Source organism: Papio anubis, chromosome 15 (assembly GCF_008728515.1).
Source record: "Papio anubis isolate 15944 chromosome 15, Panubis1.0, whole genome shotgun sequence".
NCBI lineage: Eukaryota > Metazoa > Chordata > Mammalia > Primates > Cercopithecidae > Papio > Papio anubis.
In genome coordinates, this window is record NC_044990.1 from 65,998,907 (window position 1) to 66,143,085 (window position 144,179).

The 144,179-nt window shown below is 35.0% G+C and overlaps 1 protein-coding gene and 1 long non-coding RNA gene across 4 annotated transcripts; one reads left to right on the forward strand and one right to left on the reverse strand.

The window, feature by feature from the left end:
- Positions 1–9,478: 9,478 nt before the first annotated feature.
- Positions 9,479–89,333, reverse strand: LOC116270498. The gene is made up of 4 exons (XR_004178527.1): positions 89,275–89,333; positions 26,296–26,489; positions 22,520–22,669; positions 9,479–10,536 (listed from the first exon to the last, which is right to left on the reverse strand). It is a non-coding gene; the product is annotated as an uncharacterized LOC116270498 (long non-coding RNA).
- Positions 89,334–90,565: 1,232 nt separating this feature from the next.
- Positions 90,566–98,058, forward strand: SLITRK5 (SLIT and NTRK like family member 5). Of its 3 annotated transcripts, none has more exons than XM_009192079.4 (2): positions 90,566–90,662; positions 93,820–98,056. In XM_009192079.4, exon 2 carries the CDS (start codon positions 93,828–93,830, stop codon positions 96,702–96,704), a length of 2,877 nt encoding a protein of 958 aa, XP_009190343.2. In that variant the 5' UTR covers positions 90,566–90,662; positions 93,820–93,827; the 3' UTR covers positions 96,705–98,056. The 3 variants fall into 3 exon arrangements, with proteins under 3 accessions (XP_009190343.2, XP_003914033.2, XP_009190344.2); XM_003913984.5 differs by lacking the exon at positions 90,566–90,662 and adding an exon at positions 90,692–91,279 and having other exon boundaries at positions 93,820–98,058; XM_009192080.4 differs by lacking the exon at positions 90,566–90,662 and adding an exon at positions 91,444–92,041 and having other exon boundaries at positions 93,820–98,058.
- Positions 98,059–144,179: the final 46,121 nt, after the last annotated feature.

Sequence of the window (144,179 nt, forward strand, 5' to 3'; positions counted from 1 at the left end):
TCTTCTGTTTTTAGAAGTATTCTAGTGTATACCAATTATTGGAAAACTTCCAAACTCATTTTATGGTCTTAGCAGATCACTTAACAAGATAGTGCAAAATAAATAAAAGATGAGATTTAACCACAGTAAACACACACACACTCACACACACACACACACACAGATTGCAATGCAGTCACAGTCACACGCAAAAAAAAAAAATATTTATAATAACGGAAACCATAAGCAGGTTGAAATCCACATACATGCGGACTTGGTGAAAATCTTGAAAAGACTTCAGACTCGAAAATAACATGGATTCATTATAAAGAGCAAAATAAAAAACATTGCGAAGAAAAGTAAAACAATGTAAAGAAGTCAAGGAGATGCAGAGGAATTTAAAAATACAAACAGAAGAATAATACATGCAAACGTGCTCAATCAGAATATTAAGCAGAGTAATGAAAATTAAAACAATAATGATTATATCAGCAAAAATGTTAAAGACTGATAATACCCATGTTATCAAAGGTGGGGCAGTTGAACCTCTCACAAGATGTTGAGGGAATGTAAGTTTGTTTAGCATCCAGAGGTACTATGAAAATTTTTAAAATGATGAACCTTTAGACTCTGCATTTACACTTTTACAAATACATCCCACAGAATTATTTCCATATGGACTAAGTTATCTAACATGCACTAGGAAAGTTTGCCATGCCATTATTTCCAGCATGGTGTGGCATCCTACGCAGGGCTTAGATTCTAAGAGCACCACAGAAGTAAATATTGAGTAATGGCATTATTTGTAATATATATATCAAGGAAGGTTTCACTTAAAGGCTTACATTGTATCCCTTAGCCAGTCCACCATAACCCATATTTTCCTGTAACTTTAAACAGATAGTTTTCTATCCAATTGATCAGCAAATGAAACAGTGCTCTTAGATTTGCAAGCCCTGTGATAATAAAATTTCTTATCTACAGACACTAGAATCCTACTCCCCGTGGTAAGATGTTAAATCTGAGACCCAATGAGAAATGTAAAAAACCCATATTCATATAAAAACATATGCAGATTATTAGATGGTAGGCAGTATTGCCTGCAACACTTAAATAAACTCCTCTCTTATTGATTCATCTTCTTTTGTGCTCAACCTCGATTCCATGTATAACTAAATACTAATAGTTGCAAGTTATCTAAATATAAATATGATTAAACTATGGTACGTTACTATCACTAAAAATTATGAAACAGAAGTAATCCTGTAGAATTACGCATACTAATAGAGAAAATGCTCCTCATCACGTCAATTAGAGACCAAAACAAATTTCAGTTCAATACACAGAGTATGATCCCATAAAAAAAACCTCAAACCCAAACTAAATAGCTAGTAGAAAAAGATTAGCAAATAATCTGGAATGGTTAGCTCCCTGTTGGGAACTGAAATTGGACAAGTGCTTTAAAACACACTGTCACATTTTCCCCAACATAACGCTATACAGCACGCTTCAATATACACTGATTACTTTGGTGATCTCATCCCACCTCATTAGTTTAAATACTAAGTGTTGAAATTTCTAAATTTATGATTCTAATACAGTTTTCTACCCTAAGACTGCTATATTTGTAGGCTTCTAGGTCTAAATGTCTCATTGAGACCTCCTCTTTGGACGATTAATAAACCCCTCAAACTTCATCCATCAAAACATAAGCTCCCGCTTTTCCCTTCAGAACTTTGCCACCTGCCATCTTCTTTATGTCAGTAAATTGTAACACTGTTTATCAATTTAAAAGGAGAAAAACTTCAGAAAGAACCTTGGTTTCTGTCCTTCACATTCTCCGTTCACTATCCACACTTTCTATTGGTTCTAATTCTTAGCATGGCTTTAAAAGAAATGCAGTTCTGTTGATCTTCTTCTCCCAAAATGTATCACTCTCTTCCTTCTCTCTCTATACATTATAGATTTCTTTCAGTCCTGAATATTACTTAAATTCCTAACTTTCTGACCTCTCAGTTAATTATTCTTCTAGAATATATCTTATTTTACCCCAAAATCAATTAGGTTATCCACTTCCATAGAATCTATGCTTTGTATACACACACACACACACACACACACACACTCTTCCACTTATGTTATTTAGTATCTGCATTCCATTATCACTATAAATTTGAACACAAGGAAGATAATTTCAGTTGTATTGATAACCATTTTGAGCGTCTATAGTCAGGTGTCAAGAAATGATTTCCAGGAGGGCCAGAACAATATGGCAGAATAGTAAACTCCACTGATCATCTCCCCAGCAAAGACACCAAGTTAACAATTACCTACACAGGAAAAAACAAAACAAAAAAAAAAAACCTTCATAAGGACCAAAAATCAGGTGAGCAAAAGTAGCTGATTTTAACATCATATTACTGAAAAAGGCAGTGAAGAGATGGACAAAACAGTCCTGAATCACCTATGCCACCCGCCCCCCACCCCAGCAGCAGAGTGTGATGTGGGGAGTGTCTGTGGGTGCTGAGGGAGGAGAACACAGCAATTCTGAGTGGTTGAACTCAGTGTTATCCTGTTAGAGAAGAAAGGAAAACTAGACTAAACTCAGCTGATGCCCGCCCAAGGAGGGAGCATTTAAACCAGCCCTCGCCAGAGGGGAATTGCCAAAACCAGTGGTCCAAACTTGAGTGCCTGGAAAACCTTGTCATCTAAGGCCAAACAAAGTGCTTTTGTCTCTAAGTAAACTTCAAAGGCAGTCTAGGCCACAAGGATTGCAACTCATAGGCGAGTTCTAGGGCTGAACTAGGTCCAGAGACAGTGGACTGAGGTGACAATCTGAGACACCAGTTGGGGCAACCAAAGGAATGCTGGTGTCACCCCTCCACTAACCCCTGGCTTCCCAGCTCCAGGCTCTAAAAGAGACCTTTTCCTTCCACTTGAGGAGAGGAGAGGGAAGACTGGAGAGGACTTTGTCTTGCATTTTGGATACCAACTCAGCCACAACAGAATAGAGCACCAGTCAGAGTCATAAGGCCTGCATTCCAGACCCTAGTTCCCAGAGGACATTTCTAGAAACACCCTGGGCCAGAAAGGAATCCACTGCCTTGAAAGGAAGGACAAAGGTGCCAAGAATATACATTGGGGAAAAGATGGTCTCTTCAATAAATAATGCTGGGAACACTGAATATACATATGCAGAAGAATGAAACTAGACTCCTATCTCTCACCATATATAAAAATGAATTCAAGACTTAAACCAAAGAGACCTCAAACTGTGAAACTATTACAAGAAAACTTTGTAGATAATCTCCGGCACATTGAACCGGGCAAAGATTTCTTGAGCAATACCCCACAAGCACAGGCAAGCAAAGCAAAAATAGACAAATGAGATCACATTAAGTTAAAAAGCTTATGCACAGAAAATGGTACAACCAACAAAGTGAAGAGACAACCCACAGAATGGGATAAAATATTTGCAAAAACTGCCTCTCTGTTAAGGGATTAATAACCATAATTTATAAGAAACTCAAACAACTCTTAGAAAAGAACTAATAATTCAATCAAAAATGGACAAAGCATTTGAAGAGACTTTTTTGGGTTTTTTTCAAAAGAAGACATACAAATGGCAAACAGTCATATGAAAAGGTGCTCAACATCACTGATCATCAGGTAATTGCAAATTAAAACTACAATGAGATAACACCTCACCACAGTTGAAATGGTTTACATCCAAAAGACAGGCAATAACAAATGCTGGCGAGTATGTGAAGAAAAGGGAATCCTTGTACATTGTCAGTGGGAATGTAAATTAGTACAACCACTATGGAGAAGAGTTGGAAGTTTCTCAAAAAAAAAAAAAAACAAAAAAAAAACAAAACTGAGCTATCATATGATCCAGGAATCTCACTGCTGGTTTTCTACCCAAAAGAAGGGAAATCAGTGTATTGAAGAGATAACCAGCCTCCTATGTTTCTTGCAGCAGTGTTTACAATAGCTAAGATTTGAAAGCAACCTAAATGTCCATCAACAGATGAGTGAATAAAGGAAATGTGGTACATACACACAATGAAGTACTATTCAGTCATATAAACAATGAGAACCAGTCATGTTCCACAACACGGATGGAACTGGAGATCATTATGTTACGTGAAATAAACCAGGCACAGAAAGACTAACATTGCATGTTCTCACCAATTGGTGGGATCAAAAAATCAAAACAATTGAACTTACGGGTGGTTGGAAGGCAGGTGGAGATGGCTAATGGGTACAAAAAGATAGAAAGAATAAATAAGATCTACTATTTGATTGCAAAATAGGGTGACTATAGTCTATAATAACTTATATATTTAAAAATAAATAATGTAATTGGATTGTTTTTAAGTCAAAGGATAAATGACTTGAGAGGATGGATACCCCATTCTTCATGATGTGCTTATTTCACATTACATACTTGTATCAAAACATCTCATGTACCCCATAAATTTATACATCTACTATGTAATCACAAAAATTTTTTTAAAAAGTAAATTATTTATTAAATGAATGAATTTCATTAATGTATCATTAATATAAGCACTGATAAAAAATAAATTCATGTATTCATACAGACACTCTATAAAGAAATGGTAGTTTAAGGCCAGGTGCGGTGGCTCACGCTTGTAATCCCAACACTTTGGGAGGCCGAGGCTAGCGGATCATGAGGTCAGGAGTTTGAGACCAGCCTGGCCAATATGGTGAAACCCGGTCTCTACTAAAAATACGAAAACTAGCTGGCTTGGTGACAGGCACCTGTAAGGCCAGCTATTTGAGGGGCTAAGGCAAGAGAATCGCTTGAACCCGGGAGGCGGAGATTGCAGTGAGCTAAGATTGTGACACTGTACTCCAGCCTGGGTGACAGAGTGAGACCTGCCTCAAAAAAAAAAAAAAAAAAAAAAAAACCGCCGAGTAGAAAAAAGCCTATAACAACACTCTAAATATCTTCACTAACAAATAAACACAATATGATAAAACCATTGTTGAACAATATGGCAGCCATAGAGAGTGACAAAACTGTGTGACATGGAAAAACCTTAAAATACACAGTCACTGCACTGAAAAATTCCTATTGCTTAATTTAGCCATTGCAACCTCATAGCCAAAGCATTTACCCATATGTGTGTGATGATGCTGGTGTAAACAAACTTACTGCCCTGCCAGCCTTATAAAAGTATAGCACATGCTATTATTATGTGTAGTACCTAATGCTTAATAATGACAATAAACAACTGTTAACTGGTTTATGCATTTGCTATACTTTTTTATTATTATTTTGAGTGTACTCCCTCTGCTTCCTTAAAAATGAATATTAACTGTGAAACAGCTTCAGGTGATCCTTCAGGAGGTATTCCTGAAGAAGGCCTTATTATTATGGGAGACGACAGGTCCTTGTGTATTATTGTCCCTGAAGACCTTCCAGTGGACAAGATACAGAGGTAAGAGACAGTGATACTGATGATCCTGATTCTGTGTAGGTCTAGACTAATGTGTGTGTTTGTGGCTTTGTTTTTAATGAAAATTTGGAAAGTAAAAACTGAAAATTGAAAAAATAAATTTGAAAACTGTAGAATAAAAATATAAGGTAAAAAAGTAAAAAATAAAATTTAAAAATACAGAATAAAAATATAAAGTAACTTTTGTTGTTTGTGTTTTAAGCTATAATGCTATTACAAAGTAGTCAAAATTTGAAAATAATTAAAAAGTAAATGAAGTAAAAAAGTTACAGTAAGCTAAGATAAATTATTATTGAAGGAATTTTTTTATAAATGTAGTGTAGCTGAAGTGTACTGCCTTTGCAAATCTACGGTAATGTATAGTAACATCCTACCTATGCCTTCACATTCACTCACCACGCACTCACTGACACTCCCAGAGCAACTTCCATTCCTACAAGCTCCACTCACAGTAAGTGCCCTATACAGGTGTTCCTTTTATCTGTAAGCCACATTTTTACCATATTTTTGTATGGTTAGATACGTAAGTACTTACCATTGTGTTACAATTGGCTATAACATTCAGGACAAGTATGCCGTTCATGTTTGTAACCTAGGACAACTGGCTATACCATATATCTTAGATGTATAGTAGTCTATATAATCTAAATTTGGCCAATCTACTCTATGTTGTTCACACAATGGCAAAATTGCCCAAAAATGCATTTCTGAGAACGTATCCTTTTTGTTAATTGACAGATGACTATAGATTAAAGACAGCACACAATCTATGTATAAAATACAAGTTGTAAAGCAGGCAATGGCCTTCCAAAGTGCTGAGATTACATATGTAAGCCATAAAAAAAAATAAAAGAATAAATAAAAGCAGACAAAACACATTTGTAGAAAAAGGTCACAAAAAATTCTGACAGTTATTGTTTTTAGGGGATAGGGAAATTTGATGCTTTTACTGCATTGTTACATTTGCCTGCTCTTTTCAAATTTGTAGTAGAATTCACAGATCTTTCCATATTCCCCGCCATTCTGAAGCTGCTGGCTTGACAGAATGGCCCTTTGAAGATTCAGCTACATTGACAGCTAGGTGGAAATATCTTGCAGGATTGGGGCAATGTTATTCCTTCAGGAGGCTCTCTATGTTCTAAATCTGTGACCCATATAAATTGCTGTTTCTTCCATAGCCAGCATTCATTGGTTCAGGAATCGATAGAGTAGAAATAAGAATGGTACTTTCACTGTAACCCCTAATGCTCCACTAGGAAATTTTTTACCTTCTGTTCCAGCAACTTTATGGCCTACTGGTCCAGAAGTTTTCATTCCAAAGCTAAGAAGTGCACCAAGAGAAAGAACAATGATTTTATTGAACTGGAAATCAAGACTGCTGCTCACTCGATTTGGATTTCTCATGACTCTGAATCAACAGGCAAATAAAGGAGCTACTATACTTGCAGGGTGATTGGTCTTTAATACTAAGGGAAATTAGACTTCTGCAATTGAAGTAAGGAAGAATATAACTACAATACAGGAGATTCCTTAGGACCTCTGAGTACTACCATATCCTGTTGTGATTAAAAGTTGATGAAAATCTGGGTGCAGTGGCTCAAACCTGTAATCGCAGCAATTCAGGAAGCCAAAGTGGGAGGATTGCTTGAGGTCAAGAGTTCAAGAATAGCCTGGGCAACATAGCAAGACCCCACCTCTACAAAATATAAAAAACAAAATAATTAGCCTGGTGTGGTGTCATGTACCTGTAGTCTCATCTACTTGGGAGGCTGAGGTGTAAGGATTGCTCAAGCCCAGGAATTTAAGGTTACAGCGAGCTCTGATAGGGCCATGCACTCATGGCCCTATCTTTTGCCTGGGCAAAAGAGTAACACCCCATCTCAAAAAAAAAGACACAGACCCTTAAGAAATAAAGGTTTGCATTATGCCACTCGACAAAGAACCACAACTAGCTGAGGTGCTTGCTGAAGACAAATGTAACATGGAATGGATAGTGGAAGAAGGCAATTATAATTACCAGCTAAGACCACAGGACTGCTTCAGAAACATGAACTGAAACTTTGCTGTATTGTAAATATGATTTAATTGTAAATATGTGTGTATATATATGTGGGGTATATGTACATATATATGTGTATACATATGTGTGACTGTGTGTGCATATACAGACAAACACATGCACACAAATACCTTTGCTTTCTCTTACATTATCCCTTTCTATAAAAAAGTTGTATTAATTTTGCAACATACTACTTAAATATTAACTTTATATTATTGCATTTGAGTTACATGATATCAGAGAAAACACCACCCAAGGCCTTTTCATCCTCTTCTGGGGAAAGAGTTAGTGGATTTTCAGGGTTATGCAAGATGATTGTATTATGTCAGAAAGAAGTATTCTTTGCTATTATCTTTATCTGGAAATTAAATATGGTTTAAGGAGACGTGTATGTGTGACAAATTGACAAGGAGTGGACTGTGATGGTTCATTTTATGTGTCCACTTGGCTAGGCTATGAAATCCAGGCATTATTCAAACACTAGTCTAAATGGTCGTGTGAAGGTGTCTTTAGATGTGATTAACATTTATAGTCAGTTAATGTTAAGTAAAAGATTTAGACTTGCCACACACTAACTTACTTCAAAGTATACTACAAAGCTATAGTGACCAAAACAGCATAGTACTGACATAAAAATAGACATGTAGATTAAAGGCACAGAAAAAAAGTTTCCAGAAAAAAATCTACACATTTACAGTTAACCAATTTTCAATAAAGGTACCAAGAATACAGAATGGGTAAAGGACAACTTCTTCAATAAATGGTGTTGAAAAACTGGATAGCCACATGCAGAAGAATAAAGTTTGTCCCTTATCTCTCACTGTATGAAATATTAACTCAAAATGAATGAAGTCTTAAATATAAGAAACTTAAAATTTTATTACCAAAAACCAAATAAATTAAAATAAAAATAGGCTAAAAACCTAAATAGACACTGCACATAAAAAGGCATAAAAATTTCTGGCAGACATGAATAAATGCTGAATATCAATAATCATCAGAGAAATACAAATTAAAACCACAATGAATATCACCCACCCCAATTAGAATGGCTATTATTAAAAACTTTAAAGAGATCAAGTGCTTACAAGTATGTGGAGAAAATAAAACTCTTGCACACTTGTTGATTGAAATATAAATTGATACAGCCATTATGGATAACAATATGGGATTCCTAAAGAAATTAAAAATAAAACTATTATATGAACCAGCAATCCCACTGCTGGGCCGATATCCAAGGGAACTGAAATTAGTGTGTTGAGGAGATATCACCTCTCCATGCTTATGGTAGAACTATTTACAGTAGCCAAGAGATGTAATCTACTTAAGTGTCCATAACTGAATGAATAGATAAAGAAAATGTGATATACATATTATATATTATATACTAATCTTCCTCTCCCAGCCCACTAATCAAACGTTAATCATTTCTGCCAGCACTATATATATATATATATATAATATTTAGTATATTATATATACTATGTTATACACACTATGGTATATTATATATACCAGTATGCTAGTATATATAATATGTAATATATCTACTAGTATATATATTAATTATATATAATACTAAATTATTATACTATATTATATAGTATTATATATAATACTAAATTATTATACTATATATATTATAATATATAATTATATAACTATATTATATATAATATAATATATAACTAATAATATATAACTATATTATCTATTATAATATATAAATTATTATATAATAAACTATTTTATTATAATATATATTATTTTATTATATTATATATAATATTATATATTATATATACCAGTATATATATCTCATACATAGATATTTATATCTCATGTATACTATATATACTACATACTAGTACTACATACTAGTACTAATACTATACATACTAGTATGTATAGTATGTATAAATATAGTATATATACTATATATACAGTACACATACTTATATGCATATATATAATATATATATAGAATCTCCCTTTCACTTACACATATATCCTATGAGTTCTGTCCCTCTGGAGAATCCTGACTAATATGGCATCTAGAATCATTTAATCATTAATCACATAGAGGTAAAAAGTAGAATGGTGATTACCAGAACCTGGGGTGGTTAGGAGGGTTTCGGATTTGGGGAGATATTGGCCAAAGTAAATGTAAATGTAGTTAGATAGGAGAAATGAATTTCAAGGAGTCTGTTGGTCAGCAAGGTGATTATAATAAATGATAATATATTTTATTCTTGAAAATGTAAACAGGGTGGATGTTGTATGTTCTTATGGTGAAAATGATAACTGTGTAAGATAAAGCATTTGTTATTTAGCTATATTAGACCATCCTGTATTGTATATGTACTTCAAAACATCGTGTTCCACGTGATGACTTGTTATCAAACAATTTTTAAAATAAATAATAAATAAAATTTAAACTTTTTAAACATTTGATTTAAGCTCGATAATTTAAGTGGGCCTGTTCCAATAGGCTGAAGAACTTACAAGCAAAAACATTTGCAGTTTCCCAGAAAAAAAGAAATTCTGCCTCAGGAATGCAACATAGAAAACCAGTATAAGTTTCCAGCCTGCCCACATACCCTGACAATTTTGGAGAATGTGTGTGTTGGAAGAGTGAGGGGGGTACATGTATTGCATACAGTTGATCCTTGAACAATGTTGGAGGTAGGAGTACCAACCCCCATGAAGTCAAAAATTCAGGGATAACTTAGACTGACCCAGAACTTAACTTCTAATAGCCTACTGCTGACCTGACAATGTAAACATTCTGTTAACACACATTTTGTATGTTATGTGTATTATATGCTATATTCTTAAAATATGGCATAAGTAAGCTAGGGAAAAATGGGTTTCAGAAAATCATTAGGATGAGAAAATATATGTACTAGTCATTAAGTGGAAGTGGATCATCATAAAGTCTTCATCCTTGTCTTCACGTTGAGTTGATAAGGAGGAGAAAGAGGATGGGTTGGTCTTGGTATATCACAGCTGTAGCAGAAGAGAGAGAAAATCTCAATGTAAGTGAACCTGTGCAGTTCAAACTCACATGTTCAAGGGTCAACTCTATACACACGCGTGTGCGTGCACACACACACACACGCATACATATTTAAATTTTTAAAAAAGAAATTATATGTGCTATTTAAAAATAATTAGGTGTATATATAGAGAGAATAACACATATATACATATATATTCAACATTTTTAATTATGTTATTTTTTTAAAAAACGAATTTTGTGTGTGTGTGTATATATATACACGTATATGTGTGTAAACATGCATATATGTGTGTATATATATTCCCTTTTTGTGGACAAATTAGATAAAACGCTAATGCTCAGTGAAGAGAAAGTCATGGCAATCCTGATACTGTTTTTACAAACCTCCATGAAAGTCTCTTTTCCATTCTCTTTTCACATTCCCTTCTTATATGCTCACCACACCAGAGCTCAAAAAAATTAATATATGCAAATTTAGTGGCTTAAAATAAACTAAAGTCATTATTCTATAATTTGGGAGGTATAAAGTCTGAAATGGGTTTCACTGGGCTAAAGTCCAGGTGTTGACAGGTCTGTGTTTCTTTTAGAGGGTCTATTGGAGAATCCATTCTTTCATATTTTCCATCTTCTGCAGGCCACTCTTGTATTCCTCAGTTCATGGCCCCTTCCTACATCCTTAAAGCCAGCAGAGAAGCAGCATCTTCAAATCTCTCTGACTTTCATCCTCCTGACTCTGTCTTTCATTTATTGGATCCCTGGTGATTACATTGGGTCCAGCCTTATGATCCAGGATAATCTCTTCATCTCAATCTGTGCTTTGATCTCATCTGTAAAGCCTCATTTGCCATATAAATAAACATATTCACAGATTCCATGTATGAATAAGGGGACATTTTTTTTGAGAAGAATTTATTCTGCCTGCCATGCTATATAATAATTGTTTTAAAAGTTTAAATCTTACATTCCATAATATTATTAAGAATTTATTTCTCCACATCCTCTCCAGCACCTGTTGTTTCCTGACTTTAATGATTGCCATTCTAACTGGTGTGAGATGGTATCTCATTGTGGTTTTGATTTGCATTTCTCTGATGGCCAGTGATGACGAGCATTTCTTCAAGTGTCTGTGAGCTGTATGCATGTCTTCTTTTGAAAAGTGTCTGTTCATATCCTTTGCCAACTTTTTGATGTGGTGGTTTGTTTTTTTCTTGTAAATTTGTTTAAGTTCTTTGTAGGTTCTGGATATTAGCCCTTTGTCTGATGAGTAGATTGCAAAAATGTTCTCCCATTCTGTAGGTTGCCTGTTCACTCTGATGGTAGTTTCTTTTGCTGTGCAGAAGCTCTTCAGTTTAATTAGATCCCATTTGTCAATTTTGGTTTTTGTTGCCATTGCTTTTGGTGTTTTAGACATGAAGTCCTTGCCCATGCCTATGTCCTGAATGGTATTACCTAGTTTTTCTTCTAGGGTTTTTATGGTATTAGGTCTAACATTTAAGTCTCTAATCCATCTTGAATTAATTTTCGTATAAGGAGTAAGGAAAGGATCCAGTTTCAGCTTTCTACTTATGGCTAGCCAATTTTCCCAGCACCATTTATTAAATAGGGAATCCTATATGAGTTTGTGTCCTTTGTAGGGACATGGATGCAGCTGGAAACCATCATTCTCAGCAAACTATCACAAGAACAGAAAACCAAACACCGCATGTTCTCACTCATAGGTGGGGACTGAACAATGAGATCACTTGGACTCGGGAAGGGGAATATCACACACCGGGGCCTATTATGGGGAGGGGGGAGCGGGGAGGGATTGCATTGGGAGTTATACCTGATGTAAATAACGAGTTGATGGGTGCTGACGAGTTGATGGGTGCAGCACAGCAACATGGCACAAGTATACATATGTAACAAACCTGCACGTTATGCACATGTACCCTAGAACTTAAAGTATAATAAAAAATAAAAAAATAAAAATAGTTTATGATACACAGCTCTATAAAATGCAACATGAAACAACATAAAATATTAATTGTAACACAGTTATACAGTAGCAAAACGAACAACAACCACAACAACAACAGAATCCAGTTTTCTATTGAGGACCAACAAGGAAAGGACAACTATCTACTCAGCAGATTTCAGTATTTGAGCCATTATTTAATTAAATGTATTTGGAATCCTATAATCTCCTGTTTATCCAAATATATATTTTTATATTCTAAGTGACAGGACCTTGAGATATTTTACAGATTTTACCTCATTTTAAAATTACTGAAACGGACAAAAACAAGAACAATAACAAAAAAACACCTGTCAACCTAGACTGTTACACTGGATGAAAGTAACCTTCAATTAAGGTGAAACAACCTGTACCTCAAAAGAAACACAAAAGCTAAAAGAATTCATCACCAGCACACCTGCATTACAAGAATAACTAAATAAAGTTCTTCACTCTGAAGGAAATGATACCAGCTAGAATTCTAATTAGAAATAAACAGCACAGAAAAAAACATAAATGTATATGGGTACATGCAGGTATGTGAGCACGGGAGTGAAAATGTTTGAAGTAACAACAGTAACAATGTTTGTGGGCTTTATAACATAAATTGTTAGAATTTAGACATATGAAAAAAAATCTAAAAAGGCTGGAGTAAATATGATTGGTCCGTTCTACATTTATTATCTGGGACATAGTAAAATTGATAATTTCAGATAGAGTATATTGCTACAAATACATTTTAGAATTTCCAGGAAACCATTGAAAGAATTATAATTAAACTGTAACAAAAAATTAATAATGGAGAATAAAGTAATTTCAAAACCTTTTAAAATAATGGTTGCACTGATACAAACTCTTTCCAGTCATGTACAAAAGTAGAAATTGATACGTACGCTTTCCACCACTTGGTATAATCAGATGTTTGAATTTTTGATACTGGGATAAATAGAAAACAATTTTTCATGGAAGTCTTAATTTATATTTCCCCATGAGTAATGAGGCTGAATTTCATTTATTCATATGTTCAATCACTACTTTTATTCTTCCTCTTTCAAATTTCTTCATAAATATTTAGCTCCATTTTTCATTTTTGGTATTAATTTATAGAAGTTGTTTTCATATTGTGGATATCTTTCAGATATATGGGTTGCCAATATGTTTTATAAATTGTAGCTTTTTATTTTATCAGCTGAATCTTTCAATAAAAAATTTTGTAACTGTAATATAGTAAAACTTATCAACTATTACTTTGTCTTTCCTAACTAAGTATTATAAGAATATCCTTCTTGATTCCATTGATTCTTATGTTTTTTTTCTAATAGACATTTCTTTGCAGGTAAATTATCTTTAATTTTGGGTGTTGTTAAGGTCTTCACATTTGATACCAATATGTACACACACACACACACACACACACACACTTCCGTTGTCTTCAGAATTTATTTTGGTTGTCTCCATCAACATTTAAATCAGCACAAAAATATAGTGTTATTTCTTTCAAACTTTATATACACACACACACGCACACTTGACCTGCATCTCTTGCAATCCTCCATCTGTGTACTCCTCTTTCTCAGCAAAGCATTTTTAAAAAGTTGTGCTGTCTCTCTGTCTCAATTTCCTCCTCTCTTTCTTCAAGTGTTGTAGGCCAAAATAGCCGGGAGTCATTTTGAATACTCTCTTTTTGTGAAATGTAATTCATCAGGACCCATGTCACCCTCTCTAATGCTACTGTTCTAATCTGAGCCACCATCATCTCTCACATGGATTAATATAATAATCTCCTAATTAGAAGATCGCTTAAACCCTGGAGGCGGAGGTTGAAATGAGCAAAGATTGCACCACTTCACTCCCACCTAGGGGACAGAGTAAGACACCATCTTAAAACACACACACACACACTCACATGGGCGCGCGTGCACACACACACACACACAGAGCTTTTTGTGTTTCTGTCTCCTTCAGTTCTGCTCTGACTTTAGTTATTTCTGGTCTTCTGCTAGCTTTTGGATTTGTTTGCTCTTGCTTCTCAAGTTCTTTTAATTGTTATGGTAGGGTGTCAATTTGAGATATTTCTAGCTTTCCAATGTGGGCATTTAATGCTATAAATTTCCCTTTTAACACTGTTTTAGCTGTTTCCCAGAGATTCTGGTACATTTTCTCTTTTTTCTCATTAGTTTCAAAGAACTTCTTTATTTCTGCCTTAATTTCGTTATTTACACGGGAGTCATTCAGAAGCAGGTTGTTCAATTTCCATGTAGTGTGCCGTTTTGAGTGAGTTTCTTAATCCTGAGTTCTAATTTGATTGCACTGCGGTCTGAGAGACTGTTTGTTATGATTTCTATTCTTTTCCATTCGCTGAGAAGTGTTTTACTTCCAATTATGTGGTCGATTTTAGAATAAATGCCATGTGGTACTGAGAAAACAAATCCCTAGCCAATGTCATACTGAATGTACAAAAGCTGGAAGCATTCCCTTTGAAAATCAGCACAAGACAAGATTGTCCTCTTTCACCACTCCTATTCAACATAGTATTGGAAGTTCTGGCCAGAGCAATCAGGCAAGAGAAAGAAATAAAGGATATTAGAATAGGAAGAGAGGAAGCTAAATTGCCTCTGTTTGCAGATAACATGATTCTATATTTAGAAAACCCCACCATCTCAGCCTAAAAACTCTCTAAGCTGATAAGCAATTTCAGCAAATTCTCAATACAAAATCAATATGCAAAAATCACAAGCATTACTATACACAAACAATGGACAAGCAGAGAGCCAAATCATGAATGAGCTCCCATTCACAATTGTTACAAAGAGAATAAAATACCTAGGAATACAACTTACAAAGAATGTGAAGTTCTTCTTCAAGGAGAACTACAAACCACTATTCAAGGAAATGAGAGGGCATAAACAAATGGGAAAACATTCCATGCTCATGGATAGGAAGAATCAGTATCATAAAAATGGCCATACTGTTCTAAGTAGTTTACAGATTCAATGATATTCCCATCAAGCTACCATCGACTTTCTTGACAGAATTAGAAAAATACTACTTTAAATTTCACATGGAACCAAAAAAATAGCCAAGACAATTCTAAGAAAAAAGAACAAAGCTGGAGGTATCACACTACCTGACTTCAAACTATACTACAAGGCTACAGTAACCAAAACAGCATGGTACTGGTACCTATATAGACTAGTGGAACAGAACAGAGGCCTCAGAAATAACACCACACATCTACAACAATCTGATCTTTGACAAACCTGACAAAAGCAAGCAATGGCGAAAGGATTCCCTATTTAATAAATGGTGTTAAGAAAACTGGCTAGCCATATGCAGAAACCTGAAACTGGACCCCTTCCTTCCACGTTATACAAAAATTAATTCACGATGGACTAGAGACTTAAATGTAAAACCCAAAACCATAAAAACCCTAGAAGAAAACGTAAGCAATACCATTCAGGACATAGGCATGAGCAAAGACTTCATGACTAAAACACCAAAAGTGATTGCAACAAAAGCCAAAATTGACTAATGGTATCTAATTAAATTAAAGAGCTTCTGCACAGCAAAAGTAACTATCATCAGAGTGAACAGGCAACCTACAGAATGGGAGAAAATTTTTGTAATCTACCCATCTGACAAAGACCTAATATCCAGAATCTACAGGGAATGTAAATAAATTTACAAGAAAAAAAACAAAGAACCCCATCAAAAAGTGGGCAAAGGATATGAACAGACCGTTCTCAAAAGGAGACATTTATGCAGCCAACAAACATATGAAAAAAGCTAATCATCACTAATCATTAGATGTAAATCAAAACCACAATGGTATACCATCTCATGCCAAACAGAATGGCGATTATTAAAAAGCCAAGACACAACACATGACAGCAAGGCTGTAGAGAAATAGGAACGCTTTTACACAATTGGTGAGAGTGTAAATTAGTTTAACCATTGTGGAAGACAGCCTGGAGATTCCTCAGAGATCTAGAACCAGAAATATCAATTGACCCAGCAATCCCATTACTGAGTATATACTCAAAGTATTTTAAATCATTCTGCTATAAAGATACATGCACAGTTATGTTTATTGCAACACTATTTCCAATAGCAAAGACTTGGAACCAACCCAAGTGCCCATCAGTGATAGACTGGATAAAGAAAATGTGGCACATATACACCATGGAATACTATGCAGCCATAAAAAAGAATGAGATCATGTCCTTGGCAGGAACATGATGAAGCTGGAAGTCATCATTCTCAGCAAACTAACACAGGAACGGAAAACCAAACACCACATTTTCTCACTCATAAGTGGGAGTTGAACAATGAGAACACATGAACACTGGGAGGGTAACAACATATACAGGGACCTGTTGGGGGTTGGGAGACAATGGGAGAGAGCATTAGAACAAATACCTATTGCATGCGGGGCTTAAAACCTAAATGATGGGTTGATAGGTGCAGCAAACCACCATGGCACATGTATACCTATATAACAAACCTGCACATCCTGCACATGTATCTAGGAACTTAAAGAAACACACACACACACACACACATACACACACACACACAAACTCCTAATTAGCCTGACTGCAGTTGTCCCACTTTACTTTTTATATGAACCAGCAGTCTGAGTGATTCCTTTAAAATACAATTTCTATTTTGTCACTTAATAACATTTCTCATGTTTTACTCAGACAAGTAGTCAAAATCCTTACAATGACAAAAAGGCCATGTACGATCTACCCACCATCAATAATCCACTTGTTGATTTCAGTCAGTCAATTGCCTGGTCACTCTGTTAAATGGCCTTTCTATACACAGAATAAGCAAGGAAAATCCCTGCCTTAGGGCCCTTTGCACAGGCTATTTCCTCAGTCTGGACTGTCTTCCCCCAAAATTTTCATTGCTATCTCACTCACCTTCATTTATTATTCATCTGTCTCATATTCGATGGAAAATCTCTATTCACCACCTGTTTTGAACTGCAAATCATCTTCTCTTTGTTGTTGTTTATTCCCCTTTCCCTGACCTGTTTTTGTTTGGTTTTCTTTATTTGTTTTGAATTGAAAATGCCTGTTTCAAACAGTGTAAGTAAGTTATAGTAATGTGACAATCAGTCTCAAATCTCAGTGGTTTAAATAACCAAGATCATTCTGAAATCCCATGTAGGTCTACAGGAAGTCTCAGCGGATTGTAGTTCCTTTGGATTCAGCTAATGGATGATCTATCAAACTAAGATTCTACCACCACCTTCTGTTTACCCAGTTACGTCAGCAGCAGAAAGAAGAGAACATGGGAAATTGTGTATGAGTTATTGAATATGCCTATAATAGTTATTGAATATGTCTATACATCATTTTCTTATGCATAATCTCAAAGGAGTGAGGAAAATCTTCCATCTGTTTATGAGGAGTAAAGAACTAGATATATCTATGGAAAGTAGCAGAGTTTGATGCCTTGCCTTCTAACCTAATGAGTAATTCACTGTTAAGTATTTTTAATTAATTATCCCTCTTACCCCAGTAGAATGCTGAATTCATAGAGCCAATAGGTTTTAGCTGTTTTGATCATGATTGAAGCCCAGTAGCCAAAACAGTATAAATATACTTGATGCACAATAAAAATGTATTGCATGCACAGAATCCAACATAGTGCATTACTTTCTCTTTATTATAGAAACTTTGTACTTTTTCTACAATAGTATTTTTAATGTATGAATTTTTCATCTAGAATTATCTTTTATCCTTATATTGTTACAGTTTTTAAACGTTATAAAACTCAACTTCCAAATCAAATGCATTATGTACATGATATCCTTTTTAATTTACTTAACTGTAAGTAATCTTTTTAATGCAATTATATAAAATGTATATTTTTCCTTTAATGGAACCTTAACACTCAGCACTTTCACTGTACTAGGTACCAAAATATACCGCTGAAAGAAGTTACAGCAAAATTTTGGGTTGAGAGGTGGGAGTGGAATCAGAAAATAAAGAAAAAAGCATGTATGAGAGGATGAAAGATAGTAATGGGGTGATAAAAATAGAACCAGGGATAAGGCTACGGTCAGGAAATGCATAATGAAAGCAAATCACTGACTGCATAGCCAAATCCAACTTGAATAGAAGATAACTTGAAGAAATCAGAAATCAGACAAGTAGTGCTTTTCTCCCTAAATTTATTTTCTTCCTTCCCTATAAATACATCTTTATCTAAACATTTGACCATCCAGCTAAAACCTGTATGTCCCTGGCTTACCTCTGATTAAGTGTGCATATCTACCTCATGTTTGGAACAATGTGTGTGAGTAAACATATTGGGTGCTATTTCTGGGTGATTTGAGTTAAGCTTTTTTGTATGGGTGAGTCTTTTCTCCCCTCCCATGGGCTGGAATGAAGATGTGGAAGCAGCTTATTTTTGACTGAGTACACAAGGGCACAAACTATTGAATAGTAGGAACCCAGGAGGAAAATTGTCTGATTTTGTGAATGTCTTCATGGGGCAAAGCTGCCTGATAACCTGGACTACCAGGACTATTGTTATACACAGAAATAGAGTTTACTTATTTATATCACTATAATTTTGTAGGTTGTTTATTACAGCAGGTGGACTCTAACTGATAGAGGTGGTGATATCCCAAACTGGAAAATACAGAGAATCCAAGATCACGCATGAGAGAGTCAAGGAAAATAGGAGAAAAGTTTTTTACTATCTGAACTCAGAGCAAATGGTTTTACGAAGCAGCCATTGTTCCATTGGCAAGCTGTTGCCCTACTTTGGCAAGTCAAACCTTATCATATTTTCAGATCTTGTATCAGGAGCCACATAGTTGGAAAAAATATTTCCTGCTCTCTCTTCCTCTAAGTAAATGCCATTAGCTAACCTCCCCTCCTTCCATACCCCAGCCTTGATTCTGTCACCCTATACAGTGTTGGTGGATTTCTCTTTCACATATATAGTAACTTACTAATTGGTATAACAGAGTTTTTGTTTGTTTGTTTGTCTGTTTGTTTGTTGACAGACTCCTGTCTGTCACCCAGGCTGGAGTGCAATGGCAGGACCTCAACTCACTACAGCCTCCGTCTCACAGGTCCAAGTGATTCTCCTGCCTCAGCCTGTCAAGTAGAGGGGATTACAGGTGTGTGCCACCACACCTGGCTAATTTTTGTATTTTTAGTAGAGAGAGGGTTTCACCATGTTGACCAGGCTGATCTCGAACTCCTGACCTCAGGTGATCTGCCCTCCTCGGCCTCCCAAAGTGCTGGGATTATAGGCGTGAGCCACTGTGCCTGGCCCTCTTTTCTTTTCTTTTTTTGACAAACAAACAAAAAACATTAAAGCTATTTTCTTTAATGAAAGTTGAATAAGAAAAATAACTTAAATGCCTAAATTTCTTAGAGTTCTCCAACCCAGTGCAAAACTCAAACTAACACCTGTCTCTAATGGAAGGATACTTATCATCAGCACAATGGATTATCTTCCCCTTCCAGACTCAGCTAATCTCTGTGTTGTGTTGCAGCACTTTTGATCATTCACTCAGTCTCCTAACCTCTCCCACAAAGGAAAAGTTGACGTGCTCATATCTTCCCATTAGCAGTCTACAATATAAAAATATATCATGCAGAATCATTACTACTTACTTCGACAACAAGAAACAAGGAGAGCTACATACACGAATTGTAATGATTACTATATTGTATATAGATTCTATATTCATTTTTCTTATTAAGCTGGATTCTTAATAGTGAACAGAACCAATGTGCAATATATTTTTTGTAGTCAATTTTTATTTAATAACTTGAATGTAGAAAGGACTTCGACATTTTATTTCATGAATATTTTTTGAAAACAGTATTCTTGTGCGCATGTTCTCACTCATAGGTGGGAACTGAACAATGAGATCACTTGGACTCAGGAAGGGGAACATCACACACCGGGGCCTATCATGGGGAGGGGGGAGGGGGGAGGGATTGCATTGGGAGTTAGACCTGATGTAAATGAGGAGTTGATGGGTGCAGCACAGCAACATGACACAAGTATACATATGTAACAAACCTGCACGTTATGCACATGTACCCTAGAACTTAAAGTATAATAATAATAATAATAAATAAAATAAAATAAAGTGAACTTGAACATGCAAAAAAAAAAAAAGAAAACAGTATTAAAAGTATGTGATTATGTGCCTCAGTGTCACCTTATTGCAAGGTTTGTTTATTGAACAAATTTTTTAGCAATATATTTATTGCAGGACAATGATAAGCTCTTAAAGAATATTGTAAGGACAACCTATAGCTCTTAGTTTCATTTATTTTAAAGCTTTTCTCTAAGCTCCTTCTTAGCTATTATGTAACTTCTAGACATAAAACTTGTGGGAAAATAAATTAGGCATTGTGCATTGCTGACTTAGGACACACTGCGACTTCTTGTGCCTTCTGGATAACTTTGTTTCTACGAAAGCATATTACAATGTCACTGAAAGCTTATTTTGAAATTTCATAATTTCCCTTGTATTATGCTTTACATAAAAATCTGCATTGTATATTTCCATACATTTCAGATACAGCAAATTCATAGTAAAAATGTATCCTGAAAAGTTTCAATATGTATGTGTATAGTTACATTTAAATTATTTTCAAACAAAGGCCTATTTATGTCATGCTGAAACCAACAAACTTAGTTATATAGAATAGTAATGTTATTTTTTAGGACAACCAACTAAAACTGCCATTTAGGCATTATACATGACTCACTACTGTAGTTACGATATCGTTTTTGTTTTTGATCAAATCTCCCAGAGGCCTTATGGCAAGTAGTATTAAAACCACTAAAGCAAATGTTTATATAATTTGGGGATTGATGTTTCATAAATCAGTAAGAATTCCCTATCACTTTATATAAAGATCTAACATCTTTTGAAGGATTTGATAATTTGGAGTCCTAAAGGTACAGACCTTTCCCATATATCTACTTCTTTGTATTCCTTCATAAAGAACATACACTTAGCTTTACATTTTAAGTAAAACAACACTCCCGCTCCCAACCTAAACATGCCACCACCCTAGGCTCAGAGGATGGTATAGAGAGAGTAGATAACTCATTTACATGGGATCAATTGGATTTTTCTCTAGGGACTTTGGAATGGAGACAAGGCAATGAAGTGTAGCTTAGCTATGCATGATTGACCCGTAAAGCTGTGTACCTACTGTCTGTATTTGGGATTCGATTCCCATTGGGGGGATGCTTTGATGAGCCACACGTAATTAATAATATAAGGCAACTGATATGGTTTGGCTCTGTGTCCCCATCCAAATCTCATGTGGAATTGCACCTTCCAATGTTGGGGGAGGGATCTGATGAGAGATGATTGGATCATGGGAACAATTTCCCCCTTGCTGTTCTTGTGATAGTGAACGAGTTCTCAGGAGATCTGGTTGGTTAAAAATGTATAGCACTTCCCTTTTCATGCTCTCTCTCTCTCTCCTACTCCACCATGTGAAGATTGTGCCTGCTTCCCCTTTGCTTTCTGTCATGAGTGTAAGTTTCCTGAGGCCTCCTCATCCATGTTACCTGTATACTCTGTGACACTGTAACTCAATTAAACCTCTTTTCTTCTTAAATTACCCAGTCTCAGGTATGTCTTCATAGCAGTGTGAGAATGGACTAATACACCAGCCATGTAGAGAAATGAGATGCAAACATAGGCACACAAATAAATATAAGAAGACAAGATATTAAGAGAAAGATTGAGATGGTTTCCAGCTATAGAGAAGTCTAAATACACTTTCTTAAATAACGTTCATCTTTATACATAAACTTCTTTCAGCCAATACCTACTTGTGGATATTTAAAAATTTAGATTTTGAAAGTAAATATCACGTCTATAGCAAACAAATTCATACCTCTGTAAGAAAGCCATAATTTTATTCCCTAAGCTTGGGCTGCAAAATGAATGGGACACTTACCAGGAGGAAGTTGAAATATTTGATGTGGCTCATCAAGGCATCCCTCCAATGAGAATCGAATCCCAAATACAGACAGTGGATACACAGCTTTACGGGTCAATCATGCATAGCTAAGCTACACGGCATTGCCTAGTCTCCATTCCAATGTCCCTAGAGAAAAAATCCAATTGATCCCGTGTAAAATCCCATGCTAAAATATGAAATCCTCCCACTTTAGAGACGGATTTTATTTTCTAGCTGTGATTCACAATACTACTAGAAATCTCAGTTTTAATTTCTGCTCTGAGCTTAATTACCTATGTAATGATGAGGGTAATTTAATTAATCTCTGCCAATCAACAATCTCCAAATATTTCTTACATGCCAGTTATGCACATCATGGCATTAAACACACTAGCAAATAAAACAAATGACATTTTTATTATCAAGGAGTTTATATCTTATAAAGCAGCAACTACATAAAGATAAATTAGCAAAACAATAAATAAAATAAATGTTACAAAAATGTACAGTGATAGTCCTGAAACTTCTCTATCCTGAGACCACTTACATTTTTAATGTCATGGAAGGCCCCAAAGAGCTTTAGTTTATGCAGGTTGTATCTATTGATATTACCATATTAAAAATTAAAACTGGGGCCTGGTGCAGTGGCTCACGCCTGTAATCCCAGCACTTTGGGAGGTCGAGGTGGGCAGATCACAAGGTCAGGAGATCGAGACCATCTTGGCTAACACGGTAAAGCCTCATCTCTACTTAAAAAAAAAAAAATACAAAAAATTAGCCAGGCATGGTGGCGGGCGCCTGTAGTCCCAGCTACTCCGGAGGCTGAGGCAGGAACCTTGGAGAAGGAGCTTGCAGCGAGCCAAGATCGCGCCACTGCACTCCAGCCTGGGGGACAGAGCGAGACTCTGTTTCAAAAAAATAATAATAATTAAAAAATAAAAATTGAAAAATTTTTAAAAGACTCACTCATTTTCCTAGCAACTCACTAAATTTTTTAAATAGTAATAATATATACATAAATATTAAAAAAAGTAACATTTTGATGACAAATGGTTATTCTGCAAAGCAAAAGTAAGTTTAATGAGAAGATCTGTGCTGCTTTGTATTTTTGTGAAACTCTTTAATGATTGGCTTAGTAGAAAACAACTGAATATTCCACTTTTCTGAACTCAGTCTGTTATGTTGTTCTAGTTGAAGTATATAAAGAAGATCCAGCTATGTACAGATAAGTACTTGAAAACAAACTGAGGCACTCTTGGACCCACTAAAAGGGTCTCGGAGTCTTCCAACGTGCGTCAGACCACATTGTGACATTCCCTGATATGCTGATTTAATTTCAGAACAAATTATAAATAAATGTAAAATACTTTATGGAACTGATAATTAAAGTAAACAAACATTTTTGAGCAGGAGTATCCACATTATCGTCATGAGATCTCTAAAAATCAAACACAATATTATGGCCATTGAAAGGTAGGGACTATCCCCGATTGTTTTGTATTGACTTATTTGTTTTCTAAGGAACTTTTGTTGGTAGAAAGAGATTGAGTTTTCAAGTCTGGTTTTGAATCCATGTCAATCACTCATTCTATGTACTTGGCCACTTTAGCATCTTTTAAGCTCAGTTTGCTTATAATCACTGGGGGAAATTTCAGTGGAGATAACCAAATTTACACTGCGTGCTGTTCAAAGTGTTGGAAATGATGTATGATACATCCTTAATATGCCTGACACATGGTGGGTGATGGCTCAGTAAATGGTGGCTGTGATATTTATAAATAATATTTATCTGTATATTTCAGTATTTTTCACTATATGATAACTCCTAGAAAGATGAATAAGGTTGAGGTAAATAGAAAGGATAACCTCAATAAGAGAGGTTAAATTTTTGTTTTCAAACACAGGCCTATTTATGTCATGCTGAAACCAATAAACTTAGCTATATAGAATAGTAATGTTATTTTGGGGGACAATCAACTACAATTGCCATTGAGACATTATATATAACTCACTACTGAAATTACAATAACATTTTTATTTTTAATAAAAAAAAATTCCAGGAGTAGTAAATAACCTTAAGGAGGCTATCATTTGTACTTAGTTGAACCTTATTCAAAATACAAATCTCCACAATTTATGTTTGTAAAGGTTATAGTGTCTGTCACATAACCTGGAAAATTTTAATTGACATGGGTCATCACAGTTCAATATATTTAAGAAAAGATCTTGAATTCCTTATCTTATTCATTTTACTCACTGTTCTAATCCAACTCCTGAAATGTAATATTAATCCTTTACCCCCACAAAATGACTTAGAAGTCTTAAAATTTTAATATTGCACCTTCTTAATTGGATGGAAGTTTGGATCTATTTAGAAAGTAGTCAGTCTGAAAGGCTGCTTTTTCACCATTTGCTTATTTTATTTGCATATTTACCTCCATAAAGGGATTACAGCTCACAATAGACATTGCAGTTACAAATATACATATAAAATGGTATTTTTATTAATAAGAATAACATTTTTCTGTCAATTTGATTAATAATTTGGTTTCCAGTTTGTGGTGTTCTGAAAATCTAAACTCAGAAAAAAAATAATTCCAGGAGGATGACTATAGCAAACTACAATTTGGTGTATATTTCAACACAGCTAAAACAGAATATGTTAAATGTGGTCACCTGTCACATAAAAACGACAAATGTTTAAAGTGATAGATACGGTAGTTATCCCAATTTGATCATTATATTATCTACATGCATTGAAACATCACATTGTACCCTATAAATATGTACAATTATTATGCCAATTATAAATTTTTAAAAAAATTAAAAAATGTCCTGAAGAACATTACTTCAATAAATCATAGACATGGAGAAAAAAACATAATTTTATATTTCACATAGAGCTGCCTTTATATGCTACAGTTTTTAGGAGGCACAGTTCAGCTAAACAGTGCATTTTAATTGCAATGTATATTAAATATACAGAAAATATTCTGATAATGTATTTATTAACTCATACTATCCTATTCTATGTTTGCTTATATACAGGTAATAAATATGCACATGTAAATTAAAACAAAGAAATCAAATGAAAGGGAAATAACCTTCTCGAACCAAGATGAAGATAGGAAAAAGTAAATTTTAAATTAATACATAAAGAGAGTGAAGAAGTAATAAATCTGCAATTAAAATTCAATTCTGAGATCCTAATCAGGTGAATCAAAGAATGAAATATAAATAGGCATATAACAAAACATATTTGACTTGAAATTCTATTGAAGACCTCAATAATTATAATCTTAGTAATGGGATGTCAAGCCTGTAGATTCATTATATGGTATAGTGTTAGAAAAAAAGTAGAATAATACATAGAAAGCAACCTTTACAAGGAGGTAAAGTTATCTATAAAAGGAAGGCAGCTTCCTCAAGAATATGATACACCCACTTCCCAACCTGAAGTCCCAACATTTAAGATGATGTGACAATTTATATGTCAGGAAGAAAAAACCACATTAAATAATTTCCCAAGTGCCAGGGCTTCCAACTAGGAAATTATAGGAATGGGAAAGAGTGTAAGTAACTTCGAATGTAATAATACTATTTTAATGATACATTATTATTTCTTTCTGTGCAGGAAGAATAAGATCTCTTTTAGAGACAGGGAAGCTTGACAGGGGAGAAAAAGGCTGGGAGATTTTGGAATCACGTAGACCGCATCTCATAAATAAATCAGTGGAAACAGGAGTTGCTGATGTTGATCCTTTTGCTCTTACCCATTGTTTTCTTCCCCATAGAGTTAGTGCAGAATCCCCATTCTTATATTTCATTATTCACTCTTCTGTTCCAGTCTCAGAGGCATCAGTTTCGGTCGGATGACTTTGATCTCAGAGATAGGTGCTATATCCTCACGTCAGAAAACTGATTTGCTTATTCCTTAATGGCAACTTTTTTCTCTCTTAACCACACCCTAAAACGAAGTAAAAATAAATACATATAAAAAATTCTGAAACACCACAAATTATTAAATAACTGAAAATAATGAGCAGAGATTTAACAATTTTACCAACTTTAGGAGCATGTGATACAATGAATTCAAGCCCTAATACTTAATAAGATTCTCCCCAGTCCCCAAATAGCAAAATCCTTCAGAACAGTGATGGCCTGTTCCATTTTATACCTCCATCATGTGGCAAAATACTTGATTTAATAAACATTGCAGGTTCAATAAATATTATGTTAAAAATTAAAAAAAAAAAAACCAGAAAAGGGAAACTGGCTATCGTGTTGTCATGGCAACAAATAAAATAATTGAAACTGGTAAATTCATTTCTCTGTGTGGATGTCTTCATCGAAAAATATTTCCAAGAGTAGTAAATAATTCTTGTTTGTCAAGAAATTATTTACTTATTTGATGCACTAACATATTTGGCCTTAAAATAATATTTTCTTTTTTTTCCTTTTTTTTTTTTTTTTTTGAGACGGAGTCTCGCTCTGTCGCCCAGGCTGGAGTGCAGTGGCCGGATCTCAGCTCACTGTAAGCTCCGCCTCCCGGGTTTAGGCCATTCTCCTGCCTCAGCCTCTGGAGTAGCTGGGACTACAGGCGCCCGCCACCTGGCCCGGCTATTTTTTTTTTTTTTTGTATTTTTTAGTAGAGACGGGGTTTCACTGTATTAGCCAGGATGGTCTCCATATCCTGACCTCGTGATCCGCCCCTCCGCCTCCCAAAGTGCTAGGATTACAGGCTTGAGCCACCGCGCCCGGCCTTTTTTAAATTTTCTTTAATGTACGTGTTGTTTGTTGTTGTTGTTGTTTTCTGTTCTCAAGTTCTAATAAATTTCTTGAGAGGTAAATAATATTAGGATAACAGGAGCTCCTAAAAATGTGTGGATTGAAAGAATGACATAATGTTAAACAAGTAGTTTCAACTACATACTTGGAAATAATTCTTCTAATTTAATAGATATTTTCTTCTTTATCTTGCACGTATAAAAGGGAAAAAAAGATATATGATTCAATGAACAGTTTCTCCAGTTTGACGAATTTATGGACCTTTTTCACATTAAAAAGAATTCTAGCTGATCCAAGTATCAATTTAAATTACATTATGATATTAATTAAATACTTAAAAACATAAATCTTGGGATGAACTCTAATTTATTCTTTGAATTTATAACTATGAAACCAAAGAGAATTTGTAAGCTAAGCACAAGCAACTTATAAACCCATAAAATTAAAATTAACAATGTAAGTTTGAGACAAGAGAACATGTGTTGTTAACAGTAAATTTCCAACCTCAATTAAAATATGATATGATTGCTGTGATAAAGTTTTCTGTTGAGTTTCACAGGCCTAGTCAACCCCAAGCCATGGGATGACCCAATTTCTCATTTTACTCACATTAAAATGCTACCAAACTTTTGTTTCCATAGTGTCATAGGCATGTAATTTGGGCTTCACTTGGGACAAATGTATTGCATATGTAGCTTCTCTATCTCATTTGTTCATTAACTTCCTATCATACAACTTGGAGCCAAAAATATCATAAACCCAAAGGCAGCCATGGCACTGAAATAACAGAGCTGTATTGTATCTGATAAAGAATATGCTTATATAAGGTTATTGTCAAATTATTATCAAAATAGAAAGATAAGATTAAAATAAAAATTTTAGTAGAGAGTTTGTGGAACCAAAAAAGCAATATTTTCAAAAACCTCCTCGTGTTCGTAGTAGCAAGTTTGAGAAACACTACGTAGTAGACATGGAGAAAAACTATTTTTCATACAAGCACTTTTAAAGAAACTTTTAAATTTCACCACAGAACATTTTTAAGCTTATTAATTAGACACTCGAACCCATATTTTCCAGAAAAAATGGTAAAATTATAGTTTTGCACCCAGACCTTTACAACACAATTTAATTTACCTTATAATATAGCTGAAAACTCTATATTCAATAGACAATAGAAATTACCTCAGCAAACTCTCTATTTTATTTTCAATATATGAATATAAATTATGTAAATTCCTTCATAGTAGTTTCTGGAAATATTTTAATAAGAGTAATTAAACAAAAGCTCAAGAGTAGTATTTGACAGGATCTTTTTAAAATTAATGTTGAATGCAGGTGCATGAGGAAAAGTAAATTTAATTATTGAAGTAGAAGATACAGAACTTCTGTCAAAATGCTGAAAGGGATGCTGGATACAATCGGAGCCTTAAAATGTTTATATTACTGATTCCTAATTATGTCCAATTTACTTAGAATGTTAAGTGTCATCTGGGGATGGTGACTCATATTGGTAATCCCAGCATTTTAGGAGGCTGAGGTAGAAGGATAACTTGAGCTCAGGAGTTTGAGATCAGCCTGGGCAAAATGGTGAAACCCTGTCTCTACAAAAATTTTTTTAAAAAATCAGCCAGGAGTAGTGATGTGCGCCTGTAGTCCCACCTACATGGGAGGCTGAGTTGGGAGGCTCACCTGAGCTTAGGAGGCCAAGGCTGGGCTGCAGTGAGTCATAATTATGCCACTGCACTGTAGCCTGGGCAACAGAGTGAGATCCTGTCTTCAAAACAAAACATAACAAAAGGTGAAGAAAGAATTATTTTTCCTAAAACTAGCCTGAAGCTTGTTATCTATTATTGAGTTCTTATTTTAATCAAATAAAATTATTACATGCCATTTTTTCTTAGTAATCTCCTCACAGCACTAGGGAAACTTCACTCTTTCAGATATCTCAAATATTTCTGTTGTTTTCCTTTCCTGAAACAAAACATGTTTATTATAAAACATACCATAACATAGACAGTCATATCTATAAAATAATGGTATTCTGCCATCTATGGATAGTGTTATATCAGTCTTCCTATTATGCCTCAAGGCATGCCAAGTCGAAACATTTAGTATCATTTTTGTCTTGATCTCAAACTCAGGGCGCTTCAGGAAAGGGGTAAATATTTTTCTATGTGACTGTAACCTAGACTTCCACAAGTCATCAAAACTATGTAAAAACGAATTCACATTTGTAGTAATAACATTACTACATCAATTTTTTTACTGGCTCTTGTTTTCAGAAGCTCTGCAGAAACTCTGTACCTTTGCAAATGTCCTCCCTGTTTTTGTTGTGGTGGTGGTGGTGGTGGTGGTGGTGATGGTGGTTTTTAACTCAGGAGACTTTCTGCATGTGCTCACAAATAAGTTCAAGAAACTACTACTTCAAGCATTTTGTGCTTGATCTACACTTCAGCTTCTGAGCAGGACTTTCTCACCTGGGCTCTGCTATTGCCTCTGCTGGAAAGCACTATATTATTAAGGAAAAAGTTTAGTTTTATGAAGGTGTCACCGCTTCTTCCAGACACAGGCACCATTTGCATTAGGGATCATCTTATGTCTAAGTTATTAGGGATTGTCTTTTGTATAAGTTATCTTATCACTCTGGCTGCTCCTGACAATGTTGAATTTTACCAGAAACGCGTGCTCCTGGAAAACAGCAAAGGTTAAAAAATCCCCCCAGTTTTGTGTGTTCCAGGAAATGGTTCACTGCAAAGAACCACACTTCCTCCTATGACTTACATAAGATTTGTGGGTGCCTTCCTTATTTACCCATGACAAAGCTGGACACAGACCCTCTGAATTCCTATTCTTTGAGTCATATATGATTAGTTGATGAGCAGTCAGGCACCCATCTTTGCTTGATGAACTTAGATTCCTATGTCTTAATGTCATTCAAAAAGTGCTCTTTAGGGAAAAATTTTGAGGTATTTGGAAGCGAATTCAATGTTTTACAAATGTACCTCATGCTTTTATAGCATCTATTGATATGCTATTCTGAGATGAGGAAAAACACACCCATATAATTTAGTAAGTAGTAGTACATAAAAGTTCTGTATCCACACAGCTATTTCAAGTGAGTGAGTTGCATCGTAAAAGGAAAGAGAAAAAAATATTTAGAGCAAAAAGAAAGACAGATCTTTCTGGTTATTTTTTTTTTCTGTCATAGATATATGTTCTCTGGCTGACATACACTCATAATTCAATATGTACATATTGAATAAATTCAGGAAGTTGTTGTGTAATGTAATGACATAATATGCTTCAGAGAATAAAGAAATCAATTCTATGTTACAAATTTGAAAATGGACAACCACTGGCAATAGACTTTCTATGTCATAAAAGTAAACAGAAAAAAAAGTTGGGTCTATTGTAGATTAACAGAGATTTAAGAACCAACACAACCAAATAAAATGTGTGATTCTTGATTGACTCCAAGTGTGAACAAACAAGCTATAAATACACTTTTAGGATATCTGAATATGCTCAAATATAGAATTTGTGGGTTTTTTGTAATATTACGTGATTCGTCTCAATTATTTTAGCTGTAATAATAGAATTGTAGTAAAATTTGAGAATATTACTTTTTGTAGCTATATGCTTGATATATTTAGAATGAAGTGTCAAAGTATCTATCATTTACATTAAAAAGAAAGTATAGCTAGTGATGCAAATAAGGAAAAATAGAAACAGGTTTTGAATATAGATTTGGGTATAGAGTGTATTAAACTCTGTACTTTTCCGAATGTGTAATAGAATGTCCATGCCTGTAGTAAATAAGATAGAATAAAAGGAAAAGAAAATATTTGAACAAATAAGATAAAAATAATAAAGTAGCTATATACATACCACTAGCTCATTTCAAAAAAGAAAGACATTTTTAAAGTTTCCTTAACAAATGTGAAGCTTCTGAGGGTAAGGGAGACAATGATGCCACCTCTAGACAAAACTGTCAGAAGGAGAGCTCTGCAAATGCCTCCCCAGCCAAGGTAAGGTGAATGGTGTAGTTAGCCAATGAGTAAGATCAACATGTTCTCAAGGGCTAGCATCCTATTTCTCCTGAAATGTGTACCAAAATATTTTTAGTCCTTTAAAAATATACCAAAATTAGTTTTAATAAAAAAATCCATGAGTTACTTAATATTATTCTATTGGTAAACATTTTTATAAACTCAAAATAATTTCATAATAAAATTTTATGGTGTAGATGTGTGTATGTGAGTGTGTGTGTATGTGAGTGTGTGTGTGCCTGTGAGTCTGTGTGTGTGCATGTGTGTGTGCATGTGACTGTGTGTGTGTATGACTGTGTGTGCGCATATGTGTGTGTATGTGAGTATGTGTGTATGTGTGTGTGTGTATGTGTGTGTAAGTGATTGTTTCCTCAGGATATTTCCTACTAGTAAAATTACCGCACAAAAGGTTTGAACATTTATGCATTTCTTAATTAAGGTTACAAAACTTCTTTCTAGAAAATACAGACATAGTCATAAATGGAAATCAGCATAGTGGTTACCAACTATGCTACATGCAATATGTAAGCATTACACAAAGAATACGATATGCCTGGTTTTCTTCATATTGTAGCCCTATTAAATAAGTAGACTTTATTACGACACTTAACGGAATCAGAAAATAAGGCTTTAATTGTTTAGGTAACTTAAGTGTATAGTGACAGAAAATTATACATATTTATCTATGTTAGTTCTTCCCATCAAAATATATTTGATTTCTATCAACAGTTCTTGGAATACGTACCTTTTCAACAGTGGATCTTCTATTTTTTAAGGTCTAATGTAAGTGAAAAACTGTGTCTTACTGTTTTAAACATTGAGGATTTATGCGTCTTCATTCATAGGTGACTTTTCCTGTCTTAATCACCTCCTACGCGTGGACATCTATATGGTTCTTATGAATTTACAGCTGATATGTATAAATTATTAATCTTTTATTTGACCTATGGGCTAAAAATGCTCATTTGTCTGTACTGTTAATTGAAGAAAAATCATGTATATTTTTAAAAATAGAAGCTGTTCATCTAAATCTAAAAATAAATATAAAAACAAGGAAATTAAATAATTCATATGGAAATAAAATGTGTGAAAAAAGTTCACTTTGTAAATAAAATAAAATTGAAGTTGAATTACCTGCACTTTTTATTCCAAACAATACTTTTATAACTCATTATTGGATATATTTTTATAGATTTTAATATTTATTTCAAAGTATTTTAAGGAAATATATTAAAGTTTTCTTAATCTTTTAATACTTTTTCATTTGTTTCATAGTTTTGTCTCTCTAACAAAAATGAAGAAGATACAGACGAACAACTTGCTAATGTATTTGGCCAATACAATCATTCTGAAAAACTTGGTTACAAAACAGCTTAACCAAATGAATATCATTTTCAATTTAATGTCCTTGTTGATGTTGATGTATACTTAGTGAAAATCTACTCAGAAATTCTCACAGGATATCATGTAGATTGGAAAAAAAATAAACGATAATTCAAATATCTTGATCTTGTTTTTTATTATCTTCTGAATTTAATAGTCACTATTTTTTCCAACATGTTTCTGATTTGCAGGCCTATATCTTGAAAAAGGTTCAAGTCCAGTTATGCAGTAATAAATGTTCCTAGGACATTTTACATCTCAGCCTAGAAAACTGCATCCCACTAGACTAGTTATTCACTTGAGTAATAAATTCTTTTAGGGGAATTTGTAAAAAGAAGAGCTAGGTCGAATGTTTTTCTCTTCTGTAACATTACTCATATTTTGCAAAAGAGAACTTTGGGCTTTCTTTTGGTTGATTTTATTACACTTAGGCAAGTTGCAGTGAATCCTGTTCTTCATACAACTGATTTGTGAAGAGAAGTATAGAGTTCATGTAAGGAGAAAAAAGCTCATAAATCTTGATAAGTCTGAAAATGAAACAAATGTCTCAAAGCAAATAAGTCTACCAGAATCCAGTCTTTTATTTTCATAATAATATGCATGTGTATCTTTTTAATTTGCAAGAGATGGATTCAGAAGTATCTCAAAATGTAGCTTTACAAGAACATTTATTACAAGTATTTCCTGAGAGGAAAATACAATAGGGCTGTAATAATCCTGCTCTTATGTCAAGTCAGTCTATGAAAAAATTGAATTCATGTTGTTTATTAATCATTAAAATGCATAATTTTGGAAACAACATTATAACAACATGAAAGAAAGAGAACGACATTTAAAGTAATTCAGTGTGTGGCTATTGTACTCTTGACTCATTCGTAACCTATTACTTGTCTACAGGGGCAGGTGAAGAACAAGTTGCACTCACCTGGTACTGTAAGTCTTAACTTGCCCCTTTACACCTCTTTTACCTTAAGAATCCATCTTTCTCTCCTACTCTTATCTAAATACGTTTCTCCCACAGGTCTGATTCCTCAGGGAATACTCCTTTCTCTCAAACCCAGTACAATTGTAACAATTTTAGAGTAGCAAAGGAGGCTATCTTTTGTGAATGCTATTTTTATTTACTATGTAAGCAAATTAATAAAATATGGAGAGCACATATTCTTGTATTACAAGAGATCTTGAATCTAATTCCTGTTCTTTTACTTACTAGTCTTGTGACCTCACACACATCACAAAATTTATATTAGTCTCCGTTAAGGTATCTAGATATTGTGAATATAAATCCTTGCTTTTTAGGCTTGTTGCAACTTTTATTTTTGCATGTTTTTTCACCACTGAAATTATATTTGATTTCTAGATAGAATATCTGAATCCTCAACCACCATTTTCTAGAGCCATAAAATCAAAAGAGAGATAACCAGAGGATCCAGAGAAGTAGTGCACACATTCCAATTCTAGCTATGGCTTTGGTCCAAGCCCCAGTGGATTCATGAGTTGGGTAAGTCTATTACATAAAGCTTTCAGAACTCCTTTCGCCTAGACCACTGGCAAGCTTTAGAACAACACTAAAAGCTTCACTAATGGGTTTCTTGGCCCATTTTCTACAGTTCTTTCCTCTAATCATGGCTCTTCAAATACTATGACTCTAATGGTGAAGAGACAGCAAAAAGAGCTGTCTCCAAGGAAAAACTCTACAAAGACAAAAGGGAAAATCAATGCTTCCCCAACTCATTCTAAAACTGAGTCACATGCTCCCAACCTTATTAGGGTAGGGTCCCTTATATGTTGTTAATTATACAGTCAGTAATGTGTTTGTAGATGGAACTCTAAATTACATATCCAATGGTCATTGATCACGTTTTTTAAAAGTTCCAATTTTATGCAAAGTGCAAATTCTATACTCTAGGATGTTGAATCCTAGATAAGATAGGTTATTTTGCACAAAAATACACAAAGTAGAACAACATTTTTAATTGTGCTAAATATTATAAAATAAAAAACTAGATACAGTGGGAGAGAAAAACAGGGAGACCCTCTATTGGGTAATATGTGTAATCACCCATGAGCAATAGATATTTAACAGAATACTAAGCAGAAAGATAGAAGCACAAAACCACAAAACAGAGAATAGATTTAAAAATAACTTCCTAAAACCTTAGCCAAATTATATCCTTGAATTACATACCCTAATGAGCACAACTAAATCTCTAGGAAAAGCAAAAGAGAAGCTTATCAGTATCAGTCTTCTTTTCCTCTTTCATCTTTTTGGGGTGTCTGCCTCCCAGATGACTTCCTTTAGCCTTTAAACAAACAACAACACTACTGCTCCTCACTTCTCTGCATCATTTTCTTCTTCAGTTATTTTCTGATATCTTGAGTTTCCCGAAGCAAGTTTATAGCTTTCAATATTTCAATAGAGAGCATTTCCATACTATTGACCCCAAATTAAAAATTCTGCCCATGTCTTTCCCTATGAGTTCTCGATGAATTCAGCTAACTTTCAGCTTGCCATTTTGACTTAGTTTTCAAGAAAACATCATAATATTAACACATAAGAAAATGAAAGTATGTATTTGAATTCCACCCTATAAGAAAACTTTTTCTCTTTTTCAGTAATGATGCCATTATACACCTAGTTAGCCAATCCAAAAATCTAAGTCCAGGCTCTACAGTTACTATCTTGCCCAGTTTGTTCCCCAAACAGTACTACATATATAATTTGAAACAATAATTAGATTATGCCATTTATAGCAGAAACCACTAGTTTTCCAATGACATTCATCTTACCTTTGTTAATGATAGAACCACTAGGTTTGTGTTAGCCACATGGTTTCCCGGCTAAAGACTAAGTGTTCTATCATTTTTTGCAGGTTATTATAACATATGACTACATATGACTAGCATTATCCAATTAGAGGGGAGCGAGATAATGTCTGCTATTTCAGAATGCAATTAAAACAAATGTGACATATACTCCCTTGGCCTTTACTCACTGGCAGGGAAGTATTGTTTCCTACAGTTGACCAGAGAAAGAAGCTGTATTTTGGGAATTACCATTCTTTGGAGCTTTGGTACCAGATGAGGACTATCTCTGGACTGTTGCAATGAGAACAAACAACAACTATGTAACTATATATACATATAATATGTAGTATATATAACTTTGTAAAATGACTGCATATTTGATTACTTTGTTATTTTAGTTTAGTCTAAATTCTAACCGTGGAATATTGTATTTTCTTAAAAAATGACCACAATATGATGTTCTATTACGCTTTCACTTACAACATGACCTTAACAATTCTCCTAACAAGAGGTGAGGGTCTGTTGCCTTCTCTTTAATCCTGGGGATCTTATGTCTATGTCTTATGCTATGTGACTTCTAAGGCTAGGTCATCAAACTGGACATGGTTCTATTGGGATAATCACTCTTGGCACCCAGCCACCACGATATGACAAAGCCCAAATTAGCCCACATGGAGAGATCACAATGAGGAGACCTCAAGACTATAAGAAGGGTGATATGGCCAGCCCCAGTTCGTCTGCTGTTCCAGCTCCAGCTATACCCGACTGCCAGTACAGGATAAGCCCCAAGTTTAATTAGCTATTATTGTCCCATAGTAGCCTTACAATGATCTCAAGTTGTAGTAAAGCTTATCTCAATAAGATTTGTGGTTGTGGCTTCTACCTAATTGAGTGAGTAGCAATAAAACTCAAAGAATGCCTATAAATGATTCTGGTGAAAGCCTTGCCAAATTGGACTGAAAGGAACAAAGACAGTACAAAATGAAAACAGGCATTTAAACTCCTAAACTTTTGTGGTTAGAAAACTACTCATGAGCGAACAGAAGCTACCTTGTATGGAAAATGAAATATGTTTCAAAAGGTAGAGCAAATATCCAAAAGAAGCAAACTATAAGCCATTAAGAATAACTCCTGGAAAGCAGCACTGTGACCCAGTCAACAAACTAGTCATATATATATATATATATATATATATATATATATATATATATATATATGGAGAGAGAGACAGAGAGCCATACACACACACAGACACACAGACACACAGACACACACACACACACACACACACACACACAGAGAGAGAGAGAGAGAGAGAGAGAGAAAGACAGAGAAACTGAGAGAGCGAGCGATGGAGTCTGCTCTGTCATCCAGGCTGGAGTGCAGTGGCATGATCTCGGCTCACTGCAACCTCCACCTCCCAGATTCAAGCGATTCTTCTGCCTTAGCCTCCCAAGTAGCTGGGAGTCCACAGGCATGTGCCACCATGCCCTGTTAATTTTTGTATTTTAGTACAGACGGGGTGTCACCAGATTGGCCAGGCTAGTCTCAAACTGCTGACCTCGTGATCCGCCTGCCTCAGCCTCCCAAAGTGCTGGGATTATAGGCGTGAGCCACTGCACATGGCCTTTAAATATTTAAGTATTTAGCAATATTTTTAGCTGGATTTAAAGATTACTATGGATAAATGACTGGGCTTCCTATTTATTCACCCCCTTCAATGACTATTGTAATTAGCCTATGTCTGTCCAACCAATAAATTTTGGGTATGTTGACCAACCAATAAATTTTGAGGGAAGATAGCTTGCCTCTTTATTTCCTATAGCTTTGTGTCAAAGGAGAGCTGTACTCAAGGAGACATACCCAAGGAACAGCAACTAAAGGGCATCATCCATATATACACATAATTTAGATGACAAGTTGTTAGTCAGGTGTTGGTTTTCTTCCTGATGCTGTAATGGCACAATAATCCTGGGGTTTCTTGGACAGTGTGACTATATATTGAATATGGGAGAAATGTAAATAATTGGTGGTCAGAAGAGAGCATGGTCCCAAAATTATTTAATATTCCTTCCATTCAGAAATACAGTTTATGTGTCTCACTGAAATCTGGACTCTGTATACATATGAATAGTGTCCGATAGAAATGATGTGCCAGTTCCTAGAACAAGTATAAAACAAACTGGTAGTTTCCACTTTCTGTCTCCTGGGAGGCTCACCTTATGTCCAGCTACCTTGTTGTCAAGCCCAGAGAGTGCAGCAGAGAAGCCTTTCTGAGGAAATCCACATGGAAAGGAACAGAGGCTTCTGCCCCTCAGAATCAGCTGAGTTTCTAGTCAACTGCATTAATTTGCACCCGTGGAAGAGAGATTTCTTTTACAAGTGGATCTTCCAGCTCCCAGTTGAGCTGATGCAGATGATGTGATGAAGGAAAGATAAGCCTTCATTTCACCAAACTGCGGATTGGTGAGCCAAAGAAAATATTGCTTTATGCCAAAAAGTTTGGGGTGGTCTGTTAAATAATGAGAACTCTAATTATCCATAATTTACTTTCTTGTAACCCTCCCAAGATTTCCCAATGAATTAAAAAACAAACAGAAGCTCAGATTACTTACCAGAGACTAATAGGTTCTTCTTGATCTCTGGCCACATTTCCAACCTAATTTCCTTCTGCATTCACCATCTCTTACTATTCTGCAGGTGTATAAAGCTTATGTTCTTCAAATCAATCCAATTTTCTGCAAACTCAGAAGCTTTGTTTTAGCTAGAGTTCTCTAATTGTTTTACTTAAATTTGTTCCTCTTGCAGTCCTTACCTTGTAAGTGCCCACTTTTAATTAATTAATTTTTTTGACACGGTTTCACTCTGTCGCCTGTGCTGGAATGCAGCGGCACAATCTTGGCTCAATGTAACCTCTTACCAAGCTCAAGAGATCCTCCCACCTCAGCCTCCCAAGTAGCTGAGACTGCAAACGCTCACCATCATGATGTCTGGCTAATTTTTGTTTGTGTGTGTGTGTGTGTGTGTGTGTGTGTGTGTGTATTTTTTGTGGAGACAGGGACTCACCATATTGCTCAGACTGGTATAGAACTCCTGGGCTCAACCAATCTGCCCGTCTCTCCTTTCCAAAGTGCGGGGATTACAAGCGTGAACCATTGCACTTGACCCAATTTTAATTTTTTACAACCTTTATTACTATTGCAATTAACTACATTTATTCATGTGTTTGTTATCTGTCTCTATTACTGGAAATTACCGTCTATGTACCAGGGACATTACCTGCCTATTCTCTGCAAATTCCCTAAAGCCATGTGTGACATGTTAAGAGCCAAAAATACATGAATTAAATACTGATTGAGAGGCAAACACAATTTATATTTTGTTTCTCATCTAGTAGTCACCTTTTCCTGTCACCTGGTGACATTGATATCTTACATAAATTTAACAGTAAAATTGGAAAATTCCAGAATTATTTCTTCTGACCACATGTTTCTGTTCACTTATGCAGGCCAAAATAAAAAATACTATTTATGGCAATGATGAGTTGGGTTCTACTATGTACATAATTTTTAGATAGAACTTACATTGGATGGATTACATATGAGGAAATTTGCTTTTTGTTCTGTATTTTAGGAAAATGGAAACTAGGCACCTCTAAAGGTACGGTAATCAAGACAGTGTGGAATTGGCATAAGATGGACGTATAAGTGAATAAAACAAAGTAGAGTTCAGAACTATTTAGTTTCCATAAATATACTCTGGTTCATAAGGTTAGACAGTTGGTTTAGTGAATAACCAAATTTTTTAAGTACATTGAAATAGATGTTGAATCACATTGGCTATATTTGGACTTCAGTTCACTTGGTGAATGACTTTGAACAAATTGTAGATATTTACCCCTACTACTGCATCACTCTCTCCCATCAGCTGAGCCCAGGACCTAGCCTTTTTGCAGAACACCTAAATTTATGATTTTTTTTTCTGTTTCCTCTTAACAAGCTGATGCATATTCCTTCAAGATTGTCTCGTTCCAGAACAACTTTATAAGAGTCAAATTTCACCCAAAAAGTTGTAAATAGAGACATCATTTTCTCTGTTGTATTGGCTAATATTCATTGAATGCATACATTTTGAGAACTATTTTAAGCTTTGTAGTTGTATTAATAAATTAATGTATTTTCTCCACAATGATATTATAATCTTCGTTACTAGAATATAAACGAAGAAACTGAAGCATGATGAGATTAAGTACCATAGCTCAAGAAGCCACAAGTTTAAATGTGACTAAATTGGAATTTCTAAATTTTGTTTTTATAAATCTAAACTTCTTTCCTGATATATACATTGCTGCATTTAATTATTTCAGCATATCTGCACTTTATACACTGCAGCCAAAATAAATTAAAATGTAAAAAAGCAATTTCATAATTTTCTCTCGAAATGAAGAAATTTGTATCCATCGTTGCATTTATCACGAGGTTGAATGACCATTGTCTTAGCCAAAAATCTGGAAGTTCTTCTTTTATTACCTTCATATTCAAGTCTGTCAATAATTTTTTAAATTGTATTTTCTTACTAATTCCCTAATCAATTCAATACAAAGTATCTCTAGATCATACTCAGTTCAAGTGCCTGTCATTATTTGGGAGAATTCCTTTATCATACTCTGAGTCATATTTTCTGATATATGGTCAATTTCGGACACTGCTGCAATTGTAATCTACCTAATAATCAAATTTTACCATGCCATCAAGGCTACATATAATTTTTCAATGCTTCTCCACGGTACCTTGAACAGTTAACTTATGTTTAATTACTCTGTCCCTCTATTAAAGGGTGAGCTCTTTGAAGACAAATCTTAACTTTAATCTCCCATCCTAGTGCCTGATAATAATAAAAAAAATTAAAAAGTCTAATAAAGCAACTTAAAAAATAAAGAGGGTACATGAATATAAACTCTTCATTATAAACAGTGTAGCAATTGAAAGCATCAGTCTGTTTTTACTACATGTTTATTGTATTTTGGCAGTGTCTGAGAAAAAATACAAAATAAAATGAAGGGTTCACGTTAATTCATAATGGATATCTTTAAAAAAAAATGTTTCAAGGACTCATTTCTTTGATTAAATATATTTGTACACAGCCTGAGAGCATATCAGCTGCTGAAGTTATCCCAAATTGGAAATCTTAAAAGTTATTTGAATGTTGAAATCAATGAGTAACAATATTCATTAACCTTATCATATAATCACTACTATCAAAATGGTATTTAAATTTGAGGAAGAGAGCTGTTTGTCAAAACAAGTTAGAAAATAATATAAATTTAATAGATATGACAATCGGTTCATAAGAAATTTATACTTTTAGAAGAACCAGATATTTTACTAATTTAGGAGAAATTCAATCAGTTTTACTCATTTGGAAGAATTGGTAGAGAAAATTAGTTATTGCAGTTGTAAAATAGATATGCAAATTGGCTACTTAGTTTTCATTAACATAGATCTAAGGAAAGACAATATTTTTGTTGTTTATTTGTTTGCTGTTTTCTTGATTTCTTTCTTTCTCTGCTTCTTTGTTTCTTCCTTCTCTTCTTCCTTTCTTCCTCTAATAAAAAATGTCTCTATCCAGATGTAGATGGCAATGGTTAAATAATAAAAGATTATTTGATCATGAAAAGATAATTTATCAAATTAGTTCATTATCATAAAAATTAAAATTATTTGTTGAAAAGCAACTCAATATTGAAGTACTTTATGCATTTCAAAAATTTTAATGTAGTTTCTCATAGCCTTAGTATATTAAAATTAATGTAATTGTACAAATTTGAGAAAGACTAGAAAATTATATAACATCAATTTTAGTAACATTTTATTGAGACTAAGTACTGCTGTAATTTAATTTAATGTATTTTATCATTTAAAATGATAAATTTTAAAAATAATATTTGTATAAAATATTTGATATTATGTAATGTGGGTAATGCACTGAGTAAAATTACATGTAAAATAATAAGCAAAATAACTAAAATGTATTAACTTGGTAACAATTAAGGAAATAGTAATTGATATTGTTTACCTGACAAAGAACATACTCCCTTACCTACTTTTAAACTTGTAAAAGTCATCACTATGAGTTTTTAAAAACTATTATTCAATGCCTAATTTTAGTTAGAATCAGTCACATATACAGTATCCCTTTTTCTATGCTTAAGAAGGGCTATTAGTAATGCTTTTCTTTATACTGAATTTCACACAATTTTTGCCAAGGTGATGATTAACATGGTTTTATTCTAACTTAGTTCACCTTTCAAATCTATAATCTTCTTCGTGGAGATTAAGAGGAAGAAACAAAGGAAAGATTAGGATTTAGATACACTATGAAGATTATCATCTATGATGTGCTAAAATCATTATACAACATTTAGCCTCTAGAAGTAATATCAATATCATCTTAAATCTCTGCAATATTAATTGGATGATCTGATGACAGGACAATTGTCAATGTATACGTTCACATATATAAGTATGTAAATTATATAAGCAATTTATGTGTATGCGTGTACATGCCCAATTTAAAGAAACACATGGCTGTATACTCAGCCTTTTAATTCTAAGTGAGAAATCAGAGAACCTTCAAATTATTAAGCATGATGCTTATGTTTTACAGTGTTTCTTAAGTTATGTCAAATATACAAAATTTAGAAAGGCAAAGACTCCCTTGTTGCTCGTTTGTGAGGCAAAGTTCCAGCTAGACTGGTTGGGAAAAATAAAATGTAAATTTTCTCTCAATTTGATGGGGGAAGTTAAGAGATAAGTAAAGACAAACCAACAAGAGCAAATGTGAGAAAGCGGGGAAGTGAAAAGTACATTTACAGAGTTTGGTAAGCTGATTTAATGGTTTCATATATATAACCATTTGAAAGCAACTGAGACTAAGATTACCAGATTATCTAGGGTTCCAAATTTTGAAAAATATTTGGAATTATCCATCAGGCAAACCAGAGATAACAGGATTTTCGATATCAACATTTGCCTGATCAATATCCTACTTTAGAAGGATTCATATGAAGGTAATATATTGAATAGATTAAATGAGAAAAAAATGCCGGGGGCGGTACACAAATAAATCAGCTAAAAGTTTTCTGTGGTTCCCCGGATGCAAGGCTACAGACACTTACATAAGACTGTTGTTTTTGGCAGTGGTAATAGAAAGGAAAGGACAGGTTTAAGATATTGTATAAAATAAACTGAATGAGCCTCATGAACAATTGAAAATAGAAGGCCTGAAGCTTTCATTTTTCGTTGCATCTCCCCTAGTTTTGGTATCACAATGATGCTGGCCTCTTAAAATGAATTAGGGCGGGGGTAATGTCACCTTTATTATTTCTGATTGTGTTTATTTGGATTTGCTATTTTTTTCTTTATTAACTTAGCTAGCAGGCCATCAGTCTTATTTATTCTTTCAAATAACCAGCTTTTGGTGTCATTGATCTTTTGTATAATTTTTAACATCTCAATTTCATTCTGTTCAGCTCTGATTAGGTTATTAATTTTCTTCTGCAGCTTTGGGGTGGGTTTGCTCTTGTTTTTCCAGTTCCTCTAGGTGTGATGTTAGATTGTTAATTGGAGGTCTTTCTAACTTTTTCATGCGGATATTTAGCACTATAAAATTTTTTCTAACCTGGATATAACTGTGTTACAGCGATTTCAATATGTTGTATCTTTGTTTTACTTAGTTACAAAGAATTATTTTTCTGTCTTAATTTCATTGTTTACCTATGTCATTCGGGAGCAGCTTATTTAATTTCTAGGTAAAAACAATAAAAACCCACGTGATCATTTCAATAGATGCAGAAAAGGCTTTCAATTAAATTCAACATCCCTTCATGTTAAAAAGCCTCAGAAAACTAGGGAATCTAAGAAACATATCTAAAAATAAGGAGTCAATGATGACAAACCCACATCAACATTATACTAAATGGACAAAAGCTAGAAAAATTCCCCTGAGAACCAGAACAAGACAAGGATGACCACTCTCATCACTCCTGTTCAACATAGTACTAGAAGTTCTACCCAGAGCAATTAGGCAAGAGAAAGAAGTAAAAGGCATCCAAATAAGAAAAGAGGAGGTTAATCTATCTCTCTTCACATATATTATTTTACACCTAGAAAACCTCACAATCTCTATACAAGAGCTCTTAGATCTGATAAACAACTTCGGCCAAGTTTCAGTACCAAAAATCAATGTACAAAAATCAGTAGCATTTCTATACGCCAATAATGTGCAATCTGAGAGACAAATCAAGAGTGAAATCTCATTAACAAATAGCCACACACACAAAAAATAAAACCTAGGAATATAGCTAACCAGGGAGGCAAAAGATCTCCAAAATGAGAATTGCAAAACACTGCTGAAAGAAATCAGAGATGACGCAAACAAATGGAAAAACATTACATGCTCATGAATAGAAATAATTAATATTGTTAAAATAACCATACTATACAAAGCAGTCTAGAGATTTAATGCTATCCTTATTAAACTATCAATGGCATTTTTCACAGAATTAGAAAAACTATTCTAAAATTCATGCAGAGCCAAAAAAGAATCCAAATGGCCATAGCAATACTCAGCAAAAAGAACAAATCAAGAGGCATCACACAACCCAACTTTATACTACAAGGCTACAGTAACTAAAACATCATAGTACTGGTCATAAAACAGACCATAAATCAATGGAACAGGTTAGAGAAGCCCAAGATAAACAAAATTGACAAAAACAAGCAATGGGGAAAGAACCCCCTATTCAAGAATTTGTGCTGGGTTAACAGGCTAGTCATATGCAGAATATCAAAACTGGAGCCCTTTCTTTAACCATATACAAAAATCAACACAAGGTAGATTAAACACTTAAATATAAAACCTAAAACTATAAAAAAGAAGATAATCTAGGAAATATCATTGTGGACATAGGCCCTTTAAAAATTTCATGATGAAGACTTCAAAAGTAATTGCAACAAAAATAAGTGGGACCTAATTAAACTAAAGAGCTTCTCCACAGCAAAAGAAACTGTCAACAGAGTAAACAGACAACCTTCAGAATGGGAGAAAATATTTGCAAACTATTCATCTGACAAAGGTCTAATATCTGGAATCCATAAGGAATTTAAACAAACAAACAAGCAAAAAATAAACAGCCCTATTAAAAGATAAACAACGACATGAACAGAAACTTTCCAAAAGAAGACATACATATGGCCAACAAGCACATGAAAAAATGCTCATCATCAGTAATCATCAGAGAAATGCATCAAAACCACAATGAGATATCATCTCACACCAATCAGAATGACTATTATCACAAAGTCAAAAAATAACAGATGCTGGTAAGGCTGTGGAGCAAAGGGAATCCTTATACCACTGCTCTTGGGAATGTAAATTAGCCCAGCCACTGAGCAAAACAGTTTGGAGATTTCTCAAATAACTTAAAAAGTAGAGCTACCATTTGACCCAGCAACCCAATTCCTGGGTATATACTCAAAGAAATATAAATAATTCTATCCTAAAGACACATGCACATTATGTTCATTGCAGCACTATTTACAATAGCAAAGACATGGAATCAATCTAGATGCCCATCAAGGTTCTCTAGATAAAGGAAATGTGATAAATACACACCATGGTATACTATGCTGTCATTGAAAAGAATAAAATTATGTTCTTTGCAGCAACATGCATGAAACTGGAGGCCATTATCCTAGGCAAGTTAATGCAGGAACAGAAAATCAAATATTGCATGTTCTCACTTATAAGTGGGAGCTAAACATTGAGTACACATGAACACACACACAAAAGGGAGCAATGGATACTGGGGTTTACTTGAGTGTGGAGAGTGGGAGGAGGGTGAGATTGGAAAAACTATTATAGCACTTATCAGGTACTATAATCTTTAAGTGGGGACTAAATAATCTGTACACCAAACCCCTGCAACATGCAATTAATCCATGTAACAAACCTGCCCATGTACCCCATGATCCTAAAATAAAAGTTTGAAAGAACAACAACAAAAAAAATGTAGGAAGAGTTAAATGTATCTATCACAGTTCTCCAGGGTAAGCTGAGGTGAGGGATAGCAGATCTGAGCCTTCTAATAATATCCATTATTGTTCTACAAACCATCTTAAATATTAACAATATTAAATATACCTCTAATAATAATACAATTTTAATTTATATTTTTATAATTTTAGAAAAGTAGAAAATGAAGCATTTTTAAAGTTTGTGTTATCTTTTATCATTTAAAAATAATATATAAGGTGATTTCCATGAAAAACTTTAAGAAAAATTTCTTTATCTATGATTCTTTCTTCTATGTTATTGAACCGTTTTCTCTAATTCCTCCTGTATATAAATTCTGAAGCACCGCAGATTGAGACAAGGGTGACGAACTGTGAGACTAGTGTTAGTAATAACAGGACATTCATAGTTCAAGGGGTTTATGTCAAAGCCTTTATGTCTACATTTGTAGAATTATTTTAAAGATGCATTGAGTTTGAGATGGTAAGACATAGAAATATATAGCTGGCAACTAGAAATGTAGGACTGAAGCTCAGTGTGAGGTCAGGGGAGAACTAAGACATTAACTAGAGGGTTAAATGTTGATAGGATTACAAAAATCTACAATAGGTTATGGAAGAATGAATTACAGCAAGGCAGAAGGATACAAATCACAGGAGCAGAAAGAAAAGAATATTGATATAAAATAAGCTTCCAAGAGGAGAATTTCAAAATGGGGAGATGTTGATCAATGTCGAATGCTGCAAAGTCAAGGAAAATGATGATAGCATGTACTATGCTGCTGTTCAACAGATAGTAATTGAATATGTGGAATAAAGGAGATTCCATAGTAAGTTCTGAGAAATAACTTTCAATAGATGGTGACAGACAGGAGTCAGATTTCAGCGTTTTAGACAAGATTATGTAGTAAAATAAAATAAATCCTTGAAGTCAAGTATGCTGCCTTATATTCTAAAGGTAGCATCTAATATGGTCTCTGGTGGTTACTTGGAGCTTAGTGAGTAATTATACATCATGAAATAAGAAAAAATAGAATGGTATTTTTAAAAAATTTATAGAAAACTACCACTTACTAAGTGACTCCTGTGTGACAGTATGGTCAGTACTCAGTATACACGGATTCAATCAACCATGAATCAAGGTGTTTTAAAAAAAAACACTGTGTCTACTGAACAGGTGCAGGTTTTTTTCTTGTTATTATTCCCTAAACAATGCAGTACAATGACTATTTACAAATCATTTACATAGTATTAAATTATAAGGAATATAGAAATGATTTAAAATATACAGAAGAATGTGTATAACTCATATGTAAATACTACACCATTTTGTATCAGGGACTTGAGCATCCGAGGTTGTGGGTATCCATGAAAGGTCCTAGACCCAGACCACTGTGTATACCTAAGGATGACTCTTCTTTGTTAGATGTGTAAATATGTTAATTTATTTAATTTTCATGAGCTTCTAAATCCATTTCATATATCAGGGAAAATTAACTCAAACACTAAAGATTAATTGTGGTCGGGCACGGTGGCTCACGCCTGTAATCCCAGCACTTTGGGAGGCCGAGGCAGGCGGATCATGAGGTCAGGAGATCGAGACCATCCTGGCTAACAGGGTGAACAACCTTCTCTACTACAAATACAAAAAATTAGCGGGGCGTGGGGGCGGGAGCCTGTAGTCCCAGCTACTCAGGAGGCTGAGGCAGGAGAATGGCGTGAACTCGGGGGGCGGAGCGTGCAGTGAGCAGAGATCGCGCCACTGCACTCCAGCCTGGGCCACAGAGCCAGACTACGTCTCAAAAAAAAAAAAAAAGAAAAGAAAAGAAAAGAAAAGAAAAGATTAATTGTTAGAGGTCATGAATGTTGAAATAAGAATAAAAATGTCCAAGTTTCAAAGGCTGTATCTTCTCTATTATGCATGTCAAATTTGTAGGTTCTTACCAAGAACTCAATGAAGATATAGTGTATCGGGAGGGTTTTGAATAGGTGGCGGTGACAAATTAAGTGGCTAAGGAAAAGTAGGGCTGTCTAAAAGAAGAGGAGCACTTTGATTAGCATGCACAGACACATGTGGAATGGTTGAAAGAAGGAGAAAATGATGTTATTTTTTCTGTACAACTCCATTTTATAGTTCAGGGATGCTTTGATAATTATGGAGTTCCAGAGGGAATTAAATAAAACATTTAATATATTCACAGAAAAGAAAATTTAGGAATAACACAATGAAGTGTGGATTCTTAGCTAGAAGGAATTAATGATGTACAGAAGAACTAAGAAAACGTGAGAGATTTTAGAAGGAAAGAAGCACCAGGTGCTCCATACATTTTTCACCACGTGATTTTCATGGAGTCTGAATTTAAGTTAAATGTGTAACTGGCATGTAAAGAACACTAATAAAGATGCCTTTTAACCTGAGCACACATTAATCTATTTCTTATACATACATAATTTTTTTTCTTTTTTTTTTTTTGTGACATGGACTCTCGCTGTCTCCCAGGCTGGAGTGCAGTGCCACCATCTCGGCTAACTGCAAGCTCCGCCTCCCGGGTTCAGGCCATTCCCCTGCCTCAGCCTCCCAAGTAGCTGGGACTACAGGTGCCCGCCACCAAGCCCGGCTAAGTTTCTTTCTTTCTTTTCCCTCCCTCCCTCCCTCCCTCCCTCCCTTCCTTCCTTCCTTCCTTCCTTCCTTCCTTCCTTCCTTCCTTTTTCTTTTCCCTCCCTCCCTCCCTCCCTCCCTCCCTCCCTTCCTCCCTTCCTTCCTTCCTTCCTTCCTTCCTTCCTTCCTTCCTTCCTTCCTTCCTTCCTTCCTTCCTTCCTTCCTTCCTTTTTGTATTTTTAATAGAGACGGGGTTTCACCGTGTTAACCAGCATGGCCTCCATCTCCTGACCTCGTGATCTGCTCACCTCGGCCTCCCAAAGTGCTGGGATTACAGGAGTGAGCCACTGCGCCCGGCCTACATACATAATTTTTTACATGCCATACATCCTTTCAAATCCAACTAACTTGTTTAAAATATTGGCATATCTGTATGCCATTTTAGATGAAATATATATTTATAATATTCAGCAAAAATATTAATCTAATTGAATTCTAGCACAATTTAACCTTTATTTCATGCACGTGTAGATATCTTAAAACAGTGTATCTATTTGAAATTTATTAATGTACAAAACATATAAATCTATAGATATTTATTTCTGTCAATTCTACACCAGTAATCATAACAAATATTTGTAAATACTTCATGAGACTAAACATAAGGTAAGTATAATGGTGAAGAATATCTTTATATTCTAATTATAAGAAGTTTATGTCCATAAATGAAATAGAATTATTGGAACTATTTTATTTTTATGTGCAATAACTTTGCTTGAATGAAATATCATTCTGGATTCTTCTTCTGTCAGTTTAAATCGGACAACATCTTTTATTTATTCAACAAAGACTGTATTTTGAAATGCAAAAGTTTCAAATGAATTGCCACTCAGATATTTGTCTCTATATTGGAAAGTAGATAGAATGGGAATGAAGTGAAGAAACGACAATGTGTTTTCTCAAATTCTCCTGGTTTTCATGCTTTAATATTGTGATTGCCAGTTATACAAAGATTTATTTTCTTTATGGTTGCTCTAAGTTCCAATTCCTGTTACATATTAAGAAAGGTCTACAGAATGTCATAATAGGTTTGCATAAAATACAAATTGTTTTCCACATCAACACATTCTAAGAAATTAGGAAATAGTCTATAGTTCATACATACACATACACACACAGATACATATATATGTATTTTCTACTTATAATGCTAATGAATTAAATAATAATATTTATATTTAAACATCTTATTTTATATATTAAACTATACATAATACAGATATTATGTGTATATACATTCTAAATTCTTTAGAAAACTAATAGCAACATGTTGATAAAGCGTCTTTATACTTTATATGTAGATCCATTAATCGAAGTAACTATACAGGCCCATTTCTGACAAGTTATGTATTCAATACTTTTGGCCAAATAAATATTTCAAAGAGTGAACATTTATGTTTTATGATGTTTATACTTGTCATTGAAAGAGATTTTATGATTATTAATGTTGAAATTGTTTGTAAAATGCCAAAGTTAACAAGAATAATAACTATAAAATTGTTCTTAAGGAAATTGGATTAATCTGAACATTGAAATTGTTAAAATATATTTAACAAATAATTAAAAGTTGATGTTTTAATAATCGTGAATTAATATGTCACCCCTGTTCATGAATACAGAAACTCAGTATTTCTTCTTCACAGGCCAACTGGTTTTGACTTTAGTGCTGACCCATGGCGGGTGTTTTCAGTTAACTGTTTTCTAGGGATTTTTATTTTTTATTTTTGTGGTATTGTAAAATAATGCCTTAAAATCAACACCTGAATGAACTTCCTACTCTCTCCAAAAAAATTGACGTAGAAAATATATCAATAGAAAGTGAAGTTGCATATCTCTTAAATTTTACAAATGACTCCTTTCTTCACCTAAATAATTTCAGATTTTGAGTCACTTCATAATTTTAATGCTCAACATTTTGATCTAATATATAGATCTAATTTTTGTCTGGAAAATTTTATGATATATCTTAATATAGAAAACTAAACCAATAAAATGAATATTTGGTTGTGTAATTTGACAAGCAGAGAACTTATGAACTTGCCAAATATATAATTACTTTCTATTGCATTAGAATTAGTTACTGGAAATGTCTTGATATTAACTTAAGAATAATTTGATGTGTATTAATGTCAGAATATATGTGTGCACTCAATATTTTTTCCAATTAGAAAGAAAAAGAAGATATAAATTCTGTAATTACATTTTTTTCTCAAAATTGCTGCAGTGAATTTCAAAAGTCTCAACTGCCACCTCTTTTTGCAAGGAAAATTTATCTATCTCTCTTTCTAGAGACAGAAATTACCACTGGATTTCTTAGTAGTCAGGTGAAGTTGCTATTAAACTTGAGAATCATATTGGAGTATTTATGACTAATGTAAAATGCAGAAAATACACAAAGGAGTAAAGCATGATATTTGATATGAAGTAGCTTATAAATGCATAATAATTAGTCAAGTATACCATAACCATAATGTTATATGAAGGGAGATAAATTCTGAAATATAGTTAAAACCTAATGATTGTTCAAAAGACAAGGAAGTTACGTGCAGCTAATAATCAAAAAAGAATAAAGGAGGACACAAAGGCTGATAGGAGCACTGAAAATTAAGCAGTCTCCGTAGTGAGAGATGAAGGAGAATACATGTAGGCAGAGAGGACACCATATGTGAGGTGTAAGAACACATGTTGGGTGTATTCAAGAATCAATAACTAGTTCACTTTGGCTGTGGTGCACAACTTGTATAAGGGATGCTGGGATAAAATCCTTGAAAGAAAAGTTGGATTCATATTGTTTTTTCAGACTTTGATGTTCTTAAAAATATATATATTATAAGATATTTAGATCTCTTCATTTCATTGGTGAGCAAACTGTTACACAAAATAGTTACTTGCCTTGCCCAAGATGACCCGAGGAATTAAAAAATAAGATTAGAAGATTAGTAAATGAATATCCTTACCCCCAAGTTTATTACTTTATTAATATCTTCATCCTCATCTACCAGAGCCCTACCTAGCTTTGAATTCCACTCTCAATTACTAATTATTTGACCCTCAGAATTTTATTTAACCTCTATTGGCTCCACTTCTCTCATTTTTTAAGTAAGGTTATCAATAATACCTACTTTATACAATTATGTATATTGAATGAAAGGGTTAGAACAAGCAAGCATTGGTTAGAACCCAGCAAACATTCCATAAAATGCTATTACATTATTTTGTTAATAGTATCATCTTAAAAGAGGTGATGGACATGTTTGCAGCATAAATTGTGGAAATGGTTTACTTATCTCCAAATTCATTAATTTGTATAGATTAAATATGTACAGTTTTGTATGTCAAACTTCAATAAATTGTTTTCAAAAATATATTTAAAATTAAAAAGTAATATTCCTGTTCTGCAGACACAGACTCTCACAAAAGCCAAAATATTAGTGCATCTGTGTTGAGCAAAAGTGTTGGTATTTTATCCAGAAAAGTAGCTATAATGCATCAACCATTAATTTATTCATTTATTAAGTGTTTATTTGGATCCTGTAATCTGACTTCCCACCTATCATGTTAAAAACAATGCTTCATGAGAGAAAAAGAAACAAGTAAAATTAATTTTAATATTAATAACATCTTATTAACATTAACATGTTATAACATTTAACATTAATAACATCAGTATATCCCAAGTATTATTTCCACATGTAATCATTGTCAAAATCACTGATGAAATATTTTACATTTTCACATTATCTATTGTATTAAATATTCAAAATCTGATGTGTATTTTACACTTACAGCACACCTGAAACCTGAACGGCCACATTTCAAGTGCTCATGGCCATTTATGGCTATTGCTTAGAGCATTAGATAGTGTAGACAGTGCAAGATTATTGCTTTCTGCACAAGGAGATATGCTGCTTAGTGTTTATGAGCATAGATTCTGCAGCCAGAGTTACTGTCAAGTTAATTTCAAATCTTACTGTTGTAACAAGGTTAAAAAATGATGTAATTTTGGATAAGTTACTTGGTGTCCTGTTCTCAATTTGGCTATATTATAATGAGGGTTATAAATCTCTAAAAAGATCACAACATTATGAGGATTAAATTAGCAAAAGCATGTAATATTCTTAAAGCCGTTCAATAATTTTTCTGAATTGTGAGTTTCTATCTTTGATCATAGGTTAAAAATAGACATGAAGTGTTTGTTTTGAATTCAAATATAATTTATCTCACCCTCCTTCATTTTAAAGACAAAGCTTCCCCTTTCAAATTACAGACATTCTATCCAAATGGTATGCTAGCTTCTTTCGTGATAGACATTAGCTTTGTGTTTCTCAGGCTAATATTTTGTAAAAGAAACTGCTAAGCTTTATATCAAGTTATTTCATTGCAGAACAGTGTGTCAGACTTTGTGAAGAAATACTTAGAGAATAAATAAGGTCGTTTGCAGATCCAGTGCCCTTTTTCTTAGCCTCTATACTGTGAACAAGAAGTAAGGTGATATACCACATAAACACAGGATAGCCATTCCTATTGTGATCCATACAAATACAGCTTTTTAACACTCTGTCAAATGAGCATAATTATGAATGGTGTTTAGACATGAGTTACTAATTTCTAGTAGAGCAAATCATGGACATATTCCAGATTTCTCAACTCCACTATTATTATTATTACTATTAAAAGAATAACTTTAGACTAAATAAGTTTAACAGAGTTTATATAAGCAAGGAACAACTCCTGAGTCAAAAATCACTCAAAACTGAAAGGGGTTCAGAGAGCTCCCCGCCAGCCGTGAGAATAGGGAGCATGTATTTGCTGAATGTGGAAGTAAAGCAAATAAACTACTTGATGGCTACTGCTAGATTTTTGCTTTACCTGGATGTGGTGGTTATGATTTGATGGGAGGTCTCCAGTTACATAACCAATTGGCCAGTTGACTGTTTGTGACAAAGTGAGACTCTATCTTTTTTCAGGTAAGTTACAAGAAATACATCCACATCAAATTTCAGTTTGTTTTTGTAAGAGGCCGAGGAACAGGGACCATCTCCAGCCTGCGGCCTCATTCTTATTTTCTTTAACATGAGCTAAAATGACCTGAAGTCACATTTCCTGCTATAGAGAACATACAGGAAACATCTTCTGATACCAAAACAAGATATTTGATAGAATTTGGTATTTGCATGGTGTTAAAAGAAAACTAGCCCTGCCATCCAATAATTACTAGAGTAATTTTTATTGATAGAAGTTTAAAAACCTGAAAAAGCAAGGGGGGCGGAGCAAGATGGCCGAATAGGAGCAGCTCCAGTCTTCAACTCCCAGCGCCAGCGACACAGAAGACCGGTGATTTCGGCATTTTCAACTGAGGTACTGGGTTCATCTCACTGGGGAGTGCCGGACGATCGGTACTGGTCAGCTGCTGCAGCCCGACCAGCGAGAGCTGAAGCAGGGCGAGGCATTGCCTCACCTGGGAAGCGCAAAGGGGAAGGTAATCCCTTTTCCTAGCCAGGGGAACTGAGACACACAACACCTGGAGAATCCGGTAACTCCCACCCCAATACTGCGCTTTGAGCAAACAGGCACACCAGGAGATCATATCCCACACCTGGCCGGGAGGGTCCCACACCCACAGAGCCTCCCTCATTGCTAGCACAGCAGTCTGTGATCTACCAGCAAGGCAGCAGCGAGGCTGGGGGAGGGGCGCCCGCCATTGCTGAGGCTTAAGTAGGTAAACAAAGCTGCTGGGAAGCTCCAACTGGGTGGAGCTCACAGCAGCTCAAGGAAACCTGCCTGTCTCTGAGACTCCACCTCTGGGGGCAGGGCACAGTAAACAATAACAAAGCAGCAGACACCTCTGCAGACGCAAACGACTCTGTCTGACAGCTTTGAAGAGAGCAGTGGATCTCCCAACACCGAGGTTGAGATCTGAGAAGGGACAGACTCCCTGCTCAAGCGGGTCCCTGACCCCTGAGTAGCCTAACTGGGAGACATCCCCCACTAGGGGCAGTCTGACACCCCACACCTCACAGGGTGGAGTACACCCCTGAGAGGAAGCTTCCAAAGCAAGAATCAGACAGGTACACTCGCTGTTCAGAAATATTCTATCTTCTGCAGCCTCTGCTGCTGACACCCAGGCAAACAGGGTCTGGAGTGGACCTTAAGCAATCTCCAACAGACCTACAGCTGAGGGTCCTGACTGTTAGAAGGAAAACTATCAAACAGGAAGGACACCTACACCAAAACCCCATCAGTACATCACCATCATCAAAGACCAGAGGCAGATAAAATCCCAAAGATGGGGAAAAAGCAAGGTAGAAAAGCTGGAAATCCAAAAAATAAGAGCGCATCTCCCCCGGCAAAGGAGCGCAGCTCATCGCCAGCAACGGATCAAAGCTGGACGGAGAATGACTTTGACGAGATGAGAGAAGAAGGCTTCAGTCCATCAAATTTCTCAGAGCTAAAGGAGGAATTACGTACCCAGCGCAAAGAAACTAAAAATCTTGAAAAAAAAGTGGAAGAATTGATGGCTAGAGTAATTAATGCAGAGAAGGTCCTAAACGAAATGAAAGAGATGAAAAGCATGACACGAGAAATACGTGACAAATGCACAAGCTTCAGTAACCGACTCGATCAACTGGAAGAAAGAGTATCAGCGATTGAGGATCAAATGAATGAAATGAAGCGAGAAGAGAAACCAAAAGAAAAAAGAAGAAAAAGAAATGAACAAAGCCTGCAAGAAGTATGGGATTATGTAAAAAGACCAAATCTCCGTCTGATTGGGGTGCCTGAAAGTGAGGGGGAAAATGGAACCAAGTTGGAAAACACTCTTCAGGATATCATCCAGGAGAACTTCCCCAACCTAGTAGGGCAGGCCAACATTCAAATCCAGGAAATACAGAGAACGCCACAAAGATACTCCTCGAGAAGAGCAACTCCAAGACACATAATTGCCAGATTCACCAAAGTTGAAATGAAGGAAAAAATCTTAAGGGCAGCCAGAGAGAAAGGTCGGGTTACCCACAAAGGGAAGCCCATCAGACTCACAGCAGATCTCTCGGCAGAAACTCTCCAAGCCAGAAGAGAGTGGGGGCCAATATTCAACATTCTTAAAGAAAAGAATTTTAAACCCAGAATTTCATATCCAGCCAAACTAAGTTTCATAAGTGAAGGAGAAATAAAATCCTTTACAGATAAGCAAATGCTTAGAGATTTTTGTCACCACCAGGCCTGCCTTACAAGAGACCCTGAAGGGAGCACTAAACATGGAAAGGAACAACCGGTACCAGCCATCTCAAAAACATGCCAAAATGTAAAGACCATCGAGGCTAGGAAGAAACTGCATCAACTAACGAGCAAAATAACCAGTTAATATCATAATGGCAGGATCAAGTTCACACATAACAATCTTAACCTTAAATGTAAATGGACTAAATGCTCCAATTAAGAGACACAGACTGGCAAACTGGTTAAAGAGTCAAGACCCATCAGTCTGCTGTATTCAGGAGACCCATCTCACACGCAGAGACATACATAGGCTCAAAATAAAGGGATGGAGGAAGATTTACCAAGCAAATGGAGAACAAAAAAAAGTGGGGGTTGCAATACTAGTCTCTGATAAAACAGACTTTAAACCATCAAAGATCAAAAGAGACAAAGAAGGCCATTTCATAATGATAAAGGGATCAATTCAACAGGAAGAGCTAACTATCCTAAACATATATGCACCCAATACAGGAGCACCCAGATTCATAAAGCAAGTCCTTAGAGACTTACAAAGAGACTTAGACTCCCATACAATAATAATGGGAGACTTCAACACTCCACTGTCAACATTAGACAGATCAACGAGACAGAAAGTGAACAAGGATATCCAGGAATTGAACTCATCTCTGCAACAAGCAGACCTAATAGACATCTATAGAACTCTCCACCCCAAATCAACAGAATATACATTCTTCTCAGCACCACATCGTACTTACTCCAAAATTGACCATATAATTGGAAGTAAAGCACTCCTCAGCAAATGTACAAGAACAGAAATTATAACAAACTGTCTCTCAGACCACAGTGCAATCAAACTAGAACTCAGGACTAAGAAACTCAATCAAAACCGCTCAACTACATGGAAACTGAACAACCTGCTCCTGAATGACTACTGGGTACATAACGAAATGAAGGCAGAAATAAAGATGTTCTTTGAAACCAATGAGAACAAAGATACAACATACCAGAATCTCTGGGACACATTTAAAGCAGTGTGTAGAGGGAAATTTATAGCACTAAATGCCCACAAGAGAAAGCAGGAAAGATCTAAAATTGACACCCTAACATCGCAATTAAAAGAACTAGAGAAGCAAGAGCAAACACATTCGAAAGCTAGCAGAAGGCAAGAAATAACTAAGATCAGAGCAGAACTGAAGGAGATAGAGACACAAAAAACCCTCCAAAAAATCAATGAATCCAGGAGTTGGTTTTTTGAAAAGATCTACAAAATTGACAGACCACTAGCAAGACTAATAAAGAAGAAAAGAGAGAAGAATCAAATCGACGCAATTAAAAATGATAAAGGGGATATCACCACCGACCCCACAGAAATACAAACTACCATCAGAGAATACTATAAACACCTCTACGCAAATAAACTGGAAAATCTAGAAGAAATGGATAATTTCCTGGACACTTACACTCTTCCAAGACTAAACCAGGAAGAAGTTGAATCCCTGAATAGACCAATAGCAGGCTCTGAAACTGAGGCAACAATTAATAGTCTACCAACCAAAAAAAGTCCAGGACCAGATGGATTCACAGCTGAATTCTACCAGAGGTACAAGGAGGAGTTGGTACCATTCCTTCTGAAACTATTCCAATCAATAGAAAAAGAGGGAATCCTCCCTAACTCATTTTATGAGGCCAACATCATCCTGATACCAAAGCCTGGCAGAGATACAACAAAAAAAGAGAATTTTAGACCAATATCCCTGATGAACATCGATGCAAAAATCCTCAATAAAATACTGGCAAACCGGATTCAGCAACACATCAAAAAGCTTATCCACCATGATCAAGTGGGCTTCATCCCTGGGATGCAAGGCTGGTTCAACATTCGCAAATCAATAAACATAATCCAGCATATAAACAGAACCAAAGACAAGAACCACATGATTATCTCAATAGATGCAGAAAAGGCTTTTGACAAAATTCAACAGCCCTTCATGCTAAAAACGCTCAATAAATTCGGTATTGATGGAACGTACCTCAAAATAATAAGAGATATTTATGACAAACCCACAGCCAGTATCATACTGAATGGGCAAAAACTGGAAAAATTCCCTTTGAACACTGGCACAAGACAGGGATGCCCTCTCTCACCACTCCTATTCAACATAGTGTTGGAAGTTCTGGCTAGAGCAATCAGGCAAGAGAAAGAAATCAAGGGTATTCAGTTAGGAAAAGAAGAAGTCAAATTGTCCCTGTTTGCAGATGACATGATTGTATATTTAGAAAACCCCATCGTCTCGGCCCAAAATCTCCTTAAGCTGATAAGCAACTTCAGCAAAGTCTCAGGATACAAAATTAATGTGCAAAAATCACAAGCATTCTTATACACCAGTAACAGACAAACAGAGAGCCAAATCAGGAATGAACTTCCATTCACAATTGCTTCAAAGAGAATAAAATACCTAGGAATCCAACTTACAAGGGATGTAAAGGACCTCTTCAAGGAGAACTACAAACCACTGCTCAGTGAAATAAAAGAGGACACCAACAAATGGAAGAACATTCCATGCTCATGGATAGGAAGAATCAATATCGTGAAAATGGCCATACTGCCCAAGGTAATTTATAGATTCAATGCCATCCCCATCAAGCTACCAATGAGTTTCTTCACAGAATTGGAAAAAACTGCTTTAAAGTTCATATGGAACCAAAAAAGAGCCCGCATCTCCAAGACAATCCTAAGTCAAAAGAACAAAGCTGGAGGCATCACGCTACCTGACTTCAAACTATACTACAAGGCTACAGTAACCAAAACAGCATGGTACTGGTACCAAAACAGAGATATAGACCAATGGAACAGAACAGAGTCCTCAGAAATAATACCACACATCTACAGCCATCTGATCTTTGACAAACCTGAGAGAAACAAGAAATGGGGAAAGGATTCCCTATTTAATAAATGGTGCTGGGAAAATTGGCTAGCCATAAGTAGAAAGCTGGAACTGGATCCTTTCCTTACTCCTTATACAAAAATTAATTCAAGATGGATTAGAGACTTAAATGTTAGACTTAATACCATAAAAATCCTAGAGGAAAACCTAGGTAGTACCATTCAGGACATAGGCATGGGCAAAGACTTCATGTCTAAAACACCAAAAGCAACGGCAGCAAAAGCCAAAATTGACAAATGGGATCTCATTAAACTAAAGAGCTTCTGCACAGCAAAAGAAACTACCATCAGAGTGAACAGGCAACCTACAGAATGGGAGAACATTTTTGCAATCTACTCATCTGACAAAGGGCTAATATCCAGAACCTACAAAGAACTCAAACAAATTTACAAGAAAAAAACAAACAACCCCATCAAAAAGTGGGCAAAGGATATGAATAGACATTTCTCAAAAGAAGACATTCATACAGCCAACAAACACATGAAAAAATGCTCATCATCACTGGCCATCAGAGAAATGCAAATCAAAACCACAATGAGATACCATCTCACACCAGTTAGAATGGTGATCATTAAAAGGTCAGGAAACAACAGGTGCTGGAGAGGATGTGGAGAAATAGGAACACTTTTACACTGTTGGTGGGATTGTAAACTAGTTCAACCATTATGGAAAACAGTATGGCGATTCCTCAAGGATCTAGAACTAGATGTACCATATGACCCAGCCATCCCATTACTGGGTATATACCCAAAGGATTATAAATTATGCTGCTATAAAGACACATGCACAAGTATGTTTATTGCAGCACTATTCACAATAGCAAAGACTTGGAATCAACCCAAATGTCCATCAGTGACAGATTGGATTAAGAAAATGTGGCACATATACACCATGGAATACTATGCAGCCATAAAAAAGGATGAGTTTGTGTCCTTTGTAGGGACATGGATGCAGCTGGAAACCATCATTCTTAGCAAACTATCACAAGAACAGAAAACCAAACACCGCATGTTCTCACTCATAGGTGGGAACTGAACAATGAGATCAGTTGGACTCAGGAAGGGGAACATCACACACCGGGGCCTATCATGGGGAGGGGGGAGGAGGGAGGGATTGCATTGGGAGTTATACCTGATGTAAATGACGAGTTGATGGGTGCAGCACACCAACAAGGCACAAGTATACATATGTAACAAACCTGCACGTTATGCACATGTACCCTACAACTCACAGTATAATAATAATAAATAAATTTAAAAAAAATAAAAATAAAAATAAAAATAAAAACCTGAAAAAGCTTATAGCTAATGATCAAAACAATCAAATATTTCAATTTCTGACAATTTCAAAAATATTTTCTATTAAATGGTACAATGGATAGCAGTGAAGCAATTATGTTCAAAATTTAAGTGTATTTATAGTAAGTTTTTTAAATATATAAGCCAATTAAGATTTGCAATTGCCTTAAAAGTTCTAAGGTTGGAATTATTGTCACATCAGGATTTTTAATATAATTTTAAATTTTCCTTTTTAATGTTTATTTGTATTCAAAATAGTTTGTTACAGAATATCTTGATCTTGGCCATGAGTGTTCTATCAGTTCTTCTTCAATTTTCTCTGCTTGATAGTTCCTAAAATTTCACAAATGCTCAACTTAACTGACTGATGATGTAAGTGCTTTTTCACTAAAGTTACATCAAGCTGTGACATAGAGAAAGGCCAAGAATTACAGTCTTTAACTTCTAATCATATTATATCAAATAAAATATTATCTACAATAAATAATCTTTGAGGAAAACTATGCAGTCTATTTTTCCCATATATTCAAAAATCTACTCAGGATTAAGCTATGCAGAAAGCTACATAAGTAGGAAGTATTCAATTTGTTCCTCAGAACATTGTTTCAGTATGATGTCATTGCTCACAATAAGTAACAACGTAATTGTTTTAAATTCACCTGTATGTAGACTGTAATAGTATCTGTTAAAATGTTATCTCAATTTCATTATTCAGGATTTGTTTTATGAGAATTCCTGAGTGGATTCCACATATTAGAAATATTTGTGTTTGTCCTAAGGATTTGCATGTATTTCACAAACAGTACGTATTACTTAACATAGAGATTTCCCATTCATATTAATGACAAGAAAACTTGATGTCAAAGTTTGGTTTTGGCCTTAGTGATTGCATGGAAATTTTACATATACATTTTTACTTAAACTCATTTTTATCTCCATTTCAAATCCTTATTCTGTCCCCCCTTTAATTTATCCTTTACATTCTGTTCTGATTTGCTATATTGAGGGATTTCATTTATCTCTGTAATCTACCTCAAGACCTTTTTGTAAGGATAAAAATAAAATGAAATAAATTGAGAAGATAAAAAAGGAAGAAAGCAGAAGAAATGAAGTTAGAAAGGAATATAATACAGAATCATAGAGCTGAGTGCTGAAAGGTGCAAGAAAACAGTGCAAAAACTGAAACTGCATCTGATTTTGCCATATGGTAATGGTAAGATGGTATAAGACATACATTTTTAGCCACCTTAGCCAATACCTGAAAATACTTATTCCCATCCTTATTTCTTTCCCCCTTCTCTAAAAGATTGTAGATATCTTTTCTTATTTGATCATGTTCTATCAGAGTAAAAACCTTTAATCATACTTTGGATAACATTCCTTATAACTACACTTAGTCAATTATTTGAAAATTTCATCACTGAGTAATTCCCATAAACCTATAAATGAGCTCAAGTCTGTGCCATTTAAATAATAGAAAATTGTAAAAACTGTTCTCAAGCAAACCTCACTTCCTTACTATCTTCCTGTTCATCATCTTCCTATGCTGTTTTGCTATTGTTACATCTTCCTACCCCACTCAATCCTCATCTCTTCATATTATGATTTCTACCTGCAGCACAATGCTGGCTTCCTTACTGGCCATGGCAGTGGACTTTTCCAGTTGTCCCTTACTTGATCTCTCTTTAGCATATCTATAATTCTCTTCTTATTATTAAACTTGTTTCATTAATCTCTATGATTCTATTCTTCCTTTCTTCTTTGAACTCTCAGACTTTTTAGTCCTGTGTGATTCTTGTTGCCATTTCAAAATTCTTATTCTTTCAATTCCTTCATGATTTTGTGTTTTCACTGGACACACTTGCTTTACAAAATTTAATGGCTACCCCATGTTTTGCATCTCCAGTTTTATTATTACCATTAGTTGTGATCTGAACGTTTGTGCCCCCCAAAATTCTTATGTTCAAGGCCAGTCACCAGTGTGATGGTATTAAGCGGTGATGGTCTTTGGGAGGTGATTAGATGATGTGGGGGCAACTCTCATGAAGGGGATTAGTTTCCTTATAAAAGAGGTCCCAGAGAACTGCTTGCTTTGCCTCTCAAATCATATGAGGACACAGCTAGGAGGTGCCGTCTATGGACTGCAGAGCAGACCCTTATCAGACTTTAATATGTTAGTGTCTTGATCTGGACTTCTAGTCTCCACCACTGTGATAAATAAATTTGTATAGTTTATAAGCAATCTACTTTATGGCGTTTTGTTATATTAGCTCAAAAGGGGTAAGACTGTCTTTAAGTAAGGATTTAATATATAAACCACTCCCCTGAGTATTCAGCCACATAACAATGTCCACTCCTGAGCATAGCTATTAAAATTTTCTTCTTCTTCTTCTCTCTATTTTTTTTTTTTGAGATGGAGCCTCGCTCTGTCGCCCAGGCTGGAGTGTAATTATTAAGAGCATTCCTGTGAGACTGTCTAGATTCAAATGCTCATGCTACTGCTCAGAGCATCTGTATATCTTGAGCAATGTATTCAATTCACCTCACCTCTACATTTTACCTGTAAAATGTGGAAACAATATTTACTGTCTTGTAGTTTTTAAGATGATAGAATTTATTAGTTATATATTAATTACTTTTAATTATATATGTTAAGTATCCCTTTATTATTAATCTATTATCCAGGACTCATCTAGTATTTATTAGTGGTAGTATTAATTTTTATTTTTGTTATCTCAGTGGACTTTTTGGAGAAAGTAGTGAGTTAAATTTGAATTTGTGGAGATTGTAGTGCTTGTAGAAATCTCAACAGCTGGCCAGGCATGGTGGCTCATGCCTGTAATCCCAGCACTTTGGGAGGCTGAGGCAGGCAGATCACAAGGTCAGAAGTTGGAGACCAGCCTGGCCAATATGGTGAAACCCCATTTCCACTAAAAATACAAAAATTAACCGGGCATTGTGGCATGCACCTGTATTCTCAGCTAATGGTCTCATTGAACATGTAGTATAGGTGTTTTTATTGTCCTAATTTTAAGGACAAGACTGCTGAATTGCAGAGAGATTGAATAATTTGCCCCAAATTCAACCCTAGGTTATCTGATTCAAATTCCATCTTTTTCCATTACTTCTATCTCATTTGCAATGATTGTTAACCATTCATCTACTCATTCATATATCTATTCAACTCAGACATAAGGGTAATGTTTGGTGCCTCTTGGATAATTTATGGTCATGAAAAATACAGTCAGGGTTTTTCTCTCCATTCTGGCTTATATTCTAGTAAGGGGATACAATGTAAAATTTGATAATGATAAAAATAGAATAGCTTAAGGCAGTAATGGTGTCAATAAAGGGAAACTTGAATAATTTAAATTAGAAATGAGTTCTATAAAAGAAAATGTTGGAGCCTGATTTGGAGAGAACATATACTGGTAGTTTAGGAAAAACTTCTGTGAGAATTTAACATTTGTCTAACAGATGAATGATGAGAACTAGAAATTTGAATGGATAGCCAACATTAATGAATTCATTATTTAAAATTTAACTTTCAGTGAGGTTTTTGGTTATTATATAATTCAATTTTAAGAGTGTTAAAGTTAATATGTGTTTTGCTAGAGCACATTTTTAGTACATTTATTCTGAGACTCTAGAATGTATGCATCTAATGAATTGTAAGACAATATAATTTGTTAAATTAGTTTATATTAAAGTAGGTTTTATTTTTATCTCTTGAGACATGAATTTTGGGGGATACATTCAAACAAGATCACATTCCATTTCTTCCCTCTTCTAAATAAATTTAATATTTGCTTTAGATAAAACATCTCAAGCTTTAAATTTGGGGATGACCACACTCATTTTCTGATACTCATCTATAATTCAACCAAGTTGAAGACAAAATTTCCCAGAACACAAGTATCTGTCCTAACTTTTATGCAAATTTTCGGTAAAGTATAACTGAGTCTACCATTTTATTGGGTACATAAGAAACAAATAAACCTATATTTCACTCATGAGAAAAAGATGAAAATAAACTTTACAGAACCTTGTAAAAAAAAGAAGAAGTATGATTCATGCTGTATTAGTTCATTTTGTTCTGCTGCATCAGAAATATGAGACTGAGTAATGTTTAATGAACACACATTTATTTGGCTCACAGTTCTAGAGACTGGGAAGTCCAAGAACGTGACACTGCCATCTGGTACACATCTTCTTTCTGTCATAAAATGACAGAAAGCATAACATGAGTGAGAGAGATAATTGCATGAGAGAAAGCATGAGATTGAACTGGAAGCCTCAAGTACTTTTATAATCTGCATTAATTCATCCATGAGAGTGGACCCCTTATGACCTAAACACCTCCCATTAGGCTTCACTTCTTAATACTGTTGTATTGGGAATTAAGTTTCCAACACACGAATTTGGGGGGACATACTCAAACCATAGCACACTCCATTTCCTGCTTCCTTTAAACACACAAGGTATCCTTAGCATGCCTTGATAACATGTCTTATGGTGCAACTTAGTGTGTAGGACACACAATGATTAGTTAAGTCTATGAAAATGGAGAAGATGGTTATATTAGTCTGTTCTCGTGTTGCTAATAAAGACATACCTGGGACTCAATAATTTATAAAGGAAAGAGTTTTAATTGACTCACAGTTCCACATGACTGGGGAGACCTCACAATCACGGCTGAAGGTGAATGAGGACCACAGTCACATCTTACATGGCATCAGGAAAGACAGTGTGTGAAGAGGAACTCCACTTTATAAAACCATCAGATCTTGTGTGACTTATTCACTATCAGCAGAACAACACAGGAAAGTCCTGCTCCCATGATTTAATTACCTCCCACTAAGTCCCTCCCACAACACGTGAGAATTATGGGAGCTACAATTCAAGGTGAGATTTGGGTGGGGACACAGCCAAACCACATCAATGGTCAAAAGAAAGGAAAAAGTTTTCAAAAATTTCTGCTACTGAATTCCCTGAAAATCTCAATGAATTAAGAAAATTACTTATTTTGTTTGGCACTACGGTAATATTAGTATAGTCATAGCTAATGAGTTCTCAAACAGAAACTAATTTAAAATGTCATTGATGTAAGAAAATTAAGGTAATAGCTTGTAGCTAGTGGTAACTAAGAGTTTTTATTTTAAATAATTTTTGATGACATTCATATTAATTGCTGGGTTAATAATTCATATGTTTAGGTAAATGGCTAATAAAATGGTATACTAGATTTAGAATGAAAAGATACTTTGGTAATGCCACAAATTAAGATCACTTTTGCCAAAAATGAAAACAAATAGTGATACCTCTGCTATTTATCTCACAAGGTCTTTGTAAAGAAAAAATGAGAGATGTCAAAGGTTTCATTAATTCACCATATAAATCGAAGGAAGCGTTACTCTTATTTAGACAGGAATGGTTATAATTTTATGTCATATTAATGCCTTTATTTCCATTGAATATGATTTCCAGGGGCTTAGAAAAAAATTTCAAGAGCTGAACTAAGAAGTCCTTGGAATATGTGGGTGAAAGTTCAATAATATTGACAACACTGTATTTATTCATTATTTGCAGAACATTCAATTTATTTACGGTACCAAGGGCTCTCATATATCTATCTATTCCTATGTCTATTTTTCCTAGTTTTACCTTCCTTAATATTATGGTTAGGGTAGACAAAAACTTATAAACATTTTGCCAAATAATTTGTTCAGAATAAGTTTTTCTATAACAAAAGGAGTTTTTAATACATCTCCTTTGGTCATATGTCCAAAGGTCACATCACATTGTAGGAGGGACTCAATAAGATTCTATGAGGTATAGGAAAAAATTAGATCCAGCATGTATATTTATTTTATTGTATATCTTTGAATTTATATATTTGCTAATGTTTATATTAATAGATTGCAGTATGCATATGACACATAAATAAATATATATTCACGTGCATTCATTATTTTTTGTTGATGGGATATAATCAACACTTATAATCTTGGTTTCCAGCATGAGTGTGGAATTTAAAAACTGTCAGTTTCCAACAACGAGAGTGACATCTCCCGTGCCTAAATGATTAGGCCCAGCAGCTAAACACTTACTAAAAGTTCTAATGACCATTAGATACAGTTCACTTGATGCTAAGGATCTTACATTCTTCTGGAGAAAACAGCCATATAAATTGGCAGTAAGAATATAAATTAACAGTGGAAGGACAGGAACAAACACATGAAGCTGTGTACTGCAACTGTATAATTTATTATACAAGTGGGAATATTTGTGAGTAAAAGTGGTCACTCTTTATAATTCAGCTAAGAAAACAGATGTAAACTGGTGCTACAACTGGAAAAAAAATATTTATGTTCACCCTAATGATATGGGAGCACATGAAAGCACCTCAGAATGAAAACAAGAGGAGAGTCAGGAAAAGTTCCAGGGAGGAAGCAACATCTATACTGCATTAAAAAGATACATTCATGTACAATCAATCAGGAAAATGTGAGTAGGAGAAGAGGAGTGTTGCAGGAGCTTGCCTCCAAACTTTCCATTGATAAACAGGTGCAATGACCTAAGAGAGCATCACCAGATCAGACAGCTACAAGTCATGCAATGGAACTGCAATACCATGGTCTTGAGTTTGACAGATGGCAGGTGGCATGGGGAGAGATGAATCTGGAAAGGCGAACCCAGAGTAAACTGCTTTCCAAAATAGGGGATACAAAAACTTCTGGCAGTGATCAAGCTATCTCACCAAGGTCACACAGATCACAGGTAGTCAACTTGAAAATACAAGTTTATGTTTCTGGATGCCCAGGCTAAGAATCTATCTACTATACTGTGAGAATCTTATTTCCCAATTCAATGACCCAAATAGCTGTTAAGAATAAAATATTGCACTTCATGTTAAAATTCTAAGGATTATTCTATAAAGTAGGCACTTGAGATTTATCTCATATAAAGCATATGCTAATAGTTGTTCAAAGTACCTAGCTTGTGTATTAGAAAATGTCTTTTAGCTTTCAATAAATGTTCAGCTAATCATACTGTTAAAATACTGTCATGTCATTATCCGTGTATCTATAGGCTTTGTGTAGTTTAATTTATTTATTATTATTATACTTAAGTTGTAGGGTACATGCATAACATGCAGGTTTGTTACATATGTATACTTGTGCCATGTTGGTCTGTTGCACCCATCAACTCGTTGTCATTTACACTGTGCACAACCCAACAACCCATCCCTCCCCGCGCATGTTCCCTTCCTGAGTCCAACTGATCTCATTGTTCAGTTCCCACTCCTATGAGTGAGAACATGCGGTGTTTGGTTTTCTGTTCTTGGTGGATAGTTTTGCTAAGAATGATGAAATTTCAGCTGCGCATCCATGTCCCTACAAAGGACGCAAACTCGTCCTTTTTATGTATTGCATAGTATCTATGGTGTATATGTGCCACATTTTCTTAATCCAATCTGTCACCGATGGACATTTGGGCTGATTCCAAGTCTTTGCTATTAGAATAGTGCTGCAATAAAACACATACGTGTGCATGTGTCTTTATAGTGTATACCTTATAATCCTTGTATATCCCTGTAGTAATGGGATGGCTGGGTCATAAGGGTACATCTAGTTCTAGATCCTGAGGGAATCGCCATGTTTTCTCCATAATGGTTGAACTAGTTTTACAATCCCACCTCAACAGTGTAAAAGTGTTCCTATTTCTCCACATCCCTCTCCAGCACCTGTTGCTTCCTGACTTTTAATGATCAGCTTACCTCTAACTGGTGTGAGATGGTATCTCATTGTGGTTTTGACTGTACTTGATGGCCAGTGATGATGAGCATTTTTTCATGTGTTTGTTGGTCATGAATGTCTTCTTTTGAGGCCTATCCCTTGCCCACTTTTGATGGTGGGGTTGTTTGTTTTTCTTGTAAATTGTTTGAGTTCTTGTAGGTTCTGGATATTAGCCCTTTGTCAGAGGAGTAGATTGCAAAAATGTTCTCCATTCTGTATTGCCTGTTCCACCTGATGGTAGTTTCTTTTGCTGTGCAGAAGCTCTTTAGTTTAATGTAGTTTTTTAAAAAATGAATACCTTCAATACTGATAAACTGTCTCCAGAGTTCTGCCAAGATTTCTAGTATTCCAAGGCTTGAAGTGGTCGTTGATTACATCAATACCTTGGGGCATTCAGTTAAAACACTGCATAATTAACCAAAACAAGCTGTCAATGAAATCAGCTCTGATTAACTGGAGGATGGTAGAAAGATAAAGCCTGAATTTAGACAAAAAACGTTATACAAAGTAGATGAATTTGATAAAAATCACCTCATTACTTTTTCTTTATAAACTTTCGCCAAACTTTTGGCAACACTATCCCATCCAGCTTATCCATGCCTAGTGCCATCGAACTATCTCAACATCTCTCATGTGAACCGGAAGAACTCATACTGTAAGGATAGCTTATGTTTAAATGATTTTTGTATTTCTGCACCCCGGAGGTCATATTTATAATATTTAACAAATCTGATATGCCTTATAATATTAGTGTGGTAGAACAGGTGTCAAGGAGCTCTAGGCAAGTTTTTCTATTTTTATCAGAGGTTTTCTGGAACTAAAATACTAAACAATACCAAATACTAAATCAAATTATTAAATTTTTGGTCCTACAATGGACTTTTTGACCTTTCAAAGTCCAGGGTTCACTTTTACAGTGATGGTCCATGATGGGTTTATTTTGAATTCAATAATTATTAACTGGGTTTCTTCACTTGGTAGTGAAGCAGATGTATTTTAACACCGAGATGTCACACAATGTTTTCAGTTTGCATTTCTCCCTCAGTGATAAACAAAGAAACTGAAGCTCAATGGGGGAGTTTCATGCACGGATATGTCCCTGTGAGGGCTGTCTTTCTGGATAACTACCCATCCAACAAAGTTTATCCAAAAGGAAATCTGGAAGGAAAAAATCCTATGAGCTTTAGGTCATAGCTTTCAGCCATGTAATACCACGATATTTAGTACAAAAGTTTTCCTATTACAAACACATTTAATAAGAGAGAAATAACAGAAACAAAACCTGCGCCAGGAACCTCAGCTGGAAGCTTTCCCCATGGTACATCTCAAAACCCAACAAGCAGTTGACTCTCCAGACTCTCAGAAGCCCACCGTCTGAGATCAACTGGCATGTATTGGTTTTGGGAAACTGTTAATGGTATGTACACTTTTACAGGGATTAAATTCTGTGTGGGAATCTGGCAGTCCAGGTAACCTCACTGCATTCTTTAACAGGCAATTAAGTATTATTTGACTAAATATTTGTATCTCCACGTTTCTGGAAAAAAAAGTCATAACCATTCTGATGTCTTCTGTAGATTAGGAGAATTGAGAACTTGCCTAATATTACATGGTCAGTATATATTAGGGAAGAAACAAATTTTAAAACCCTAATCACTACTCTCTGTTAACATATTCTCCTGCTCTTTATTAGGTAAAGAGCATTTTCTGTGTACTGAAATTTCTATTCCTCTGCATTTAGTTCAGGATACTTAGATTCTTTTGAAAGCTATGGCATCAACAGGTTTTATGACTTTTGATGTGTCTGTGGATGTCAGTTTCATCATCTATGAAATATGGTGATTGAACTATGCATCTCATTTACATCTAATAATTATTTACATTTACAGTGCTTCCCATTCCTTTCCTTCATTATGCTGGTTTCAAAATACCCCCATTAGCCTCTCAATTTTACTAGCAATCTGCAGAAATACAGGAAAACCAGGAGCATCTTAAATAGCACTACAATGGGCTATCAGTATAATCCATATCAGAAGAATTATACAAATTCTTACTCAGATATTTTTCAAGGAAAAGAGAAAGGATATGTAACAAATATATGCATGCATACATATACACACACACATATACATCTATATATAGATATCTATCTACATAGAGATGTATATAGACATATGTGTGTGTGGGGGTGTGTGTGTGTGTGTGTATATATATATATAGAGAGAGAGAGAGGGATAGAAAGAGAACTTGTTAGAATAGGGAAAATATAGACTAAAATAAAAACAACAATACCAACTTATGAAATAATCAGAAATATTTGAACTTAAGTTACTTGATAACATTAAAGAATTAATGCTAATTTTTAAGTTTGAAATGATTTTGTTCTTGCTTTTAAAAATAAATTTTTATCTTAGAGATCCTCACTAAAATATTTGTGGGTGAAATAATATGATGTTGGGTTTTGTTATAATTTTAGATTCTGGGGGTGCATGTGCCTGTTTGTTGTATGAGTATTACATGCTTAATGGTGGGGTTAAGCTTCTAGTGTACACATCACCCAAACATTGGGCACATAGTCAACAAGTAATGTTTCAACCATCCCTCCTCTTCCAACCTCCCCTCTTTGGAGTCACCAGAGTAGATTTTCTCCACCTCTATGTCCATGTATACCCTTTGTTTAACTCCCACTCATAAGTGAGAATATACAATACTTGATTTCTGCTTCTGTGTTAGTTCAGTTAGGATAATGGCCTCCTGCTCCACCCATATGGCTGCAAATGACATGATTTTGTTCTTTTATTATGACTGCATAGTATTCATGGTGTACATGTACCACATTTTCTATATCTAATACGTTGTTGGTTGACCCTGTTGCTGCCATGACCTTGCTAATGTAAACAGTGCTGCCGTAAACGTATGAGTGTGGTTGTCCTTTTGATAAAATGATTCCATTTCCTCTGGGATGTGGTATATTTAGCTTAATATAATCTGGTAGTTGAATTCATAGAGTAATAAATGAAAGAATGAGTTACAAAAGTTATGAAAGTTATTCCAGGCCATGAGTTAAGGGTACATGTTCAAAATTTTTAATAAAAATGAAAGAATATGTTTACCTCACTAAAAGTAAATATTTCTTGATAACGATGATCTATGGTAATTTCAACCTAGTTTAATTAATGGTGAGTCTGATTAACATATGCTAAAACTGAAACCACTTATGACAAGGTATTTTGGTCCAAATAAAAGATTTATATAAATAAGTCCAAATTTTTAGTGCTTCAGATTTCATTGTTCACATATCAAACACACCTTTTTATGTGCCTTATTTTTTTTCCTTTGTTGGTCTGTTTACTCTTAACTCCTCCTCTTAAAATAGCCAAAGAAGCTATTAATCCCTTTAGACTATAACTGGAGAACTTTTACTACCAACACTTCAAGACATAAGTTGAAGCCACAGGGTTGTACTTAAGTAAAACAAGAAAATGCAACATTTCTTTAAACTTACATTCATTCAATTAAGAACTCATGGGATCCTTAGGGTGCCTAGATATTTGCTAATACAGAAATGCAAACTTGGTTTCCTTTGTATTACTTGATTTTTGACACAGTTTCCAGAAATGTTTTCAGGTGAAAGTGAAAACTTTCTATGTGCAAATAATTATATTAAAGTTTCACTTCAATGCACAAAATTTAAATATTTTTTCTTAACTTCATTCAATAATAGCTTTTTTGCCCATTTCACCTTGATATGATCTCTTGCATGCAATAAATTAAAATTAATATGAATCAAAATATTGTAGTAGTAAGCAAAATTAGCAACTACTCATTTTAGTGATTACACATATTCTCTGGCAGTAATATATGTTCAAATTTTGAATATTGGTTTAATGTTTAAAAAGTCATATGCTAGATACAAAATCCTCAAATTAATCATGTTTTTTGTAGCAACATGGATACAGCTGGAGATCGTTATCCTAAGCAAAGTAAAGCAGAAACAGAACACCAAATACCACATGTCCTGACTTATAACTGGGAGCTAAACACTGGGTATACATGGACATAAAGATGAGAATAATAGACACTGGGGACTACAAGAGAGGAGAGGGAGGGCACAAGGGTTGAAAAATTACCTATTAGGACTATGCTCACTATCTGCATGACAACATCAATTGTACTCCTAATCTCAGCTCACACATTATACCCATGTAACAAACCTGCAATGTACCTCTTGAATCTAAAATAAAAGCTGAAATTTTTAAAAGCCTTCAAAATTATAAAAGGGAATTAAATATAGCATTTCCGAAACATTTTGCCCTGTAATTATCTAATTTGTATAGAAGTATTATTGCTTGGATTCATGGTAAGACAATGATATCCTTGTTAGAAAATATACTCTTAAGCCATTTATATTAATTTTTAAAAGACAAGCAAGACTAATGTTACAACTCCCATCTCAGTGGAGGTTAAGCCTCTAACATGTCAATTGGGGAAGTGGCACAATTCAGTCCAGACCACTTGCTTATCCATTTTAATGTTAAGTGTTAGTTGAACTCATAACTTACCAAAAAGCATATATAAATACTATAATCTTTCAACTCATATTAATAGGGCTAAATCTGAACTATATTTGTATTGAAATTAGAATGATCATTTTTGCCTATTGTTACAGCCATTAAAAATAGTGAAGAAAGTCTTATTTTCACTTCCCTTCTGAAATATCACAACCTCTTTATACAGCAAAATTTTTTTTCAAAGTTTTCTCTCAAATTGAAGTATTTCTGGGGACATAACTGCTAGATTATATTACTGTATGGCTTGCAAATTTAAGGAAGTATCCTCTTTGTCTTTTCAGTAAATTGTGCAGTCAAAATATTACCAGTCACTAAGTAAATGTTAGTCATTTCATAAGAAAAATAAGTTGCTTTTAAAAATCAATGTATTTAAAAACAAATATTTCAGCATTTATATAATTGTTCACATTCAAGTCTCCTGCAAATTAATAAAATGCATGTTTCACTATTTCAGCATTTTTGTTTTATATCATATATTTAAAGATGTGCTCACTATGCTTATAAATTTTTAAATCTCCCGAGAATTTTCTGATTTAATTTTTTTCTATCATAGCCAGAATAATAAAAGACGTATGTTAATCATCACTTCTTATTCCTCTCCAACCCCACACAGACATACAAACACACACATAAATATACTTGAACAGGTACATGCACATATTCATGTTCTATATCCATTACTTAAAAAATCATTAGAAAATATTTTTAGTAATTAGAGGTTTAACGGAGATTTACTTTTAATTCACAGTCTTTGTGAAATTAGTGTATTTTTCCATATTAGTTGCACTATGAATGCATAATTTACCACATTTTATATATTTCTTTTTCTATATAGAACATGAGCTCTCTGAAGGTGTAATCTTGTCTTTGTTGATTTGATTTCTTTCTGAAAATTGACAATGAACCTTACACATATTAAGAGATTAGCAAATGATTGTTAAATATGTAAATGATTTATAGAATTTAATTTTCAAAAATATAAACACAGATAAGCAGTGTTACTTGGTAAAGTATATACTAGAAATTAAAAGACATAAAGACTGAGAATACAGTTTTTTAATAAAACTATGGGGTTTTGAAAATATACCTGAGAGCTTTATGTTAAAATCCGATGAAACAAAATTTCCACGATACATACTCTTCCAAGTTAGGTAAAGTACATACAGAACTTTAGGACTATTAAGTCAGAATGATTAATATTTATCATTCTTTAAGCAACTAATTTTTTAGCATATCTTGAATTTGACCCGTGGATATATCCAAGTGTATGTGCTTTATTCAAATTTATTTGTTTAACTGACATATAAAATTGTGTATATTTATCACGTATAACATTATATTTTGAAGTATATACATATTGTGAAATTCTTAAATCTAGACTATTAACAAATGCATTACCTCAGAGTTTTTTTTTTTGTGATGAGAACATTTAACATCCCCTCTCTTAGCATCTTTCAAAAAAATATATGTTGTCATTAAATATCATTACCATGCTGAACAGCAGATCTTTCGAACTTATTTATTCTTCCTCTCTAACTGTAAATATGCATTATTTGACCAACAATGTATTCTTTAATGCAACGCTTCTCCGAACTGCCCCACTGTCTGGTAACCACCATTCTACTCTTTCATAAGATCAGCTTTTTCAGATTCCACATATGAATAATACCATGCATTATTTGTCTCTTTGTGCCTGGCTTATTTTACTTGACATAATGTCTTCCAGATTCGCCCATGGTGTTGCAAATGGCAGGATTTCTTTCTTTTACAGTTAAATAATATTTAATTGTATATGCCACATTTTATGTATCCATTCACATGTTGATGGACACTAAGATTGCTTCCATATCTTAATCACTGTGAATAATGCTGCAATAAACATGGGAATGCAAGTATCTTTTTGAAATACTGATTTCATTTCCTTTGGCTATAAACTCAGCAGTGGGATTTCTGGATCATATAGGAGATCTATTTTTAATTTTTTGACAAACCTCCACACTTTTTTCATAATGATCTTACTAATTCATATTTCCACAAATGAAGGGTTCCCTTTTTTCCATAGTTTTACCAATACTGTTATCTTTTGTCTTTTTGGTAATAGCCATTTCAACAGGTGTGAGGTAATATCTTATTGTTGTTTTGATTAGACTTTTCCTGATGTTTAGCAATGCTAAGCCTCTATTTCATAAAACTGCTAGTCATCTTTATGTCTTCTTTTGAAAAATGTCTATTCAGATCTTTTGTCTATTTTTTAAAATTGTTTTTTTTTCTTGCTATTTTGTTGTTTGGATTCCTTGTATGTTTTAGATATTGACCTCTTATCAGATGGTGTGCAAATATTTTCTCCCATTCAATAGATTATCTCTTCACTCCAGTGATTGTTTCCTTTGCCGTGCAAAGAAAATGTACCCAATGTATTATCCTTTGCTAATTTGACTGCAATACTTTTGATTAACAATAATAACTGACTTGCTTACTGATTACGCTTTCCCTTAAAGTGTCTTTATATAGTCTGCATGTGTTGGCAGACCTCCAATTTTTATTTTGTATAACACAATCAGAATCATAGTATTTCTAAAACAAACAAATGCATTTCAAAGTATTCTATTTTATGAAAACATTCAACAGAGTACCCTAAAACTTCCTAAAAATTCAGAAACTCTGGAAGGCCAAGAGCTGAGCACTTTAGAGTCACCTATTCCTCACAGCAGACAAAGAATGGCCCCTTCCAGTAATTCCTCTAACAGCTACCAGGTTTCTGCAGTCTTTTTAAGCTGGCACAGAGTGGCTTAAATTCTCAGCTACAACCTGCCTCATCAACCAATCAGGAAGTATAATGGCTATATATTTTTAAAGCGTTTCTCCTGGCAGGAACCCTCGTGATGATTCAAAGAAGTCTTGGGCTGCAACAGCTACAACTACTGTGGCCCCCAGACTCTTCCTCATTAATGTGACCAAGCTTTGAGGACTGTCCTATTCTGTATTCTGTAAGAATATGGCTGGAAAAATAGATAATAATATTTGTAAAAGCAAAACTAAAAACAAACGCACAAATCCTTTCAATTGGGTTTTAGAAAATAGCAAGGAATAGACAAAATAAACTTAGGGATTGTGTCTAAACATGCTATCTGAATATTATCCCAACACATAACCTTCATATACATAATAAAGCAAATAAATATTATATCAATATCTCAATTCCAAAAATGCAGCAAAATCAGAATCACTGGTTATTCTTATAGCAAAAAGTATCAATTAATGTTTGGACACACTAATTGTTATTTAAAATGATAAACAGATATATAAAAATCATAATCATCATGTGAACTTAATTCAAAAAATAATTGGGCTGCTAGAAGACAGAAAATTAGTAAAACATATTTGTTACTATCAAGGAAATTACAGATTAGTGAGAGCATATGAAGAGTTTATTTTCATACATGAGGCAAGTGTCCTTTGAATTTAACAGCAAAAAAAAAAAATCCGTATTCAGGATGACATTCATGGTAAGTGCATTTTATTATGCTCTGATATTTTGTAATTTTATATTCCACCTATGGTATATAGATATATATACAGACACATATATGTATGGCATATACATATATGTATGATATATACATATACATATATATACCACAGGTGGAATATAAAATACATATTTGTATGGTATATACATACATATACTATATGTGAAATATAAATATATATATTTCTTATCTGAATTCATTCTCTGTTTATATTCGTATGTGTTTGTGTGTGTATAAAATCTATGCCATCCATCTGCACAGCTGGCTATGAAAATGAAGTTATACAGCTTTCTGAAATGTGAAAAGTAGTATATGTAAGCCAAGTGCACCAAAATTAATCTTTTTGAAATCAAACATAATACCCCTGGCCAAAATATTTTCTTCAAAAGAAGTATTCTCTTCTTATATTTAACTTTCAAAGTCATATTCGTTGCTTCAAAATTGCACTTTAACGATAGTATTTTTTCAGTACAGGTACTTATAAAATAAATTAAATAACATAGTTCAAACTTAGTAAGTCTGTGTGCTTTAAAAACAAATTCAGGAACTACAGAAATAATTCAAATGACACAAGCAAAAATAAATGTGCATAAAGATTAGATAGATAGATGATACATACATGATAGATAGATTTAAAACAGCAGACAAAACCATAACATTTCTCTGATATACTGACAAGAACAATAAATAATGCAGCTGAGTAATAATTTGAATTAATGAATATGCATATATAGTGTTCTATACATAGGATAAATTAATTAACTTACATTAGAGCTTACTATCCTTAGTAACTTCAATTGACTTTCTTAATTTTTCCATTAAAGTAAACTTCACTCTAATTGACGTGAGATGGTATCTCATTGTGCTTTTGATTTGCATTTCTCTGAAGACCAGTGATGATGAGCTTTTTTTTGATATGTTTGTTGACCGCATAAATATCTTCTTTTGAGAACCATTTGACCCAGTGATACCATTATGGGGCATGTATCCAAAGGATTATAAATCATTCTACTATAAAGACACATGCACACTTATACTTATTGCAGCATTATTCACAATAGCAAAGACTTGGAACCAACCCAAATGCCCATCAGTAATAGACTGGAAAAAGAAAATGTGGCACATACACACCATGGAATATTATGCAGCCATGAAAAAGGATGAGTTCATGTCCTTTGCAGGGACATGGATGAAGTTGGAAACCACCATTCTCAGCAAACTAACACAAGAACAAAAAACCAAACACCGAATGTTCTCTCTCATAAATGACAGCTGAACAATGAGAACACATGGCACAGGCAGGGGAACATCACACACTGGGGCCTGTGTGGGGTGGGGGGCTAGGGGAGGGATAGCATTAGGAGAAACACCTAATGTAGATGATGGGTTGATGGGTGCAGCAAACCACCATGGCACGTATATACCTATGTAACAAACCTGCACATTCTGCACATGTATCCCAGAACTTAAAGTACAATACAAAAAAGTGACCTTTATTCTCATATCTAAATATTGATTGTTATGTTGCAGATAATTTAAATATAGCCAAATTGTATCTTCATCATGAAGACAGTTGTAAGAATTGCTTATAATTTCTTTTTAGTATATCAAAATGTGTCATACTCAAACTTGACTTAATTTCCCATACAATTTCAATAAACTTTGTAAAGGATTCATGACTTTGTAAACCCAAGATACAAAAGTGTAGTTTCTCCTCTATTCTGTCCTCCAGATTTTTTAGAACAATGTGAATGCATGGGTTTCACAAAATTCATCATTAGGAAGTGCTGTCTGGGAAGCACTCCCTTTTTTTTTTTCATTCCGATATTCCAGTAGCCCAAAGGAGCTCTAGAAATCTGCAAGCCAGCAACGGCTTAATTTTATGGTGGACTCTTGATGCTATAAATCTATAACTAAGCAGGGGCGGCTGAAAAATGAATGCAACTTTTCTTGAATAATGCTTATTCTGGAAAAAGAAAAAGTCTGATAATATCTTATGTTGTTTTTCCAACTGCTTCTTTACCAAATAGACTCAAACTATACTGACACCTCCAACAACTAATAATATAGAGGCAAAACAATAACAGTAGCTAACATTTATTTAGCACCTACAACGTGCTAGAAAGTATGTTACATATTTTGCATGAATTATCTCAACTAATCCTCTCACAAAAGTAGGTTTTAATATTTTAAACGTATTTTAGATGGGGAAACAAAGATATTTATTTCAATAAATAACATTTTAAATCTACTAAGAGGCAGAAATATGATTGAGACCCTAAGGAACGTTTGCACACACCTCTGTTTTTAATCACTGCACTATCTGTGCAAAAGTCCATGTAGTAAAAAGCAATGAGATAATCAAAAGGACTCATACTACTATGTTTGAAAATATTGTATTTTCATAAAGAATTATTGAATTAAAAATGCAATAAAATACTTTTTTAGCTTCAACCACTTTTCCTAAACAATGATTTGAAAGACAAAACACTATATACTTTAGACATTTATTCAATCTCCTTATATAAGCACCTTTCTAGAATGCCATTTAGAAGAGTCTGCATTTTAATTGTCTTCTGTTAAAATATTATCAAGTTCACCAAAATAATCCAAAATGAGGTAGCCTTGCATGCATTAGTTGACATTGGATATGTACAGAGGAGTCCACTAATCAAAGTAAGGATAGCCTAAGCATAATCTAACATACATGAATTAGTGTGCGTGTAAACAAACGTGTAAGGCATTTTAATCTCTGAGAAACTGTATCTCCACAAAGCTGATCAATATATCTGCTTGATTTTTTTTTCCCTCAGTGAACACACATGTCAGGACTAAAACTTAACAGCTTACCTATTGCTCACTTTGTGTAAGACAATTTTAGAGTAATCCAATCCATTCTGTATCAGAAGGTCTTATGCAAATGACATGGAATGCTGCCAAAACACAGCATGGGACCTGAGGTAGTGTTTTACTTTTATTTATTATTTATTTTTATTTTTTTAATTATACTTTAAGTTCTAGGGTACATGTGCACAGCGTGCAGGTTTGTTACATATGTATACATGTGCCATGTTGGTGTGCTGCACCCAGTAACTCATCATTTACATTAGGTATATCTCCTAATGCTGTGCCTCCCCCTTCCCCACCACCCTAGGACAGGAAGGGGAACATCACACACTGGGGCCTGTCGTGTTTTATTTTTATTATTGTGCTTCTCAGAATAAGTTATCAACTTAACTGAGCTACACATTTTCCTTCAGTGTGAGGTACACTGACCAAGGAGGCAGAAAATTGGGAGATCTATCCAATTTGCCAGTAACTATTTATAGGAGTGACACTTTATTAAAGAATTTACACTTTCTGTTTCCTTTAGAGTGTAGTATTCCATGATCTCTATGGGCCCTGCCACTTCTAAAATTCAAAGCAACTGAGTTTCCATTTTTCTTCATCATTTGTCATACCAACAAGGCCAAAACATAGTAAAAAATTGACATTTGAAAAAGTTTGTAATGATTTTTACTTTGGGAAGTGATTTAAAAATCCTTTAAGTTAATCTTCAATAATTCACTAAGTGTTGGGAATCAGATTTTTATATTCAGGGACTATTGATGTGCTAATTGATATGACAATTAAAAACCAATACATTTTCAAATGGGCTCCTTTATTCAGCCATAATGTTGAATAGATATCTAACATGAGCTAATTTACTTACCTCCTTTTGGACCTCACCTAAACTATTACAGAAACAGAGATTTCAAATCTCATTTAGAATTCTTCAGAACTATTTTTAAAAGAACATTAAGTGTTGTTTTTTTTAAAAAAGGAATGCAAAGTGTGGATGACTTGTTATCTCTATGGACATATAGAGCCTATGGTTAAATATTTTGAACATAGTAATCATTGGTCTTGAAAAGACCTAATAATAAATTGGAATACATTATCTCAAATTGAAAACTTTATTTGCAAATGTTGCTTGCTTTTTGTATTAGACTGCTCAGCTATGTTACACAATTGTGAAGAAAAGTCGGTCTATTCACTTTATCAAGTATAAATAGAAACCGAAAATACCTGTTCATGCGTGCATTCCTCTAGTCATGCGTGCCCTCACACACTCACTCCCACCCAGTACTGCTTTGTGGGTTTGGCTTATGCTGCAGTTCCTGAAATCCTAAATATTATGTACCAGCTGCCAGCAGGTGTCTGCAGGTGTTTGCCTACAAGAAGTTCATTGACAGTTTATTGCAGCAAGAGTACTTTCTCTGGTAGTGGAAATTAGCTGCAAAAACACTGCAGGCAAAGTAATGTTTTAAGGACAATGAAGCTTCATGTGCTGTGAATTCATAATTATTTATTACCTGTCAGGCCAAGAGTAATCACTCTTGTGTGATATTTTTCCCATGGAAAAAAATAGTTATCAAATTCTAGTTTCCACAGTCATTGTCAGTGTACTGGAAGGACTGCAGCTGTACTAGAGTCTCATGGACATTTAACTTCTGACAGCTGTGAATGCTTCTTTGTGAATGCAGACATTGCTCTTTGACTCAGAGTTTCTGGAAGAGCTCCAAGATGCATTCTCAAGTGCCCCTGCAGCTCTCTGAGTGCATATTAGGAGAAGGTGGTCAGAAACATCATGAATTGCTAAGGTGGAGATACGCTTGTGCTTTCTTTTACCACACATGTATTTATTTCAACATTGATATAAATAGATGAGGTGATAGTCAGTGATGAACCTAATATTTACAAAATTTCAGTATTTGGAGATTCATGATTATGTCAAATCTTTTCATATATGATTATACTTTTATTGAGGAAATAATGATATGCACCAACACTCTTTTTTTGAGTTTTATGGAGATTCATGTCTAATATTCATAACAAAATTGGACTACATGACATCGATGCTCAAGAAGATTGTCAGAGGTTTAAAAATGAAGAGTAAAATTTAGCTATTTATAGGGTCTATTAGTCATTGGTGATTAATATTACCATAAGTTTTTTTTAATTATTGAGAAACTTAGTTACGGGATTATCTTACCGCATGTATACTTTTGAAAAAAATAGAAAATATGTGTCACAAAATTCTCAATTTAAAATTATTTACATAACATATTTATGTCAGAAAGGATTATGAGTTTATGTGCCTAAACTTAAGCATGAAAGGGATTCCCCTTCAAATAAACTATTTTTGCATTTTCCACTTAAGGAAAAAGCATGCTGTATGTATACGAGCAAGTGTTGTTTTATTAACTCGTAGGTTAATTTTATTGATTTGTTAGAGTAATATATTTGAATTACTCTAACAATTTCTGGTAGTTAATAATATCCTTGATATTCCTAAGTTAGATCCATATGGAAACAGCCTATTTATAAATATATTCATGATCAGTTTAATATCAATTTTATTATTATAATAATTAAAAGAGCAATAGTATATGTTAATATTTTGAAATGTATTTTCACTGTTTCATTTCTCAAAATATATCTGACATGATAGAAATGATGAATCACTTAGAAAGTATCCTTATGGAGACTAATTACTGAAAATAAATGTATCTTTTGTTTGTTTTAACTGATAACAAAGTTCAAAGGTATTAATTTGAACTAACATAGGTAAGGCAAATAGACACTGAGAGTTTGTGTAATTCATAGCATAGTCTGCTATCTACTGTCTGTATGAAATATGGAATATCACCAACTACCTTGAAACTCAGCATTTCATCTGTAAGTAATAATAACATCCCATGAAATCATTATAATAATGAAATGAAAAAATGAGACAATCTACATAAAATATCTGGTAATAGTAAATGATTATATGTATGTATGTGTACGTTTTATTTACCTTTGACTTTGAATTATAAATAAAGTGTGCATTGCCTGTGAATGCTTGTGTTAACCGTAGCTGAAGAAAGTCACATTACGCCGGGCGCGGTGACTCATGCCTGTAATCCTAGCACTTTGGGAGGCCGAGGCAGGAGGATCACGGGGTCACGAGTTCGAGACCAGCATGGCCAACATGGTGAATCCCCGTCTATACTAAAAATATAAAAATTACCCTGGCGTGGTGTCACATGCCTATAATCCCAGCTACTCGAGAGGCTGAGACAGGAGAATTGCTTGAACCCGGGAGGCGGAGGTTGCAATGAGCCAGTATCACGCCACTGCACTACAGCCTGGGTGACAGAGCAAGACTTCATCTCAGAAAAGATAAAAAATCATCACATTACATATCAAAAAAGTTCAGTCAAATGGATTCCTATTATGAAGGACAAATGAATTTAGGCCTGCCTTTCTCTACGTAATACGTTACTATTAAATGCTACTATATCTATGCTATAGTGAAATATTTTTAAATATGAAAATACTCAGATGTCATGAATAAGCGGTAGTTTAATTGGTTAAAGTCTGTTTGCATAGCTCATATAATAAAGCAGTTGAAGACCTAGATTGATTTTAGAATGAATCATGCATCTCATACTGGTGATTTAAATCAAAATTGGTTATTTGTTCATTGAGAATTATAATAATCAATTAAAATTGCAGCATACATCATAGCATGCTACAGGAGAATAACTATAAATTTTGTGTCACTATAAAAATCTTCCTTAGATTGATGGAATATTTTTAATCGAAAAATAAAAACGCATCATGTAATATTAAACAAAAACTGAGCTGGCACAGGTGTGTTTTTCAGAGGTAACCTTTCACGAATTTACCATCCAGTTACCAATATCTGTTTAAATAAAGATCACTAGTAGAATAAAATGCGCTGAGTGTGGTGGCTCATGTCTGTAATCCCAACATTTTGGGAGCCCGAGGCGGGCGGATTACAAGGTCAGGAGATCGAGACCATCCTGGCAAACACAGTGAAATCCCATCTCTAATAAAAATACATTAAAAAAAAAAAAAAGTTAGCCGGGCATGGTGGTATGCGCTTTTAGTCTTAGCCATTCGGGAGGCTGAAGCAGGAAAATCGCTTGAACCCAGGAGGTTGACGTTACGGTAAGCCGAGATCACAACACTGCACTCCAGCCTGGGTGACAGAGCAAGACTCCATCTCAAAAAAAAAAAAAAAAGAATAACTTAAAATCTGTAAGTTAAGATTAATAATAATTATTTAAAAAAAAAAAACTCTTTTTGAAAGACAGGATCTCATTCTCTCTCCCAGGCCAGATCATAGCTCACTGCAACCTAAAACTCTTGGACTCAAGGCACTCTCCTACTTCAGCCTACTGAAGAGCTAAAACTACAGGTGCACACCACCACACTCAACTACTTTTCTTTATTTTTATTTTTGTACAGATGGGGTCTTGCTATGCTGCCTAAGCTCGTCTTGAACTCCTGGCCTCAAGAAATCCTGCCACCTAGACCTCCCAAAGTACTGGGACTAGAGGAGTGAGCCACCATACCTGTACCAGATTAATAATTATATTATACTTTTCCAAGGAGTTTACATTTTAATATTTATTATTTGATTAACCAGTGTGATAGTTATATAGTCCATTGAAGACATAGCACATTAACTTTACCATCTACCCAGAGGAAATGTTTTCATTTATGCAGAGGCGCAAATGATACAAAGCCAGAGCCAAGAATGAATTCAAGGTCTTGGAGAAACACTTTACTGATGACTAGGCCTGGTGGTTTCCTAATTATTTTGGACTTAAGCCTTTAAGCAATGTGTGATTCCTTTAAAGTTATATTGGTTTTTGTCTATGGAAGAAGTATATTGTTAGAAATAAAGGCCACTAATATGATGAATATTTTAGATAGATTGATGAAAAACACAATCTAACCTTAAAAAATTATAACTTCTGAATGGGACTCATTATCAGGTCATTATGTCTTTGTATCAGATTTATAAATGTCATTTTATTAAAACTGAGGTTTATTGAGCTTTTCATGGAAATTAGAGACCATATTAGCATTCTGTAAATTAGTTAATTATAATTTGCTGTTCAAACTCTGTCCACTCCAATTGTACAAAACAACACTAAACTTTAAAATCATGTTTTGGTATTAAAATAGATGGAATACACACATTCAAGTGCAGTTTTTTTAGAGTCTTTTTGGCACACAAAACCTATCCTAGATAATTCCTGAAGCAAAATACCGATTTGGTATTTTCTTTTCCAGTTCTACTAACATCCCACTGTGTGATCTAGAGAAAAGTACTTTAGAGACTACTTTGCCATGCATAAAAAGGCACTTATCTTCTAATAAAATTCTATTGATTTAAAATAATCTACCTTTCTTTCTTTATAGAGGTATAATAAGGGTGTAATGAAGAATTTTGAAATGCTTGTAAAGTGCCTTGAAATCTTTAAAAGAATAGTAGAGGCCTTCAATTGAATGCAATTTGAAAGAATTGAATAGAGACCCTAAACAGAATGCAAATCAGGCCTCTTGCCAAATGTGAATCATAATTGCCCTTATTTATTGAGGGTGTCATAATCACCATCATTACTTATGAGTGCAGCTGTTCATATTGATTGAATTTCCAAGGTATCCCAGAAATTGCACAAGAAACACAGTCTCAATCCTCTAGGAATTTATATTCTAGACCTGCACTGTCCAATATGGTAGCCACTAGCCACAGGTGGCTATTTAAATTTAAATCAATCAAATTTAAATAACAATAAAATTTTAGTTCCTCTGCCATATCATCCACATTTCATTTTTTAAAGCTACCACCTACCGAAAGGTATCATTCATACTTCAATTGCTCAATAGCCTTACGTGGCCAATGGCTATCACACTGGATTGCACAGATACAGTTAATTTCTATTATCTTAGAAGATTCTATTGAACAGCCTCTTGTAGAGGTTTGCTGAACATATGCCACAATAAATATTATTCAAGAATACAATTTATGCAATATAATTTTATTGCATGAATTGTAACTCATTAATTTTGAGAGAGATTTTTGATAGGGAAAGTAGGTAATTTACAAAAAGTCAAACATCTCTGTAAGCATTCTGATATGAATCAACTATTTTCATCTCAAATACAAGAGATAGGATCTAGCACATTTTAGGTGCTAAATAAATATTTGTTGAATTAATAAATTCATAAATGAACAAGTATTTTGTATATACAAAGAGATTTCTGGAGCTCATTTTTCTTGCTATTGAAGGGATACCATATACTGTTTTCAAAATAAGTAATGATAATGTAGTCTGGAAGAAAAATACACATTAAGCAAGAAATAGAACATTGTGCAGATCAAGTGTTTGAAAATACAAGGGAATGTTTAGATAAGCAAGTCTTCACTGTTAGAAAGAAAAAGAAAGATTTTTTCAGATGGAGAAAGGACTTACATAGAATTCTCTAGAACAGTAGGTAAAAGAAAAATGAAAAGTCTGACAGATAAAAGGGCAGTGGAAACCAAAGCATTGGAGTTGGGGAAAAGGCTGATTCATTTCGAGGGGATGAAGAGATTATGAGAGTCTTCTGTTGAATGAAGGATTCCAGTTGGCAAAGTTGAATGTAGTACAGTCAATTTAGATATTTTTTCATTAGCAATGGTTCTTCTTAAATTGTTGTAATTTTACTGTGTTTTAGGATAATTAATTGTTTTTCTCTGTAAAAAAAAAAAAAAAAAAAACAGAAATAACACAGAAAATATAGGCATAACATAATGCCTGTTTAGATTTATTCTCTAAAAATGACTAGAGATGTGCGAGAACCAACGACCAATGGGTCCCAAGAGACAAATCATAGCACTAATAAGAGAGTTACATAGAAAAGCTAATCTGATTACTTTATGAAACTGCTTCATTTCCAGTGGAATGTGTGCATTCCAATGCTAGTATAAGCCAGATGGCAGTAGCCCTTGTTCTAACAGGGTCTGATGATAGTTTGTATATTTAAAATGTCACAACTACACTCACTTTTCTTCAGTAAATAGTAAAGAACAGCTGCTGACAACTTCAAGTGCAATCACTTATCTTCTCAGCAGAGCCATTTTCATCTTCCTCTTCACTCACCAGAGTATCAAATGAAACTGATGTTCCCAACACACAGCATGGTTCTGAATAGTGAAGATAACAAAGCTAGCTTCTATTAATGACCATTCTACTAGCTGATATTGGTAGCTAGAATTGAATGTCACATATGAGTAACGATGAAAAATTATTGTAACTAATTAATTGGCACTCATATTTAGAAATATATTCAGTGTCTCCAATGATAATAATGTGTCATGAACAATAAAACCATTTGGGAACTATGGGATAGAGATGAATTTAAGGAAATCATCTTGAACTCTTCCTAAGCTCTTAAATCACCCTTCTAAATATCCTTATTTTTCAAGTGCACATTTTTATAAATTTTTATTGGGAATGTGTATGTAAAAATTGAACAAAATATAGTAGAAACCAAAACAGTAAAAAACAAAAATAGTAAAGAAAAGAGCATATGATGAAAAACAAATTCCCATTCTATTTAAGGTGCCAGTCTTCTTCCAAAAGGTAAACACTATTATTGGATTTGTGTGTATTAATTTCTTTCCAGAAAAAAGTCTGTCTCTCACATATTACAGGTAATGTTATATATACTCCTAGAAATGGCAAAACAGTATTCCTATACAAACTGGTGTTTAAAGTAGAAGAGTATTCTAAGGTATAAATGGATGTGTATGATTTTTCAGTGAGTCAGACATTTAACTTGTTCTTAGTCATTTTCAAATGCAAGCATCTGTTACAAATAATATCTTCTGACATAGTGTTTTATATATCTTACTTTGGCACACCTGAAGGCTACTTTCTGAAAAAGTGGTGTTCCAAAGATATATTTTTGTAGATAATTCCAATTGGTTATCCAAAAAGGATATTTTCATATGTAATTATGTCAAAAAATACCAGAGTGTATGTGCAAGGAACAGCATGAGGCAAGGAAGAAAATTGGCTATTTGTTGTACATTCTTTTGTAATGCCTCTGAGAGTCTATTTCTAAGATTGTGAATAATTAAGTCTATAAGTGAATAAATAATTTCAGCAAAATTATATTTGCTGGCCATTTTTACTTTGATAATTATAACTGCATGATGTTTGTTTTTAATTTTAAATGTATTAGACAAAATGTCAAAGATAAATGCTGTATACTTATTTAATTTAGCAATTTCATAGAGACACAATCATAAATGGTGACTCATTATTTTCCTCCAGGAGAAACTTTTATTTTCTCCTTTTAGATATGTAAGATATATATATTTATATATCATATATTATATATAATTATATATATGAATGTGATATATATAAAATTTCAATTTCAAAAACTTTAAAGACATATGCCCCTTAACTTAAACTTGAAAAATGTGTCATTTATTAAATTGAGTTGAACAGACTTCTTAGCCATTACTATGGAGGAATAGAAATTTAGCATTAGAATTCCATAATCTTAACTCACCAGTTAGGCTAACAACAACAACAGCAACAAAATTGCAAGCTCTACTGGCTTTAGATAGATGTTGATCAATACTTATGAAGTCATGCAATGATTAATAAAGAATTTCCTTGTTTATAATCCTCATTAGATTGTTTCTTAAAGCACCATAATTCTTGACTAAGCATTTTAATATTCTAAAGATAACACATGGTGATACACAAATGTGATAAGTGTTATCTTAAGAAATGTACTTAATATAATAATTCCTCTTGTGTTCATAAAGCACTAAAATAATAATTCTAGAAATTAATAAATATAAATTTACAAAAATATACGGTCAATTTTAAGTGGCCAGTAAGCTACTTATGTTTTAAATTTAAATTTAAATTTGCAGGTATCAAATTATGACCATAATTGATCATGACAATTACATTTGCAGTATAAATGCCAAATATATTTGCCAAATATATTTCCAAATATATTTCCCCACTGGATATGCATTTATGATGATACTCTCTCAATAGATAATTCTAATATGAAAAAATATATTTGCAAACATTTGGACAAATGTGACTTTCACATCCAACTCCATCAAATAATGTTTAATATTAATAAACTTAATTCTGGGGAGATATATTTGATCAATCATTTAATTTTACAATGGCCAAATGTATCTATGTAATTAAGTGCAGTATCTGAGTGCTATCTGAAAGCATGTGTACACATATGACCATATGTTGCTTAATATAGACTAAAACATAGATACGTTTGTTCATGTGAGGTAAAAGTTTTTGCTCATATTTGAGCACTCATATAATTCATTTATATATTTTATAAGCAATAGTCAACATTCAATGCAAATAAAGAAACAGATTAATAACTGAGGCTTCTCCTTATATCTATGATGTTTTCCCTCTTGTGTTCTTCTATTCTGAACTCATGCCACAGTATTTTCTAAAATTTCATTTTCTTGCAGAGCATCTTACAGAGACACCTAGCGGCAAAAGGTAGTGGTGGCTTCTGGGGCCACCCTTATTGTTGAGTTAACGGTAGAAAGTTTTCATCATTTACTTATTTGAACCACAAGAGATAAACTAGATTATTAGCATAAGTGTTTCCAACAAAACCGTAACTTAAACTAATTCCAAACATATTTAATACTTCTTAGTTGAATAACATTTACTTTAATTAGAACAATAAGTATTTAAAATAAAATAATACAAAACCATGAATTAAACTTTAATATTGAATACAATTATGAAGATTTAGAACAGTGATGAAATACAATAGCTTTATTTAAGCTATTTTGAAAAAATAAATAATTGATTAAGACAATTTAGGACCTTTCAGGGCTTCTACAAAGTTAATCAATATTGAAAATTATGTTTCTGATAGGACTCAATAGTTATATTCCAAAGGCTTCTGCCTGTAATTCCTATATAATTTTAAATTTAAATATTACATTTTCATTTTGAAAATATAGAAGTAATTTTACACTTAAAAATAAATTTTCTAAAATGTTTATATAGTGTTAAAAGTTAATGACTAAATAAAAATACAGAAATAAGTCTTTTGTGGATGAAGTGTAAGTTATAATTGTTTATGCAATGTATCTATAGCTAGTGACTATCATTCCTAGGTCAAATGTTTCTAAATATAATAAAACGTTCCATTACAATACTTTGTTTTTATTATCTGAAATTACTATTACTTCTTTCCTTCCTCTCCCTTGAATATAACCCACACTCAAACAAAATTGTTTCCAAATAAAGTAATTATGATATAAAGTAAAAATATATATATTTGCACAACATATGCAGGGGAAAGTTCAAGAAAGATTGCAATACCTCAAGAGACTGCAATGTCCATCGCCTGAGAGATATATACGTCTCGGAACATAGACATACTATCGGACTCTATATTAATATTAAACATGATTAACCAGAATATTATAACACAGTATTATCCCAAATATTACTAAGAATAAAACAATATCAACTATTTCCAAAATAAAGTGGGTAAAATATATTTACATGGAGAAACTAACTACATAGTTATCAAAGGAACAGGCACATGTGCACTCAGTCTGCACTGAGTCACTTATGATGATCAACTTTTCTCTTATAGCTTTGATGAACAGCAGGTCTAATATTACAAACATTGAAAACATGTCTTATGAATGTAAAGACCCCCTTTTGGGGATGGAAGTGTCTGGTTTCATGGAAAGAGCCAAGAATACTTACTGTAGAGATGACTCTAGTAGAGTTTAGCAGGTGACTCTTCAAGAAACTCGCTTTCTATCGATACTGCATTTACTTAGGGGTTTTCCAGCTTTTTAGTACACACCAAATGTATTCAAAAACATTCCCTCTGACAGTCTTTCACATTCCCTTGTGTTGCCTAGACACACCTATAAAACGTAATTCTATTAAAAAGAGAAAAGAAAAGTAGCGCCCTTGTTTGCAGCTAGGAGGAACCACTCCCTTTTCCAGGATCCTTAACAGTATGTACATGAGACAGCCGCATTCTAAATGGCAGGAGGAAGGCAGGCGATCAGCCCTGAGCTGGAATCATCTGTTCCTGACCACCAGCAAACCTGGCACCGCCGGGGTTATTTCCACTCCTCCCTTTCCCAATCCAAGAATTGCACAGTCCCACGCTCGTATTACGCACATGGTCCAAGACTCCTCTGTCTCCTAAGAATGTGACATCCAAGGGGGCTCCGGTTGCGCCGCCCTAGCCCAGGGACGCCTTCGCTCTCGGCTGCCATCTATCGGCCACCGAGCGCCCGCTTCGCCCCGGGCCCACCATGTCTGCTGCAGCTTGGCTCGCACCAGAGGCGCGACAATAAACAAGTGCACTGGACTGGGCCCTGCACCCGCTCTGGAGCAGCTGTCTCAGAGACCCGGAGTTGCTTTCCGTGTTGCCACCTCCTCGGCGACCGGGAGGAAGACGCGACTTTCTCGGAGTTTTTTTTTTAGAGCCACCGTGCTGCCAGGACAAGCCACAGGCATAGAACGACGCGGTTCCTGCCCGCCCCCCCACCTCTTCCCCCAGAAACCCCAAAGGATGTCGGTGATAGAGAGTTCCAAATAATGACGATTGTGCGCCGCATCTGGGGAAGGGATACAGAAAAAAAAAAAAAAAAAGCCTGCAAACACCGTGAGGGATGAAACTGCCAAAAGGATGAGGGAGCCTCTCAAATACTAATTAGGGGCCGCGGCGGCGGCTGGCTCGGCGCGGGGACAGCGGCGGCGGGATCCCAACGAGGTGGTCGCCGCTGCGCTGGGGGCGGAGGACAGAGCAGGAGCTGCAGCCGCCGCCTTCGCTGGAGCAGCGGAGGGGCCGGTGCCACCTTCGCTCGCCCCCTCACTACCATGTACAGTGTGCGCTGCAAGAAGAAGGCGGGAGATGCATGCACACCCCCGCGACCTGCTCCCTCTGGCTGGTCCCCGGGCGTGCGCCACTGACCAGGGGGGAATGTGGTGAAGACCGCGAGGAGAGCCGAGGGGGGAGGGGAGGGCCGGCCGGCGCGAACCCAGGCCCGAGGGTGCGAGGAGCTGGAGGAGGCTGGAGGGGGCGGCGGCCACAGCTGGGTCGGAGAAAGTTGCCCCCTTTGCAGATGGGAACTGTGAGTACCCCACTTGGGGGAGGGTGCAGCGAAGGCTGCCAGGGACCCCGCGATCGCGCCTTAACACGGATTGGAGCAAGTGTGCGAGTGATCATGAGTGTGAGCGGGTGCGAGCGCTCGGCGGGGCTGACCGTCACGTTGGCGGGGCCGGCGGTGCCAGGCAGTCTTCTCCGCGTCCCCCTCCTCCCGCTCCGTGCCTCCCCTCCCAGCAGCTCCCCCTCCCCGCCCCGCCCGGCTCCGGCTCCCGGCCCCTACCGCGAGGCGCCTCTCCAGCCGGACCTCCGCCGCCCCCTCCCGCTGCCTTCCTATCCCGCCGCTCCGGATCGCCCCCCGCTCTTCCCCCCACCCAACCCTGCTGCCCGCTCCGACTACCGCGGAGAGACCCGGGGAGAGTCGTTTGGGGAGCCCCGGAACCCGCGGTCGCCACCGCGGCGGCGGCCCCGGGCTGGAGGCGTCCGGGCGCCTCTTTCCTCCAGCCTCTGGGACCCAGCTACTCGCGGTCACCTCGCCCTGCCTGGGCTTGAGAAACCCAATGCATACCCCAAAGAGGGTTTTTGTGTATGTGTGTGTTTTTAAAGGATGGCTATGATGAGTGGGCCTTGGAGATGTGAAACGGGGTAAGTCTATCGTTTACTTTGCAAAAGAGGTTCGCGTGTGTGTGTCTGTGTGTGTGTGTGTGTGTGTATGTGTGTGTGTGTGTGTGTGTGTGTGTGTGGCGGGGTGGCTTTCTTTCCCTCTCCTCCCTCCCCTTCTTCCTCCGTTTTCCCTTCCTTCTCTTTGGGGCGGGGTGGGGGAGGGGGAGCCTCGCGTCCTGGAACTCCGGGTGCTTCTGCCTGGGCGGCCGCTTGAGCAGCTGTGCCCGGAGCCTCCGGTTCGGCCTGGGTGCTGGGCTCCAGTACGAGTGGCTCCATGCTGCTTAATGCGGGGACGTACAGGGCGGTGATCCAGTACCTAAATTCTCTGGGAGAAAATGAATAATCCCCCCGCCCCCGCCCTCCAGGAAAAAAAAAAAAAAAACCTGAGAATCTGAGAATGTTCAGCGCACCCGCGAATTTCCATCGGAGGTGCGTTTCCCCGTCAGAATGTCAGCCTTCCCAGGCTCATTCAACTTTATTTTCTCAAATTTTTGGTCTCCTTTGCTAGCAAGGAGGAGGGGAAAGGGGGTGGGTTGAGAGGAAGCTCTTCGATCCTTGCTAACTAGAACTGAATTAAAGTTGTAAACGCTGGAGTTTAATACTGGCTGGACAGAATTTGCAATGGGCTTTCAGATGGGGTGGGAGGTGAATGGGGGCGGGGAAGCACAGGGAGGGAGGGGGAGGGGACCCAACCTCGCTGAATGGATGTGCGGATTTGATCCAGCGGAGAACTGAAATTTCAAGGTAAACGTTTTGCTTTCACTGGGGATGTTTTTGCCGCTTTTAAGCCGGGAGACGTTTACCGTTGCGTTGGGAGGTCGGGGATACTTGCGAGGTTTATGCACTATGGTTCCGATTCGTCTCGACACGTCTGGGTGGCCACACGTGAATGATTCGCAGGCACACTGGTACATGTGCGTGTGAATGCAGGGGTGTTTAATAACGCGGGCTGGAGTCGACTTGGGGATCAGGAGCAAGGTCTCCAGGCTTGAAACCGCTGTCTCGGAAACATCTTGGCTTTAGTTTGGAGTTGCAATTTGATATTAGACTTTGGTAGTGAGGCAAAGGCAAGGTTGACCAGAGAAAAGGCGTAGGTTCCTAGAGCCCAGCATTTCTATCAAATGTCCCCCACCCCATTAACCAACGCAGCGTGCACGCGCGCGCGCACACACACACACACTCACACACGCTCATTCCATTTATGTCCTTCCTTTAAGAGTGCTGCTGTTGATCAGAAGTAGGAAGTGGAAGGAAGCCTTCAAGGGGACAAAAAGAGAGCAAGAAAAAAGGGGGGAAGGGGGTCACATTGATTCCTGTGGGAGATGAAATTCGTATATTAAATAACTGGCCTAAGTCACTTACAGTTCTCCCTCCCACCTTTCTATTTTGCCTTTTAATCAACCCAGGCGTCCTTTCCCTGAGATTAAAAAAAGGAGAGAGGGGAGCGTTAACAATTAAATGTAATAAGCAACTCCAAAGATGGGGATGCTGTCGAGGTGGTAGTTCCGTGCAACCCTTGCTATTACCGTTGCAAATAGACGCGGAGCCCAAGGTAAGCGAGGCTTTGGCACTGATCCTTGGTTTACTGATTCCCAGTAAGCGGTAGGAACGTCCTTTTTAAACTCTAGGCATCAGGAGGTATTCGGAGATTGCAGATACCTTCGCTGAGTTCTTTGTAATCCGTCGTGCAGAACTATTTCAGTGGCTTAAAGATGCGGTTTGGTAGCGTCGCTGACATGATCAATGAGAAGTGGTCGCAGGGCGCTCTCAGGGAAGCGCTGCTAAGTGGCACCGTGCATGCAATTAGGACGCTGATATGCTTAATAGCGTGGTAGTGAAGTCCACCATCAAAGCAAATGCGTTCTCCTTTTTCTCCTTACTCAAAGCTCCGGAAGACAATTGGTGATCTAAGAGCTTCTTGGGGCTCCTTTGATGCATTATATTACACCCTTTTTGCCTCTGAAAAGTATCCTTTAGGTTCCCACCGTGGCATTTCTAGCGATGGTTTAAAATACCCCAAGTATCTTGGCTCCTTGCCTCTCTGTGAAAATAAAAGACCTTCATGGTGAACTGTTAACTGAAGAGGTTCTGAAAGAAAGAAAGGGGGGAGGGGGCTGGGTATAGGTGAGGTGGGGAACCTTGTAAAATGGTGCTTCTTTTTTCTTAAATTAGAACCATGAAACTGAACTGACAGCCATTTTATGTATATTTATGGATTGGTTTTGAAAAGGGGGGAGCAGAGAAAACTAAAATGGGACTTTATCTAACCTGCTCTTTTCTTGTAGGGAGCAGCATATTTGTGGTGTGCTCATTAAAAAAAAATGAAATCAACCTTTAAATCAAAATGTATAATAGATTTTAATAAAATCTGGAGAATGTCAATGTTTCACTGGGGGGGGTGTGTCATTTATATCTCTTCCTTTTGGGTTTTAGAGTAATAATATTAAGAGAGAGACTTTCTGACTGATCCCTTAAATTTTTGTCATATTCTGTTGTTTCCTTGTTTTCTCTCTCCCTTACAGGAGGTAAAATGCACGCTTGCTGCCCCCCAGTAACTTTGGAACAGGACCTTCACAGAAAAATGCATAGCTGGATGCTGCAGACTCTAGCGTTTGCTGTAACATCTCTCGTCCTTTCGTGTGCAGAAACCATCGATTATTACGGGGAAATCTGTGACAATGCATGTCCTTGTGAGGAAAAGGACGGCATTTTAACTGTGAGCTGTGAAAACCGCGGGATCATCAGTCTCTCTGAAATTAGCCCTCCCCGTTTCCCAATCTACCACCTCTTGTTGTCCGGAAACCTTTTGAACCGTCTCTATCCCAATGAGTTTGTCAATTACACTGGGGCTTCAATTTTGCATCTGGGTAGCAATGTTATCCAGGACATTGAGACCGGGGCTTTCCATGGGCTACGGGGTTTGAGGAGATTGCATCTGAACAATAATAAACTGGAACTTCTGAGAGATGATACCTTCCTTGGCTTGGAGAACCTGGAGTACCTACAGGTCGATTACAATTACATCAGCGTCATTGAACCCAATGCTTTTGGGAAACTGCATTTGTTGCAGGTGCTTATCCTCAATGACAATCTTTTGTCCAGTTTACCCAACAATCTTTTCCGTTTTGTGCCCTTAACGCACTTGGACCTCCGGGGGAACAGGCTGAAACTTCTGCCCTACGTGGGGCTCTTACAGCACATGGATAAAGTTGTGGAGCTACAGCTGGAGGAAAACCCTTGGAATTGTTCTTGTGAGCTGATCTCTCTAAAGGATTGGTTGGACAGCATCTCCTACTCAGCCCTGGTGGGGGATGTGGTTTGTGAGACCCCCTTCCGCTTACACGGCAGGGACTTGGATGAAGTATCCAAGCAGGAACTGTGCCCAAGGAGACTTATTTCTGACTACGAGATGAGGCCGCAGACGCCTTTGAGCACCACGGGGTATTTACACACCACCCCGGCCTCAGTGAATTCTGTGGCCACTTCTTCCTCTGCTGTTTACAAACCCCCTTTGAAGCCCCCTAAGGGGACCCGCCAACCCAACAAGCCCAGGGTGCGCCCCACCTCTCGGCAGCCCTCCAAGGACTTGGGCTACAGCAACTATGGCCCCAGCATCGCCTATCAGACCAAATCCCCGGTGCCTTTGGAGTGTCCCACCGCGTGCACTTGCAACCTGCAGATCTCTGATCTGGGCCTCAACGTAAACTGCCAGGAGCGAAAGATCGAGAGCATCGCTGAACTGCAGCCCAAGCCCTACAACCCCAAGAAAATGTATCTGACAGAGAACTATATCGCTGTCGTGCGCAGGACAGACTTCCTGGAGGCCACGGGGCTGGACCTCCTGCACCTGGGGAACAACCGCATCTCGATGATACAGGACCACGCTTTCGGGGATCTCACCAACCTGAGGCGCCTGTACCTGAATGGCAATAGGATCGAGAGGCTAAGCCCGGAGTTATTCTATGGCCTGCAGAGCCTGCAGTATCTCTTCCTCCAGTACAATCTCATTCGCGAGATTCAGTCTGGAACTTTTGACCCGGTCCCAAACCTCCAGCTGCTATTCTTGAATAACAACCTCCTGCAGGCCATGCCCTCAGGCGTCTTCTCTGGCCTGACCCTCCTCAGGCTAAACCTGAGGAGTAACCACTTCACCTCCTTGCCGGTGAGTGGAGTTTTGGACCAGCTGAAGTCACTCATCCAAATCGACCTCCACGACAACCCTTGGGATTGTACCTGCGACATTGTGGGCATGAAGCTGTGGGTGGAGCAGCTCAAAGTGGGCGTCCTAGTGGACGAGGTGATCTGTAAGGCGCCCAAGAAATTCGCTGAGACAGACATGCGCTCCATTAAGTCGGAGCTGCTGTGCCCTGACTATTCAGATGTAGTGGTTTCCACGCCCACACCCTCCTCCATCCAGGTCCCTGCGAGGACCAGCGCGGTGACTCCTGCGGTCCGGTTGAACAGCACCGGGGCCCCCGCGGGCTTGGGCGCAGGCGGAGGGGCGTCGTCGGTGCCCTTGTCTGTGTTAATCCTCAGCCTCCTGCTGGTTTTCATCATGTCAGTCTTCGTGGCCGCTGGGCTCTTCGTGCTGGTCATGAAGCGTAGGAAGAAGAACCAGAGCGACCACACCAGCACCAACAACTCCGACGTGAGTTCCTTCAACATGCAGTACAGCGTGTACGGCGGCGGCGGCGGTGCGGGCGGCCACCCACACGCGCACGTGCATCACCGCGGGCCCGCGCTGCCCAAGGTGAAGACGCCCGCGGGCCACGTGTATGAATACATCCCCCACCCACTGGGCCACATGTGCAAAAACCCCATCTACCGCTCCCGAGAGGGCAACTCCGTAGAGGATTACAAAGACCTGCACGAGCTCAAGGTCACCTACAGCAGCAACCACCACCTGCAGCAGCAGCAGCAGCCGCCGCCGCCACCGCAGCAGCCACAGCAGCAGCCCCCGCCGCAGCTGCAGCTGCAGCCCGGGGAGGAGGAGAGGCGGGAAAGCCACCACTTGCGGAGCCCCGCCTACAGCGTCAGCACCATCGAGCCCCGGGAGGACCTGCTGTCGCCGGTGCAGGACGCCGACCGCTTTTACAGGGGCATTTTAGAACCAGACAAACACTGCTCCACCACCCCCGCCGGCAATAGCCTCCCGGAATATCCCAAATTCCCGTGCAGCCCCGCTGCTTACACTTTCTCACCCAACTATGACCTGAGACGCCCCCATCAGTATTTGCATCCGGGGGCAGGGGACAGCAGGCTACGGGAACCGGTGCTCTACAGCCCCCCGAGTGCTGTCTTTGTAGAACCCAACCGGAACGAATATCTGGAGTTAAAAGCAAAACTAAACGTTGAGCCGGACTACCTCGAAGTGCTGGAAAAACAGACCACATTTAGCCAGTTCTAAAAGCAAAGAAACTCCCTTGGAGCTTTTGCATTTAAAACAAACAAGCAAGCCGACACACACGGTGAACACATTTGATTAATTGTGTTGTTTCAACGTTTAGGGTGAAGTGCCTTGGCACGGGATTTCTCAGCTTCGGTGGAAGATACGAAAAGGGTGTGCAATTTCCTTTAAAATTTACACGTGGGAAACATTTGTGTAAACTGGGCACATCATTTTCTCTTCTTGCGTGTGGGGCAGGTGTGGAGAAGGGCTTTAAGGAGGGCAATTTGCTGCGCGGGTGATTTGTGAAAGGCCGCAGTCATTTTTGTAGTGGTTGGAAGTGCTAAGAATGGTGGATGATGGCAGAGCATAGATTCTACTCTTCCTCTTTTGCTTCCTCCCCCCTTCTCCCGCCCCACCTCCGTTTCTCCCCTTTTAAGCCATGGGTGGGTCTAACTGGCTTTTGTGGAGAAATTAGCACACCCCAACTTTAATAGGAAATTTGTTCTCTTTTTCCGCCCCTCTCCTTCTCTCCTTCCCTCCTCTCCCTTCTCATTCCTTTTCTTTGTTTTTAAAGGATGTGTTTGTATGCATTCTGGACATTTGAATTTAAAAAAAATATTGTGATCCTGTAAAGGATCACCATGGATGTGGACAAATCATTAAAATTACAGAGCTATATGATCCATAATTGATTAGTCAAAATAACTTATTGATGAAATATACAAATATTTTATTGTAGCACCTATTTTTATATGCACATTTAGCATTCCTCTTTCCTTCACTTTAGCCTATGATTTTGCAGAGGTGTCGCACTGTATTAGGATCTGCATTTCTAAAACTAACGTGGTATCAGGAAGGCATTTTCAATCATTAAAAATGTGGAGAATTTAATGGCAAAATCTTTAAAAGCCAATGCAACCCACCCAATTGAATCTGTATTTTTTTTTAAGAAGAAAGATCTGATTGTATCCCAATGCATTTAAAAAAATATATATAGGGCAATTAATTGGGCCATTCCAGTGTGAATTGTGTGAAAGTTTTGGGTTTTATTAGAAAAGATTTGAAAGTTATTTTTATTAGTGAACCAAAATGACATGTTGATTTGACTACTATTGTAGCCGATTTTCGATTGTTTAACCAAACCCAGTTGCATTTGTACAGATCCACATGTACTGGCACCTCAGAAGACCAAATCATGGACTGTACAAGTCTCTATACGATGTCTTTATCCCTGTGGGCAGCAAGCAATGATGATAATGACAAACAGGATCTCTGTAAGATGGGGCTACTGTTGTTACAGTCTCATATGTATCCCAGCACATGTAATTTTTTAAATAGTTTCTGAATAAACACTTGATAACTATGTCAAATATGAGGGATGGAAGTAATGATTATTTAAGGTGCAAAATACTTACCTATGTGTGATTGATAGAATCTCCACCATTAACAATTTAGGAAGTAGTTCCTAAACTTTATTCCTAATACAAAATGTTTTTCCCCTAATTAGCAAAATTTTAAAGTATACATATATATATATAAAACATATATTACATATATATGTAATGTATGCCTTTGTTGGTTCAGGGAAATATGGTTTTCTAAATGTGTCACTTAATGTGTTTATTATATTTTCAATGATGTAACTGTTTCCTTACTGAAGTATTCATCTGCTACGTGGTGCATGGTAAGTAATATATTGCATATTCACTTTTCTCTTAATATGATGTACTTGTCATATCAGTATTATTTATTCAGTCTACAGTTTTCCATAGTTTTCATATTTTTAACTTGTGTAAAACTACCTTCAACAATTATGATGGATTCCTTATCTAAAGTTGATCAGTATTCTAAATGCTCAAAATGTTGGTGGATATGATCTCATCATCTTTGAATAAGGTTTTCTAGTGAGTTTAGACTATGATTTAAGGATAAGAAATGTTTCAATTATGTGCCTCATTGCTATAGGTGGATCTCCCAATAATCTCACCTAGAATTTGTACAATATCAAGGGCCGTTCATGAACTTTGTGTTTAAAGAACAATTTCCATGGCATTCTGCCACAAAGAGGCAGCATTCACCCATGAGAAAATTGACAGTAACTACTTGAATTCAGATTGAACAGGTGGTACCAGTTTCCCCGAGGATTAAAAAAAATTGTAATGCTACATTGACCAAGTACAGTAAGCTATTCATATTCTTTGCAACATTTTCCTTTCTAAATTTTTTTTTTCAAAGGGGAAAGGAATAAGCTCAATAATGCCATGGTATTATCATGAAGAAAAGTGCATTGCTTGCTCTTCATCTACCTCCTGTATATTAGATCCAGGATTAGAAAAGAAAAAGAAATTAGCATTTGACTTCACAACTGAGATTGTTATTCACAGCAGCAGGCATTTATTTTTTTAATGTCAATATCACTTCCTCAACCTTATATATAGGTATGACAGTTTTATAAATTATAAAATGTAAATGTAAAGTGGAATCCTCCATGTAACTTACTTTTATTTCTTAATTGATGCATAAAACAAAAAGATAAGAATTACATAAAATTAATGACAGTTCTGGACAATATAACTAACTTTCAAAGAAAGTTCAGTGATGTATACATTTTTTCAAAGATTTGCAAAATGTTATTGTAAAACCAGCATCATTTTACATATTTTTGTCACATATACTCCCTTTAGGTAGATCATTTCTATCTTTACCCTTCCTAAGATGTCCAACATCTTATTTTAATCTCGAAAATAACATTTATAGATCGATTTTTAAAAGTTACCCTTAATTTGTATATTTTCCTACTGTATTAAGAAGATAAAAGTAAATTCATCCTTTCATAAATGTGAAAAAAATGTTCCTTATCTCAGAATCATGAAACTGCACAGAATTAAACAATGAATTTTTTTCCTCCTACCAATGGCTTCCTGCCAATACACTAACTTCCACATTAGAACATAGGTGGTATAGTGTTGAATGTTTGGTTTTTTGTTGATTTAAGTTGTTCACTGAGTAGATAATTAGACTGAGCATATCAGTAGTATATGACTGGAGTAAGAAACCCTGCAAATTATCTTCACAGAATTTTGGGGAACAAAATCTATAATGTTTCAGGCATCAATTAAATTTTGGGTGCAAATTAAGCTTATTCTTTGTGCTTGTTCGATTTAATATGTTGCATAAATCTCATATATTTCCAGGTAGATATTACAAAATATTATTTCAATGTCTATGTGATTATGACATAAATACTTAAATTATATAAGAGAAAATAAACATATTCCAAGAAAATGTAGATAATTTGTATGCTAATATAAAAAAATCATTTACAGCTAAACTATTGATTGAAGTTATAAGTTAAACCACCTTAGCATAGATAGCCGACTTGGAACATGTCTTCTTTTCAGTCCAGATTATCGCCTTTACACATGAAAAGTGGAAAATTTTGAAAAATTTCCTGGGAACTCATGTCTGTTCCTCACCACTGTTCAATACTAGTAAGAAAATCAAACTAGTTTATAATGAGAACATCCACATGTACTGTGAAAAAATTTACAATTTAAGAATTTAATCCAAGATCGCAGTTTCTGGCCTTACGTATTAATTACATGTGTGTTAATAGCTTGTTTTGTTGGCAAAATATTCAAATTAATATTTATTATTTTCTTTTTGCATTCTATTATTTCTTGTTTCCTTGCATCTCCTCCTTCCCTCCTTCTTTCTCTCTTTTTATCTTTTTTCTTCATTATTTTTCAATAAGGCAAAGAAAAGAGTGAAAATAGTTTCGTCCTAGTTTGAAATGCCAAAAGCTGGCTATCTAATTTCAAGAGTTCCATCAATGGTTCCCAAAGTCACACGACTCCAGATTAATGATAGTACAGCAGATCACAAATATTCTGTCAATTCATTTGGAAATGTACTCTTCTTGCACTTCTCAGACGGCTCCAAATTAGGGTATTTGCAGGCATGCAAGATACCTGGAATGACTACTTTTAAGAATAAATTGTACACTAAGAAAAAGGAACTAGAAACATCAAAGCAACAGATTTAAATCATAGAACCAGGCACAGTTAATTAAGTAATTTTCAAAGAGAATAAAATGTTGCAAAAGTATAAACTGTTACTATATTAACAGTGGTAATTATGCATAAGTTTCACAAACCCTTTGAGATTCTCCACTATTGCAAATAAATACGTGAGAATAAATTAAAGTAGTTGGATAGACATTAGTCATGTGCCTAAAAATAATTATCTAACATCTATATCCTCATAAACTTTATATCCATTGATATAACAACTGTACATTATAATTATTAATTTCAATTCCATGTAATGCCTTTCTATAACCATATATATTTCCATGAATATATGTAGCATGTGTATGACATACAAAAATAGATGGATTATCGAGGAGTCATTACGCACACATTTTCCCCAAATTTTTTATATTTTAATATTTTCAAGGATTTCAGATTATACTTTTTATTTTAATGTTTTAGGAATGTTAGTTTGGGGACAGAAAATTTGATGCAGTAAAATTTTTGAATGTGACAATAATACAGTACTTTTTATTTCTTCCTCTGGTTTTAGCAGACCATGGCTTACTAGGCACAGGTCAAATACTTCTCATGTTAATTGTACTAGTATTATAAAAACTGTGCTAGTATTAAAAGAACAACATTTAACTCCAAGTTTGAGATATTTAGACTATTTCCTAAAAAACTTCTGAAGATTAAATTAGAAATATTTTATAGAAAATTGATATAATACAAATATAATTTGATTTTTTTAGAGACCAAAACAAAAGATCAAAACAAAACATTATGATATATTGCGCAACAATGCTAAGTATGTCAGATACATTTTTATTAGATATTAGGAAAGTCATTTTATAGAAGAAAGTAATAGTCAAGTAATAGTCACAGAGATATGTTGAACGGAAATCTTCCACTGAGGTTTTTTTTGGGCATCTTTATTAGTAATCATGAAGAAATATTGTATATTATATTATAAAATAAGCATATATATACTTTAAAATTCATGTTTCTAAAAGTGGAAGTTATGAACCATTGTTTTTAAAGGATGTTTTTCATTTTTGTTGTTGATTTTAATTTTAATTTAACATACGCACAGATGACATTGTGGGTTTATTTTGAAGACTCATTTATACCTGGTCCACATTAAACAAGCTTATTTGCAATTTGTATATTTAAAGAATTATTTCAAGACATTACCATACAAGTTCAATTCTTTTTTGATTATAATACTTCAGTATTGAATCATATTTATATTCATATATATTTATGCAAGTAGCAAAATTCTGTGGGTTTTGGTGTTCTGGAATGTACATGTTTTAGATTTTTACTCACAAATTAATTTCTACCACTAGTGATCATTTCTAGTATTCTTAACTACCACACTTTTCAAAAATCTTGTATACTTCATTAAAAGCAATACATAATAATGGATATTGAAGCCAAAATTTCTGCATATTTTCAATTTAGTACCTGCCTATTGAAATAAAATCTGAAGCATGTCAGTAACCCCAGGTTCATTGATTAGCAAATTTCTTTTAGGATACTATAATACTCTGACTAGCATGTTTCATACATGAGAAGTTTATCAGCGTCATGCAGACTAGTTTTAAATACTAAATATAAGAATCGAGATATAAAAATGAAAACTTGACCAATAAATTTATCTCGCCTGTAATAATATATTTTCATAAATTATCCACAAAAATTCTGCTTTTTAACTTTATAAACATAGAATATTTTTTGCTATATTAACATCCAAAGTCAAAAGGGTATATCACTCTGAAAATTCTAATAGTGAAAGACTTATAGCTACCAAATTTATTTAAATCCTCTGTTTTAATATCTACTTTAAATCTTCACTTCAAAATACACAGTTAATGGTATATGTTTTTCTTTATATAGCTGAAATCTGCCCTTGCTAAAGTTTCCTAAGATATACATTACATATAATAGGGTTTCTTCACAGTTTTCTTTTCGTTTAGCATTTAGGTATAAGATATTAAAATATGAAGTTATAAACTACCACTAGTTAAGTTGTAATTATGTTTCTTCAAAGGATATACCTCAAATCTATAATCATGCCCAAATTTTTAAAGCTAGTGACCATGAGCATATATATGGGTGCATCCAAATGAGAATATTGAGATCCAGAAATTAGTCATTTTAGAGAATATTCAAAATCATTCACCAGACTGTCATTTAAATGCATTCAATCAGTATAATGATATATGCATTACCTAGTTATAATGAAAGATTCCTAATTCTTTGATGAAAATGTAGTGTTTCACTGGAAATTGTTTTTTGAAAGTTAAAAGATAATTATTGAGTATCCAGGTTATAAATTTTAAATATCCTCTCCAAGATTTTATATATATACATACACACACACACACACACACACACACATACATACACACACACAGAAAATTAAAGAGGGTCTTTCTATAAAAGTAAGCATTTTAGGAAATTACTAATTTCATATGGCTTTCACTATGCTTGACTTTTAATTTAACAACTAATTTCATCTTCTTTTAAGATTTTTTCCCCAGAGAAGGTATTTTTTTTGCATAGCATGCACTTGAGTCATCTGCTGTCCCATTATGGTTTTGGCCCCATCTCTTCATTTAGAAACTCTGTGCCCAAGGTCAGACATTTAGAAAACGATCTCTATCATTGCCTTCAATTCTCACAACGGAATCATTCTACCACTGTCCCCAACCTCCTTGTTTTTTGAAAGAAAAAAAAAAAAAGAAGATGATACATCTCTTTATTTTGCCAACAAATTAATTTTAAGAATATCCTAAGTCAAATTCATGATATCCCCCACATTATTAAAATAAAAATACAACAACTCCATTTCTAACATGGCCATCAAGAACTATGTGAGCAGGACTTAATGTGAATAAGGGGATGGGGATTTTAAATTGTCACTATGAATTTGTCATTCATTAGTAATTTTAAATACACAACCTCTAAAACATAAAGGTGACAATTTCTTTTTTAGTATATTTTAAATTATACACTTTTGTTGACAGGGGAGGTCATATAGTTTACAAAATGCCACTATTGCGTGTTTATAAACATTGCGAGGTCTTGGTTGCCAACTGGTGGCTCACGTGGTAACTCCTGAAAAATTAGTTTTATTTGATCAGATCAGTTTTGTTTCCTTAAAAACATTTTTTTGAATTCAGATGATTTTAGGCTAGATTAATAGCTTCCATATTTCCATATTGTTTTAACCTAGAAACTTCAAATACTTTTATATTACCAGCTAGACCATAAGTGTATTTTAACTTTCAACCATAATTAAATGAAATTTGTTCCTCTAATATTAAAATGTATCTATCATAATCATGGATTTTTAGGTATTGTTCTTGGGGAGCTCAGAGTTTATCAAAGCTTTATATGTGATATATGAGGTAGCAAATTCTATGTAGGTTTATATTAAGGAAATAAAACTTAAATATAAGAAACATAAGAATCAATAATTTTACATGAAAAGGGGGGCTGGTTTGGTGTATATTAATATTGTATTTGAAATATAAATATATGTGTTAAAGTTAACCATTTACAGTGACTTGGAGTCTCCCAGAGATGAAATTACTCCTGTTTAGGTGATTTTGTAAAGTGCACTGTCTCTCACAGCCCCTGGACATCAAAAGGGAAGTGGCAGCGGTAACTTAAGAGGTATGTGAATACAGAAGGGAAATTATAATTGCAGCATACACCAGAAGCTTTTCCTAAACTGTTCAACTGCTCATATACTTGACAAGAGTGTAAATGGCCAATTTGTTGGAAATATGTGAAACATCAAATATCATGAGAATCACTTTTAGGATGACAGGTATAACTTGGAAAATCTGACCCAACAGAATTAGGACCAAAAGATTTTTAAATGGGAGAAGACAGAATGGCCATTTTTTTCAATGTCTTTGAACAAAAATATATTCTTCTACCCATTATTTTACAAACAACTATGATAGGTTGTTAGTAAATAAATATATACCTACAGGAAGTAAAAGATAATGTAATGAAATTCTCAAACTCTCCAAATATGTTTCTTTCCTTTTAAGATTTTTTTTCTTGAGACAAAAAACTGACATGCTAACTAAAATAATTTTGGATTTTATTTCCTCTATCATTTTTATAACAAAATGTTACTTAGCTTTATATATTGCTATATATATGTTTCTAGATAAATACATAATTGGTTGGATTTTTTTTTCACTGTTGATTTGATTTAGTCATCATCTTAGCTTTTTACCTCACTGAAAGTATAGGTTGTGCCTCAAATGAGAAAATAAGAGTTGCAAAGTATTTGCTGTTATTTTTATCAAACGATAGCCAATGGCTAAAAGTCAAAATGGTGATTCTGTTATTCTGAATTATGTTTCTTTGTCCAGCACAGATTGATGGTTTGTCTTGGCAACTTTCTTTGTGTCTCTGCTTTAATTTCAATTTGTAAAAATGAATCCAATGAACTTGGTTTACGAACAGCTGAAATAAATTTAGATTTTAAGTTCTATCTACTAGGTGTATGGCAACTATGACTCTAAAATCTGCAACACAGTAATTAATTATTACTGTTATTTATATTATGCACCTATGAAAGGGATGATTATATCTTTTAGAGAAAACATCTTTATCTTACTGTGTATGTGTCTAATATTTGTAAAATAATTAGTTCAAAACATATTATCTAATTTCTCCATTAACTTTTATTTTACAAAATGAAATAATTGCTTGTAGATAATTAATGGCAACTTTAAAAGTACGACACCTTTGAAAAAGAAAGAACTTACTAGTTTAGTTTTATTTACTTTCTTACATATTTTTACCTTTTGAAATCACATTTAGCTTTCAGTACATTTAACAAGATATATCATCAGTATTTCTCAAAAAATTGAGCTACCTTCCTAAATTAGATAATTTTTTATTTGCTTATTTTATTTGCTTTTAACACATTTTGAACTTATGTGTGAGGTAATTTCCATTGTTTCAGTTTCAATTCAAACAATACTGAGCATACTTATAATAACTAAAGATCTTTGGCCTTTTTTTTGCAGAATTAATTGGAAAAGGTACAATAAATATGCAATACATCATTCACCATTTTAATATTCTAAATGTAGCAACTGCTCTTATACCTAATGATTAATAATATAAGTTGTTCTAATTTCCTTTTATCTGCTGTGGTATAAATTTGACTGTTAATCCAATAATAAAAGTATTTATATTTTTAATATTTTCAAATATCATTACTACTGCTATTTACTAGTCTCAGTGACAATCTGAGCTCCTCCTCAGATGCTTAGAGGACTCTTTATACAGGGTTACAAACAGAGAATTCTAAAGATTAAAATTTAAAATGGTAGTAATGACAAGTCCACTATAAACATAATAAATAAATCACTACCTTCTCAATTAATGAACAGAAACTTCATTACATTAAAACTAATATCTTGAAAGATATTAGAAGTGCAGCAAGCTGGTACTCACACCTAATAAGAAGGTCTTAGTGAAAATCATCATACAACATTTGCATTGTTCTTTATAAATATTGTTTCTATTCCATGCAAGATAATTAATCCAGAATTATTTGGACTACGAATTTTTCTTGCTAATTAATTGGTCAAATACAATGTAAATAAAATAGGAAATGCTTCGTTTAGTATTTACTATATAAATATAGTAAAAACAAACAAACAGATAGTGGGATAATGGTTGTATCTATCACCATATTCTAGAATTGTGCCTGGCATTCAGTAAGCACCTAATGGATTAACAAATATGTACTTATAGATGTCTGCAGACCAAGGTGAATTTAGTGAATATCATAAACTTCTTGAGTGCTCCATCTTAACGCCATTTATCTTGACATAAACTGCAAAGATGGCTCAAATGTCGATAAGGATATCAGGTGAGTGTTTAGTACTTTGGCATGAAAATTTTTGGAAAAACTTTGGGATGCTACCAGTGATATTTAAATATATTTATACTAAACACAGAAAATATTTTCCAAATGGCTCCCTTTTAGTCTATATTTGTTTTAATTAAGTTCAGACAGTTAAGAAAAAAATTGAAATAGAACTAGAGAGCTTCGGCATAGAACTCATTTCCCTGCCTTTAATTGTAATTAGTTATTTTGCTTTGATAGTACAATTGGTTATATTTTTCAGAAATAATAAGAAAAGTAATTGTTGCTGTTCTGCACTAACATTGCTGTTTTAAAGTTCAGGGTATGCCTTAATGGAGATGCTGGTGAAATTTTCAGGCATTTTCAATGAATATGCTCCCAGTTTTTTTTTGTTTTTGTTTTTGTTTTAAGTCTGGTGAGATGTTTATTTAGAAAGCTTTTCTGGGCACTATGTATTTTCCCCTGGGAGTAGAAAATCAGTTCACCTTTTTAATGAGAATGTTACCTCGAGGGAAAAAGTAATCCAGAAGGAATAATACATTCCTCAGGACAATCGCCTACACAGGGACACATTTTTCTCTGGGGCTGACTGCATGTATATTTCAGTGGAAGAGTTTTAATATTTTAAGATATCATTGCATTTCGTCAAAAGGCACCCTGACTAAAGGATACAGTATTTTTTGAATATATATTAACATATTTTTCTAAGCTTTTTATACATCAATTATAATTTAGGAAATGTTATGTTCTGTGAAAATTTTAGCTGTATTCATATTTGAGGCAAAATAAAATAATTTTAATTTTCAATTTGCATGTTTTGTTAAACATAACATCAGAAAACAGGAGGCATAAGTAAAGAGGTATTTGAGTTACACTTACGAACACCAAACAGCACAATTTTAGAAGTCTTTTAGCTATTTTGATAGCAAAATATATATTCTTCATTCTTTCTATCCAAACTTTAACCTTGATGAGTACTTAGATGATGAAGTATTTACGTACTGTCATCACTTTGAATACTTTGGAGAATGTATAATTTGAGATTGTGAAGCAGTTTGACTTTGCAGTCACATCTTTTAATTCCTTAACATATTTAAGATTCATAAATTTCAAAGTTCTGTTTTCACTTCTTTTGCCCATTAAAAATATTGGAATACTACTAAAAAATCTTTGTACTTTAAATACCTATTTTTTTTTCTTTTACAAACTCTTGCAATACTTTTCCTTCCAAAATAAGAATAAATTTTATATGGAATATATAATGTTAATACATTAAGATACATTGATATTGTGTTTGCATTATAAAATGTATGCTCACAGAACTACAACTATAGTAAATAGTTTTGTTTCATGAGATATTAATATTATCAAAACATTTCAATAGCAATCTGATGATAAATATAAAATATAGATTACATTTTAAGAATACTATACTTATGTGGAATAATGAAGAATAAATATTAAGATTCTTTTCAAAGTAACTAATATGATCAAAATGAAAATTAGATTTTTTGTATTTAGGAAAGATCTTTTTTCCTGTTATTTTCTCTAATTTTTTAATACAAAATCAGTTTTATATTTATTCATTTAAAATTAACTTGAATTTTTGTTTATTATTTTTAAACAAAATCATTATTTGTTGTATAAAATAAAAATAATAGGTTGATTAATTTATAAATTAAATGTAGCTATTTCATTGAGCATTCAAATACATTTAAACTAAAATCAATCAAAAACAAGTCATTTAAACAATGAATTTTCTAAATTAGAACTGCAAAACCAATTATAATGTTGGGTACTAAAGATGTGTTATAATATGCTGACTCACAGTAAATACTTTTAAGAAGAAAAGTTCATAGCTTTTTTCCTAAAATTTGAATCTCTTTTTAATACATGAAACATGAATTTATGAATAGTGCTAACATGAGAACATCAGTTTATGGGTCTTTTTACGTGGGAATGTGGATATTCATGTGCATGAGTACTCACATTTATAGTTGAAATTACATTTTTGTTTGTTAAATTGAAAAATAGATGACATAACATCTAGACAACTGTGTGAAAAATGTACGCTCTGCATATTGATAACATATTAAAGTGACTTGGAAAAATACAATTCCATGTGTATTTTCAGAAATTTAAATTATATTTGTTAAAATTAAATAATGTGTACATCTTTAATGAAAAGTTTATATGTCTGAATTTCTATTTGGAATGTCTTAAAGTAAAATCACAACAAAATTTTGTTATTATATATAGTATGAATAATACTATAGGAACATTACTTCCAGTGCCAGAGAAAGAAGAAAAATGTTAGTTTAAAGAAGTAGTTTTCATTTATAAATAATCAGAAAAACAACATTTATGTGGGTTTTTCACATGATAACCAATAGTAGTATGAATTTTCATACTCTTACATGCGTACTCCGGACCACGGCTATGAAAAATTTGTAACCATCACAATAGGAGCAGCGATGTTTGGTTTAATTTTGCTCTCTATTATATGTGCTACAAATAAAGATTCCTTTCAATTTGGAAATCTTTCTATAAAACAATAAATTTCCCATGCAGATGAAATGGGGTTACAGTGAAGCAAAGGAAATTAAGATGGTAGGTATTACCAAACTAAGACAATTTATAAAATTATCTATATTTCTATATCTATGTCTATATCTATATATATATACACATATATATATATTTTCGAGACAGAGTCTTGCTCTGTCATCCAGGCTGGAGTGCAGTGGCGCAATTTCTGCTCACCACAGCCTCCGCCTCCCGAGTTCAAGTGATTCTCCTGCCTCAGCCTCCCAAGTAGCTGTGATTACAGGTGCCCACCACCGTGCACGACTAATTTTTGTACTTTTAGTAGAGACAGGGTTTCACCATGTTGGCCAGGCTGGTCTAGAACTCCTGACTTCAGGTGATCCACCTGCCTCGGCCTCCCAAAGCTCTGGGATTACAGGCGTGAGCCACTGTGCTCAGCCAAAATAATAAATGTTAAGTTAGCTTTCAGGAGTTCTGAACTTAGTATCTGTCATGTAGTACATAAATAAATATGATAATCTTCTAGGAATTTAGGGTAAATAATTTTAAACAAATTCTTAATCTCACTACACTATGTAATCTGCCTCAACTTTGCTGTTAGACTTGTATAATGAAATATGAGAAGTACTGGACAAAATTCCATTTGATCTCATTTTCTTGAAATGAGTTAAATTATTGTTGTCGTCATGTTTTTCTTTTAGAAGTCATTCTGTACTAAAACTCTTTGTAGTTCTTATCATCTGGAACTGTTACCCTGGACCTATGGGTGCTATCAAGAAAATCTCTGTTAAAAAATGAAAGTCATTTCTTTTACCAAATATTTATTCAGTCATAAAAAATATATAGCCTTATATTTTGGCTGGGTATCCCTATTGATTTATAGCTGAAATGCTGGAATGAGATTGTGTATTAACCAGGACTGGGGGCTTGGAGTCTCACATTTTTCTCATTAAATTTGTATTTATTCTGGATACGGAATTTTGGTACAAACGTTCCTATATAGTGATTATTCAGATGAGCCACATTAACATATTTATATTATTGTTGGACTATATTTCATGATATATGATTATAGTGTCAATTACTATAATTATATGTGATTCAGGAATGTTAAAATACTTATCTCTGTATCTAGATTGTCCTATTCCTTTCATGCACTATATGTAACATAGCATGTTTATCTGATAACTCTTGTATTGCAACAAGCCAGAAGGGGTTGGAAACTAAAGTAAATAGAGTCAATACTCACTTAAAGTTATTTAAAGTTTCTTGGAAACTGCGACTTTAAGCAAAAAACTTGAAAGCAATTTTACCATAGGTTAATGATGTAAACAAGAGTTAAATTCCTAGGGCATATTTCTGGTCACAAAAACATCACCAAATTTCTAAATAAAGAGCAAAACACTTCTAATACCAAACATTGAAATATATGTGAGCTATATATATAGATTTAAGAATGATTAATAAAGTCAAGTAAAATTATTTTTTACCCAGTTATTTCAGTTCAGGGTCTCCAGTGGCTGCAGACTATCCCAGAAGCTCAGGGTGCAAGGCAAGAAGTAACTGTGGGACCAGGCACTGTGGCTCTCGCCTGTAATCCCAGCACTTTGGGAGGCTGAGGCTGGTGAATCACTTGAGGTCAGGGGTTCCAAACCAGCCTGGCCAACATGATGAAACCTCATCTCCACTAAAAATACAAAAATTAGTTGGGTGGAGTGGTATACGTCTATAATCCCAGCTACTCAGGAGGCTGAAGCTTGAACTTCGGAGGCAGAGGTTGCAGTGACCTGAGATCATGATACTGCACTCCAGCCTGGGTGACAGACTGAGACTCTGTTTAAAAAAAAAAAAAAAAAAAAAAAAAAAAAAAAGACCAACCGTGGGCAGGACATCATCCCATTGCAGGGTGCACTCACACACACCCACACTCACTCAGACTGGGACAGTGTAGACACTCTGATGAACCTGACATGCACATCTTTGGGATACGAGAGGAAACTGGAGTACTTAGAGAAAACCCATGAGAACATAGGAAGAACGTGCAAACTCCACACAGATAGTGGTTCCTGCAGAGTTTTTGTGTTTGTTGATTATTTGTTTTTCCTTCATCAAATTTGTAATGAAATGATATTGAATGATAAAACGTTATTTGAGGAATTGTTGTACAAGGATTTTGGCATTTGTCTGTATATGGAAATCAAAGATATTTTAAACCGATTATAAATCTTTGTACATGTTGACAATATTCAATTCAGTTAAAGCTTTATCACAGTACGTTGTAATCTCTCTTCAAATGGTTACATTACTTTGAGTTCTGAAAATTTGTTATATTTACATTGTTCTAATTGTTCATAACTAGGAATTCACTGACTCTGCTTTAATGTATGCTAGGAAAACTGAAGTAGATAAATCATACTTCCCTTTTCAGTCTCCTTCTCTCTTTTGGATTTAATCTTAACTTGAGGTTTTTACTTACAGAAATTACACTCATTTTGCTGCAAATGTATTCTTTCTAGTTGTTAATTTGTTGGTGACATTCTGCTTGATGAAGTAATATTATGATGAAGGTGCATAAGAGAACAAAAAAGATTTCAAGGCTATACCTCTAGCTACAGAACCACAGGATATGTGACAGCAATGATATTAGGGGATGCCCAGCTGGAAACACAATTCAGCACCAGAGACAGAAATACTGTATTTTGACTCATTCATCTTATGTGAAAGGCGAAGCCTGTCAATCAAGTAGAAAATGTAGGCCTCTCTAAGACAATAACTCACCTGACTTTTTGTGGTTTATATTTTTCATCTTGGTTAAAAAGTATTCATTGATAGGCAATTTAATCAAAACATTAAAGAAGACATAAGATAGCCACCAAATCTAATTATTTCCAACTACTGGATATCAGAGCTTTAACAAATTGTTTTTAACTGCATTGGCTTCATTTTTCATACAGGATATTAATGGAGAAATAGAGTGCATTTCTGACAGTTGTATTTTCTCATATGTGTGGCTATGTTTATTCTGATATTAGTGAATAGTTTTAAAAACCAGCAAAGAAAATATACACAGGTTTTTGGCACTGATTGGCTGATACAATATTTATGTATGTAGGAGCTTGGGCAAAAATGTATTTTGGCATCCGCTGTTCAGTTTTAAGTCATTTATTGGTACACAAGTCTTTTATTTCTACTTCAATAAATATAATTAAATTTTGTGAAAGCTGTGTTCTAATGAACAAGTAATTCTTTATTTAAAATATTCCTTTTAATTCTAATTTAAATAGTTTCTTTAGTAAAAATATAGCTCTTCAATAATAATATTATAATGTGTTTCTCTTCTAAATTAAACAGATTTCATACTCATTCCTTTAAAATGTGATCAAAACCACAGAATTGCTTTTAGTCTTCTGATTGGGATTTTTAAAAAGAAAACTCAAATTTTGGCATTACATGTATTTTCTATAAGATAGGATGACCACATAGGATAAAATGATTAAGTACTCTGATAGTTCAATATTTCAATACCATTAATATCTTTAACACATATTAAAACACTCCAGTATGTAACTAATAAAGAGGAATTCACATGACCAGCAAATTTAAACTGGTGTGGTAAACTTATCTTTTGTGTCTGCAAACATAAGAGAACTGAAGAAGCAAGATGCAAACAATGTCTCCTTTGTTCAGCATGTTTTTTATGTTATAATACATTCATTCATGCTGTATTATACAAATTTTGCAGGGAGGGTTTTATCAATTTGCATATTTTTTATTTCATATTTGTAAGCAATCATGAACATTTTTCTTATAAACTGTACACAACAAGAACCTGTTGAAGATTAGAAGGAAGGAGAAGCACATACTTTTAGCAATCCTTTTATCTTACCAATCACTGGAAGAAAATAATGCCAAGACGACATGTGAGATATCATCTCTGTCTGTCATGTTTTCAGGACAGAGTGTGGCTTGCTAATGTTGCTATTGCAGGCTATACTTTGTCAAGTTAATATGTTTTTCATCTTAAGGGGATAGTAAGCAAGATGTTAGCAATATTCACTAATTTTCAGATTTCATTGTCAAATATACTATTTCAAAATATGGTTTTCATCTAGGAAAAAATGAAGGAGATTTTGAGTGTACAAATATAGCCAATGCAGGTTAAATTTAAATAGAGATTTTTGTTTTAAATCGCTACTGTTTTTATACTCTTTTTTGTTTGTTTGTTTGTTTGAGACAGGTCTTGCCCTGTTACCCAGGCTTCAGTGCAATGGCGCGATCTCAGCTCACTGCAACCTCCACCTCCTGGGTTCAAGTGATTCTCCTGCCTCAGCCTCCCAAGTAGCTGGGATTACAGGCACGTGCCACCACACCTGGCTAATTTTTGTATCTTTAGTAGAGACAGGGTTTCACCATGTTGGTCAGGCTGGTCTCAAACTCCTGACCTCGTGATCCACCTGCCTCGGCCTCCTGAAGTGCTCGGATTACAAGCATGAGCCACCACACCTGGCCTCCTTTTTTATACTTTTTTACAAATAATCTGACACTAGGTGCCACGTAATAGAGATAAAGACAAAAGTGCAAAACCATGTGAAATATTGACCTCTAATTGTTAATTAGTCTACCTTTTCTACTTGCTATGCCTTGTTGGATATGAAACATTTCAAGTATGTCATTGCAGGATTATTTTTGACATTTTTTTTCTTAGAATGTTATTTAATTGCACAATTCTCATTTGCTATACCACTTTTCTAAAAAAATAAATGTTTGAATTATTTAAGTATCCCAAGATACTCCTTGTTATATAATTGTAGATCATTACTTTATTTTTAGACAACTTATGCTATTGTGGATAAATATTCAATATATAAAATACAGGACTTCTTTTTTCCTGTTTTACAAAACTCCAGTGCCCTACTTCTTATCTACTATTTTAATATTCCTTTGCTATAGTATATTGCATAATGTGAAGTCAACTATTTTTTACAGTATTTACATGATGATCTGAAAGTTCGTACTGTGTTAAATAATGAAAAAATAATTTGGGGGACTTTGCATTTTAAATTTGTTAAAAATTGTTTTATTTGTGTATGTGTGTATAAAATTAAATTTTGCAAGTTGGAAAATGTATTATTCATTTAACCATGTTGCTTTGAGTACTCCTGAAGCTTGTAATAATTCTTTGGGGAGTAATATAAAATATATCATGCATAAGTGAATGTTGCATTACCATTATTCAAGAATAATTGGTTTGCATTTTTTATTTTCTCGTCGACTCTTCTGTTACTTTATTTCTCTAACCTCTTAAAAATAGTTTGGTTTGGGTTATAAATGGCTATGCATTTATATAATTTATTTTGAAAACTACACTAATCTATGAACTTCATAAGATTATACAAGCTGATATTTAAAATAATCTGAGTCACTCAAAGATCTTACTTTGGAATAGCCACTAAGAATAGTCAGAACAGTTTAGTGTTTCTTGAACTGAAGCATTTTTCTGCTGCTGCATTTGAAATTGCCTGCTCTCCTTACTTAGATTCTCAAGATAGCTGCCTGTGAAACCTCTCTCACCTCCTACACTTTCACAGGCTCCTGGGGCTGGCGCAAGGTACAGCCATTGGTGGCAGTATGAAGTTAACAACAACAAAAGCAGAGTAAAGAGAAAAATTGGAAGAGAGACTATTTCTGAGGTTGTTTCCAAACAACCCTAGAATTCTGTATATGCCAGGCACTTTCCAGTGCCTATTCCATTTTTTCATTCATAGTTCCCAGGAAAAGTCCTGATTGGAAATGCAAAGTCCTGGGCCTAGTTTTTGTGATGATATTTCCTTGCAATTTCCTTCTCCTGTGTAGATGCCTTTTGTCTGTCTGTTTGCTGTCAGTAGGAGCATTAGGAGCTTTGCTTGAATGTGTGTGTGTGTGTGTGTGTGTGTGTGTGTGTGTATGTGTGTTTTGTTACTACTCCCTGTCTATATGCAAAAAGAGACTGGCAGGCAAAGAAGAAAATTAAACACTTAACCCTATCTCAGTGTCTTTCTAACACTACCAACGAGAAGGAGGGGCAGGGAGTGGGGAGAGAGAAATGGATCATGGATTTGTTTTAGACCTAAAAATCACTGCATGTTGGTAGTTACATTATATTATGTGATGGCTTAGGGAAGAAATAAATCTTCATTAGAAATAGTGGATAGTGGCTGGGAAAACATCAGTAAAAGAAAAGAAATTGAGTGAATATCACTTGGCTTGAGATGTGTTTATCCTCAGGAGTTTCCTTTTATTTTTCGCTACCCAAAGCTGCTGATCTAACCCTAGTACATGAGCTGAATATCCATCTCCAGGATTTTCTCTCCCCACTGTAATATTCACCTACTATTACCTGCCTTGAATTTCTTTAGCAGGTCTTGATATGTGTAATTACTTTCTTAGAATTGGAGTTGTTCCTGTTTTTTTTATATTTGAAGAAGACAGAAGGAAATAACCTACCAATTGACTAGAAATATGTTTCCAGTAACTTAAATTTGAGTTTTAATTTTTTAAAACATTGCAACATATAGTTCTTTGTAATATTCACCATTGTAATAAATACTTAAGGGGCACTGTAGGTTAGATTATCTTTGTTGACAGCATAAAGTTTGCGTCTTTTTAGACTTTGGTTTATATCAGAAGAGAATTTAACATCACAAACAGATTATAGTTGCTAAATTCAACCCATCTGTAAATTCATTTTGGGTGTTTCTTAACCATTTCTTAACTATGCATTTAATCCAATTTGTTAGTGACAAATATGTAAAAAGATATATGCCTTTATAATTAAAATTGCTGTTCAAATACTTTGCATTAGGCAATTTAAATGCCAAGTGCTTTTTTTCTTTAAGTTACAGACATACACCCTTGAAAATACTGTATTAATGCAAAAGGTGTGGCCATAACATTTAATGCAGCACTATGTAAATTCTAGTGGAGCAATTTGGCTACTTGCAGTAGGCGTCTTCATCTTTTTTGAATCACACCATGAAAAATTTGTGCAATTATTTGTTCAGACAAATACATACAATTCTAAATAATACTGTAACATTCAGTATGTATTTTTAAAGTATTCATTTAAGTTTCAAGTAAAGTTTATATGTTACTAAGCTTTCGTTAAAGCCAGCCTCTGCCTAGTCAAACTTTAAGAAAACATTGTGATCTTGCACATTTCTAATTAAAGAATATTATTTTGAATATCCTTACTATTTAATGATTAGCCAAGTCATAAATAAAGTGGCCCACTGTAATAACTGAGCTGGATTGTGGAAGGATTTCTAACTAATTATCTAGTAATACCTTGAAATTACATGGTTTCTAGCATGTGAGCTGGAGAATTTTTGTATAAATGTTTTACAGCCTGATTATGCCTATGAAGTGACAGCAGCAGACAGATTCTGCTGACAAGGCAGAATAGCTGCATTTGTGAAAAATCACGGTTTGAAGACCATAAGGCAAAGAGAAAAAGTGGTAGATAGGGAAAAGCCTTCTGAAAATGAGAAGACAGCCACCAAGACAGCAAAAATGTATAAACACCATATATATATGAGAGATATATGTGATATATATTATGTATATACCATATATATGTGATATATATGTGTATATATATCACACTTCTGTCAAGTCAGATGACTGCCACTCTGACCGCTTTCAGAAGGAGCAGCACAATAAGGCAAAACTGTAAGGTGTGTTATGTGTAACGCTTATGCTTTACTTGTACTGCTAAACTCATGCAAGTTTTCATAATCTTCAGGCAGTAAGATCAGTATGTGATAAAATAAGCAGCAACATTACTTTGGTCACTTCTTGGCAAATGACAATGGTTCTTGTTAAAAATTGGCCAATTTTGATTGACCTTTTAACATAGTGGCCAGAGTTTATATCCTTTTAGAGTAAGTAAATAAATGAATGAGTACACCTTGTCTTACTATGTTGATTCTTATTCATTGAGCATCAAAGAGATATTCCACATACAATGCATATTTAAAAATGACAAAATAGAACCAGTAATTACTCTCCACACACTGGCTACATGGATAGAGAAACACATGGAAATATATAATTTTAATATAAGGGATATAAATTTATAATTTCCTCTCATCACTTTAAGTTGGAAACCTGGCCTAAAAAAAATGCCTTTTAAATGTTAATCAAATATTTATTTTAATACTAATTACTTTGAATTATTTTTATTTTTATTTTTCTATTAATCACATGTTTATCAGTATAATAGTAAAATATAGTGGAGCTTTCCACTGTATTTCTGAGTTTTCTACTCATCTCCTATTTGAATTTGTCTTTGCTAAAATGTTGGGTAGTCTTCATTAGTTTTGCCACCGCAACCATTAAATAAAATACTTTTTATTTATTTATTTGAATTCATTATTTGTCTTAGGAGTCACAGTTCTTGGGTACATTGTAATTTTCTTTATTTTTATCCAGAAATAATTTAATTGGAATGCAGTGTGTATGGATACTCAAAAAGTGATTACTAAAAACAGAAATGATAATAGAAATTATGAATGGGAGTCAACTGCTCATGCTGAGTCAACTGCTACGTGGGAATCAACTACCTAGGTGAAAGATACTAGTTTCTGCAAGGCACTAGAGAGTTTATTCTCTTTTCTCTTTCTCCTCCTTCTTTTCTGTTACCTTCCTATTCTCCTTCACTTACTAATGACTTGGAATAATTCGTTGATTTCAGTTACAAGACATGCTTGCAGCCATATTGGACTTTACTAACTGATGGATCAGGCATAATAAAAACAATTACTAACATTTTGCTGTAGCTAAACTACTCACAATAAAGACATTCTAGTTTCTTTGATTGTTGTGTTTGTAATTGCAAATATGTTTCTGATTCTAGCTACATGATTATAACAAATATATAATCTATAAATACAGTTTACATTGGTCAAATATATTTGATTATTCTACTTAACTGTGATAAACATATTAGAGAATCATCAATTCTCTTCAAATCAGAGAAAAATTTCTAATTTTAGTTCAATAAATCTGTGTAGATTAAGCTTGAATATATATCCAAATTCATAAAATTTATGCAATTATGGTAATTTCCTTTAATAATAGAATGTAAATAGTCCAAAATGTATTAACAAAATGGACAGAATTTCTAACTGTTGGGTATTTTAGAGAAAGGTATGCTATGCCTGAAGAAGTTCATCTCTTTATACCTGAAATAGTCTATGATACAGATGGACTTCATATCCCAAATATTCCATATTACAATTTGGACTAAATTCATAAAATTAAAACATATGTTAGTTTTCAAATTACCAGGAACTGTTCTAAACTGTTGCTCTTTTTTATGTTTTATAGTTTATATCCAAAAATTGTGTATGTTTATAACAATTACTCACTACAATATTGTTGTAGTTATAATTACAACACTTTACTTCCTTTTACCTAAAATGTGTTCACTCCCTTGACTCCCCCTGAAAATACCACTTTCATTTGTTGGCAGTGAAAATCAGCAGACTATCATAAAATATTATTATAGTTAAATTTTAATATTTATTAACACTTATCCATACCCAAAGTCTTATTTCCTTTGGATCTGAAAATTTTCTTTTTATAAGATAGAAGAAAAAGTTAATTTCCATATCTCACTTGTAGGTTTGCTGAAAAATAAGATTCTTTTAATAAAAAATTACATATAGTAATAAAGCTTTAAAACTTTCATTGCAACAATGTTTGAAAGATCATCAATGAGGAATAAACAATAAAAAATATAATGCATAGATTTAGTAAATATATAGTGCAATATGATGTAGCTTACTTGTTGATTACGTATTAATGTCATATATTTCTTCCTGTGTAGTGAATCAACAAGAAGATAATGGAGAAAAATTAAATCAAAGCAAAACTTTCTATTTAAAAGTACCTAGAGTAGATTCTAAATTTTATGCACATTTGTGCTTGAAAGTCTCAGGTTTTATTTAAATACCCAGCATTTTGTAGTTATGATGTTCATTGAAAATAAGCATTGTCCTCCAGTAAAATATGTTACAAATATGTATTACATTTCTAACATTGGCCAGCCACTGTGACTATAACCACCAAGAAGCCTACCATTTTTCTCTATTCTAGAACATACAGACATATTTCTCAAATGGTAGTTTACGTGCAGATGCCTTGTGGATTTCTACATACATGATTTCTAATAATTCTATAAATAATCTATTTCTGCTTTGCTATGGGAAAAATGAATCAGAAGTGAAGTATTTCAAGGTCACTCAGTATATAATGAAGCCAGGACTCAGAAGCAATGCCCTCTGCCTCCAAAAAACTAAGAGTGTGTCGAAAAGTTTATATAAGAAAAGGCAACTGTGAGGCCTCTCATGCAAATGAAAAGGGAGGTGGTGAGAATTAAAATGAGGGAAGATACACTAGCCTGGGGATTATAAAAATATTATAGAAGAGGAGGTATACTCAAGTGTTTGAAAAATAAGTTAAAAATTTTAACAGGGAAGTGTGGGGATTGTCTGATGTGTAGCAGCAACCAAGGCATGGAAGCCAGACATACAAGGGGCATTCCTGCGAGTAGGAAGCAGTCCTTTTTAAAACTAGGATTAGTTAAGTTGCATAATTTGCAGAGCATTCTGGAAAATCAAATCATTGTTCATAAATAAACTGCCTTAAAGAAATGTTGAGGAATATCTAGGCAATAGGAAAGCAATTAAAAGTTTTTCATCAGAGTTCTGGCATAATTTTTAAAGAAAAATAACTCACAGAAGAGGGTTCACCGGTTAAAAAGGAGAATCACTGGAAGATGAAGATTTCTTGGGGAGGCATTTCAGTAACCCAGGTTAAACAACGAGAGGAAAAGAGTGACAGAAGAATAGGAAATGAGGAAGCAGTTACCAACAATAATATAGATAAATAATTGTCAGGTTTGGACAATAGAGTGAATTCACTTGAACTTAATTCTACAAACACAGGTTTTCTTTGGTTTGATTTTGTTATCGTTGTTGCTATGTTTTAGTTTATCTAGTATCCCCAGTGCTCAGGCCTGTATCTGGCACAAAGGAAGCAACCAGAAAGCATTTTTAAATTAATAAATATGCAGTGGATGAAGAAGAAAAACTAGCCAAGTATAAATAAAACTTGCATGACAATGTTTGACATGGGTTATGAGGTTTTTGAAAACATATTTTTATCATTTCATGTTTTGGTATAAGTAATATTTCTCTCATCATTCTGGTTTGCTGGTTAGCTTTTCAAACACTTCACATCTTTTTGGGTATGTATGACTATGCCAACAATAGAAAATGGAGAATGGCGAATATTTATCTCTTGTTTTTTGTAGTTTTTACATAATTAACTTACATGAAATAATTTGTTATTGTTAACAGCAGATTAGCACAGTGGATTTCTTTTAAATAACATTTTTATATGCCTGTGGCTTTCACAAGTTCTGAAAAACACATGATTTTTGCATGTCATTCCTAAGAATTGAAAATAGCAAACTAAAAAAAAAAATAAGTATTTTCCAATAAGTAGGAACTGAACATCTTCCACCTGAGTACCACTTTGATAAACTACTCTGTTGCTTTTTTCTGGGTGTGTTTGTGTTCCTATAGAAAATGCATATTTTCCTTCATGAAGTAATTAATGATTTGAATCTCCCTCTCCTCTAGTTGTTTAGGTCTGAGGATGATTCCCAATTTTTAAAAAGGGGAAATTATTTCTAAATTTCTCTAAGGCTATCAAAGATTTTATCATATTACCTTGAGTGAGCTCTATTCCTTTGGCGTTCTTTTGAGACACTTAAGGATTTAATATTTTATTCCATAGAAGAGTCCTGGTAACATAATCCATGCTTGTCTAGTAATATAATATACTTCCGGCATCAAACTTTCGAAAACTCATTTCATTAAGCACATTTTGCTCCCTAAGCCAGATGGACTCTTAGTTCAACCGCTTCTTTACCTAAAGTGGAAATGGACACACAAGTGGTGTAATTTGTTCATAGTGCTGGCGGTGAGATTTTTCCTGCAGGGTGCTCTTTTGCATTTCTATTACCCTGAAGTATTTTTTAATCTCTTGTGCAATTTGTGTGTTACAAGTGAAATGAGTAAGATCGGGATTCAACACCTGGAAATGAAGCTATCTCTGCAAGGACCTTTATGATTTCTTGTAGAAGATAGTCTTTAAGAGCTGTGCTCTGTCCTGCGGGCCCCATTTAACTCCTCACTTGCAGCATAGCTACATTTGTGATATTTCCTTTTTGAGTGCACATATAGAGGTGGCCCCTAGGCACTCATCCTGAGAGAGGAACCAAAATGTAAACTGGGACATACATTTTCCAGCCTTTTATTTGAGTCTCAAGCTGAGGAAGAAAAGACAACAAACTATGAGATGTGTAGAAATGTTTAGATTCTGAATTCCTTGAATATCTACCTAAAATAAGCACCACAATATGCATCATAGTTTTTTTAGAAAGAAAATAATTATGAGACAATGCTTTTTTTTTTTTTTTTTTTAGTTTCAACCGAAGTAATTTAAGGCTTACTGCATACACGGAAGAAAATTCAGAAATCAAGGAGAGGCATCTGTTTAGCCACCTCCAATTAAGGTTACCTTGTTCTTTGGTTATAATCCATATGCTTCATGTCTCTTCTCCTTTCTCTTCTGTGGCTCACTCCTTCTGCCAGATGTCCACAATGTCTATAAACATGCTCACATACCTTTCATATGAATGAAAAAGCTTTATTTTATCTTATTATTCTTCTAGCTATTATGCCTCTTTCCTTCTTTCTCTTCTTTTACTTAATCCATTTTTAAATCATGATCTACCATTAACTTCTTAAATCATGTCAGTTGATATTGTATTTGCCACAACCCATGTTAATTGTATTTATGATTTCACAACAGTTTTGACAATATCCAGCTAATGTCACCAGTAATTACCTATTTTAACCCAATATATATTTTTCTTTAGTGGACATCTCCGGTGCGTTTGACACAGTTAACTGCTCCTGTATTTCATGAACCTCTATCTCTGGTTAGCTTCCATCTACCTGTGTGATTCATCTTGTACTCCAGATGTCCCAATTCATTATCCTAATCTTTCTTTCTCTCCAGTGTTTTTATTTGAAAATTTTTGATATGCTTTTAAGTCATCTAGGGAGCTTACTAAAAATCGAGATGGTTTGGAGATTCTCCTGAGCCCTCTACCTTCATTCAGATTCTACAGGTCTGCAGATTTCGCCATGTGAAAGATTTTGTCTTACCATTTCTGGTATATTGAGACCACTACTTCTGAAAACTTAAAAGAAGACAGGATAAATATAACCTACTTTGATTACATAGTGTAGTTTACTCTTCCCATTACATTTCTCTTTCTCCATATGTTGCTATTTTATGTTGCAGATATTTCTCGACTCATTCTCTCCTATCCCTGCCTACTAATTAAATTTAGGCCATCCATTTGTCTGTTTGTTTAATAGTGGTAAATATATATCACACAAAATTTGCAGTTTTCACCATTTTTAAGTATACAGCTTGGTGGGCATTAAGTACATTCACATTGTTATGCGCCCATCACCTCCATCCATCTCCAGAACGTGTTTCATCTTCTCGAGCAGAAACCCCACATTTATTTGACAATAACTCCCTATTCCCACTCCCTCCAGCCCCTGGAAACAACCATTCTACTTTCTGTTTATGAATTTGACTACCCCAGGTACCACATATAGATAGAATCATACAATCTCTAGCCTTTTGTTACTGGCTTATTTCACTTAGGATAATCTCTTCAAGGTTCATCCATGCTGTAGTATGCATTAAATTTATTTTCATTTTTTAAGCTAATTAATATCCAGTTGTCTGTATATAACACATTTTGTTTACCCATCCAGCCGGCAACGAACACTTGTCTTGCTTCCACCTTTTGACTACAATGAATGATGACACTATGAACACGAGTGTACAAACATATTTTTGAGTCAGTGCTTTCAATTCTTTTGGGTATACACCCAGAAGTGGAGTTGATGCATCATCTGTTCATCCTGTTTTTAATTACTTTGAGTTAATTTTCATATGGTTTTCCATAATAGCCACACCATTTTACATTTCTGCCAGCAATGCACAAGAGCGTCAATTTTTCCACATCTTCGCCAACACTAGTTATTTTTATCTTTTTTAGTATAATAGTCATCTTAATGCATGTGGGGTGATATCTTATTGTGGTTTTGATTTGTTTTTCTTCATGATTACCGATGAACATCTTTTCAGTGTGCTCCTTGGTCGTGTGTGCAATTTTTGGTGAAATGTCTATTCATGAATTTTTCTTATTTTTAAAAATTGGGTTGCTTATATTTTTTATTGTTAAGTTGTAGAAGTTCTTTATATATTCTGAATATTAACCCCTAGTTAGAGATCAACATGATCTGTAAGTGTTTTTCTTATTCCATATGTTGTCCTTTCTCTCCACTGATAGTGTCATGTGATGCACAAAAGTTTTAAATATTTATGTAGTCAGTTTATCTATTTTTCTTCTTGTTGTTGCCTGTTCTTCTGGTATTATATCCAAGAAAGCACTGCTAAATCCAATGCCATAGAGTTTTACCCTACGTTTTCTTCTGAGTTTTGTAGTTATAGCTCTTAACATTTATTTCTTTGATTCATTTTGAGTTTCTATAAGCTAAGGGTTCAACTTCATCAACATATTCTTCCTTCATGCATTCTTCCACACTTTTACCAGATTTGTAAAATCTGATCATGGCATTTTCTTGTTTAAAACCCCTCTGATATATCCCTTTTTCCTATAGAATTAGGCTAAGGTCTATAAGAGAGCAAATGTTACTTTCAGTGTTAAGGGACTTGCCTCACTCTTCACACTTTCACATAACACTAACATATAATATGCTATTTATGGCCTTACTGCCTTTGCTGATATTGTCCCTTCCCCTAGAATGCCATCTTTCTCCCTCAAATTATACCTGAGGCAGAAAGTCCTTCTTTATAGCTCTTTAAGCACTATACTCGAATAGGGGTCATTTCACATGCACCATTAAATCTGATGCTTATCTCTAAATATGACCTTATCAGTAGCTTTTTAAAAAATAATAATAATAATGTATGTCTGTCACTTTTCCATGTCAAACCATGAGCTTCCTAGGGAGGGGATTGTGTTTTATTCACCTTTATGTCACCCATAATGTTAGGTTTAATATTCAATTTGTGGTTAAGTGGAAACTTGAGGTTTGAGATATGTTGGGTGAAGGAGGCAAAAGCTGGGGGTCATGGAAGATCTATCAGCAAGGGAAATGTAGAAATCTCTCAGAATGAGAAAAGTTCAAGAGTAAAGCCCACTCTTGAGAGCACTGCAATTCCTGTGAGTGAGGAATCTGGATAAAGGCAAGAGAACGGATACATAAGATCTGAAGAAGGTCATCTGACTTTGGAGGTCAAGAACATCTAGGAAAATAGTGTTTCTTTCCAGGCTAAATGCTATGTTGAAAAATTGTTCAAAAAGAGGCATAGTTACTTCCCAATTAGGAAACAAAAATCGCTGTCAGCAGCAGTTGGTCAGCAGCTGCAGCCATAGATACATTCCCTACAAGAAAATGGAATTATGACCACAGACCGAAAGTAAGTTGTGACTCAGCCTTTAAAAGTACCTGGAAGAGAGGACACACTGCCATTTAACCACTCACAATACATTTGGGTTGGAGCCCATTCCTTATTATAAGATACACATCAGAATGAAAATACCAGGAGAAACGGCACACAATGAGCGAGATTCTTGTTTTCCTGGGTGATTTAATCTGGTACTAAAATCAGATTACAGTTCTTTTTAAAAAATCTTCATGTTCTGGAAATTCTGAACTATGTATTCTGCCGATAAACTAATTACAGCATAATGCCACAATGCAAATTGTATTTGTCAAGTATCTCATCTTTTATTACTTATCAAATCTTATAAAAACTTCAAAAATGCCATGCTTAATTAAACTACCTCTTTTCTATTTGGCTTCTGACTTGTAACATCTTGAGATACTTATGCTAATCTATCATTACTCTTCTAAATACATAAAACCATTACATTGATATTTCTAACATTAGCAGTAATACTCATGATAATAGCAGAATAGCTGCATGTTCCTTAATTTATTTTAGTGCTTTTAATCTGCAGTATTTACTTAATGAAAAGTATGTATTTAGTTTTTCTAAAATTGCTGTGGTTTTAAGAATTTTAAGGAATTTTAAAGATTGCTCACACATTCATGCCTGTATCTTTTTTCCCTGTGGATGCTATTTGGCTCATGCAATGTGTCAAGCAATGTATTTGAGACTGGAAAAAGAAATAAGTAGCCAGCTGAAATCCTGGAAAGCTTGCCTAACACCACTATGGTAGATATAAGCAGAAAAAAGCTTCCCCCGGCCTTTTTAAATTATTATTAAAACATGGGAACTTAATCCAGTGGGGGTAACGGAGGAAAATGATGGAAGTCAGCAAAGCAAACTTCATGGAATAGCTGCCTTCTGAGCTTTATTTTGAATAAATAGTGAATTCTACTGGTGCAGAATTTTTGGAGGAATTTTGTGCTTTCTGTGCCCTTAATTTATCCTTCCTTGCTTGCTTCCTTTCTTTTTCTTTCTTAGTTTTCTGTCTCTCTTTCTTATCTTCCTCCCTTCCTCTCTTCCTCCTCCCTTTCCCCTTTCTCTCTCCTTCTTTTTTATTCTGTCTCATTTTCTTTCTTTCCTCCCTTTCTCTTTTCGTACCTCCCTCCCTCTTACTTTCTCTCTCTCTCCTTTCTCTTTCTTTCTTGCTTACTTTCTCTTTCCCTCCTCTTCCTTCCTTCCTTCCTTTTCCCCTTCCTTCCTTTTTTCCTTCTGTCCTTCCTTTCTTCTGTCATTCTCACATTTTGTAAACATCAATGATATTATCTTAGTCTTTTTATTTCCAGGCTGAAAATCTTATAATCATGTTAGTGTCTTCTCACTGAGTACTAAACTATCAGTAACATGGTCTGCAGTTGGATAACATGATCTGAATTTGCATGTTCAGTTACTTCCAACTGACAGCAAAAATGTTTCTATTAATATGTTAATTATGTCATAGCGTTGACTCTTTTACTTCAGCTTCCATGAGACACATCACACGACTTCATATGAGCTAAATGATTTTGGCATAAGGGTCAATTACTTCTGTTCATTATGCTTAGCATAGAAGTTGAAAGAGAAGAATGAATTCTATGGTCGAATTAATATATCAATATTTCTCCGGTAGACTGTGAGCAACTCAAAGTACAGGCCATGTCTTTTTCACCTTTTATAACCTTTAATGTGTAGCATGACATGGTGAGAACTCAATAATGCTAATAATAGCTAAAATTTATCTGCAATGCCTGGAATACACATATTTTAGATTCTTAAAAGACATCTTTAACCTTTTACCAAGAATTTCTATTTGGCGTTAAGTAAGTAAGCTGCTTTATCTATCCTAAGGTCACATACCTAAAGAGTGGTAGAATTGAAATTGAACGTGCATTTCTCTCATTCAAGTGTCTTGAAGTTTTCCAGCAAACCAAGTCCCTGTCACGCTGGTCTCTTTCTTGTTCTGCATATAGGCTATGCCCACCCTGATTTCTGTACCTTCAACTCAGATTGGTCTTTGATTTTGAATTGGCTCTCTCCTCATCCCAAGTCTTCAAAGCCTTGTAATTTTAAAGGGTTCCTACCTCCTTGACATGTGTCCCAGCTGCTTCAGCCTTTCTTAAAAGATGAAGAGACTTGAGAATGAAGGTGATAGGGCTAGGAATGCAAATGCTCATGACTGGTCTGGGAGCCTGAGTTCTACATGGCAGCTCCTTTCAGAAACCACAGTGCACATGCTATGTTCCAGGCTTGCTGTGTGGAGGGTGGCTCTTCTCTGTGAGGTTTGCCAGGTGAGGGCTTTGTAATTGCCTATGGTCAGAACTAAAAAACAGACTCCTTGTTTCATATATACACCCCACTAATTGTCAAGACACTGTGGAGATTCTGTGTTAGCACTATAGGAGAATGTAGTTGCCACTTTGCTTTAGAAACTTCTCCAAATAGAACTGTAGAAGTGTGGGTTAAGTCTTAATTCTTACAGGCAAAAAAAAAAAAAAAAGAAAAGAAAAGAAAAGAAAAAAGTTGGCTGAGCAACTAAATAGAAAGCGAAAAAACTCCAAGTTGCTGTAAGTTGCATATATTTATGTTCTTGGATGAAGAGGTCTCTCTTTTAGAGCTCGGAGAAATGTGAGACTTTCAGTAATTACTTCACATTGCCACCCAATTATTGAGATAAAGATAATACGCAGGAGAAGGAAAAGGGAACACAAGAGGGTTCAAAAATGAAGTAAGAAAGCTGCTTAATGGTAATATAAAAGTAATGTAATAAATTATTTTGTTCATCTTAAGAGAAAGCAGAGCCATGCCGTGCTATATTAGATAGGTTTATTTCAAAGACAGGCGATAGAAAGTTTGAACAGGCTTCTGTAGCGACAAAAATACATTTCAGATGAGTGCCCTTGAATGTCAGAAAGGGAGTGTAGAATTGTTTTCTTTCCTTTGATAATAACTTTATGGGTCCAGGTGAAATTCATTAAACAACAGGTTCAATTGTTTATGTCACGCTCAGGCTCTTGGCCACTTTGTAGTTGAGTGATAGTTGGAGAATCATTCTTCCAGACATAATAATCTTACAGAATGAGAATAGTTGTAAATACTTATTATATATGTATGTGTTTAATTATGTATCCCGATTCCAGGATCTCCACAGATGGAATCACTAAAACAGGGAGCAAGAGAGCTTTTGGCTCCTCCTGGGGATGTGGACCCTAGTGGAGGAGGAGTCAACACAGCTGCCAGGGCATCCTTTGAGGCAGGCCAATGCACTTTTAAATGATAGCTCTGTTCTGAGGGAATGGGGCGATGGAAAAGTCTGCAACAACCAATGATATCCCATCCCACTTTAAAGGGCACTACCACCAGCATCTGTGACATAGGTGAGTGACGCTGGATTTGGGAAGGTGTGTATCTTCCCTGGGGAATCTTTACTGGCAGATGTTACTAAGTTACAGAGAAAAGGCAACCAGAAATGCAATGAGCTTGAGGGATTTTTTCAAAATCATTTCCACACAAAATCAGGAATTTTAAAATATGAATTAGTTTTGTTATTATATTTATAATAATCAGAACAATACTTTAACATTATACTGACTTGGATATCACTACATATGTAAACTTACTTAAAGCCAAATTTTATGAGACTGACATGGTTTTAAAAGATTAGAACATGTATTTAGATTGACAGTCAGTTGTTGCATGCCATGCAAGTGAATCTTTATGCAGTGGTCTGAAAAGCTATGATTCCAACAAATTCAGTGTTAGATCAGCATTACAAATAACTTCAAGAGATTAACACTGATATTTCATAGATTTATATACTTACACACCTTTAGCTATTGAGACTTTTGCCAACGTAAATTGAGACTTTTGATAACTTAAGTACTCATTTAAGAAAAAACACTACATTGCTTGCTAAAACCTTGAAAATAATTTTTTTGATGTACATTTGGTCTACTTGTCATGATTAAGAATACTTCAAATAAAGTATATATTGTGTATAAAATTTTATATTTCAAATAAAATCATGTTCTTCAGAAATGGGTATCTGCCTGCTTCCAGCCATTCTTTATCTAAAAACATTGCAAGTAATATAATTTATCTTTTATTCTCTTTTGCTTTCTTTTTGTGCTCTATATTATGCAAAGTTCATGTGCATGAGATATGATGTAAAATTATGAAATAGGATATATATATATATACAACTCAGTGGCTTCAAACTTCTTGAATAATTTATTTCTGTAATATACAGAGAGATTTCTAAAGTGTAACATGTGGAAATGAGAGATGGAAAATTGTATGAGATTATGTTACAGAAATTACAGAACTAATCAACACAAAAATTCCAGGAATGACTCTAAACCTGAGTAAAACAGGAACAACAGATATAAAACAATAAACTTCATATTTGTGAATCACTTAAGTTTTAAATATAAAACACTGAAATAATAAAATAACAATAATTAGACCTCTATTTTTCTTAGCATTGCTCCAATGAAAAATAGCAAGCAAGAATGATAAATTATATAAATAAAAACACTTCTATATATTGGAGAATTGGTAAACTAAATTTAAAGACAGATTGAGAAATATTTGCTTGCATCATAAATTAAAAAGTTTATTTCCTTGGTAGTAAAAAATCTTGCAATTCAGTAAAAACATGAGCATTCCTGTAGCAAAATACAGACATTATATTAATAAGATATCCCCAAAGAAGAATACATGAAAACATCTTTAAATGTAATTGTTCAAATAAAGTAAAATAAATGATAAGGAGAGACTGTTTTTTCTATTAAAACGCCAGATATTAAAACAAAAAATCAAAGCCTATAATACACAATGTTGGATATTGTTCAGGTAAAGGCTCATGTTCACATACAGGCATTGAAATATGAATATCAATACAGTACAAATAAACAAAAAATGAAGTTGGAATATTTTTATATGCACAATTTTAATGACATGTGGTAAAAATAATTAAATATGGAAAAAGTCTTAATGCTAAGGACCTTCTCATATTAATGTTACTCATTGTAGCATATTTGACTAAAATATGGGATATTCATATTGGCAATTTTAGTCAAATATGGGGTAATTTGTCAAATAAATGGTGGTATTTCAGAATACAAAATTTTAAATAATGTAGCAGATTGATGATTTTTACATAAATAATTTTAACTTATTTTACATGTGTTTTGAGTTAAAAATATATTGCAAAAAATTATGATAATTTGTTATCTATAAATACATAATATTGAATGCTACCTGTGTTTTTACTAGTAGTAGACTTATGTTGCTTTTGAATTTTTAATTCTATATCCTACGGTTTGTAACAACATGGTTTTCTTTTAAAGTAAAGAAGTATTGGTTTCCAAATATTAAAAAGGCATTTAGTGTAAATTATCCTTATAAATACTCTAAAATGTATAATTATTAGTTGAATTTCTATTTAAATTCAAAAGGTGCCAGATAAATAACTTTTCAAATAGTATAATGAAAGAAACATTATACTTTATATTTAATTTTTAAAATTATAGGCATTTGATAATCATTAAATGACACGGGATATGGCTAATACATAAAAATTTACTGCACTAATTGCAATCAGTGTACACATACAACAATCGCAAAGAAACGTGTGCTAGCATTCTTTAATCATAAATTGAAGCAGATGAGTCTACTGCAAGTGCTGGCCATCTGGCTAGGAAAATTTTCCTGGCATAGGTGATTATGGATATTAAATATCCTTGACAGCTAAGTTATCAAATGTGACACTGGCTTTGAGTGTGCAAATAGGAGGAAAAAAAAATAAAGAAGTACCTGTTTAAATAAATAATAATCATATACAGTAAGATACATTAATGAGTTTGTTGAAATAAACCAAATAGACTGTGTGATATCAATATAATATATTTTGTTTTGAATATTAATCATATTTTGCCATTAATATAAAGTGTTTTATTGAAATTCTACCGTTCGGCATGAATAACATATTAAGATTGAAATATATTCAATTAACAGCATAAATTTTTAACCCTTTTTTTTTTTTTTTTGAGACGGAGTCTCGCTCTGTCACCCAGGCTAGAGTGCAGTGGCGCGATCTCGGCTCACTGCAAGCTCCGCCTCCCGGTTTAACCCATTTTATATTTCTCAAATTTTGTATAGGAAATTATACATAATAGTTTTTTTAAATGAATCAAATAGCAAGAATAACTTAAGTACTCATTTAAGGAAAAACACTACATTGCTTGCTAAAACCTTGAAAATAATTTTTTAAATGTACATTTGGTCTACTTGTCATGATTAAGAATACTTCAAATAAAGTATATATTGTGTATAAAATTTTATATTTCAAATAAAATATTTTATAAATTCATTCATAATGAAACTTTTATGTTTTAGAAAATATCAAAAGGTTTTCCCTTGGCTATTCATCCACATACAATGTAAATATGTCATTCTTCATCTGATTACTTGGTGCATATAAATCCCAATTTGGCCAGGAGAATTCCCATCATACATGTATTTGAATAGTTTAAGTCATATGATTCAGCATTTATTTCTTTTTTAATTTTAAATTCGGTCTTAGCATTAATATTTGCATTAAAATAAGCCAGTATAGGTTTGGTAGAACTGTACTTTGTGAAACTAGTTCTTTCTATGCTTTTGTCTAGTAGTTACACTTGAACATTTAGTTATATCTTTAAGATTACCTGTGACCACGATTTTCTTTTTTTTTATTATTATTATACTTTAAGTTCTCAGGTACCTGTGCACAATGTGCAGGTTTGTTGCATATGTATACATGTGCCATGTTGGTGCGCTGCACCCATTAACTCGTCATCATTCTCAGCAAACTATCACAAGAACGATTTTCTATATAACCAATTCCAGAGCAATGTTACCAGCACCTCCCTTTGAAGTGTGATCTATTTGCTTGCTTGCTGGCAAGGAAAAGTATGGACAAAAGGAAATAAAAAATATTTTGATAATTTTTTTTTCAAACAAATGTTATAAGTGAAGCAATATAAATAATTCACTCAAAGCATAGATATTCATTACTATATTTACTTTCAAAACCTGTTGAATTTTGAAAGCTTTGCTGGTTGCTGACCAATTATATAGTCAACACTACCTATTGCCATCATCATAAAAGCATTAACTTCTTATTGTATTCAACTTTTGTGTTAATAACAAAAATTGCTCCTAAAACTCTCAATACTCTTCAACAGTTAAATATCAAAATTTCATCCACTCTTCCTATTATCAGCTGTTAAAATTATTGTTATATGTAATTAAAACTAAATATAACTATTTATTCAAATTCTTCTAAATTACTCTTTTACACATTTGATACGTAACAGTTTTTCATAATTTTTATATTATTCAGCAAATACACTAAAGGCTTTTGTTGCCTACTATTTTGTATGATGGATGAATATATACTCAGCTCTCTAGTTACTTCTTTAAAAGCCTAAACACGGCCAGAGTTAGGACATTTTATTCCCTCGTTTGAACTGTTACATAATTTTTAAATTAAATTTGCTTCTATTAATTTCTCCTTTTACCATTTGTTGCAAATGAACAATGACATGATTAAAAAATAGGTGGCAAGAACTAGAGGGAGCAAAACAGACTCTGATAAAAATAAGTTGGTCTTTTAATATTTTTTCAAGGGACTTTGCTCTAAATATCATGTTTCTTTTAGAATTAAATGATGGAAAAATTTAGCAAAACAACTCAAAAAAAAAAAGTCCTGTGATTTTTAACTGGCTTGAGAGAGTGAATTCAGTCTAGGAAGAATTAAATACAAGGAAAATATAACATTCAAATGAGAAATTGATGCCCAGGAAAATCGGAATTGATGATAACCTAATCTGTGTGGGATGTCTGCCTAATTTATTTGTCATCGAACCATCTAGGATATTTAAAACAAAGTGACAAAACATCATTATGAGTGGCGAAGGAAGAAGAGATGAAAAATGAATAGCAACATTTTGCAAGAATTTAAGCTTTTGGAGTGACTTCAAGTAAAACAAAATTAGAAAACTATTTTCATAATTAGGCCTAGTTTAGACAAAAGATATACCCATTGCAAGGTCTGCATCCTAGTAAAATGAATGTTAGTAAGATATTATATCTCCTATTATTTTTGTTACTAAGTTGCTATTGTCATCTTTCCTCATTTTGGAAAAGAACTGAAAGTGGAACATCTGCTTTTGATTAAATTGGTGTACCAGTATTTCCGTGCAAATCCCAATCATAATTAAAGGTTGCTATTCCTATCTTATCAAAAGATATTTTGAAAATTACATCTCATTTAGAAAAATTACTTTCTTTTTTATATAATAGTTATGCTTCTTTTGTTTCTCAAAAATAAAATGAAGTAAAATGACCCATTGTGTAAAGGTGAAAGCAGTTGTTCTGAATACTCTTTAGCTCATGACACCTTTTATGCTGATTGTTGCCTTGGTGAATTTAGCTAATAATTGAGTATTCTAGACAGCTTTCATATCCTTTTCTTCTGAAAGTTTATCAAAAGTGCAATATTGTCTAAGACTCAGTTATTTGATTTATGTCTGATAGTGCAAGGGAAGACTCAGCTAACTTTAAAAGAAAATGAGAGGAGGGAAAAACCTTTCACTTTCTTTTTTATATATTTAGTTTACATAAAATAAAAGTATGGTCACAGCTAAACACTTTTCGTCTTAATTCTCAAACTTGAGAATTAAGGCATTTTCTATTATCCTGTCCTTTATCTTCTTCTACACCTTTAGTTTACAATGTTTAGGAATGTCCTAGTAGAGTCTTGTTGGTTGCTACCCATTGAAAACAAATGCTTTGCAATATTCACCTCAGATTCCCACTGGCATTGAAACTCAAAATATATAATAGGAACCATATTTTCAACATTTTTTTTCTTAGATTTCCCATTTCAGACATCAATTTCACTACCCTCCTAGGCACTCAGCAAGAAACTCATGAGTCATTCTTATTAACCAGCCTTTCATCGTCTCTAGACTTTCTTTTTTTTTTTTAATTTATTTATTATTATTATACTTTAAGTTGTAGGATACATGTGCATAACGTGCAGGTTTGTTACATATGTATACTTGTGCCATGTTGGTGTGCTGCACCCATCAACTCGTCATTTACATCAGGTCTAACTCCCAATGCAATCCCTCCCCCCTCCCCCCTCCCCATGATAGGCCCCGGTGTGTGATGTTCCCCTTCCTGAGTCCAAGTGATCTCATTGTTCAGTTCCCACCTATGAGTGAGAACATGCGGTGTTTGGTTTTCTGTTCTTGTGATAGTTTGCTAAGAATGATGGTTTCCAGCTGCATCCATGTCCCTACAAAGGACGCAAACTCATCCTTTTTTATGGCTGCATAGTATTCCATGGTGTATATGTGCCACATTTTCTTAATCCAATCTGTCACTGATGGACATTTGGGTTGATTCCAAGTCTTTGCTATTGTGAATAGTGCTGCAATAAACATACGTGTGCATGTGTCTTTATAGCAGCATAATTTATAATCCTTTGGGTATATCCCCAGTAATGGGATGGCTGGGTCATATGGTACATCTAGTTCTAGATCCTTGAGGAATCGCCATACTGTTTTCCATAATGGTTGAACTAGTTTACAATCCCACCAACAGTGTAAAAGTGTTCCTATTTCTCCACATCCTCTCCAGCACCTGTTGTTTCCTGACTTTTTAATGATCGCCATTCTAACTGGTGTGAGATGGTATCTCATTGTGGTTTTGATTTGCATTTCTCTGATGGCCAGTGATGATGAGCATTTTTTCATATGTTTGTTGGCTGTATGAATGTCTTCTTTTGAGAAATGTCTGTTCATATCCTTTGCCCACTTTTTGATGGGGTTGTTTGTTTTTTTCTTGTAAATTTGTTTGAGTTCTTTATAGGTTCTGGATATTAGCCCTTTGTCAGATGAGTAGATTGCAAAAATTTTCTCCCATTCTGTAGGTTGCCTGTTCACTCTGATGGTAGTTTCTTTTGCTGTGCAGAAGCTCTTTAGTTTAATTAGATCCCATTTGTCAATTTTAGCTTTTGCTGCCGTTGCTTTTGGTGTTTTAGACATGAAGTCTTTGCCCATGCCTATGTCCTGAATGGTACTACCTAGGTTTTCCTCTAGGATTTTTATGGTATTAGGTCTAACATTTAAGTCTCTAATCCATCTTGAATTAATTTTCGTATAAGGAGTAAGGAAAGGATCCAGTTTCAGCTTTCTACTTATGGCTAGCCAATTTTCCCAGCACCATTTATTAAATAGGGAATCCTTTCCCCATTTCTTGTTTCTCTCAGGTTTGTCAAAGATCAGATGGCTGTAGATGTGTGGTATTATTTCTGAGGACTCTGTTCTGTTCCATTGGTCTATATCTCTGTTTTGGTACCAGTACCATGCTGTTTTGGTTACTGTAGCCTTGTAGTATAGTTTGAAGTCAGGTAGTGTGATGCCTCCAGCTTTGTTCTTTTGACTTAGGATTGTCTTGGAGATGCGGGCTCTTTTTTTGGTTCCATATGAACTTTAAAGCAGTTTTTTCCAATTCTGTGAAGAAACTCATTGGTAGCTTGATGGGGATGGCATTGAATCTATAAATTACCTTGGGCAGTATGGCCATTTTCACGATATTGATTCTTCCTATCCATGAGCATGGTATGTTCTTCCATTTGTTTGTGTCCTCTTTTATTTCACTGAGCAGTGGTTTGTAGTTCTCCTTGAAGAGGTCCTTTACATCCCTTGTAAGTTGGATTCCTAGGTATTTGATTCTCTTTGAAGCAATTGTGAATGGAAGTTCATTCATGATTTGGCTCTGTGTTTGTCTGTTATTGGTGTATAAGAATGCTTGTGATTTTTGCACATTAATTTTGTATCCTGAGACTTTGCTGAAGTTGCTTATCAGCTTAAGGAGATTTTGGGCTGAGACAATGGGGTTTTCTAAATATACAATCATGTCATCTGCAAACAGGGACAATTTGACTTCTTCTTTTCCTAACTGAATACCCCTGATTTCTTTTTCTTGCCTAATTGCCCTAGCCAGAACTTCCAACACTATGTTGAATAGGAGTGGTGAGAGAGGGCATCCCTGTCTTGTGCCAGTTTTCAAAGGGAATTTTTCCAGTTTTTGCCCATTCAGTATGATATTGGCTGTGGGTTTGTCATAAATAGCTCTTATGATTTTGAGGTACGTTCCATCAATACCGAATTTATTGAGCGTTTTTAGCATGAAGGGCTGTTGAATTTTGTCAAAAGCCTTTTCTGCATCTATTGAGATAATCATGTGGTTCTTGTCTTTGGTTCTGTTTATATGCTGGATTATGTTTATTGATTTGCGAATGTTGAACCAGCCTTGCATCCGAGGGATGAAGCCCACTTGATCATGGTGGATAAGCTTTTTGATGTGTTGTTGAATCCGGTTTGCCAGTATTTTATTGAGGATTTTTGCATCGATGTTCATCAGGGATATTGGTCTAAAATCCTCTTTTTTTGTTGTGTCTCTGCCAGGCTTTGGTATCAGGATGATGTTGGCCTCATAAAATGAGTTAGGGAGGATTCCCTCTTTTTCTATTGATTGGAATAGTTTCAGAAGGAATGGTACCAACTCCTCCTTATACCTCTGGTAGAATTCAGCTGTGAATCCATCTGGTCCTGGACTTTTTTTGGTTGGTAGGCTATTAATTATTGCCTCAATTTCAGAGCCTACTATTGGTCTATTCAGGGATTCAACTTCTTCCTGGTTTAGTCTTGGAAGAGTGTAAGTGTCCAGGAAATTATCCATTTCTTCTAGGTTTTCCAGTTTATTTGCGTAGAGGTGTTTATAGTATTCTCTGATGGTAGTTTGTATTTCTGTGGGGTCGGTGGTGATATCCCCTTTATCATTTTTAATTGCGTCGATTTGATTCTTCTCTCTTTTCTTCTTTATTAGTCTTGCTAGTGGTCTGTCAATTTTGTTGATCTTTTCAGAAAACCAACTCCTGGATTCATTGATTTTTTGGAGGGTTTTTTGTGTTTCTATCTCCTTCAGTTCTGCTCTGATCTTAGTTATTTCTTGCCTTCTGCTAGCTTTGGAATGTGTTTGCTCTTGCTTCTCTAGTTCTTTTAATTGCGATGTTAGAGTGTCAATTTTTGATCTTTCCTGCTTTCTCTTGTGGGCATTTAGTGCTATAAATTTCCCTCTACACACTGCTTTAAATGTGTCCCAGAGATTCTGGTATGTTGTATCTTTGTTCTCATTGGTTTCAAAGAACATCTTTATTTCTGCCTTCATTTTGTTATGTACCCAGTAGTCATTCAGGAGCAGGTTGTTCAGTTTCCATGTAGTTGAGCGGTTTTGATTGAGTTTCCTAGTCCTGAGTTCTAGTTTGATTGCACTGTGGTCTGAGAGACAGTTTGTTATAATTTCTGTTCTTGTACATTTGCTGAGGAGTGCTTTACTTCCAATTATATGGTCAATTTTGGAGTAAGTACGATGTGGTGCTGAGAAGAATGTATATTCTGTTGATTTGGGGTGGAGAGTTCTATAGATGTCTATTAGGTCTGCTTGCTGCAGAGATGAGTTCAATTCCTGGATATCCTTGTTAACTTTCTGTCTTGTTGATCTGTCTAATGTTGACAGTGGAGTGTTGAAGTCTCCCATTATTATTGTATGGGAGTCTAAGTCTCTTTGTAAGTCTCTAAGGACTTGCTTTATGAATCTGGGTGCTCCTGTATTGGTTGCATATATATTTAGGATAGTTAGCTCTTCCTGTTGAATTGATCCCTTGACCATTATGTAATGGCCTTCTTTGTCTCTTTTGATCTTTGATGGTTTAAAGTCTGTTTTATCAGAGACTAGGATTGCAACCCCTGCTTTTTTTTTGTTCTCCATTTGCTTGGTAAATCTTCCTCCATCCCTTTATTTTGAGCCTATGTATATCTCTGCGTGTGAGATGGGTCTCCTGAATACAGCAGACTGATGGGTCTTGACTCTTTATCCAGTTTGCCAGTCTATGTCTTTTAATTGGAGCATTTAGTCCATTTACATTTAAGGTTAAGATTGTTATGTGTGAACTTGATCCTGCCATTATGATATTAACTGGTTATTTTGCTCGTTAGTTGATGCAGTTTCTTCCTAGCCTCGATGGTCTTTACATTTTGGCATGTTTTTGCAATGGCTGGTACCGGTTGTTCCTTTCCATGTTGAGTGCTTCCTTCAGGGTCTCTTGTAAGGCAGGCCTGGTGGTGACAAAATCTCTAAGCATTTGCTTATCTGTAAAGGATTTTATTTCTCCTTCACTTATGAAACTTAGTTTGGCTGGATATGAAATTCTGGGTTTAAAATTCTTTTCTTTAAGAATGTTGAATATTGGCCCCCACTCTCTTCTGGCTTGGAGAGTTTCTGCCGAGAGATCTGCTGTGAGTCTGATGGGCTTCCCTTTGTGGGTAACCCGACCTTTCTCTCTGGCTGCCCTTAAGATTTTTTCCTTCATTTCAACTTTGGTGAATCTGGCAATTATGTGTCTTGGAGTTGCTCTTCTCGAGGAGTATCTTTGTGGCGTTCTCTGTATTTCCTGGATTTGAATGTTGGCCTGCCCTACTAGGTTGGGGAAGTTCTCCTGGATGATATCCTGAAGAGTGTTTTCCAACTTGGTTCCATTTTCCCCCTCACTTTCAGGCACCCCAATCAGACGTAGATTTGGTCTTTTTACATAATCCCATACTTCTTGCAGGCTTTGTTCATTTCTTTTTTTTCTTTTTTCTTTTGGTTTCTCTTCTCGCTTCATTTCATTCATTTGATCCTCAATCGCTGATACTCTTTCTTCCAGTTGATCGAGTCGGTTACTGAAGCTTGTGCATTTGTCACGTATTTCTCGTGTCATGGTTTTCATCTCTTTCATTTCGTTTATGACCTTCTCTGCATTAATTAGTCTAGCCGTCAATTCTTCCACTTTTTTTTCAAGATTTTTAGTTTCTTTGCGCTGGGTACGTAATTCCTCCTTTAGCTCTGAGAAATTTGATGGACTGAAGCCTTCTTCTCTCATCTCGTCAAAGTCATTCTCCGTCCAGCTTTGATCCGTTGCTGGCGATGAGCTGCGCTCCTTTGCCGGGGGAGATGTGCTCTTATTTTTTGAATTTCCAGCTTTTCTGCCCTGCTTTTTCCCCATCTTTGTGGTTTTATCTGCCTCTGGTCTTTGATGATGGTGATGTACTGATGGGGTTTTGGTGTAGGTGTCCTTCCTGTTTGATAGTTTTCCTTCTAACAGTCAGGACCCTCAGCTGTAGGTCTGTTGGAGATTGCTTGAGGTCCACTCCAGACCCTGTTTGCCTGGGTATCAGCAGCAGAGGCTGCAGAAGATAGAATATTTCTGAACAGCGAGTGTACCTGTCTGATTCTTGCTTTGGAAGCTTCCTCTCAGGGGTGTACTCCACCCTGTGAGGTGTGGGGTGTCAGACTGCCCCTAGTGGGGGATGTCTCCCAGTTAGGCTACTCAGGGGTCAGGGACCCACTTGAGCAGGCAGTCTGTCCCTTCTCAGATCTCAACCTCCGTGTTGGGAGATCCACTGCTCTCTTCAAAGCTGTCAGACAGAGTCGTTTGCGTCTGCAGAGGTTTCTGCTGCTTTGTTGTTGTTGTTGTTGTTGTTGTTGTGTAGCTGTGCCCTGTCCCCAGAGGTGGAGTCTGCAGAGACAGGCAGGTTTCCTTGAGCTGCTGTGAGCTCCACCCAGTTGGAGCTTCCCAGCAGCTTTGTTTACCTACTTAAGCCTCAGCAATGGCGGGCGCCCCTCCCCCAGCCTCGCTGCTGCCTTGCCGGTAGATCACAGACTGCTGTGCTAGCAATGAGGGAGGCTCCGTGGGCGTGGGACCCTCCCGGCCAGGTGTGGGATATGATCTCCTGGTGTGCCTGTTTGCTTAAAGCGCAATATTGGGGTGGGAGTTACCCGATTTTCCAGGTGTTGTGTGTCTCAGTTCCCCTGGCTAGGAAAAGGGATTCCCTTCCCCCTTGCGCTTCCCAGGTGAGGCGATGCCTCGCCCTGCTTCAGCTCTCGCTGGTCGGGCTGCAGCAGCTGACCAGCACCGATCGTCCGGCACTCCCCAGTGACATGAACCCAGTACCTCAGTTGAAAATGCAGAAATCACCGGTCTTCTGTGTGGCTCGCGCTGGGAGTTGGAGACTGGAGCTGTTCCTATTCGGCCATCTTTAGACTTTCTTTAGTTAAGAAGTTCATGAACTTCGGCTAAACTATTGCAGTAAACACCTAACTATTCTCAAGATAATATGCCTAGACAACAAATTAGATACTCTCTTTACCCAGATTAAAGTCCTTTAATGACACATTATTAGTATTAATATAATTATCTCTATCTACATATCTCTACCTACCTACCTATCTATCTATGTATCTATATCTGGAGCATCTTAGTTTGTATTTCAATAACATAAAGCTCCAGCATCAACTTTCAAGAAAATTATTCCTGAGTCATCTCTAAAAGCACTCACTATCCCATCAGAGATTGAGCATACATTACTATCATTGTTCTAAATATGTATTTCTGCAATTGTATTTTCCTCTGATCTGTAGATCACTGTTACATATCTCCCCTATCAGAATACGAAGATGAGTCTAATACATGTGACTGTGAAATCAGGTGCCAGTAACCAAGCATCATTTATGTATCGAGCTACAATATAGGCTCAAATCTATTAATCAACAATTTAAACCAAAGTTTGAGCGTCAGAGACCTTCTTTGGAAATATCAGGAAAATCAATTTCTATGACTAGAAATCAGTGTTGAAGACAATATACCGGACTTAATTATAAGAATGGGAGACACCAGAGAAAGGTCACTTTAGGTCCAGATGTCAAAGTCATGTCCTCTTAGGGAGAGTGGAACTTTGAGATTTAGGATGGGGATGTCTGTGCATATGCACTTCAGAACCTTGAATTCTCAGATTCCTCTTAACCTCTGGTTTTTTGGAAGTGGCTCATTATACCTGGTTGAAAAATAGAGATTTTCTTTGTTTGACGACTGTGGTAAATAAAACAGCTGCTTTACAAGACAATGTTTTCCCTCTTAGTCCCAGACTTCCTCTCCTCTCCAGGAGATCCACTACCAGACTAAGAAAGTGCTAGGCCTGCTAAGGGAAAAGAGCCATTATACACAAAATGATTTCAACACCTCTAAATAATAATAATAATTAGAAATAATAACTAATAAACTGATGGGGTTGCTCTTGGGAGTTTGAAAAAGCAACGCACACCAGGGCCTATCATGGGGAGGGGGGAGGGGGGAGGGATTGCATTGGGAGTTATACCTGATGTAAATGACGAGTTGATGGGTGCAGCACACCAACAAGGCACAAGTATACATATGTAACAAACCTGCACGTTATGCACATGTACCCTACAACTTACAATATAATAATAATAAATAAATTAAAAAAAAAAAAAAAAAAAAGAAAAAGCAACGCTCCAAATTAAATAAAGTGGAGATGTAAGAACTTCCATCATGAACTCAAAGGAAACAATCCAAAAGATTAAAGAATTGAGTGGGGTAGAATGGGTTTACTATAGAAGACAATAAAAAACTACAAGATGACCACATTCCTCAAAGCAGCTAGGAGGCTACTCTTTTTAACAATGCAGTACGGAGTGTAGTGTTGAAAAAATCAGTAAGGACTGACCTCTATAAATCTAGAGTGATGGTAGGAAATGCTATTAGAGAACTAGGCTTCTGTTAGTAAAGACATTAACACTTATATTTCACATAAAATATTGCTTTAATTGAATGGTCAGAAAGGTAAAAATGTTATGTGTGGAAGATTGCTATAGGAACAAAGAAATGACTCAGGGCAAGATAGGCATCAAATAAACATACTGAATATGTGTGCATATAAATTCAATAATATAGTAACAAAAGGTTGAACGCAGCCACCCGAACATCATGGAAAGTCATAATAGCTTGCTTAATTTCCAGACCTGATCATGCTTTCAGACAGAAACCGTGACCGGAAGAGAAAACAGGTGGTTATGCAGAAAGACACTCATATCTCAGAAAATCTACAAAGTAGAGATTCCCCCAGTTTTTCTCTTAAGAGACCTACTATTATTTGCCTACATAACTATATGCGAGGTAAATTGGGATATCCGAATCTTCCAAGGGCTGGTGGGTACACTGTGCAAATGAACACTGGTATAAAATAACATAGTTATAATAACATAGTAGTGCATGGATCTTAACTAAGAAACTATGTCCTGAACCAGGCCTAGCTTTCAAAGACATGGCCAGTGATAATGTCACTGGTTCTAAAGTAAACTTGTAATAAACATACTTAGCAGTTGACAGAACACTTCAGCTCAGTTTCCTTGACCTGGACCTGTTATTGGAGGTAAGGTGAATCAGAAGTCCTAAAATTACTCCTACTGAGAAAACTCAAAGCAATATTGTCTCCTGGGAAAAGTGGCAGAAATTATTGCCACCCTCTAAGATTTGAAAGATGTAGTTTGTGACTGTGATATCTCTATTTAATTCAACAGTCTGGCGTCTGGGGGAAAAAAAAATCACAAGGATAATGGCAGAGACCAGTGGATTGCCACAAATTTAACCAGTGAGTATCCCTAATTGTAGTTGCCATGCCTGTAGTAGTATTTTTTACTATGTGGGATAACATTACCTATGACTGGTAAGTGTGTTCTTTACGCATTGAAGAAACATTAGAAGAAATTCACATTTACTTAATATATACTCATTATCTTTTTCTAGTGCTGTGTAACTCCTCTGCCCTATTTTCTAACATAATCCAAAGGAATTCTGATGTTCCAGACATTTTGAAAAATATCACATTCATCTACCCATATTGATAACATAATAGTAATTGTGTTTGATGAGCGAGAAATGGCAAGTGTTCTGAATGCCTTGGTAATACATATGTGCTCTGGGGCATGCAAGGTAAACCCTATAACAACTTAAGGGCTTGCCACATCAGTAAAGTTCTAGGGTCCAATTTTCTAGGACATGCTAGGACATTACACCCCAAACTGAAAGGCAAGTCATTGCACCTTATGCCTCTGAAAGTTAAGAAAAAAAAAAAGAGAGAGATTGGAAGACATCTTTTGGTTTTGATATCAGCATGTTCCATACTGTTGGAACATTCCAGCATGTTCCATACTGTGGAATACTGCTCTAACCCATTCATTGTTGTGTAAGGCTGCTAGATTTGAATGAGGCCTACAACAGGAAAAGGGTTTGTTAACAACTCTAAATTGTGATATAAAAGGACCCACTGTTTGGGTTATATAAGATCCCATGGCACTGGAGGCATCTGTGGTAGAAAAAATATGTCATGTGGATTATCAAGTGTTTGCTAAGATTGATAAGTATTGGTAACACAGCCATAGTGTACACAAATGCAATGGCTCTGGAATAAGGAAAGGCCAACTGCAGGAATGCAGTGTCACCAGGCCGGAGTGCAGTGGCATGATCTCAGCTCACTGCAACCTCCACCTCCTGGGGTTCAAGCGATTCTCCTGCCTCAGCCTCCTGAGTATAGGCACGTACCACCATGCCCAGCTAATTTTTTTTTTTTTTTTTTTTTTTTTAGTAGAGACAGGGTTTCACCATGTTGGCCAGGATGCTCCCGATCTCTTGACCTCGTGATCTGCCTGCCTCAGCCTCCCGAAATGCTGGGATTAAAGGCATGAGCCACTGTGCCTGGCCCCCCACGTCACCTTCTAATGCTAAACCAGTACCTCTTCCTCAATCGATAGCTATGACCCCATGGCCTCTCTAGGAGGAAAATACCTGAACTTGGTTCATAAATGGGTCAGCTTGGTATGACAATGTAAGCTAAATATTGGCTTTTTCTTTTTTTCTTCATGACAACTCTTCTTAAAAATGGCCCTGAATGAGAGCAGTGAAGGAAATTCTCTCAATGTGCACAGACTAGGGTGGTTTAAGTGGAAACAGAAAAACCTAAGAAAGGGTATACATACTCTTAGGCAATACAGATTGGCTTAGTTTGTGGGTCAGGTTATTGGAAAAAGTGGTATTGAAATAATGATGATAAGGAGACCTGGGGAAGAGGTATGTGGATGGACCTATGGACACAAGAAACAAGTGTGAAGATCTTTGTATCACAAATCAGTGCCCACAAGAAGCATCACGAAACAAGTAAATAGAGAACTGATTATCCAGCCAATACATTTCTGCCACTCTGTGTCCTAAGCTAACACAGTACTTATGCATTGCATTCCTGAATATTAATGCTATGGTGGCAGAAGTATCTGATATGTATGGACCCAACTGCACAGGGTTCTTCAAAGCAAGTGCTGACTACTTATGCTACA

Coding starts and splice junctions, on each gene's coding strand:
- SLITRK5 (XM_009192079.4), top strand. CDS start 93,828: ATGCACGCTTGCTGCCCCCCAGTAACTTTGGAACAGGACCTTCACAGA.